The 144,179-nt window shown below is 47.2% G+C and overlaps 1 protein-coding gene across 6 annotated transcripts; it reads left to right on the top strand.

Moving 5' to 3' along the window:
• Positions 1 to 39,179: 39,179 nt before the first annotated feature.
• PAX2 (paired box 2) lies at positions 39,180 to 124,689 on the top strand. Of its 6 annotated transcripts, none has more exons than XM_052798621.1 (11): positions 39,180 to 39,290; positions 43,072 to 43,240; positions 44,488 to 44,685; positions 73,512 to 73,597; positions 75,685 to 75,804; positions 97,803 to 97,978; positions 99,811 to 99,937; positions 112,341 to 112,550; positions 116,280 to 116,381; positions 122,372 to 122,458; positions 123,772 to 124,689. In XM_052798621.1, exons 1-11 carry the CDS (start codon positions 39,248 to 39,250, stop codon positions 123,891 to 123,893), a joined length of 1,440 nt encoding a protein of 479 aa, XP_052654581.1. In that variant the 5' UTR covers positions 39,180 to 39,247; the 3' UTR covers positions 123,894 to 124,689. The 6 variants fall into 6 exon arrangements, with proteins under 6 accessions (XP_052654581.1, XP_052654585.1, XP_052654586.1 ...); XM_052798625.1 differs by having other exon boundaries at positions 123,753 to 124,689; XM_052798622.1 differs by having other exon boundaries at positions 39,181 to 39,290; positions 43,075 to 43,240.
• Positions 124,690 to 144,179: the final 19,490 nt, after the last annotated feature.

Here is a 144,179-nt window from a genome sequence, read left to right as displayed (position 1 = left end):
TCAACAGGACTGAAGACAAAGCTAAATCTTGGTCTGAGGTCATTCCACAAGACAGAGCTGAAGATGGGCATGCCTAAAACGTAGGTTAAGCAAGGAGTGAAAGGCCAGGCCTCAGATGAAATGAAAACTCCCAGACCAATGGGCAGAGAGTGTGTGGATGTGGGTCCCAGGTGAGGCTTGTCAGGCCAATTAAGTGCACAAATAGCTCTCAAGGCCCTGACTACAGCTTTTCCCCTCCCCATGAAGGTGTGTCTTCACATTGTACAAAGATCTGGGTACTGGCTGTGAAACAATCTGGTTGCTGTGGGTTGATATGGGGCTATTTCAGTAGGACACAGAGCCAAGGCAGCAACATGACATGCAGGACTTGGAGCTAGTTCACAGCTATGGCAGAGACATGGAATTGGAATAGGGACGTGATGTGGGGGACCCCAAGGGCATTTAGACCAGATCCCTTTCCCACTTTCACAGCAAATATCCGTTTGAACTGTGCCCAGCCCAGTCTAGGTTCCATCTGGCATGTTTACCTTCTCATTTCCATGCACCAAAATGATGGTAATATTTGAATGGCAGGAGTGCATGGTTTTGTTGGATGAGGACTGGGATTTCAAGCTGTCTCTGTATGTGCATAAAGATGGAGGTGAGCTTATGAGAATGAATTTACATATAGCTATGCTTGTATAATAAATGTTATGGCAATGCATGCTGTTTGTGGAATGATTTTTCTCATTCCATTGACAGGTTGTACCATCTTCACCTTTGTGCAACATCTCCAAAGACACCCAATAAAATTTTACTCCCACAGAAAAAAAAACTGTTAGTGTGGGTGGAGCTAAGCAGCACTGTGTGAAGCAGGAGGCAGCTGGAGCAGGAATGAGTTACAGTTCCTCACCAATACTGGCTTATACTGCAGCAGGGAGAAGTTGCCTTTCCTGGCAACCAGAACTACCCAAAGAACTGGGCCAGGAGCAGGGTGCAGGAGCTGTGAGCCCCTTTCTGCTCTCCTGATCACATGACATGATCCTTTTTCCTTCCAGAGAGCAGAATCTCTGCAGACCAGGCAGGTCTGCCAGTAGCACTTCACAGCTAGGAGACCACCTGGGTCTGTTCTGCTGTAGGGGGAGAGCTCCCTAATCCCCGCAAGGCTGCCAGGGTGTGCAGGTCCTAAGGTTGCCTTGTACCTTTCAAATTGTGGGCTTCACCACGAAAGCTGGCTCCAGTGAAGCCAACCAGAGTCATGAGTACCCAGCCTCTCTAAGGAGCAGGCCCTGCATTTGCAGTTTTATTATCCATTTTTCTTTTAATGTCCTGCACACTTGAGAAACCCTGTGTGAGAGTCAGAATGAGAGAGGGAGAAAGGGAGAGAGAGGGAGAGAGAGAGCTCATCATGCCCATAAAAGGGACAGATTCTGATTAGCTGAAGTTATAAAAATGATTTATACTTGCAAACATTATTTCTACTTGTATTGTTTGCCTGCAAGCGTTAACATCACATCATGGACACTGTAGCCAGACTCAGTCTTCCCTTGAGACAGGACAGATGGCTAACGTCCCCTTCCCATCAAGGAAACCCCCCAATGCAGAATTGAGGTGACCAGAAGAAAGACTTTGCTCTGGCTCTTGGCACTTCCAAGCCTCATGGGAACATTCATCCTCGTGTGCAGCCAAAACAGAGTCCCAGGCACCAAGAAGAGTGATCCTGATGTCAGCTTCTTCTCCTCTCTGCTTGGCATTTCCCGAGCAGGAGAAGCACGCTGAGTCCTGCCTATATTGTGCGTTTTCCCCGCCTCCTGCCAGCCCAGATCTGGGTTTATTTCCTCATCCGTGATTATTGTAAAGAGGAGCAGAATGAAATGCAGATGCAAAACATGCTCGTAAGAATTTCCTCTCTCTCTCTCCCCCATCTGCCAGAGAATAGATTTTAATCTTTAATCCATGAGCAATCAGCGAACACTAGCGAATTGCAAATTACAGATGTTTTACTGTCTTTGGCATTTTTAGCTTCCTCGCTTCCCCACTGCCACTCAGTGTCTTTCTCACATCCTCCCCTCTTCTGCATTCATCGAATGCCACGCGCCATCACCAAAACCATATGACACTGTCATCATTTGGTAATTAAACCTTTACTCACTTTAAATACGCAAAGCTGGCTGGGGTAAGCAGCACTTAACCCTTTCCTGACAGGCTCTGTGCATATCTGGAATGAAGGGAAGGGGGGAGAGCGGACAGAACAGTAGGTGAGGGGAAGCCCAAAGTTTGAAATCATGTCCAAGTGCTGATGGCTTTCCTTGAAAGCATCCCTGCTCTCAGAGAGGCCAAAGGAGATGGCAAAGGTCTCTGCTTGTTTCCATTTACCTTGTTGTCCGGGCTGTGTGGTACCACTGACAGAGAGGAGCATAGGGTCCTCTGCTAAACAAACCCCAGGGGCTGCTGGAAGACACTAGGTCCCTGATAATCTCCAGAAACTGATCACTGCAGCTTTAACCCTGCACCACACTTTTGTACTAAGCAATTACAGACTCAGCCCTGGACTAGCCCTGGCAGCTTTAGGTTGTATATTAGCATAAGCTGTCCCAGTCTGAGGTCCTTGGTTTGACTCTTTGCTGCCCAGATGGAGACCTCCAAAGATAATCAAGTGCAAAGGCAACAGGTATCAGATGTAGAAGCATGGGCAACCCCTCAAGAGGAGTGGAAAGTAGGTTTGTAACCACCCTTCCTTTCTCCTTAACCCCCCAGTGAAGTCAGTACAGCTGGGCCCCCGTGCATACATCATCTGACTTAGTTCCTGGGAGTATACTTCAGCTGCGAAGGACAGGGAAGAACTTTTACACTGCCTCAGTTGCAAGCTTATAGAGAAAAGAAAAAGCATGGCACAAAATGCCTTTAACAAGCACTGCTGTAGTGGCACAGGTCTCTTGTCTTAGGGTGGCTTCCAACAGGGGTCACAGCAGGATCCAAGGCACAAGAGAGCGCTCATCCCTACCAGTCTGTGAGCAATCCGAATTCCCAGTGGAGGTTACATCGCAATTCTTTATCAAAGGAGTCCAAGGCAAATTGGACATGGAGAGAGTGAGATGTGGCAAGAAAGAGGGAGCAGGAGGGAGGGGGGGGGGGGAGAGAGGGAGAAAGAAAGGTGGCTGCAATTATTTTGCCATAGATTGGCAGGGCCTGCTTTCCCTGTAAGAAGACTGCAACATTTGGGGAAACATAAATAACAGTTGACAAGAGACGGCACCGCAGAGACAGGCAGTAATTGTTTCACCTCCCTCTGTGCCCTGTCCACTGTAGGCTCCCAAGGAACTACCTTTGTATCTTAGCTCGAGGCAGCAGCTCAGGGCCCCTCTGGACCAGGAACAGCAAGAGCCTTAATCATTTTCTACAAGTTTGTCAATTTAACAAGTGTTTGCCCAAGGGGCATCCGTCTTCCTGCCTTCCTTTATTCCTCTCTCTGCTTGCTTGTTTGTGAGCTGGTGCATTCTGGCTGCTATCACCAGCACACCATCTTCATACAAGTCTAGCTCTAAACAGGATGCAGCCATCACTGGAAGCAACATGGTTAACCCCAGTTTCAGAGGTTACTAACTGGTATCCTCTCAACTTTCTACCTTCATTTCTTTTTTTCCTCCATCTCTCCTTCACGTATGTGCAGGCTGCTGCAGTCACAGAGAGAAACAGTGATCTTTCCCTCCTTCCTTTGCTGTCTCCCTGCACCCTGCACTGGACACTGAGTTTACCCCATGGCAGCTGGAGTTGAATTCATCAAAAGACTGAGCACTGGCTGTCCTTGAACACACTGCCTTTCAACCGTGTCCCCACAGGACCTGGGGAGCACCAAGGAGCTCTGGTTCATCAAGACATTTTGGAGCAGCATCCTGCTGCTGGGTGCCTGAGGTGAAAGCACATGTGTGTCAGGTGAGGAGGAGGAGGAAGGCAGGAGTGAAGACCAACTGCTGTTGGAAGGGGCCACGCTCCTCTCCCTGCGCCAGGGCCCCGGGCCCTCTGAGAGCGCAACAGGTTGAAACACAGAACTTGGGAATTTCCACAGTACTTCAGACCACTACAAAACCGGTCCTGAATCTGCTTTTCTTTCTCTTCTTCCTTTGAATGCAGTAATAATAAAAAGTTTCCACAAGAAAGGATTGAAGTGCCTGATTTGAGATGTACTCTTTTGTTTCAGCTTTCTCAGGGCAGGGTTACTTTCACAGATGCTGTTCTGATTAGCCGTAACCCTCAATCTCATTGTAACGTGGCATTAGAACAACTCAGCATTATCTCAAGAATTATCTCTGGAGGTATTCAAAAAGTGAGTGGACAGGGTACTCCAGGGCATGGTTTAGGGGGCATGGTTAATGGTTGGACTCGATGATCTTGAAGGTCTTTTCCAACCAAAATGATTCTATGATTCTATAAGAAAACAATTTACTTACTCCCTCTCGCATTACTCTGAGCTTCTGTACTCAGAAGGCGTTGGACTTCAGTGCCACAATTCCCAAGCCTTGGCCTTAATCCTAGCCCAAACCCCCCGCTTGAGAGCCAAGTAACCTATCTCTACAGTAAAGTAGAATGTAGGACACAGAAGTCCAAAGGCACCAGATCTCTTCCTTACTGTAAAGACCCAGCAGATTCTGGTAAAAAATAGGACTGTTCAGTCTTTATATTCTGACCCAAAACCAAGTGATAGCCAGAACTGTCATTCCCGTAGCAGGAAAGAACAGAGGCACAAGCCCTGGTGAGAACCAGGCATCTCTCTAAGGATGATGACCATGCAGAACACATTGATTTTGGCTCCCTTAACCTAAAACTTCACTTGAATTACAATGGACAGCCCATCCTTACAGTAAAGAGAAATTTAAGACTCAGCAGCTGTTAGACCCCTGTGGTGTCCAACTTAACTTGGTTCATTTGGATTGAGTTGATTCTCTAGCCTATATTTGGGGCTGCAATAAGACTTTTAATCTAGTTTGCTTGTGGGACTACAAAGATTGAAGCTTCTACTTCAATGCCCCATAGTGCTGGGCCCTCTCTCTTCAGGAGAGGGCTGTGTTTGATTGGCAGCATTACAATAATTCTTCCTGAATTACTTGTATGGATTTCATTGTTCTGGCATTTCAGCACCAAGACCTTTTTGGAGGTCCCTTCACAACATCTTCAGGTCAGTTATTGTTGTCTTAAAGACAGGGTACTAACACAGAGTAAATTTAGCCGATATCTCCTATAACACTGAGCTAAGATACAGATAGGATCCAAACCTTCTGCATGTTCCTATCCTAGATTTCGTTTGGGCCTAAATATTAAATATGTGACCAAATGACCAAAGTGTTTAAAGAAGTCATTGAAGATGGGAGCGGGAAGACAGTGCTGGCATTTACTACCCTGTGAGATGGGACAGGGAAGAAAGAATTGACTGTAAAACGCATGTGTTCCAAACATGGCTTTTATTATGGAGCTGGGTGGAAAGAGTTCAGGCAACAGGACATTACTGCAGACAGGCAGTAGCAACAATCCCAGAAAACCTCCCTGCCACTGTCAGTGATTTTTTTGCAGCGAGGCTGGCTGGCCTTGACCTTTGTACTTAGGTCAGATTCTCACTGATTACAAGGGAAGACTTGCCTGGACCATGATCCATTTGAGAAAGGCAAGCAAAAGAACGTCCATTTAGCCACTTGGATTCACAGCAGACAGGTTACATCTCACAGAAACCATGAGAGAAGCAAAAAGTGTCAAGTCCAATGGAAAATCTTCCAGGATGCTCACTTGTTGGCTTTACTTGATCTTTGAGACGGTGAAGAAATGCTTTGCAAGAGCCAGAAGTACCACAACAGCTACTGTTGGGATTGTGACCTCTGAGAAGGTATCAGGGTGAATAACAATGAGCCATAGATTGCAGTGTTTCACTTCAGCTGCAGGAAACCTACAGCTGACAGCAGAATTTGTCTCTGTAAGCTGCCCTGTGCTCTCTCCATGCTTGGAACTGCATCACAGCCTCTCCAAGACTTGCTGCCCTCGGGCCCTTCACATGCCAGCAGTGGTTTATAATCTCAGTCTCCTCACCACTGGCAGGCAAGATTTTAAGAAAAATGGGTGCAAAACCCAGGAAATGTGCATCCTTATTAATCACTGTTAGGGCTGACAGGGGGGAAGCAAGTCCTGGACCATATCCGGATGCAGCAAGGAGGGAGTGAGAACTGGAAAGACCACTTCCCAAACAGTAAACAAGGCCCCAGAGCAGAGCCCAGAGTGACTCAGATGCAATCAGAAAAGCTGGAGTGTGTTTGCAGGTTCCCTTCAATCTGACACGGAGATGGATAGGACCAAAGCAGACATACCGGGGCATTTTCCACCTGCCGCTCTGATCAAGAGAAGTCTCTTCTGCCTTCCCCACCCATTTCTTGGTGATGAACATCTCCCTGGGTCATTTATAATGAAGGTGGTGGTTTCAGAAGAGATGAGCAACCCGCAGTACATGGAACATTTGCCAAATCCTGGTGAAAGGCTAGAGAGGCAGAAATGCAGCCACCCTTTACACCAATCTCAACTCCTCCTCCAGCAGCTATGGCCACAGTCTGCTAGGTGCCAGAGTCAGAGCAATGTTTTTCTCTGGCAGTCCTCTCTGCATGTCACTGCTATTAGAGACCCCAGACAGGACAGAACAGGGATGGGATGTGCACTTGCTCAGCACTGACCATAAAACATCTACCACTGTGGAACTAACAGGGAGATCAGTGAGGAGTTTCTAGGAAATGGATCTGATTACCTCTGCTCAGTCCTTCCCGTCTCCCTTCTGCAGCTTTGTCTGACCCACTGACATGTCTCCCTCAGGTCTTCTCCAGCTCTTCAGCTCATCTAGCCTAGCCGTTTCACGGGCACACAGTCAACCTGTAAGCCCAAGAACCTGTAAGCTCCAGAGAATAACTTGAATCTTAGGTCAGAGGAAGCTCCCCTGACTATGCCCCTGGCTCTGCTGACTATAGAAGAAGCATCAAATATCCAGCATTCCAGGCGAAGAGATCCAACAAGACATTTTGTTGGGGTGGGGGCAAGAGCTGATGTTGGGGAGGCAGAACAAAAAGGAGGAATGGGAGAGAGTTCTGCAGAACAAAAAGGCACCGTACTTATGGGGATACATGATGATGCAGGAGGAAAAGTGAAACCAAGATAACAGTATCAACGAACTTTAGAAAGTCAATAATTGACACACACCAGTCACGCTGCTGAGGTTTCATCTGTACTGCCAGTAGTTTTCCCCAAGCCTAACCAGAAAGCATATGGCATGTCCCATTTGATCTGATCCTGGGAGGTAACTGGAGTATTTCAGTGCAGGCCACTGTGTATCTATACTCTCCCCTCTGGCACACTAAAAGGTCACGTAGAATAATGCAGCCACTTCTCAGCGCGCTGTCCAACACCACCACAGAGCAGTCTGCACTATGAACTGCAAGGGGAGATGGAAACATTAGGATATAGCATGGACACACAGCCCAGATGACTGCCATGGAAACAACTTGGCTAGCCTGGCTCTGTCAGGAGGAATACCTGCCCTAGGCCAGTGACCCAGCAGGGAGACCGCGCTGTTGAAGAGAATAGGAGCCCATTTCCAGACTGCTTCTTCCATTCCTCCTGCCAGCCTCAGCTGTTCCCTGTCATCAGGCTTTGGCCAGGTACTTCCCATCAAAAGTATTCTCAGGATCTGCTTTTCATTTTTCCCAGGCCAAAGTAGCTGAGGTTACATGGGAAGATCCTAGACTGAGCAACATACCGCTTAAGAGCTTCAGACAGAAATGGAGTCTTTGATCCTGGAGCTCTTGGTTGAGAAAAAGCAAGGCAGGAAAATGTTCAGAAGCGTTTAACCTGGCATGCTAGCAGAGACGAGAAACTCTTAATCAGAGTGTGCTAGGGGAAGCAATACAAGCCGATTCCCTTCTCAGTGCCTTTTTTTTTCCTCTTCTCAACTTTTCCCCTCCAACCACCTCATGCCCCCCACCCCGACGTCTTTAGTGGTATGGGCTCTGTGTGTTTGTACAGCAACTTGCACACAGCTATGCTGGCCTCTGCTGGGCTACCTGGCCTCACAGCAGTAACAATGATAAACTCCACTGGCAGACAGTCCACTGGGGAACTGGGAAAGGTCTGGAACACAAAAGAACTTGTATCAGCACAGGAGGGGAGTGTGGGAAGTCTAGCGGTACTATAGTAGCCTTGAGAAAAGGGCCTGGCAAAACCCTAGTAGGAAAGCAACACCAGATGGGCTTGCACAGAGCACCATCACGTGGACTGAAACCTGGCTGATGGCCCGTAAAACAAAGGTAAGGTAACACGATAATGATCAGCACAGGGGAGGGAATAGCTGAGTTTGGTGTCAGGCCAATTCACAGGTTTATTAATGATATAGAGCAAAGCATATCAAACACCACAGTGGATGATACCAAATTCTCTCATTTGTCAGCTCAGCAGCTAAGACAGGGCCAAGTGAAGACTCTCCATTCATTTTATGCCTATGGTCTAATACACATAAGGTCTTCTACCACAGCTATGGCCACAGCACCCATGATTCGTTGATCACTTCCCTTTCAAGAATGAAATAAACCTCAGCCTGCACAGCATCCAAAAGGATAAGAGATCAATCCGCCCAGCAAAGCTGAAGGCAAGCTCATGTGCTGGGAGTTACACGAGTGCTTGATGGTTGAATCACACTATACTTAATCATGATAAAATCCCAATATTAAAGCAGACAGGGCATGAACACCAGCTATACCATAACAATAGCCCATGGGTGCTTTCTAATACCTAGGAAATTCATGGTAGCTTAGCCTTTTTTCGGGGGGGCGGGGAGGAGGAGGGTAAGAAATGGGGGGTGTTTGCCCTTCATGACTTTGCCCTCAGTATGGAGGGCTGCAGGACAAGGACATGCACAGAAACTGCCTGAAATAGCCAACACTCAAGGCATTCCCAAGCTCATTTCACCCCATGGTAACTTGTTTGGTTGAATCACAAGCAGCCACAGATGAGAATTTGCTGTTTCCTGTTACTATCAGTGGATATTTGTATGATAGGACACCATGCCAGTCTTTCACGGAAAGTGACTATCAGGCTGGTTGCCAGGATCTGTGCAATCAGCACTTTAATTAGTTTGGCTGTAGGTCTGTGATAAACACATGCCAGTCCCAGAGCAGGCAGGTACCTTCCCACACCACTCTGGTGGCATCAGAGAAGCCAGCCAGAATCAAAAACAAGGAGGAAGGTGGCTTTTCAGCAAGCAGACAGGAAAGTCAGGTTAGAAAAGATTGTGAGCTGGCCCTCAGCTGCAACATACAAGTCCCATAAGCAAAGAGGGGAGAGTTCATGAATGAGGGAAGGAAGAAGCAGCATCTCTACAGGGCACCAGAGACAGGGGAAGGTCTCACTAGCTGTAATAGGAGTGAAGTAAGCAAGGGTCAACTTGCAGGTTATGTGGAAGTGCCCCAAAAGAGAGGATGGAAGCCTTGAAATTACTTAAGTCACTTGAAACTTGCCTGGATAAGGCATCTGATCACACACGGTGAAGGACAAGCCTCTGCTGACTGCCTGGGGAGGGATAGCTGAAGGACCAACCCATATTCCCTATGCAGGAGCAGTTCCCACCAGGACACAGCTGATGAAGCGTTCAGCTATCCCAGAGCATTGCCCAGTGGGTAGCAGTGCAGCCAAATGCAGGCTGAGCAATACTGAGGGCTCCTTGCAGGCTCCCGAATCAGTATTGGGAAGTTTGGCTCATCATCAGCCCCTGATGTGAGTTCCTTCCTTTGCCCAAGCAGACTGCTGATTAACTAGGAATTAAGCTGGCATGAGACAAGAGCTTGTTGATGTCTCTATAATGCTTCAGCTGATAGACAAAAATAACTTTCATGTTGTCTATTCTGCTTCATCTTCTGCAAACATGCCTGGTACTGCCAGACTGTCAGCCAAGGTCCTCCCAATACTGCAGTTTTATGCTTGTACTCAACAGGAGGAGATGTGCAGCTCGCTTACACTCTCCTTCCCACACATACGTGTTCAACCATGTGCAGACTCAACGCATTCACGTGTGCCCCCACACATTCACACTCATGACTTGGACATCTGTGCGTGTGTTCACATACAAGAGTCCCCAGGCTGCCTGCATATGGGCACCCACCAAATGCTCAGGGATACACAGGTGTGCCTATATTGTGACATACAGAAACACACTTTCTCACCTCCCTCTCAGGCACAATCATGTCAACATAAAGGTGTGTGCATGTTTGAAGATGCCTTCACTTAAAGGGTTACATTCTTCTCCTATACATTCACCACCCAAGCATTCACACACACCTCAGCACAGATACCATATGCAAATCCCATAGCCTTTAGACATACTAAGACATAAATTAATATTTACTTACTTATATACAAGACATATGCATACAACATGCATCTTTGAACATACTTGCAAAAGAACGCAAATACACTGCAAACCTACAGAAGAATACTTTCAAGTCACGTTCATGTATGTGTGTGTGAAGCAGCCTCGCTGAGAAATGAATTGCTGACAGTTCTGTAGGGGGAAGAGTTGCTCTTTACTAAAGATCAAATTCTTTGCCTCTTCACAGTTCATTATTGTGGCAGAAACATGGAGCAGTTTTAAACTGCAGATATTTGTTACCATAATTAACATTAAAGATTCCTCACAAACCAGTTTAAGAGAGAAAAAAATTCTGCCCTATTCCCTGTGGCCAGCATACAGTCAACTCCAATGCCACCACTGCTACCTGTACTGCAGCAGTACCAGGTCCCAGGCAAGGGATCAGGAACCCACAGTGCTAGGAGCTGTACAGAGTGATCCTGATTTTAAAGAGTTTATAGCCAACACCTGAATTCCTCCATGCCCTGTGCAGCACAATAGCCGATTCGAGTGGTAGGGCCTGTTTTGCCTGGATGAGTGGTGCCTGCTTGCGGTCTCTCCCCTTTCCCACCCTGTGCTCGCTTTCCTGCCTCACACCTCTGTGCCGCCAGTTTCCTGGCAAACACACCCAGCTTTCCTCTCTGGACTCACCAGCGGGTACCCAGTTCTCACCAGCCTCCGCAGAGAGTGACGGTGTGATGCAGACAGATCTGTGCAAGCACTGAGACTGGCAGCAGCGCAGCCATGACAATGCGAAGCTCAGCGTGAGCTGTGAAACCCTCCCGAGAAGTGAAGCAGGTATTAAGCACAGAGTCCAGCTTGGACTAATTATAGACTACGAACAATACCCAAATTAGCAAGTTTGAGGCCAGACCAGCATGTCCATGTGACATAATGGTCTCTGACACACATTTACATCGTCAACACAATCACCGATATGAATCTAAATTTTCACCTGCTTAGAAGAATATTTTCCTCTCTCCAAAACTTCTAGTTCATCAGTTCCGATCTTTCCAATGGGAATTTTTCATACCTTTTTTGAAAATAAATTTTCTTCAGAAGTCAGTGATCTGCTAGTGATGGAAAAATGACATGTATGAACCTACTTGTTTCAGAATTACATCTTTTCTTTTCCTTTCCCTAATCCTGCCCCTGAAAAGTGTGAGACACTATCCAACTCCAAAACTGCTGACACTTACACAGAACACATTTTGGCAGATCTGCCTCCAAACCACTTCAGCAGTCATGGGCTAGCTTCAAACTGAGTATAAATGTTTTCAGAACAGAAGCAGTAGGTTTGGGGAAAAAGAAAATAATTATGAGAAAAAACTCCCTGCTATAATTCAGTTGTTAAAATGAAGGAATTCAAGCTAACTTTGTATTGCACACCAATAGCAAACAGGTGGGAGCTAATGTCCCAGGCTAAGAGAACACTAAATTTAGAGTCAAGGCACGCAAATTTTCATACAGGGTTTTGGGCATAAGGGCTCATAAGAGAGCAAGCATGATTGTACCAGAAAAGCATCTAGCAATGCATTCTCAAAGTATTCTCCCAGGCTTCAGGAATAAATGGTACTGGCACTAAGATATCCTAACATGTAAGTTAAATAAGAGAGGAGAGACTAAAAGAAGTTTAAAGTCTCTATAAGGAATAAACAGAGTCTGTGCAAAGGTTTTGACCCAAAAAAAGTATACAAGCTGAAGAGGGAAGGAGAAGGGGAAAGGGACTGTTCTTAATTTCTCCATCAGGTTTGGTCTGACCTAGAAGCCTTCACTGACCCTAGAAAATGGTTCAGACAGCAGAAGTTAAGAGGGACAAATGCCCCTCTGCCACTAACCCACAAAACATTAAACTCTTACCTTGCAAGTATTCATTCAGCTCTGATGGTGAAAAACACTGGGGAGTATGTGCTTTTTGCTAATCTTTTGACTTCTTAACTGCAGCCAGGGTATGAATAAACAGCAGCAAGAACCCCAAATAATTCCTCAACAGAGCCTTCAAGCCTCTGTTTGCAACATCAGCTGTCGAGAACACATGTAAACCTCAACAGGAAGCACAAAGGGCTACAGCAGCTCTGAGGGACAAGCAGAGGCATCTGTCAGGGACGAACAAGGGCCAGCTGTCCCCTTGGGGAGGACAAGCTAGGGGCTGAGGGCAGCCCCGGTGCAGGCACAGCACCCGAGCACAGCAAGCAGAGCCAGGAGTCAGCAGCAGGCTCCGTCAACAGACCCAAGAAAAACAAGCAATATGCCAGCTCCAGAGTCCATCCAGGGGAGTCCAGTTGGGAAGCAACAGGAGGCAGGGACAGACAGAACTAGAGAAAATGCTGGAATATTGGTCCAGAGACCATCCAAAAGCCACAGCTAAAAGACACGACAGGAGATGAACGGCAACATATGTACAAGGGGGACATCCAGGAGACAAGCTACCTACAATGCAAATCCAAAGTCCATCCAAAGGACCAGGAGAAGAGGTATGCCTACAACATAGCCAAAGCAAGGCCCAGATCCGACCTTAAATGGAGCTCCTGGGCCCCAGCCCATGGGCCAGAGGTGTGGGGTGTGTGGAGGTTCCAGGTAAGGCTGGTCAGGGCCATTAAAGCCTATTGGGGCATTCAGGGCCCTTCCTGCAGGAGAAGGTAGATCTGTCCAAATGGGATATGGCTGGCATAACACCAAAGCTCTGCTCAGAACAGAGTGCTGCATAGCCCGTGCTGCTCCAGAGACATCCCGAGAAAGAGTATCCAGAGACAACTGGAGCGCTTCTGCAAATTGGAGCTGAAGAAGTGTCTGGGTGGGATTCACGAAGTCTGGTGCAACCTGCTGGTCTCTGGACAAGAAGATCAAACCTGCTCTTGATTTTGTCCAGGCCTGAGGGGACAGCTTCGACATTTTGTTTAATAGTCCTTCACTAAATTAGCAATGACCTGGTTCCCAGATCTGCTGCTGTTTTTCTTTGTGTCTTCCATCTACTTTTGCCTTTGCTCCTCTCCAGTAACATTGAAATACTATTATCCGTTTTTCCTACTTATGTGCTCTGTACTAACTCTGAAAAGCATCCCATGAGGTTCTCAGATAGGTGCTTTGAAGAATAATAATTCTTTCCTAAATCAAGATTTTAGAGCAAAGACTAGTTTATATTATGTCTGTGCCTTACAAGGTGACACCAGAGTATTAACTAGTTAAAAAATAATGTTTCTGTTAAAATAATCTAACCCCCCTGCATCGTTTCAATTTTTTTTGGAGAAACTTGCACCTATTGGACCTGTTCACCTTAAAAATAAATAAATAAATAAATAAATAAAACATGAAGAAGCAATACCAATGAAGTTATAATACTTGTTTAAATAATATAACTGAAAAATTAAAAAATGAGTTGCTTTGTGTATGTGTGTTTTGGTTTCAGGTTATCCTTTAACCCTGGACCATATGAATTAATGCGATTGCCCAGTTGTAAAATTCTAAGAGAGGAAAATGACCTTTATACTCTGAAATGACCAGAAAGCTTGTTGTATGTTTTTAAAGAAGGAAGCTGTTTTGATTCATAAAATATACAAGAGTTGCACTGTCATCCCCAAACATTGTATCAATCATGAATCAGTTACAGTTTGAGATATGAGCAAGTTAACAATAAACTCTACATCCTTCTCTTTTGATTGCTAAGGTTTGAGCTAAGCTTTTCCTTGCAACTATATTAGGCTAAAATGACACTTTTTAAAATACGTGAAAGCTGAGAGTTGCATATAATTGCTTGACTCCAGGAGCTGGGACTGACAGAAATTGCTGTTAGGGGACCATATCCCAAGTGCTGTCCGGGCAGCTTCTGGGACGTAGCTGGTAGATAAGGTTGAGAGGCAGCCCTAGCACATGCCCTGCCACAAATACACAAACCCCTCCAATATTTCATTCACGCAAGACTCGGGCTGAGCCTGAGAACAAAGTTCTTAAATGCTAACAATGAGCAAGGGAAATAACATCCAATCCTTGTTCAAAATACACTCACTGGACTAAAGGGCACTCAGTTCATTACTGCTGTATGATTCCTTCTGCTGCTGGGTGTTGATCATTTGCACTTGCAAGTCTAATTCATTTGTAAGGGCATCTAGAGGTTGGGGAGTTGGGGGGGGAGGCTGATTTCCAGCCTTATTTACATCTAAAGGGATATATTTTATTAAAAGCCCATCTAAGTGCATCTCCTGCATATGCACCTCTTCGAGATCCATCTCAGATCACTCAACAGAACAAACAGCTAGGACTTGGGCACCTCCAGCCCAGCTGAGGTCAACAGGAACCAGAGAGTGAGCCGAGCTCGGCCGACTGACGCCAGCAGGACTGGCTGTAAGGATGCTGCTCCGTGGAGCACCTCAATCAATCCACTGACAGAATTACAGATGAAGAAGGAAACTAAGTGCCTAACTTTCCCTTCTGGTGGGCAGCTCTGAGAAGGCTGCCAGCTCATGCCTGCAGCACAGCCAGCTTCCAGGCTGTCAGCAGAAAGCAGCGGCAAAGGCTGGGGGGGGGGCGGGGGCAAAGGGACAAGGGCTGGGCAGGCCATGCCCCCCCATCCCCAATGGAGTGACTGGGGCTGGGCAAGCACCGTTCCTGGCCCACCTTCGGCTCTGCCAGGCACACCCCAGGGGTACAGCGTAGGGCAGGGGGCTGGAGACTCCTGAAGCGTCACCCCCTCCCCGAAAAGGAAAGCTGAAATAAAAGGCAGAGGGAGCCTTGTGTGTGTTTTTATTATTATTATTTCTGATTAAAGAGGAATTCATTTCATCTTTGCCTCCTGCCAGGGGCTGAGGTGCCGCCATTGAGGTTAACGGTGCGGAAGAATACAAAAAAATTTCATTGAGGAGGATTATAAAAGTTACTAGCTGGAACATTAACAGAAGAGTAACTTGTAAAAAATGCAATATTACAATATTCACAAGGACGGTAGAGCGTGGTAAAGCTATAAAATTCAACATTAAAATCTTCTACAGCCTAGATAACCTAGTTAACAAACATTGTATTGGAACTACTTTTTTTTCCGCCGCGCTGAGGGGGCGCGGGGCCGGGGCGGCGGGGCCGGGGGGCGCGGGGCCGGGGCGGCCCCACGGCGGGGGGGGACGGGCCGGGAGGGGGCAGAGCCTGTCTGCGCCTGGTGGTCCCTCCCCGAGAGAAGCGCTATCTTAAGAGGGGATAAAGAAAGGCGTGGAGCCGGCGCGGCTCCAGCCCCTGATTCAGCGCTGATGAACTTTTTGTCATTAGCAAAGCGTGGGAAGTGATTTGTCTCATCCAAACCCGCAAACAGGAAGCACCGATTCGTGTCATTTGTCACCAGCAGCAAGTGCCCATATAAATAACAGCCAATGTATTTCCCTGCGCCGGTTGAATTCTGCAAGGCAAAACACCGGCAGCGTTTTCAAAAAATAAAAGAAAGAAAAAGGAAAAGATGGAGGGGAATCAGACATTACTGTTATTGTTCTTATTATTACTATTATCTAATAATACTAGTAACTAATAATAATGGGCTCGTGCAAAGACGTCAACCTTAAAGATAAACCGATGCCACCCTTCCAAAATCGGCACGGAGAGCCGGTTGGCTTTGAAGTCTCGCTACACCAGGCGAAACTTGTTTCCCTTGCAAGAGGAGGGGATGGCATTTCGCCTTGTTGTGCGTTATTTTAATGTTGTTTGTCGCCGCATCTTTCGCGCCCCCCCGGCCCCCCCCCTTTCCCGCGCCCTCGCTCCCTCTATTCTGGGGGCTGCGGAGTCGCGGGAAGCAGAGAGTGTGAAAGGGCCGGGAGAGAGGGAGAGGGAGCGAGAATTGCTCTGAGCGACTGCGGAGTGAAATTCAGTTCCCTGGGGAGTTAGCAGACAGTTTGTGGAGATGTTACTCCAGAGTTTCAGACTATGATAAATATGATAATTTGTATAAAATTTGAATGGGTTCTTGTTTTCAGGGAGAATGCCTCCGATGATGAATGTTCATGATTTTCAGATAGATGGCTGATAAAAAGTGTATTGAATTGTTGAAAGCGATTTTAATTTTAATTCTCTACCTGCAGATGTCTGATAATAATAATGTCTCCTAATAAAATAGGAAGGTGTCAGTTTAAGCAGCAGTATTTCGCTTCACTTCATCCTTCCCATCCCCAGACTGTGGCAACATTAACCTCTTCTTATAAAAAGGCACATAAAATTATTATAATTACAGAGTTATTAATTTTAAAAAGAGGGTTAGCAGGATTTTTTATTATTATTAATAGAGCTCGCACAGTACCCCTGCAAGTAAATCCCCGTGTGAAATGATGGATCCGATTGCTAATTCTATTATTAGATATTGCCTAGGAATTGCCTTTCGGGTTTTTAATTAGAGTAATTGAAACTAGAAGAGGCGGGGCTAATTATTTTTATTTTCCCCCTTTGTTATTATTTAAAACTCATTGATAATGCTCCCTGCATTCAGATCTCGGCTTCAGAAGGAGACTTACAACAAAGCAACAAAGGGAAAACAGGCAGATCCCCGGGTCTGGAGGTTGAGACTCCCAAGCCAGCAGTGTGCGTCTATTAGGTCAATTGGGTTTTGTGGGTTTGGGGGAATCTCATAGGAGACCGTCCTCAACCCAGCTCCTACTGCCTCTGATCTGGGCTGATATTTCATGTCAAAAAAAAAACCACCCCCCCCCCAAAAAAAACCCAAAACCCCCACGAACAACAACAACAACTCTAGTAACATGAAATCAATGACCTGGCAGTTACACTCTAATTAGCGCCTCCTGCGAAGCAGCCCAAAGCCAGCCCAGGAAAATCACACACAGGCACACGCACACCCGGGGGGGGGGGGAGGGGGGAGCGGGATGCAGTTGAGGCTCGGAGGCAGGCGCACCTCGGCGGGCTGCGCGGCTCCCCTCGCCGGGGGAAGCCCGGCTCCAGCCGGAGCCTGCCCGGTGCCTCTCCCACCCGCGGCCGCCCCCACACCTCACCCACTCGCGGCGGGGAGAAGCTCGGGGGGCGGCTCGGGCGCTGCCCCCCGCGCCCGGCGAAGAGGGGACCGGCCCCGCTCCGCTCCCTGCGGGGCAGCCGCCGAGCAGCCCCCGGCTTCGGTCTCGTGTGCCCGAGCTATTTTTCTCTCGCCCTGAAAGGAGCAGACGATATTGTCCATTCATCAGAAAGGCAGGAATTTGGTGCTTCTGGTTGACTCCGAGCCGCGTAATTCAGGGAGAAAAGAAAGCTGGATAAATGACTCGATAGTGTAAATTAGTGTGGAGGGTGCAAACCGCCTCGCGGAGAAGTGCGATTTTATAAACAACAGCATCATCTGGCAAAAGGGTAAAGAACTGTGCAGAGCTCACAGCTTTTCTAAAGCATCGCGTTGATATTTTATACATGCACAAGAGGGGAGAGAGAGAGCGAGAGATACATATGATATATGGGCATAAACACAGGCTATGCAAGCACACAAGAGCTTTCCCTTCCAAATCTCTGCACAGGTGCATCTCTCCACACATTAAATGCTCCCTAGCTGTCTCCAGAAGAAATGGTTATATGCAATAAAATATATATAAATTAAAGTCTCTTCATTTTGATATAGAGAATCGGTTTTATATTATACATTTCGTATATATTGCCACGTATTCCTCTCCACAGACGAATGTATTTCGGGTATATGCGCGTAGTTGTGAATATAACATATATACTTCTAGTTATGCAGGGAATCTGAGAATTGGCAATACGTCTAGCAATAAGAGAACTCGTTAGATATATAGTTGCATAAAGGATCGTGTACAGTTACATTAAGTCCCATTAAGAGAGCGAATGTCGGTCTGCGCCGTTTCGCACACGAAATTAACAATTATAAGTTCCTGACTACGGAGCAGGGGGAAATTGCCAGAAGCTGGGGTGGTCCGGTCCCCCCGCCTGGTGCCTGCAACCTCCTTCCCACCGGGGTGCTGAGGGATTTAGGAAGCCGGAGATGGGGAAAAGGCATTTATTCAGGGCAATTAGAAAGCAGGTACCGCTTCAGAAAATGGATTTATTAAGGGGGAAAGGAGTTGAAATTATTGTTAAAAAAAAAATTGCGCATAAACGAGTCTAACAAAGTAGGGAAGCAGAAGCAGCTTGGCGTGTAAGGTGTCACACTGGAACTGCTTCTACTTCAGACCTCGGGATTAATCAAAGAAATCGGTGCGGCTGATGAGGAGTTATTCAGCAGCTGAGCTCTGGAAAACTGCATCCCTGCTTTCTTTATACATTTTATTATTTTCAATTGGGTTGAAAAATTAGGAGTGTTTAGAGAAAAGAAATACACATTTCTTCTTCCAGCGGGCTGGAAAGCTTTGATTTTATTTCCCCCCCTCTCTTATCTTTCCTTCCCTTTCTGTTTTTCCTTCCTCCGAAGTTTGCGGTGGGGGCCGCAGGGTAGGATGCGTTTGAGAAAGTCAGAAATTGAAGCGCTTTTTTGGAGGGGACTCTTCCCCTTCGCCCCTCCCTCAGCATCCATGACTCACTCCTGTTTCCACCGAAGAGCCCAGCCCTGGAAGCCAGCAGCCCGGGCGCTTTGCACCCTCCGATGCCAGGCAGGGAAAAGGGACAGATCTGGGCTCTTCCTGACACTTGTCCTTCATTGTGCCTTTAAACCTCTCCCTGGCAGGGCTCGGCAAATGCCTCTTTCTCCTCTTACGAGTGGCCGTGGCGGGGGGCGGCGGGTGCCCCCCCTTTACATGGACGTTTGTCGATGAGAAAACTTTCTTGGGAAACTTGCGGGAAGACCCAACTCCTGGCAGTCGGGGGAGAGATGGCAGCTGCCAGAGATGCCCCTTGCCACCAGCCCTCCGCGACTTTCTCCGCTTCCAAAATAAAAGCGAATATGCCTATTTCCAGGCTGGCCATCTCCTCCCTCAGTTATTTTTCAGTGCAAATCTTTAGTGCTGTTGAACCAGAATCTCCGTCCCTCGACCGGCTCGGAGGCAAAGTTGACAAGCTGAGGGGATGGTGGGGAGGGAAAGTTACTGACAGGAGTGGGACAAGGCAGGAGGGGCCGCAGCCCTCTGCACCCACTCGCTGGAGTGTCACAGCCGGCCGTGTCCAGGCACACAAGGGCCCCTCGGGAAATCATCCCCCGAGAGCGTTTCCTATTGATCGCCGGGCGAAAAGCGGCGGATTGCATCTCTCCCCTGACGGCCGGCGATGTGTGATGGTGGAGGGGGTAGGGCGGGAGGGAAGGAGTTCTTGGGCCAATTTATCAGTTATTAAAGGACCCTTCCTGGACCTACAGAGCTCAGGGGCATTTCTCATCTCGACTCCAAATAGGAAGAAGAAAATGTAGTCAGCTATCTTTAATCATTGACTCGAGGGCACATTTCACATCATCTCTCAAATCTGCATTTTTTATGAAGTGGCCAAAACGTGTGCTGTGTGCCTAATTTTCTCTCCCTTATAGGCGTTAAGAAGAGTAATGAGAAATCGGCTGGAAATTAACTTGCTTCTGCCCCTGCAGCCTTCTCCCCTCATGAGAGACTGGAACTTTTATCCCCCTCGCACACACTTTTGTATGAACCGGTTCAGAGCCCGGGGGTGGCGGGCAGGCTGGGGGGAGGCGAGGGAGCTGGCCGCAGCGGAGTTAGGAGACAGACCTGCAAACTTCCCTTTTCTCTGCAGCTCCCAGACCATAACAGAGACTCTTGTCACAAGGACAATGGTTGTGTTCCCGGGATAAGGTGAAAGGCACACGAGCTACATCTCCCCCGGCTTTTACTTTTCCCTTCGCTATCCCTCTCCCAAACCTGGCCCAGCCCCCGAAACGCTCTGAAAACTCAGCGCGTTCCAGAGATCCGGGGACCGGGGAGGCAGCGGGTGTAGGAGGACATTTATTTCCTAGGTTTTAATACACGGAAACGCATTATCATTGTTGTCATTATTGTTCCTCTTATCATTATTAGCGCCTGGAGTATTGGAGTTTTCCACCGAGGTTTGGAGTTTTCCACCGAGGTGGAGGCGGCGTGTGAGGGCAGGCTGCCTGGGAAGGGAGAGCCGCTTCCTTTCCTCACTTCTCCGCACCTTGAGGTCTTTCTTTTGTATTTCCCATAGCCCTTCCCCAACCCTCGCCCCCCGCCCGGCAAGACCTGCGGAGCCAGGCACCCTGGCCGTGCCGCCGCCCCGCCGCGGGGCCGGCTTTCCCCCTCCCCACCCCTGGGAAAGCCGTGCCCCGGGGGAAGAGCAGGTCCTTCCCCTCCCTCGACGTGCCGGGGAACTGTTGCTCCTGCCCGCCGGCCCACCCCGGCGCCTGCGGGGCCGCCGAGAGCCGCTCCCGCTGCTACCCCGCGGGACCCCCGGGCTGCCGAGGGGGTGGGAGGGCCGGCAGCTGCCGTGTGTGTGTGTGTGTGTGTGTGTCCCGCCCCGGGGCGGAGGGGCGAGCCCCCGCTGCCCGCCGGCCCGGAGGGAGGCCCTTGCTCTGAGGGGCGGCGTGCGGAGCGCCGGGGTGCGCCTGCTCCCCCTGCTCCGAGGGACCCGCGATGGGAACTGGAAGTGAACCTAAAACAGAGAAGTGCGGGGGGAAATAATTCTTACAGCTCAAAACAGCGTTAAGCTGAGATTTAGGAGCTCCATAAAATGCCAATAGGGAAATCGCCTCGGCGCCGGCTGCCATAAATGTTTTTGCTTTTCTGTTCTAATTCTGATGTCTACCAACTGTTTGACGGCTCTTAAAAACCTCTTTTCTTTTCTTCTCTTCTCTTCTCTTCCTCTTTTTTCTTTTCTTTTCTATTCTTTTCTTCCTCTTTTTTCTTTTCTCTTTTCCTTTCCTTTCCTTTCCTTTCCTTTCCTTTCCTTTCCTTTCCTTTCTTTTCCTTTCCTTTCCTTTCCTTTCCCTGCCCCCTCACTCCCTTCTTTCTGTCCACAAATGCTAGAAGGGGTTTTTTTCCTCATTTTCTGTTTCCTTCTTCTCACATTTACTATTTTTCGCATTAAAATTTTATCTCTATTCTGTCTTTTTATCCATCCATCCATCCATCCTCCTTTCTTCTTCAAATTAAACGTCCCCTTCTTTACTCAGCCCTTTTTTTCTCTAACATTAGTAAAAATCAGTGTCTGTCTCTCTGTCTATCTATCCATCCTGATTTCCACCTTCTCACTTAGTTTTCATCCTTCTTTTATTTCCCCTTCTTTTGCACATTAGTGCAGGGAGTGGCTCTGTGTCTCCAGCCTCTCGTTTTTTTTACGTGATCTTCCAGTTTCCCCTTCCCTTTCTCCAGTTCTGGCAACGGCGAGCGGGTGTCCCCTACCAGCGTATCCCTCTCCCTCGTTCCTCCCCTAATCCACGCAGCGATTCCCCCCACACTCCCCGAGCCCTGGAGCAGCTCCCCGGCCCCTGCTAGCCCCGGCTGTCCCTAAGCACAGGGCACCCCCAGGCCATCCGGCTGCCGGGTCCCCCTCCTCGGGCTAGAAACTTGTGTTGAACTACTTGAGGAAGAAAGAAGCGATCGCACGGAGGTCTCCCAAAACCCCGGGAGATCGGTTCCGCCCCCCGCCCCCGGCACCGAGCCGGCCCCGCGCAGGGGGTCCGGCAGCCCGGACCCCGGGAGACATCGCCCGCTTTTGCCAGCCGCCGCCTCCGGCCGGGTGGGGAACGGGTCGGGAGCGTGAAAACCTTTGGGGAAGCGCTCTGGAATCTGAGCCTCACCACAGCGCAGGGAGCAGTTAAAACGCCCCGTCCCCCGCCGGGGCTGGCCGGAAGCCCCCCGCCCGGGCCGAGGCCGGAGCCCCGTGCCCGGCGGGGCCCGGAGCGGGACCCGTCACCGCCGATCTGCACTGCCCCCTCTGGTGGGACGCGCGGCCCCGCCGCCCCGACGGGGAACGGTGCCGCGGCCGCCCCGCTGAGGGGCGCCGGGAGCCCGGGGCCAGCGGGGGTGCGGCTCCCCCCGCCCCCCCCCCGGCTCCCTCCGGGCCGGTGCCGGAGCTCCCGGCCGGGGACCCGGCCTCCCGCAGCCGGCCGGGCTTTGTGCCCCGGGGCGGCACCGGGAGGCCCGCCCGCCCAGCCCGCTCCTCCCCGCGCCAAGTCCCTGTCCCGGCCGGCAACTTCACGCCAAGGCCGCGGCACCGGCGTCGTCTGCCGTAGCTCCGCCGGCTCCCACCCGTCCGCCCCCCCAGCCAGCACCCCGATACCCCGCCGGAGAGACCCGAAGGCAGCGGGAGCCCCTGCGGGTCCCACCCCCGGCAGCCCTAACCCACCGCCTCCCCAGGCACTCGCCCCCACCCCGCAACTCTCGCAACCCCCTTCCCACTCCGCTGCTCTGCCACCAGCCCAGCCCCCAGAAGGGCAGCCTCTTCCAGTGCCAGCAGCATCCCTCCAACTTTGGCAGCTCACAGTGTTCCTGCTCATCCCGCAGCCCCTACAGACAGCCCAGAACCGGAGACGAGGCCCGCTGTTTCCTCTGTCCCTCTCCCCTTTCCCTGTGTCCTCCCCAGCTCCACCATCACCGCCAAAAGGCACCAGGTGGCCAGCCCAGCACTAAGGCAACCGTGCGGGGCACAGCGGCAGCGACACGGACATCGCCGCACCTCTGAAGTCACCCCGAAACTCTCGGGAAGGGGCCGGCTCTGCCCCGGGCTCGGCTGCCGGCCGGGCGGACCGCAGAGAGCGGCCTCCGAGCGCCGCAGCCCCCCGGCCGGGGTCGAGCCTCGCCCCTGCCCCTGCATCTCTCTCGCAGGGTCCCCTCCTAAATATCCTCTCTGTCCTTCAGAGCACACCCTGCCTCGGAGAAAGGGAGAGGAGGCGCCGGACACAGGGAAAGGCACCCATTTCCTTACGATGCTCTCAAGCCAAACAGCCGAGCAGCGTGCATTTCCCCTCGCCACTGAAAAGCCCTCCCTGCTCCCCGTGTCGCTGGTGTCTGCCCTATTACCTGTTGCAGCCACTTTCTGTCTCGGACTACGGGGAAAGAGCCTGCCTCCCTGCATCCCACATCCCCATCAAGAGTTTATTCCTTAAAACACTCGGTGCCCGTTTCTTTCTTACAAGGCGCAGGCAGCCGGAGCCCCGATCCCGCCGCGGAGGAGCCGGGGGGGTTTCCCGGGGGGGGTTACGAAGAGCCGCGCTCTCGCGGCCGGGGGAAGAGGCGGCCGGTGCTCTCCGGGAGCAGGGAGAGCCGCGCTCCCTCTGCCTCCGCATTTCCCTGGGAACTTTCTATTCCGGAGTTAACTATTAACTGCGGGAAAGCAGGCAATTTTCTTCGGAATGTGAACTATTTCCTTTATCCAGCAGATAGATGGGGTGATTGATTAATATGGAAATTGATATTAAAATATAGGTCGTAGGCAGGAACGCTTGCCCTGTACTTCACAGCCGCACGGAGGAACAGGCGTCCAGGGCAAGCAATGCACCCAGCTATTGCCGAGGGTTTTCCTGGTTCGCCAAGAAATGCTTTAATTGTGAAATACATGCGGATATAATTCTAATAGCTCCCATTGATACATTCTGAACAGTGCTGAGTGAAAGGGCACACGGCGGGGGCACAGGAGCACTCACACGGGGGGAGAAGCGCCGGGGGTCCCGCCGCAGAAGGGGGACGTGCTGGGATAATGCTCGGTGGTCACCTCGGGAGCAAAGGCGGGGGCGGTGGTCCCACAAGCTGGCAGGGTCAGTGGGTAAAGAGCAGCGATTCACGTATCTAAAGATGGTGTATAGCCGAACAGGTACCCTCTACCCATTTGTAGGGTACCAGTTTGCTGCAAGGGGAGAAACAAGAATTTACGGCAGGGAAGCCTGTAATTCTAGACTCGAGTTAGATAATACTTCAGCACGGATTGAAGGTAGGAAGACACGTGTGTCCGTGAACGTACCCACCAATCTTCCGTCCTTAATCGTTCACTCCTTTTATTTGCAGTAGCACTTGTGCTCTTTGGTTAAGGGTCGCAGTTTGACACCAAAGGGAACTGTTACACCCCGGAAAGCCGGCAGAAGCCCGGTCCCCGTTTATCCCGGCCCCACCATGTGTTGCTGTTCTCCCTCGGCCAGCCCCGTTCTAATTAACCGGCGCCTCTTTTAATTAAGAGGAGGAATCGCTCGGCGGCGACCGCCGCTCTGCCCGGCGGCGCGCAGCCCCACGCCGCCCCTGCCGCCCCCTGGCCGGGCGGGACCCTCGGGGGGCCCCAACCCGCTTGCCCGGCCCGGCCCTGCCCGCGCCCCCGGGCCGCCCGGCTGGCCGCCCCCCAGCCCGCAGGGGTGCCTGGTACGGGCACCTGCTCCTCCCGGCCCCCTCGGCTCAGCCTCCCGGCGGTATTTTTCATGGTCCCTTTCGCCCCCCCCCCCGCCCATTGACATCTTCCCCCCCCTCCCCTCTCTTTAGTCCTTGGAGAGGGGAATTTTCCAGCCTCCTTTGCTGCTTTTCCCTGTTTCCCGGGTTTGTGCCTCTCCCCCTCGCCCCCTTCCCCTCCGTCTCCCTGCCCCTCGCCCCCCACCCCCGCCGCCGTTTGTTTGTCCCGGTGCCCGGACGATCATCGCGGTGTATGAAGTTCTAACTGGTTTGTGTCAGGCAGCTCTCTCTAAGCAGCCTGGCGTGACGGATTAAACATCAACTAGTTAAATAAAAATTAATATCAACTGCCTCCTAACTTCTAATGTCATGTTGTTTATAACTAATGAACTGATTAGGGGATAAACACATCAGGAAGACATTTCTGCTTCCCTGCTCTTTCGAGAGAGATTTGCAGAATTCAAAGTAAATCTCCCAGAGTCCCTCCTGGGTTTTTCCCACACCAGTTTGGGGAGGGAGGAGGGGGATTCCGTGGGGTTTGTTGGGGCTAGGTCGGAGGAATCTGGTGCGTGTGTAAGGGTTAGCTGGACTTATTTAAACACCTTTCCGTGGAAGCACGTTTCGGAGCGGCGGGAGTGTGCGGCTGCGAGCAGGGCTCAGGCTGCAGCGAGGTGAGGAACTGCTCCAGACAGATCTGGCGGCTGCTGCAGACCGGGTGGGAGACGTCGTCTCAGAAAAATACTCATTGCTGCCATTATTGACTTTTGGCGTCCCATTTTAATATTTAAAATGAACCTCTTTTTTCTTTGCTTGAAGCGACAATCGATGATTTTTAAGTGTTATGAAGGAAAGCGCTCCCTCCACCTTCATTTTTACAATGATCCACTTGTCTGGGGCATGCTTTTCGCCAGACCGCGTTGTTAACATTTTCCTAAACACTTTAAAAAAGAAAAACACATGCATACACAAACCCCCCAACAGCCTCATCTTGGAGAGGTCCCAAGCTTTTAAATACTGTTTGCCCAGCACCGCCGGCTCTGACAAGACAATAATAACAGGGGAAGCTTTTTAAAACCAATTTAGCAAATGCAGAAATGTAATTTTAATGAAGAATCGATAGCAGAATGGTTCATTTTTCCTGGGACTCCTTGTTGGAGCTGAGAGAGACTTTCAATCAATGGGGAGATGGAAGAGGGGGGGTAGAAAGAGAGAAAGAAAAATATTCGCTCAGTGATGTCTTTAGCACTGGGAATTTTTCTTCTTTGGAGCTTTGTTTTATTTATTATTTCTTTTCAGTCGCGAAGCCTTTACCAAAACGCGGCCGTAGGAGCAAGGAAGAGATGAGTGGACAGATAAATGGATGGACGGATAGATAATCTCTCAGAAGCACAAAGCCAGGAGCTCACAGGGGCAGACTTCACAGGACTGCCTTCTGCCGCCTCCAAAGTAAACGGCGGAGTCCCCAGTCCCCGTCCCCCGCCACCCCACCTGGGGGCTGCCCGGGCCCCTGAGCTGAGCGCTGCCAGCTCCCGGGTGGGCTGCGCCACCGCACGGATCGGCCCCGGCCCCGGCCCCGGCCCCGGCCCCGGCCCCGGCGCGCTCCCCCCGCAGCCAGAGCCCACCGCCTCCCTTTTCAACTTGGAGGAAGTTCCTCCTCTGTCCCGCGTCCCCCTCTCCGAGCACATTTTTATGGTAATAAGACAACAAATTAATCTGCTGTTGCAACAAGACTTCCCTACAGGTAGCCAGTTTGCGGGAGGGGGGCAAGGGGAAGCAGATTCAAAGTCCAGGCGCTGCCCACCACCCAACCCACAGGACCCCCCCCCCCCCCCAGTCCCTTTTCTCCCCGGCTGCACAGCCCTGCTACACTGGAGCAGGTGAGTCCCTCTCCACTTTTATAAGCAGCAGCGCTGCATTTGCTTTGATTGTTATTTATTTTCCCCTCCTTTTAGCCTGTCCCGGCTCAGTAGAGCGGCGTTTCTTTCTCTGTGGCTGGCTATTTTTTTTTTTTTTTGGTGGTGGTGGCGGTGCTCTGGTGTGTGTGTGTGTGTGTGTGTTGTTATCTAAACCGTTTAGTTTTGGGTGGTTGCGCCTAGATCTCGAAAGTCAGCGGGGGAAAGCAAGACACCCAAGCGGGGAGGAGAGAAGCGAAGAAAAGGCCGCGGCGGATCTACTGGTTTGCAGCCGTCCCGGGGAGACGGGCCATTAGGCAGAGGAGCCATGGCTCAGAGCTCAGGGAGAGCAGGTAAGGGGGGGGGGGGGCTCTGAATATTCAGCAGTGAGGGATGAGACCGTCACCCCCAACTCCTTTCTTTGGCAGGAGGCAGCCTGCCTCTGCTCTCCTCCACACACACCCTCCTTGCCTCGCCAGATTCCCCTCCAACGCTTGCCATCTCACCTGCTAAATGCCCCCCCTGCCTAATGGGTGCCCGCTCCAGCCCCCCTCGAAGGGCTGGGTTCCCACCGTGTTTACCGTGAGAGGACCCGCAGCGGAGCCTCCAGAGGCGAGCGAGAGCCGGGCCGAGCCCCGTCCCCTCCCCGCCCGGCCCGGCCCGGCCGCCAGCGGCCCCGGTCGCTCTGCCTCGCCGCCCCCCCGGCGCCCGGGCCGGCCGTGCAAGCCACCGCCACCCGCTCTCCGCCCCCGGCCTATTTTACACCCCGGGTTTGGCGATTTGCCCCAGTCCCGGAGTTCCCTCCCGTCCACAGAAAGTTCAGGGCATCGCCTAAACTCTACCCCCACCGACTCTCTCCCCACCCCGTGAAACTTTGCTCGCTGTGGCGGCTCTCCCACTTCTGGACCTGCACTGTCCCCGCCTCGGGGCTCTCCGGCAGCCCAGCGCCTCGCCAGTCTCTGCGGGGCCGGGGCGCGGAGCAGCTGCCGCCGGGGACCGGGACCGGGACCGGGGCAGCATCGCCCCCCCGCGGGGCTGGGGCCGGGGCGGGGGCCGGGGCCGCCACGCTGACTCTGCACCCCCCGAAACCTGCCCCGCCGACGGACGGGTCTCCGGATCCCCCCCCCCACCCCCTCCCCGTCGTCAATTTTATGATTTGCAAACAAAGCTTCAAACAAACCCCGCCGGGGAGGAAAGGTTTTCCTCGGCGCTGCCGCTCGCGGTAAAAGCACAATTACGCGGTTTGGTTCCCTCAAATTACGTATATAAACGGAGCTGTTAATTTAGGGATTTGGGGCGAAAAAAGGACATAGAGGTTTAAAATGCAGACCTCGCCGACTGTCGGCACAGAGCCGTGCTGCTGCCCCGGCTGCCAACCGTTTGCTGAAGGGGAGGCTTGGAAAGAAAGGCTCCGGCGGGCGTGGGGAACCGGGGCTTGCAGCTCCGGTTTTCTTTTGTCATTTCTGGTGGAGTCGCAGGGTGAAATATCCCCCGTCTAGAGAGTGATTCAGGTGCACAAACAGAGAGACACGTACGGGAGGCAAAGAAAAACACCCACCCTTAGGAAAACCACATCTCTTTTCTGTCGATAGAGTCCCCATATATAAATGTATGTGCACCACCTCAGTAAATCTTAATACTAAATACGCTGTATGTGTGTATATATATATATGCACATATCCACATACACACGTGCGAGCGTGTATTTTCATAATCGAACCAATTAAATCTATTATATACGCTGTATATTATATATAAATATGACAAAGAATTGCCAAAACGTAAAGGAAAAACATAAAGGCAACGAAAAAGGCCTCCTAAAAGAAAAGGCCACAGCGGCTTTTTTTTGCTGTTCTGCACCGAAAATCTTCTGAGTCGAAACTGAAAAAACCTTCAGAAAGTTTGCAACCCCCTCTGTTCCTTTTCCCTTCTGTGTTTTTAAAGGATCTGCCCAAGTCCCTTTGCATCTGAGGTTTAAATAGGGAGATCAATAGAAAACAGTTGTAATGATCTAATTAATTATGGCAAAATTAAAAGCGAGTAGAAAATCAATCTCTGATGGTGTTGAAGATGGAATTAAATTGATAGTCCATCTGTTCACCTCCTAGACCGTATAAATATGCAACCCAAGGACGGAGCTAATGGGATCAACTGCCTGGGAGAGTCTCTCTCAATCTCTCCCTCTTCTTTTTACTTCTTTCCTTCCCGAAGTTCAGCCCCGCGAACCCAGGCTGCCCGTGCTCCCACTCGCAGCCCTGTGTGTGTACTCAGCGTTACTCCGCTCGCTGGAGACACGCAAAAGACGCTTGTGCCGAGCAACTCAAACCGACAACAGCAGCCCGCAAATCTGAGGGTAAAAAGCCGTATGGGTGGGGGGGGAAGGGAAGCTGAGGAGACAGCGTTCAGTGACAGCTATCGTGCTGTTTTTAAATCAAACGGACAGGCTTGATGATGATGATGGCTACGGAGCAGTTTGAGGATGCTCTCCCTCCCTCTAAGCGCCTTTTTTACATCGGTCGGGGGTTCAGAAAAGTCAGCCCTTTTTTCAGCCGGATTTCTACAAAACACCGGGCGTGCGCTGGCAGGGAGAGGCAACACATTGAATTAGTTTTGTTTGTCGGGTTTTTCCTCTGACTATGTGAAGCTCTAAGGGCAGAGACCCAACGGGAGGACCTCGGTGCCGCCCTGTCCCGACGCCGGCCCCCTCCACATACCTGCCCTGTCTCCGCTGGGCCAGCCTTCCCCAGGCGGGCACCGGGCACCCCTGCGCCGGGGTCCCCTCGAGCTTCCCACGGCCACCCGCCTCCCCACCGCGGTGGTGGTCTTCCGAGCTACCAGCGCTACTTGAAAAGAAAGGAGGATGGGTGTCACTGCCAAATTAGAGAGAGACCACGGAATTCCTACATTTGCCCGTTAAAAAAAAATTAATAGTAATAAAGAAATACCCTTTCCTCCCACCTCCCCGCTGATTTGTAGGTGCGGAGAGCACGCTAACAGCAGGGAGAGCCGGGGCGAGCTGTCAGGCTGGAGGAGTTCCCCACCGTCCCGGCCCCTTTTTAATTGTGAGAAATGGAAGCTAGGTGCTGCGGTTCCGCTGGAAAATAACCGAACAAAACGATGATGTTTATTGCCCGGGTTAGAGCTGCGTGGGGTGGGACGGAGTGCGGGGGGTGGGGTGGAGGGGGTGTCGTTTAAATAAGTGAAGCCTAAATATAAATCAACTAAGACGGGGGGTCCCAGGCCCGGCTCTAACCGCCTGTGCACACCCCCACGGCCGCACCGCGTCTCTGGCGCGCCTGTGGGGGCGAAAAAATCGACCGTATCTCACCAGGTTGTGTTAATTTAGCTGTGCCAGACCCCGACAGCCGACGGGGAGAGTCCCGCCGGCTTCGCCTGCCGCCCCCAGCGCCGCGCCAGGCCGGGGCCGGGGCCGGGGCCGGGCTGCCAGGGCGGGAGCCGGTCCCGGAGCCCAGCGCTGGGCCGGAGGAGGCGGGGGGGGGGGCCGGGCCGGGCCGGGCCGGGTCGGGTCGGGCCGGGCGCTGCCTGCGGGGACTTCCCTGCCAAAGTTTGCCTTCCCCCTCACACTTCCCCATCCGGCCAGAAAGAGTGCCCTGGGGGAGCAGCCCGCAGCACCAATCGGATTTATTAATTGATGTATTGAAAAGAAGGATTGATTGACATCTCCTAATGGAAATTACAGCCCCGCTTTCCTGCTGCACGCTGCCCTCCCGGCTATCCCTTCATAACGAAACCCTTGAGGCGAAAGGTAGATTTTCATTTAAAGTGCCCCCGTCCTCAATTTCACAGATTAGATACATTTTAAACACAGACACACATATTGCAAATTAGAAGCTAATTTAATTATAAATCAAAACTGGGCATAAATCTGCACTCACCACAAAGGATCCATTTAGCAGAATGCAACCACCTCCCCTAACCCTGGAAAACTGCCTTGCAGAAATAACACTGTATATACATTGCCAAAGTTATGGATTGTGCACAGTGCAAAGAGATCCACGGGAGATATTTTTTCCCCACGCTGGGGGAGGGGTAAAGCCCCGTGTGTCAGAAATTAGCCGATCACATGGTGACAATTTCTCTTTCTCCTAGAGAAAGGAATTCTCCGATAAATAAAAGTTTGCATAGATGTAGAAGGTTGTAATTCTGAACTTACAGGCTGGGAGGGAGTCGGAAGCGGCAGATTTTTGAAGTCCAGCAGGTCGGCATCAACAAACACGCTCACACACGCACACACACGCACGCACGCACCCACAGAGCCGGGGTTCGTATTGATTGGTGACGTTTGGTTTGCAAACCTCCGAGAGGAGAGGAAGGAGGGAAGGGATCAGGGTGCAGGAGAGAAGGCAAGACAGGCAGCCAGGAAAAGCGCTCCGCGGCTCGGAAGAGCTCCCTCCCTCTCTCCCTTCATCCCGGATCCGCTCGTCCTCTCTCCTCTGCTGCGTGCTGCTCCCTGACTCCGTTTCTCTCCCAAGCCTGCCCAGCCGAGGCAGCCAGGGGTGCTGGAGGGGAGATTTGGCGTCGGCTCACAGCTCAGAACCACCACCCCCCCCCCCGCCACCCTCCAGCTCCTCTTTTTACGTTAAAATTCTCCCCTTCCCTCCTTCCTTTAATCTCTCCTTCTCTTCCTCCACCACGCTTCGAGACCCCCCTTTTTTCAGCCCCTCCGTTTCCCCGCACACTCCATCCCCCTGCCTCTCGCTCTGTGTCTCCCTCCTCAGATGCGCTGAACTCCGAGGCCATTAACAGCTGATGTTAAAGAGGAATGACTCTTCCTGCCACTCGTTTTAATTAGGCGCCGAACTTGGGCTTTCGCGGCTCCCAGCCAGGGGAAGGGAAGGAGCGAGCGAGCGAGCCCCCCTGTGCGAAGGCGACAGGCGGGGAGAGAACGGAAATCGCCCGGTTTCCCCAGAAAGAGGGGAGGGGAGAGAAAGTTTCCCCACCAACTTACGACCAGTTTCTCCTGAAGCCCTGCAGACCCCCGCCTTCCCCCCTGCCGATTCAAGCACTGCTTCGCAAGCAGGACCCCCCGCGCCCGGCCGGGCAAGCCCCAGCCCTCACCTGCGGCTCTCGCACCGGGCGGAGGGGCCGCGCCAGGTCCTTTGTTGGTGCGTTTCCAGCCTTTGTTTAGCGGTGGAAACGAGCCTGCCTTCCCCGAACCCGCTCCCGGCACATCCCCCCGGACCGCAGAGCCGTCCGTGGCGGAGGGAAGCGGGGGCAGAGGCAGGGCTCACAACGGGGCTTGGGAAGCGCTACCAGAAACGCGACCGGGGCAACTTTCTCTGGGGAGGTGGATTCGTGTGTGTATAGAAATTGTCCGGGCTCAGCCTGGCTGGGAAGGAAAAGACGACTGGAAGGGTAGAGGGAAAGGAAGAAAGACAGAGAGAGGAAAGGGAGAGGAAGGGAGAGAAAGGAGGAAAAAGAGGGGGGGGGGAAGGAAGAGAAAGAGAGATGGAAAGAAAGAGGGAAGGGGGAGGAGGGAGGGAGAGAGAGAAAGAAGGAAAGAAGGAAAGAAGAGATAAAGTCTCGAGGCATATCTATCACTTTCTAATGCATGTGCGGAGAAGTCTGCTCTCAACTTCCCCCGCCGGCCCTGCGGAGGGAGTGGAGTGCAGCGGCAGCCCCTCTCCCCGGCAGGTCTCTTTGTGCCATCATTTTTGGCGATGTGAATCCCAAGCAGTCATTACCACACTTTGGCCCCTCTGAGTGCTGGAATTACCCTTTCCGGGGACTTTAATGGGCAAGCCATAGGGTTTTTCGCTGATCCGCAGCAGTTTTCGCTCCCTCCCCGTTTTTATGGGTGTATTATAGTTAGGGGTTATATAAATGTTTTTGAGTGTGATAACTGTAAATCCTAACATTTGCAAATGGCCCGGAGGCAAACTAACCTTGGACGGGCAGAGAGAGGGAGGGAGGGAGGGAGGGTCTCCCACTACTGCTGATTAAAAGGAGACTTTAATAAGCGTCTAATTCACTCATCGGGAGTTTTATGGAGAAATTAGAGGAGGACAACAAAAAAAAAGACATCTCCAGCGTGGGGGGAGGAGGCAGCAGAGGGGGGCTTCCACGGCTCTACCCCGGCGGCAGCCCAGGGCAAAGGGAAGAGGCAGCTGGGCCTCGCCAGTGCCACAGCCTCCCATCACAGAAAGAGCAGGAGGGCTCACGTCTGGGCCAGCTCCTTTGGGTCAGAGGAGCAGCACGGAACCGCCCTGCCTCACCACCCCCACCATCCCCCCTGCTCCGCCGCTCCGGTGCAAAGAAATGAGCAGGCAGAGGAGCGGAGGGGGCTCCGGGACCGGCGGACAGACAAAAGGAGATAGGTGGCAGGGGGTCTGTGGCGGGCGGACAAGGCCGGCCCGCGGAGGCCGCCTCGCTGGGAGCCAGGTCCGGGGACCCCGCTTGCAGCGAGGGCTCCCCCAGCCCGCGGCCGGCAGGGGCTGCACCGAGGCGGAGCCCGGCGCCGGGAGCCGAGTGCCCGCTCCCTGCCTACCTGCCTGGGGAGGGAGGGGGCAGGCTCGGGCGCTCTGCGCCCAGGCTGTCCCCGTCCCCATATGTCTGTGGGCCGGGAGGCTTGGAGACTCGCCCCAGCTCCGGCCGGCCCGGTGCGCTAAGAGGCGGCTTTGTTGCAGAAGTGTCTCTTCACATTGTTGGCTTCCCCCCCCCTTCTTCCTTTCTTTTTTTTTTTTTTTTTTTTTCCCTCAATGAGGCTGCAAAAGGTCTCCGGCTTGTCTCGTTTTTGTGGCAAACGCTCTCTTGTAAAGAGGAGAGGTTAAAGTGTCGGTGACTGAATAAAGAGCAGCACACGTGGGCTATTACCATTCAGGGCAAACAAATGCAGAGAAGGGAAAAGCCAGCAGCAGGCAGGGCGAGGGGGGAGAGCGGCCCCCCCGGCGCACACACGCACCCGCCCCGCTGGCAGACCCCGTCCGCCGGCCTCCTCGCGGCCCCGGCGTCCCCCAGACATGCAACCCACCCATGGCTCACAAAAGAGCGAGAGAAAGAGAGAGGGGGAGACATGAGGGGGTCTTAGATACGAAAAAAAGAAAGTAGCTTTAGGGGGAATGTGCTGTGGAGTGTGAAATTGCAGCCCGTGGTGCTCCATATTGTACCAGAAGCTCTCCAAAAACTCATCCTCCAACGTGACCAGAGGTGCTTAGGGGGGGAGAGAGAGAGGGAGAGGGGGAGAGGGGCTCGGAGACACAGGGGGAGGGGAAGGATGGGGGTCTTTTATTCTTTTCGCGGTCTCTTTCTTATTAATTGTTCGTTTAAAACCTAACTTTGTGTTTATTTGCTAAACTCGGCCACCAAGAGCAATCTCGGGTCTCCTGGGCAGAGCGGCTGGGGGGGCAGGGAGGGCGGCAGGGCCCTCTCTGCCTCTCCTCTCCTCGCCCTGCCCGGCCCGGCCCGGCCCGGCCCGAGGAAAAGCTCGCAGGCAGCTTTGATCCCGCTCCCGCATCTCCACGCTGCTGCCCGGCACCTCGGTCCTGCCCCATCGCCCTCTCCCCCCACCCCGGGAAGATCAGACTCCAGTACCCCTACAGCGAAGGAGTGATCCCTGGTCTGGACACCCCTTTCTCCCGGGCGCTTGCTGGGGAGAGGCAGCGGGATGTCTCCTCAGGCCAGAAATCACCTTGTCCTCAGACAAAGCACCCCAAAAGTCGCCCGGGAAGGTTTTGTCAAAGTGCCCCCTTTCTTGAAGACCCCGCTCACACTCACACACATGCCAACTCCTTCCTTTAAACACTCATATCCCTGGGCTTTTTTTTTTTTCCTTTCCCCCCACAGCCAGGGATTTCGCCCCAGCCTTTCCCACGCGAGGCTGAATTAGTTGTCGTAGGTCAGAAAAATACATAGAGATGGTCAGCGCAGATTTATCCACTAAATCCGTAAATACGGTGCTGCGGAGTATTAAGGGCAGAGCTAAACCACCTCCAAACTACCAACATTTAGGCTGTAAGTGCTCGCACACTTGGCAAGGGGATGAAGACAGGCGGTGTGTGGAGCCGAGGAGTTAGCGGCACCTCGATGTGGTATAAATACAAAACTTCTGCCCCCGCAGCACGCCGTCCCGCTAGCCATAGGGTCGCGTTTAACTGGTTTCCAGCGTAAGCAGCGACAGACAGCCCGTAGAAAACTGGGAGCCAACGTGGGCGCACGTCCTGGCTCTGGCGACAACGACAATCCCAGACACAACAGTTTCGCTCCAGGCCTGACTTCTCCAAGGGGCTCCCCCCGCCGCCCGACCCCTATTGTTCCCGGGCGGAGCGCTCTTCCCCGGCTGGCAGCGGAGGAGAGGCGGCAATCGCCGAGAACAGCGTTTGTTTAACCCGCTTCCTGGGGAGGAGGCGAGCTCGGAGAGTTGGCCAAGCCGAGGCAGCACGGGAGAACTAAAAAGACTTCGGAGGGGAGCTGAGAGGGCCCTCGCGGTTATGTGTATTGGGGCTGGGGATGGGAAATAGGATCAATGGAGAAGATTTCGGCTTGATCAGCTGGAGAAAGCCGGCTAATGAAGCAGATCGAAAGATAGCTATCACCGCAACTCCCCCCAAAAGTTTATTTTTCTTGAAATTTCCGCAGAGAGGCGGGCGCCTCTTTTGAAGTGTAAATGTTTCTAGCTTGGGGGGGGGGGGCTGGGTTAGCGAAGAAGGGGGAGATCCTCAGATCCTCTCTGAGAAAGAGTAAAAGAAATGGAAGGGGGGGGAGAAAAGAAAAGAGAAAAGAAAAGAAAAGAAAAGAAAAGAGAAGAATAGAGGCGGAAAGGTTCATTTAAAGTGAGACGGGGAAAAAAGCACCCAGGGCTAGTGAAGTGGGAATCGGTTGGCAAGACGAGTGTGGAGCCGTGGGAGTGGGAAGAGGCCCGTGGTCTCGGCCTCGCCCGGGCCCGCAGGGCACACGGCCGTGCCCGGGGCCGCGGGGACAGGCCGGTATTTTTAATCTAGGCAGACAGAAATTGTTCGGTGGATTTAAATGTTGACAAAGCAATTCTTTCAGGAAGTCTGGTGTGGGAAGGGGCACCAGGTGATATTGCGGTATGTGTGGTGGGGGAAGGGGACAGCGAGCAGGCAGCTTTTTCCTTTTTCTTGCCTTTTTCTTTTCTTTTTCTGTTTTCTTTTTCTCTTTTCTTTTTCCTCTTTTCTTTTTCTCTTTTCTTTCCTTTGTCTTTTCTTTCCTCTTTTCTTTTTCTTTAATCTCTTCCTTTCCTTTCCTTTCCTTTCCTTTCCTTTCCTTTCCTTTCCTTTCCTTTCCTTTCCTTTCCTTTCCTTTCCTTTCCTCCTCTCCTTCTTCCTTCTTCCCTCTTCCCTCTTTCCCCGCTCCTCTTCCCTTTCCCCTTCCCTTTCTTTCCCGAGAAAGCAGTCTTGTTTTACCAGGCTCGGGGCTCCCCCGTTTACACGGGTTACCTCCGCGCCGCGGGACTCGAGCTTCGTCTCGCAGAGCGCTCACGTTGTGTACTTCTCGAGACTCTTATTCCTGCCTTTCTCCTCCCTGAGATGGGGAAACAGCAATAGAAACTACGGCAAAATACATCCTCGGGAGGAGATTTGGGGTCCGCCGGCTCCCCCCGCCCCGGGCCCACCACCAAGCTGTTATCTCCTCACCGTACAATCAACAGTTATAAAGGCCCAGAGCGTCTCTGTGAGAGACAAAATGAACTCCCCGTGTGTTAATGACGGCACGGGGAGGGAGGCGAGGAGGAAGTTCGCTGAAAGCGGAGGGCCTGGTGGGGACGGCCGGTTAGCTAAGGCAGATACAACGCCGGAGGACGTACTCTTCTACCCGGCATTGCTGGGGGCTCCTGCCCGCACCTCCCGGCCTCTGCCTTCGGGCTTGGCTGCGTGCTGTGTGCCTGAGCCCGGCCGCAAGGGCGCGGGGCGATCGGGGCTGCCTGGGTTGGAAGGGAGGAAGGGAGGGGGAACCGGTGGAAGACGAGAAGCGACCCAGACCGCTCGGCGGAGGAGGGTGAGAGAAGGGCCCTTTCCAGCCCCAGTCAGGGCGGGAGCGGCGGGGTGGCGGAAGGGGTTAACGGCAGCGGCGATTAGCGCGCTCCCGGCCCGGCCGCCAACAGCAGTTGTGGTTGTTGGGGCGACTCACTAACCACCGGGCCCGCCGCCGCCTCGCCGGCAGGTGCGTGCGCGGGGCCGGGGCCGGGGATCGCGGCGGCCCCGCTGCCGGCCCGCGCCCGCCGCCGCCGCCCCTTCCCCGCGCCCGCCGCGCCGCCAAGCCGACCGGAGGGCGCCATCTAGGGGCCGCGGCGGGGAGCGCCGCCGCCGCCGCCCCGCACCTGCGCCCGCGCCCGGCCGCCCCCTCCGCCCCGGCGCGGGGGGCGGCCCCGGCGCGGGCCCTGGACCCGGCTGCCCGCGGCGGGGGCGGGGGGGAGACGCTGATAAGGGAGCCGGCGGGTGGGCGGGGGGCGCCGCGGACAGGGCGCCGAGGAGGGTGGGCGAGCTGCGGCCGGCGGGGCAGGGCCGCCGCCGCGGCGGTGGTGAGGGAGGGGGCCACCCCTGGCCCGGCGGCGGGGGCTGCCCGCCGAGCGCAGCGGCCGCTCGCAAACTTGGCGTCCGGCGGGAGTTCCCCGGGCGGGGCGGAGAGCCGTCTTCTGCAGCCGGGCGGCCGCGAACACCTCTCCCGAGCAGGCAGCGGAGAGCCCCCGCTCCTGCGGGAAATTCAGCCCGCGTGGGGGGCTTTCAGCTGTGCCCGCCGTGCCTCCCCGCAGCGCAGAGCCGGGAGCTGATCGCTGTCGCGCCTCACATTTAACCGTCGGTGGTGTCCAAAAAGAAAAAAAATTATTTTTTTTCCCCCAAATCATCCTTTTTGCACACGAGGGAAAGAGAGAGGGGAGTGGGGGGAGAGAAAGACAAAACATCAGCTGAAGTGCCAAAATGATTTATGAGCCAGTGGAAAATATTTCATAAAGATCTCCCAGAGATTCTTTACTTGAACCAGTTAGAAAACAAAGGGGCTGTTTCGTGACAGATAAGCAGAGGGACAGGGAAGGATGAAGGAGGAAAAGAGGAGAAGAAGAAAGTACATTTCAGGCGATGGTAAACTCGCAGTCAAAACTGAGCTCGCAGCAATTTCCACCTTGCCTGTTTACCCCTGGTTATTACCCCGAGAAGACGTTTCTCCCTTGCTCTCTGTTGCTCTGCTAGGTCAAAGCCACGTCTATTTTAGCCGTAGACTTGTTTGCGAAATAATTTTTAAATCCCGCTCTAGCATTAAAAAAAGAAAACAGCAGCAGAGATGTGGCAAGTGGGAGGTTGGATTTGCTGTTATTTCCCCAAGTGCGCGTGAGGGGAAACTTTGCAATGACTGAAGTGGGCCCAACCTATCGGTTCAAAGAGGTGCGAGCAGCTCGCTCTTCCTTGCGTTCGTTCTCTCTCGGTCTCTCCAGCTTCTATCTGTTTTTCTTTCTTTTTCCTCTTGACGCCTGTCTCTCTTGATCCCGCTCTCCTCTCTCTGCCTGTCTCCTCTCTCTTCCCCTTTCTCTCCCCCGCTCACCTCCTTCCTCCCTTTCTCTCTCCGTCCGTCTCCCACTCCAAGCCGCACACCGCGGAAGCCTGGATGTGTACCGAATCCCCCCCCCCCGCCCTCGCCCCGAGTCGAGTCTCCGGTAAAAAAGCGCGGGGCATGAGAAGGGAGATGGAACTACCAAGCCGTGTGTGCGTGCGTGCGCCCGTCTGCGTGCGTTAAATAAGGGAGTTGAAGATCCAGAGCCGCAAGTGACAACAAAGCGGGGCTCACGTTCCTTCCCGCGGGCCGGGCCGGGGCGCCGCCGCCCCGCACACGCGTGGCCCGGGGCGCTCCGGAGCGCGCGGCCGGGGCTCCCCTGCCGCCGGGTCCCGAAGGCTGCGGCCCCCCCGCGCCGAGCGCCGCCGGCCCGGCCCTCCTCTCTCCTCTCCTCTCCTCTCTCCTCTCCCCTCTCCTCTCCTGGCCGCGCTCGGCTCGGCGCGCTGGCGAATCAGAGAGTGTCGGAATCTATTGCCTTTGTCTGACAAGTCATCCATCTCCGGGGAGGCGGGCGGGGGGCTGAGGGCGCTGCGGCTTTTAGAGAGACACACACCGGGAGCCGAGGCTCCAGTCTCCGGCCCCGGCTCCTCGCAAGCACTTCCCACCTCGGGCGAAAGTCCGCCGGGCGCCGGATCCTCCGCCCGGCCGAGAGGAGGGGGCGCGCCCGCCCGCCGCTCGCAGCTTTCCCGGGGATTGCTACTCCGCTTTGAACTTAAATGAACTAGCCCCGGACCGCGGGAGGAGGAGGAGGAGGAGGAGGAGGAGGGAGAGCCGCGTCCTCCCGCGCCTTCTGCCGCCTGGCCGCCGGCCGCACCTTGCTCCGGCACCCTCCCCGCCGCCGGGGATGCTCTGAGCCCTCCCAGCCATGACACCCACCTGCCCCCCGGCGCCGCCAGCCCCTCGCTCCCACGGACTCTGCTGACTCCGCCGGCCCCGCCGCCCCGGCCCCCCAGAGCAGGCGCAGCCCGCCCGCCCCCCGGAAAGTACTTCGCTCCCCGCTCCGCCGGGCAGGGGGGCCAGCGCACCCTGCCGCTCCCCTCCTCTCCTCTCCTTGTGTGTTTTTTTTCTTTTTTTTTGTTGTTGTTTTGGTTTTGGTTTCGTTTGTTTTTTTGTTATTTTTTTTTCTCCCCTAAGTCTTGAAGTTGAGTTTTAGAGGCGACACGGCGGCTTCAGCCGATTTCTTCCCCTTCCTTTGCCTCCCCATGGATATGCACTGCAAGGCAGACCCCTTCTCAGCAATGCACCGTGAGTACTGGAGCCCGGCTCCTTCCGCTGCTCTCCCTCTTTCTCATCCCTCCATTCCTCCTTCCCCGACCATTCTTCCTCACCTGATCCTCCTCCAGGTCCATCCTTTCACCGCCGGCCTCTCCTCCCCTGGCCGAAACCGGGCTTAGAGGGGCGTTCAGAAGGGAGGACGGGCATCGCCGGCCCCGGCGGCAGAGCGAGGGTCCCGGGCAGCCCAGGGCCCGGGCGGAGCAGAGCTCCGGGCCGGCGGCGGGGCGGGGGCCAGGACCCCCAGCCCGGGGGGCAGGGGGCTGCGTGCCGTGTGCGTGCGAAAGAAAACACCCCCGGAACCAGGTCTCTCCTCCGCAAAGGCACTTTCCCCCATCGTCCCTCGGACAACACGAGTTTATTCTGACTGGTGTCAGCCCCCCCCGGGCCGGACCCTGTCCCTGCCCCTGCCCCGCCGGACCGGGCCGGGGCTGCCCGCAACCCCGCGTGGCTCTAAACCCCCAGTTTCCCCCGCGATCTGATGCTGTTTGCTTTGATTTCGGATTTCAGCGGCAGAGAGGGGAGACGCCAGTTTCAAATTAATGGCGGGTTGGTCGGTGGCTGTTCCGTGCTTCGGTTTGGTTTGGTGAAAGGTTCGACTGCGGGAAAAATAGGACAATTGTACGGCCGGGAGACCTGGCAGCTTCGGAGGCTCACAAGAAGTCACGGTCCCTCCTGGTTTACTTACCAGGTCGCCGGTGTGCATTTTAAATGCATTCCTGGCACAGAGGAAAGTGCATTCGTGATATATTTTCACTGTAAAGAACCTTTCTATAAGAGGGGGACGAAGGAAAGCGAAAAGACCCCTTTACCGGGGACTTAGTGCAACGAGGAATTTTCAGGGATTTTAATTTCACCGCACGGAGGGAAAATAATTCCGAGATTTAAATTAGAGGAAAAAAAACCAAAACAAAACAAAAAACCAACCAAATAATAGAAAGCCGAGATTGAGAGCATCTTGAGTCAGGAAATGAATAATTAAGAGCAATTTGTAACTTTTGACACCGAAACTTTTGAGGACACGCCCTGCCCGCTGCATAAAAACAAACCGAAAAGATATAAAATGGAAATGCTTGAAGTTTAAAAAAATCCCGATTTTGCCGTGAGAAGTAAGGCGCAGAAATACAAACCCATGATCAGATCCCCAGACGTGGATGTAGGTAACTGTCTTCCTTTTTCCAAATTAATGATTTCCAGGATATATTGCTTAAATGTAGGGTTTAATTTTCGAAGACCTTTAACAGAAAATAGTCCGTGCATTAGACGTTATTTTTAGTTTTCGGCGGTGCGACCTGCTTTCAGGCGCGATTGCAGTAATTCTGCCTCCGGTACGATCCGGAACATGTAGGCAGCCGAAAGAGGCATTTCACCGTCGCTGATTTTTTAAAAACTCCAGTGAGATTCGTGAACAATTTTGGCTTCCGATTAAAAAAAAAAAAATAAAATCAACGTTCGATTTGCTCCCTAAAGTGTATTTCTAGAGCTACAGACCCTAGATATTAGTAAGCAATTAAAATACATACGGGCGCGGACTCCTGACACACACACACAGAGACAGCAAAACACGATCTGTACGAAAGCGGTACGACGGGCTGGGTATGTGTATATACAGACGCCGGCACTTATACGCGGATAAATACACGTAAATATCTTACTGCTCTGATAGAAATAACCTTAGAAAACCACGGGGCAGAGCAAACCAAACTCGTGTGAAAAATATCCGGGCTGCAATAATTTGAATTATTAATTTTTAATCTTTTTTGCATCTGTTGCCTTTTAATACTTTGTAATGCGAGTTATAAAAGGTGCTTTGAATTATTTATCATGGAGTTGCCGAAGAAATTGCTGTCTTGTAACTTTAGAGGCAACATGTGCAAAAGGGGTTCTGAACAAATGGAGAAAACACACAGCAACATATACCCGCGGGTTTTAGTGGAGGAAGATAAATATTCCCCCTCCCCTCTGAACCCCTAAATATGTTTTCAGAAAGACTAACAAAAGAATGCAACAAATAACCCCCGGCTCATCGGGGAAGGAACGGGGAAGCCAGCCGGCGCCCTGGCCGAGGCGGCTGGGAGGGGATATGTGGAGGTGTTACTGAAGGGGTGGGGGAGATGGAAAAAACTCTATTTGTGCGAAAGGACTTGGATCGATCGCAGGGCAATGAGAGTTTCCACTAAGTTCAGAGCCAATAAGTCAGTGTCAGAAGCAGGGGAGAAAAAAACCTCAGCAAAAATACAAACAGATCATTTTTCAGCAAACTGCAAAACGAACTAAGATCTCTTGGCGAGGAAGATACAGAAGGTTAGGGTTGTGTGAAAGGAAAGCTTTAATACAGAGTGCACTCCACAGCTATATCAGCTGGGTATTGCGGAGATAGAGACACCCAGGTAGCAGCGCCAGCAAAGCTGCACCGCCTGCGAGTGTGCACCTCCCCACACGCCCGGGTAAAGGCGACCTGCTCCGGTCTCTAAGGCAGACCACCCCAGGTGCAAGCGGTTCACAACCGCCTGTCTTGCTGAGTCCCAAAAGGAGATATTTCCCTTTATTCCTGTCACCCCGTTCCTCCTGCCCACGCTTAGCAGGTGCATACTTATTTTTTCCCCAAGTTATTTCTCGAAATGGAGAAGGACAGATCGGAAAACAGCGATCCTAGCAGTCCTATCTGAGAGAGCGCGGTTTTTTGCCTGGAGAGGGGGGAGCAGAGGAAAACGGAGCATTTTAAATTCTCCCTGAATTAGATTGGGGGTCGGGGAAGGAAAGACGGAGCCGTGCGAGTCTGTTAGATTTTTTTTTTTTTTTTACTGGAGGATTTTTCCTTTAAAGATCGAAAGCTGAAGAGAGAGAGGGTCTGTCTGTAAACGAACACCGGCCGCGGGACACAAAATATTTTCTTTCTCTCTCCCTACATTTCTTTCCCTTTCTCTTGTTCTCTCTGAATCCCTTCAACTCGCATCCGAAAATAACGGGAGAGGACGCGTTGCATGGGGGACATGCCGCGGGGTGAGGGAGGGCGGGGTTCGCGAGTAACTGTAATTGACAATGTGATAGAAAATCGCGGAAAGAAAATGAAAGGCGAGAGGAAAAGCCCAAGAGTAGAGAGAAGGGGGACTGCGGCAGGGTCCGCCCGGAGCCGCTCAGCAGCTGAGCTCCGGAGTTCGGGAGCGCATCCCTCCCCAACTCTTGGGAGAGGAGCCGGCGCGGGCACTGCCTCCGTCCTCGCCCCACCACAATGGCCCCGAGTAGCCGCCGCTCCGGGGTCCCGGGGGGGGGGGCCGCGGGAGGGAGAGGTGCTCTCCGGCCCAGGGAAGGGGAGACGGCGTACGGGGGGGGACAGTTCCCGGCTAGCCTCCGGCTCGGGAAAATTCACGCTGCCTTCTCTTTCCTTCCCATCTCTCCTTCTTTCTCTTTCTTTCTTCCTTTCTCTTTTCTTTCTTTTGCTCTCGCTCTTCCCCTCTTTCTTCCTTTTTCTTCTCTTTCTCTCTTTATCTTTCCTTTTCTTTATCTTTCTTTCTCTCGTTATCTTTCTTTCTCTTTCTCTTATTCTCCCTGGTTTTTCCTCTTTCTGTCTCTCTTCCACCCTTCTTCTGTCTCTCTCCCACGTCTTGTTCCCCCCCTCTCGACCCCCCGCCATCACCTCCATTCATCTGTAGTGACTGGAGATTTTGCAGTACGAGTGGCGAAGAATCCACGACTAACGGTGTGTTTCTGGTGTGCGTGGGTTGTTGTGTTTTTTTTATTTCTCTTTCCCCAGCAGGGCACGGGGGTGTGAACCAGCTCGGGGGGGTGTTTGTGAACGGCAGGCCCCTACCTGACGTGGTGAGACAAAGGATAGTGGAGCTGGCTCACCAGGGGGTGCGACCCTGTGACATTTCCAGGCAGCTGCGGGTCAGCCACGGTTGTGTCAGCAAGATCCTGGGCAGGTAAGGAAAGAGGCAGCTCCTTCCCCTCCCCTGGGACGGCAACGGTGCATCCCTTCCCCGCTCCGGTGTGACCTCCCGCCCTTCTTCCCCCGGCACCGGGCTCTCCCCGCTACCTCCCCGAGCGGCCCCGGCACCTCCGCGCCGTGGGAGCCCGCGGCTGAGCGGAGCCCCCTCCTCCAGCCGGCAAGGACACGGTCGTCCCCCCCCCCGCCCCGGCGGTGTTTGGAAACTCCTGGGAAGACAAACAATTTACGAGGGGTGGGCGGGAGGGCGGGAAAGAGAAGGGACGGGGGGAGAAAAAAACGAAAGAAAAACAAAAATCCCCCAACTCGCAACAATCCGTGAGCGGCCTTAGCAAATACCCGGGTAAATAAACAAACAACGGGGCAAATAAATAAATAAATACCCGCGGTAACCGATCGCCGCCAAATGTGGTGTGAAATATCCCCAGGGGCAGGCCGGGGCGGTGTGTGTGTGGGGGGAACCCGGCGCCCCCGGGCCCGGCCGCTCGGACGTGGAGCGGTGTCAGCAGGCGGCAGAGCCCCAGACGGCTGTGCGTGTGGTGTGTGTGCGCTGCCATGCCCTCCCCAAAGGACGGGTCAGAGCCGCTGCCGCCAACAGAGCTAATGGCCAGCGGAGAGATGGGCTGGAGCTGCCCCGTACGAGCACCCGCTTCCCAGGGACCGGGGCGGGGGGGGGGGAATAAACTGCGCTCCCGCATCAACAGCCCCGCCAGCGCCCGGAGCCGGGAGTAGCCGGCCGGGAGAGCCGGGGGGTGGGGGCGCGGCACTGCTCGCTCCCCGCGCCCCCGGCCCGGCCCCGCGGTCGGCGGGCTTCGCCTCCGGCCGGCCGCATCGCGGCGAGGGTTTTCGTTTTGTTTCTCGATCTCCGGGCCTGAAACGAGTGGGTGCCTGTCAGGCGGGGGAAGGGGGAGGCAGCGAACAGCCCAGCGCCTCTCGCTTCTGACACACACACCAATAAAAGGGGGGGGGGGGGGAGGAGGCAAAAAAAAAAAGAGAGCGGGAGCGAGCCCTGGAAAGGAGAAGGGGCTCCCCCAGCCCCAGGCGGCCCGGCGCCATGCGGCACCCCAGCCGCCGCGGCCCGACGCCGCTCCTCGGCGGGCCGAAGCCGAGGTGGGGCGCGGGGCCGGGGGCCGCGGGGCGCTCCGAGGGGCAGGCGAGCACCGGGTGCTCGGGGACGGCGGGGCTGTTCCGGGCACGGCAGGTCACTGAACGTCCTTTGTGCAGGTATTACGAGACGGGGAGCATCAAGCCCGGCGTGATCGGCGGCTCCAAACCCAAAGTGGCGACCCCCAAAGTAGTGGATAAAATCGCCGAGTACAAGAGACAAAACCCGACAATGTTCGCCTGGGAGATCCGGGACAGGCTACTGGCCGAGGGCATCTGCGACAATGACACGGTCCCCAGCGTCTCCTCCATAAACAGGTAAGAGCAACCCCGCAACCCTGCTCGCGGCCCGATCGCCTCTTTACGGCCCCATAAAAGCCCTCTCAACAGCGCGGACGGCCCAATCCTTCCTCGGTCAGGTTAGATCCGCCCCGCGCCAGCCCCGCGCCCGCAGCGGGCCCCCCGGGCATGGCCCGCCAGCCCCCCCGGCTCCGCCGTGACCCCCGAGCCCGGTCCCGGGCAGCGGGGCCGGAGCCAGCTGCCCCCCGCTCCAGGCCCGGGCAGCGGGGGGGAGCGAGCGGGTCCGCCCCGGGGCTGGCCGCTGCACGCCACAGGGCTGCGGCTTGCGCCTGCCGCCTGGCCCGGGGCGGGCAGCGCTGCCGCGAGAGCAGCTGAGCTCACCCCCGCCGAGCAGTCCGGCGGTGCCGCAAGGTTTGGGGGCCGTTCGGGCTGGCGGGGGCACGGGCGGCGGAGCCGGGTTTTCCCCTGTCCCTCCAACGCCCCTCCCGGGGTGTGAACGACCGCCAGCCTTGTCGGGGTATTAGGGCTGTGAGCTGAAAAGCTGCCGTTATCCGCTGCTGAGCCGGGCTGAGAGCCCCCAACCGCCGAGTGCTGGAGGAAGGGTTCCCTTGCACCCGCTCCCCCCGGTTCACTCCTCATCGCTAGCCGGAGGAAACGGCTAAACTTGCGAGGCGGTCCCTTTCCCCGGCTGGGGAGCGCTGCTCCCTGCGGTCCCTGCGGCTCCCGGCTCGGGCTGATCCCTGCCCTCGCAGGAGGCTGGGGAGCAGCAGGATCGATTCAGCGCTAGCGAACAATTTCCCCCCATCTCCTCCCCCAGCTGCTAGGGTGCGACTTTTGTTGGTGTAGGGACTCAGATTTGGTCTCATGTTTGAGGTGACAAAAATAACCATATGACAGGCAGAAAGAAAGGATCGATGCAGGAGAAAGAGGCCGGTGATAGATGTAATCAAGTACTAACACACGGCAAAGCGCTCAGACTGTTCACGTGCCCGCACATTCAAACGCAGCGTCCATCAGGTCCTCACACTTTGGCAACACACAACGCCCTTACACAGTAAAAGTAATTACGCTGTTTTAGCATAACGTACATACAGATACCTTGACTATGCCCACAGAAGTACAACCTTGAGAAACAGAGTAACACAGGGATATCTGCAAAGGGTACGTACATAGGCACAAAATAACCTCACCAACAGAGTAAGAATAAATGAAATTTTGCACGCAATCCCAAATATACGGCGCTTCCCACTCAAATAAATGTATGTAGGGTATATGTAAATATGCATGCAGGCTTTTGTAGCGTCCACATAGATAAAAACGCACAGGTCGGTATATTGGCCCTTTTGATACATAACAAGTTTAGCCAGCTTTTTTTTTTTTGAAAAACCTGCTGTATTTATAGCAAGGGAAGCAAAAAATAAATAGCAGGGAAAACACAGTGGTATTTTTTGTCTTGCGCATTTCACGGCAGATTTATCAAAATATGTCTAATAACTCAGACTGTGTATTTCTAAATCTGGCATCCTATATAAATGGGTTTTAATATTTTGCAAATGATATGGAATTATCCCAAATCATCTTGAAAACAGCAGGTAGAATTAGCTACTGGAATGTACCTTGGCTAAGAAAGATTCCCTCAGACACACTGTCTCTGTAATATACTGCTAGGCTACCCTAGGAAATTATCCCTGTGTGTGCCATCTGTATTAAAATGGTTATTAAGTTATGAACAGGGTAACATAATACTGATCGGCTAATTATACACCCTCCTAAAAAACCTCCAGGTCTCTGTTACTCTCTCAGTCAGGTATTGAAATAATAACAGTTTGACATTCAGACACCTTACAAAGGCAGCTGCGGAAGGACAGCCAGCTATCCCTGGGAGGAATTAAGCTGGTGGTACAGAAGTCCAGAGGAACGGCTGTGGGCTCTTTGGAGGAATAGCATATATGGACCCGACACACATGTATACTTCGGCTAGCTCAAGGGGTCTTAGCATCCAAATGTCACTGAAGTCTCAGCCTTCTGCCTGCTGGACCCAATGCCTCGTGTCTGGGTTGCAACGTCCTGGGCAGAAGGCTGAGCGCCAGCTTTTGCTCCCACCTTTGCTACCAGTTTGTGGCAGGGCTTTGGGGGTTTTGTTCCTCAGTTTCCCCACCCTGGAAATGAAAACTGATCCTTCTCAGAAGGAGGTGGGAACAGATGTCAGTTAGATTGCGCTTATAAAATGCTTTGAGAAGGACAAGTGCTTTGTAGATGCTAAGTATTATATTAAAGAGGCTCAGCTGTGACCCACCATGTTTGATTCATACTGCGATGGCATTTGAGTGTGTAGTCACCAAAGCACAAGAGCATTTTGGCTTCATGTGATTAAGTCTTTCCCCATTCCTTTTAAAAATTCAGGCCCAACTTCCCACTGTTCACCTTTGTATGAGGCTCCCCAAACCTCACATCTGTGAGGAAGTGAGCCCATTATATCACAGGTCATAAAATTTGCAAGTCTGTGCTAGGCAAGAACAGGACCGTGAACTGGGAAAAAATTGCAGCGGAATAGGAGACAGCGAGTATATAAGGGCCCGATCCCAGTGCTGCGGAGAGTAGCATGAGCTTCATCACTCCAATGACTTTTGTGACTCCAGCTCACAAAACTCACAAAACACAAAGAGGGGACTAAGTTCACAATTTAAATATACATTTTTCTCTCTTGCATTGTCAAAACACACATATGGAATTGGGTCAATTCTTTGTAACAGCACATCCCTTACCTGTGGTATGATCACAAATTGGAGTTAATCTAACACTCTGAGTCTCTGAGCAGCTTCAGATAGATGATAGTTTTAAAACCCAACCTTGTAGAAGTATCTGTCTTCTTATTTTCACAAAATGTGGAGTTTCCAAAGCAAAATCTGCATTGGCCCTGTGTCCAGAACTGTTAGAGCTACATCCATGAGCGGTTTAACATCTTGAGACTATAAGTGAGGCATTTACAGAAGTAGAAGTCACCTGTGTCCCTAGATAGACTGTGAATACTGCACTTCAAAATGGAGATCTCCTTGTACATGGGAAAAAATTACTTTTGGTTATTATAAGATTTTCTGAAAATGTATTAATTTTTATTTTCTTTCTTTCTGGGGATTAGTCTAACATTAACAAAGACTTTTGGGTGAGAGACTAGAAAACAATGCCGTTTCAATTCCATTTTTAAAGTCTCCCTACAACATTTAAAAAATCTATTTTCCATTAATTATTTTTTGTGATACGTGAATTCTATGTGCCTACATTGTACTGATCTGTCAGTATTGCACTGAGAATATTGGGACACATTTGGGACGACATGTAATTCAGTATTGCGATTTATCAGAAACTTCTTCCTACTAAACTCATGCAGATAAAGGCTAGATACAAACTCGGGTGAAAAACATGACTTAACTACCCTGTCAAGATTCAGGAAAAAAATCAAAGTCTTCTCCTATGCGGTAGTTTTCCCTTAATTATGGCCAAAAAGTCTAGAGAGTATACTAGTTAATAAGCAAAGCGCACCAGAACTGACAGGATCAGGACAGAGCAGTTCTCTCTGCACTGGGAGCTTCATACATTAGGTACTATACAGTATAAACCTATTGTGTATGTGTAGGTATACACACATATATATACACACATACGTATATATACACACGCATCTATGTAAACACACACACACATACGCACAGTGCATGTAATTGAGAAGCATGCAAGTGACAGAAGCTCTTGATTCTTTGGTTAGCAATTAGTGCTTACTTTAAATCACTTGAGCACCTTACTTCTTGAGCACCGTGCCAGCCCGAACTTTTCCATCTATCATATAACTATAAATGAGTTATCTTTGGTCACTTCGGGTTAGAATATTTCAACTGGATTTAGGCACTGCTGTAAGCCTTGCGGCGGTCTCCTAAATATGAACTCAGAGGCAGATGTTAATGAGAATTTTTCCTTTGCTTTGTGGCACGTACAGTTAGCCTAAGAACACAGGTTTCATGAGATAATAATCACCCCAGAAAAATCTTTTGAATTAGACAGTGTACTTTAGTAGGAACAGGACGGAGCACATCGCGGACGCGTGTTCATGGTTATGCAGCAAGGGATGGATGCAATGGGCATTGTAGTTTAAGCGTTACTTCCTGCTTCTCTTAAATTAATGAATTCCTTACAGGCCCAGAAAGGCAAAGCAAAATAACGCCCCCACAATTTGTCCCTCTATCCTAGCTCTCCTGTGGCTGGGTTCAGTACTAGGGCCTCCCAGTTAGTCCTTATCCAAGGAATGCCAAAGCCAAAGCATTACGGAGTTCAGTCAGCCTTCTGGATAGACTTCGGACCCCGAGTTCCTGAGAGTAGACCTAACTTAATACCAACTGTAGGGAATAGAGTTTAGTGGATATATTATCTCAGTCAAGCCAACAGATGTTTTTTCAATCTTCTCTTAGGTATTGGGTATACGTTAATTTCTAGTTAATTTCCAGTGTTAAGTGCTTGGTTTGGGGAGATGTTTCCTGTTTCATTATATAACAATTGGCTAATGATTCCTAGTTAAAGTCTCCAGTAATGATGTACTCTTTAAAAATACTTACGGAAAGACACACACATTGATTCAGGTTATAATGACCAGTGAAATATACTTGTACACTGAAATATTATTGAGCATGTGGCCAATTTCTTGTGGCCGTGGGCAGGCCTGTAGTTTAGAGCAAAGAATGGCATATTAGGAGATCGGATTTCTCTTACCAGTTCTGCCATTAACTTTCTGGCTGATCTTGGGGAGGTCACACGGGCTCCTTATGAGGTTGCTTTGCCATCAGTAAAATGAAAATAACAGTATTTAGCTACCTTTGTAAAACTTGGTGTGACCTTTCACTAAAAATGCCCATGGAGTTCAACACATGACGAGGAAAGCTTCAACACTGGAGCTATTTTGTTTTACATCAGCTGAGGCTATAGTCCACGCAAGGGAGATAGAATTGAACAGAATCTCGATTGAGGTAAACGTAACGTCTCAAGACAAACAATCGAGTCTGGCAAAAGGCAGGGTGTATTAGGGCAGGGGCTGTGTCATATGCGGAAGAAATCAATGTTATGCCAGCAGAGCTTTCTGAGTCACTCTCGCTAGCCTCGCTTGAGAATTTCCCCAAAGGACACCCTGGCCAAAGCCACTGGTGAATCTCTCCCTGTCTTTTCCACCGAACAAATCTGGAATTCTTGGAGGACAGGTAATGAGTCTACAGAGAAGTTGGAAGAGTACAGAGTATCTCTAATGGCGGCTTGTTCATAGTGACCAAAAGCAGTGACAGCTACATGGCCTGCAGTGAACACGGGGTGAATTGCACTGTTTTAACTGTCAAACGTGTTTGTGTCACACAAACCTATCACCGCCATCACTACTTAGTAGCTACAAACCAGTTTTCTCAATAGAGAGGCCAACGGTTAGACTGGCCACGTAGACTGGATTAGCCTCTGACTGCGAATGTGTTGGTGCAAGGCAGGGGTGAAGAAAACTTGTCCGACAGTACCCAACAGAGTTTACCAGGTCTCATAACCTGGCACTTCTTGTGGTGCACAGAAGAAACTTGGGATCCTAGCAGGGATCCTCTCCCTTAGTTGATGCTGGGTGTAAGGTTCCCCTGTGATTTCCTGCATCAGGGCATGCTCTCAAGGTGGAAGACTTCTACTGCCAGTTGTTTTCAGCTGAGCAAAGAAAGTGATTGGGTCACACAGGGCTTCATTACAGGGAATATACTCCTTCAAATTCAGATTCTTTTCCATCAGACACAAACCTGGTATTATCTTCTTTTTATCATTGCAAATAAAGGACAGGCTCATAAAGCAGAGGTTACAGACAATGTTACTGCAGCTGAAAGAGTAAATGAATGCTCACAGCATTTCTCTTTGTCTTATTCATCATATCTGGCCACTGGAAGGTTGTATGGTGGGAACTACAATAAGCTAGCTGCATTTTTTCTAATTTTCATATTGCAGAGATATTAGCTCAACAGGGGCGGTTAGCAAGTAAAATTGGTTGTGCCTGGGAAGTTTTGAGCTCCCTGTTCTGTGAACCTCGAAGTTTAGAACCACATCGGTCTCTTTATCACCTAAAAATACCAGCCCTTCCTTTTTGTATAGATGTACAGAAAGCTTGATTTTTGTTGGAAGTTAAACATTTTCAAGCTTTTGCATCTAGTGAATGATTGCTGCATTCTGCCATAGAGGTAGCTGCATTTCAGTGCTGGGTGAGTGAGTCTTATGGAGCTAAACCTCATTTACCAGAATCACTATTATGTGAAAAAACTCATTTGACTTTGGGAGAAAAGAGGAGAAAATATAAGTGGCTTGGCCAAGCAATGACAAAGTGGTGAGAACAATATAGTGATCTGAAGGGCACAGTCCCTCCAACAGGAAAGGAATTATTCACGTTTAAACAAAGTAGTATAGCCAGGAATGAAGGGAGGGAAATAAGAAAGAAAACATTTAAATGGTAGCAGAAGGTATCCCCTGATAGGAAGGTCCATTAAGTTGTGGAATTGCATCCCATAGGAGTTCCTGATTTCTTGGAATATATATATAACTAGATGGCATTAATAACAAGCAAATGTACAATAAGAAATAATCTTGTGTTGGCTAAAGAGATAGATAATGCTTTAGCAGGCCAGCTGGACCCTTTATGATATGATGACATGATGCATACAAAACAAAGTTGTGTTTTCAGCTGTATATCAAATATCCCCCCAAACCCGTCCCTGATCCTAAAGCCCATTCAAACAAAAGATTTCTGTATTACTTGAATAAAAAGATACGACTTCGAAACAGTTGAACAAGGCTGAGCTTCACTTAGATTCCATGGTCTTTAAGGCATGTTGAAATTCAAATGGAGTTTAGGCTTTCTTCTTACAATCAGCAAAATATTTAGGGATCCCACTTTTGGGGAGGGTGTCTATAAATGGAAAGGTAGAGACTTCCAAAAGCATTTGTCATTGGCCTGACATCTGTGCAGCTAACTAGGGCTTTAGGAAATCCCATCTGTGTGTAGATGGCTCTGATGATGATTACTACTCATGAAAGCTTCAGAAAGGTTTGAGTTTTTCTCCCAAACAATCATTTTTTAAACTGAGAGCTAACGGAAGTGAGGATTTTTCCACTGTAATCCCAATTAATCTACTGGAGCCTATACATGCACGGCCATATTTACCAGTCCCAACTGTTTAAAAATGCCAAGGCAGAACCTAAATTATGCAATTGGCATAAAAATAATGAGTACTTGTAATACAACATGGGTTTGTTTTTACTTGTTTTCTCTTCTCTACCCTAAATTTTTAAAGGGATTTGGATATCTGACTCCCATTAAACAACTTTAAAAACACCTTAACAATGCAGTCCTTTGAGTCTTCAGAGAGCTGACAGGCCCCTTTTCAAGCCCCCCCAAGCACTGGAAACAGACTTTATTAAATGAGAACTGAAATTCTTATGCTGTCACTTGACTAGAGGAGCTGCAAAACCCACAACAAACACCGTTAGGCTTGTGATGAAATACTAGACAGTATGATATTCAGTGCTAGCCTCCAATTTTCTCTAGTGCCAGTAACTGAGAGCTGATTTTGTAGCACTTATATGGCTATCTACCCAGCTGAAGATCACAAATCTAATCACTTGGTTTCCAAACTCCTCGGAGTGCACTTACAAATATTCATTTCCAATCAATTTGCACCTGCTAATATTTCTCAATGCTCACATGTGATGACAGAGTCAGAAGCAATGCGGTGCTTACTATTTCTATTGCAATAGCATAAAGAGGCTCTGTGCATAGATCACAGCCCATTGTCCAAAACAGGCACAGCATAAATAGGAATTTCTTTTGAGAGGTTCTTTTAGAAAATCAGTATATACACACATCTTTCTTTACACCATCCCCTTAGCTTCTACTAGGCTCATAATTCAGACAGTCCTCAAGGTTTCAGGGATCCTGAAACAAACATCTTTGTTACAGGAACTGAGGTACCTGGCCAGGGCTCACCCACCAAGCCCAAGCCTAGGTAAAAGGCAGAGCAAAACTGGAGAGCCTTCTTCTTTAGGCTCATATCTGACAAGACGGAAGCTGAATGCTAGCTAGACTGCGACAGCCTCCCCCCTCTTCCCCGATAAGTAGGCATATAAATAAATAAATAAACAGCATCCTAACTGCACTGAGAACTCAATAAAACAATCACATCAAATATGAGGAGGTATAAATCTCATGTCTGCACAGGTAACCCACTCAATTGCTTTTATTATGGCTCAGCCTGACTCCATTTATTACCATCCGTGGCCTGGGTGAAGGATGTTTGCGTGGAGGGTGGTCTCCTGGTGAAATCCTATCCCTGGAACGGTGACAATCAGCCCATACAGAGGTGGATTTTGGTGGGGAGACCAAAGGCAGATCCATCTGTCTGCATGAAAACCAATCAATAACCCTGTAACTAGACCCCTTGTCGCTGGGAAATGGACAACACAATAGTTCAATCCTGGAGCCACAGGAGAGGAATAGCTGTGGTTGGGGTGTGAAGAATGACAGGATGTATGCATGAAGTGTTTGAGACATATGGACAGAATATGTCTGTCCATATAGATATTGAGGAGGAGTGATGGGATAGGAGTGTAGAGGGTACATTTATATATATAGTAGGCAAATTTGAAAGGTTGATGTGTTCAGAGGTGGGTATGGGGAAGGAAAAAGCAGAGTTATACTGTGGTTTTTTTATAGGACGTTTATGCGGGGACTGTGAGTGCAATGCAGATAGGTACCTCTGAGGAAATGCGCCTGCTGGTTGGAGACTACATATGAGTGTATCAGTATATGGCAGGGAACATGTATCTCTAGACAGGCACATAGATGGTGACACAAAATGCTGGTAGGCTAAAGGAAGCATATGCGGGAGTTCGATGTGGTCGGGGAAGGATATTCCTTTGTCCTCTGTCTGGCTTGGGATTTATGTGTGTACTAGTTTTGACAGAGAGGAGGAAGAGTGATGTGCCAAAAGCCTGAACTAACGGACTGTGAGTTCACAGATACACTTCCCAGAAAATGCTATGTATGAAACATTTACCCAAACCTCCCTGTTAAATCAGGAAGGGAGATTCTGGTGGCTTGTCTCTGCCTGTAAGAAAAATAGAAATAGGACATTTCTTGCTGCTGTCATCCCCTAGCTCTGCAGTTCCTGTAGCGTTTCCAAAATCTGCACAGAGTATTGTTCCCTGGGCTTCTAGCAACTCCCCCAACACACGCACACACGCATACGCACAGAGATATGCTGGAGTTTGCCTCTATTAATTATCCTCTCCTGAGGGCCAATTTAGTTTTTATTCCTTTGGCTCCATTTTGAACAGTTCCTCCTTCTAAGATAAGCACCCTCCCATCTCTGCAGGGTCCAAGGCACAGGGTTAAACGTCCATCTCTGGTTGGGAGCCAAATTGCATCAAGAACAGCAGTCAGCTCTGCTCAAAATGCCCATCGCTGTATTTCAGTTGAGAGGGGTGGTATCCATGTTTTGCAAGGCAGATTGATGTGTGTTCATTAATTTATAAAAGGAGAAGCAGAGACTGCGACCAGACAACAAAGTCAAAAAAGAAACCCTCACATATCTGTCAGACAGGATGCCCTGCACCACTTCTAGTTTCAGGGGAGTTTGGATGGTTCTGGCGACAGTAACAGTACCCATTTCTTTGGTCAGGGAGGGTTAATATTGCAGCCCTTTGATTCCTGGAACTACTTCTCATTTCTTTAAGGAGGGCTGAAATATGAGGGCAACCTCATTACACCACTGCCCATTTTCAAGCTCTCACTTTAAAATTGTGATAGAGTTTTTGGGCACTAACATTTGGGCACTTCTTGAAGGGACCATTGCCTTTCAACATACTTATGTTTCTCTAAAAATTCCTTTAATAACAATTTTTGCTCATCTGCCTTTAAAAAGAAAGATCGCAGCACAATGTAGCTATGTAACAGTGCCTGCTGTTAGAATTTGCCTAAATTAGGCCCTTTCTTGGTTGTTTAAATTTAGACTTTCAAGCTTGAAAAATTATACATTTATACATAAATTATACATACACAAAAAATACATACACACTTATTTAAAAAATAAATATGGAAGGGAGGAGATGTAGAAGAGAAGAGGAAAGGAAGGAATAATACTTCTGAAGAAAAGGAGATTGTGTTTGCATACTGGGTGCATAGGGGAAGTGTATTTCTGGGATGTGCTACGTACAAATGGGCCAAGGCTGTGTAAGCAGGGACAGAGTGGAAAATGTGCAGTGTCACGAACTCCCTCTCCCTACAGAACAAACAGCAAATTTAGAGTTTTAAAGAGACCATGTTTGTGGTGCTGTCTCTGGCAGCCAGCCAGCCACAACACGAAGCTTCCAGAGCGGGTGGAGAGCACAGCTGGGGGGAGTTGGGGGAGGAAAGGGCAAGAGATAAGAGTGGAGTGAAAGGCTAAGGCAGATTTGACTTGGATAGTGTCAAAACCAGACCAGCTGTGGTTTTACAGAAGGCAGTCTTGGCCACTGTGCCAAACAGGATGCAGAGAGTCATCCAGTATTGACATCCAACTCCCTTACGTGGCTTTAACAATTTCAGGCTACATGTGTGCCTGTGTTGGGGGTCTGTGCGTATGGAGGCAGCCAGGATGGGGACAGAGTAAGTCTGTCTGGTTGTGTGCGGATTCTTGTGAGGTGCACAAGCTGGAGAGCAGGGAGGAACTGCATGGGTGAGTTTGTATGCTTGCACATGAGAGAGCATGTGTAAATTTGTAAAAAGATGACTGCCATGATTCTAACCCTCTTTTGTGGATTACGTGAATTTTTGTGACCTGCAAATATTGAAGGAAAAATGCATGCCTATAGGTGACCCCCCTGTGGGTCTTGGTGCCCAGCTGGCAAAACTGCCAGAGCTGGTGGCACAGGGAGACATGAAATGGAAGGGAGTGTGGCCCATTTCAGGTGGACGTGTACACAAGGAAATGCCGCTGGCACAGTGAGAGGCAAGGGATAAAGTGATCCTGGGGAACAGTCTTTAGAAGAGGGCAAGAGGAGGGTGCCAGCCCTGTAAACGAAGCCTTTGTACTGCTTAGAGCACCACCTTTCCAAAATGAAAGCACCTTCTGCACCTTTTGAAAGTGCTCCTGGATCATTCTGTGCACAGTGAAGTAATTTGAGCATGGAAACCTGGGTGCATTTGTGCAGATAGACTGCTGAGTCTCTATTGTTCTATCAGACAATCTTCTCTGTAATGGATATTTGGGTGAGACATGCCCTATACCCCATGACATGTGTACGAGGAGGAGCGTGGTCATATCACTAGGGCAACATGTCCAGCTGGGAGTATTGACTTATAGCAAGTAGGTATTACTGGTCTGTGTAAGAACTAAGAATAGTCTTATCCATGGAAACAATGTCGTAACTTTGCAGTTGCATGCAGGGAGTCATAGGGGCAAGCAAAGGCATGGCAATACACGTCTTGGGAAGCCTGTCTAGTTTTGTGGGGCTCTGCACAAGATTCTGCGTGACTGCTTCCCGACGGCAAGGCAATCGTGTGAATGCAGTGATGAACTGTGGCTGTGAACAGATGCATGAGGGGGTCCTAGCAGTGGTCATATCTTTGTCAGCAGTTCTTTTGGGTGGGCCTGGGGATAAGGTGCTATGGCAGCCATACCAACAATGTGCTGGGGAGGATGCAGCTGGGGAGATGGGCAGCATCAGTAACACAAACGTGTGCGAGAGTGTGTACAACAGCGTGGCATCTGCTGAGATGTGTGAACACAGAAGGCATACGGCAGGGCGAGTGCACGTATACACAGAGATGCCACGTACAGATGTGGGGACATGTACCTGTTGGGGGTACCTAGTGCATCTGAGGGAATGAGGGGCGTATATGGCGTGATATATTTGTCAGGGAGTGGACGTGTGCTAGTTCATCTGATAGATGATGCAAGAAGGGGATAGCTGGGGATAGTGGGGGCAGAGGGGGTTACGCTAAAGGAGGTATTTCTAATGATAGCCATAGTTTAATGCACTGGACTCTGCCCTCCTCTCCTCTCCTCTCCTCTCCCCTCCCCTCACACTCTTCTCCTCATTACCCAGGTTATCTTGTTTGGGTTAAGAGGCCAATTTCAACAGACTATAATTGAAGAGTGAAGAGAATCTGATAAGATAAGGAAGGGACATCATTCCTCAAGGGATCAATAGAGGTTTCATGTTCCTTCTTCCCCTGCTGTGTCCCTAACACGCTAACACTCTGTGTCCATGGGCCTGGTTTATTTGCTCTGCTTGTCTGCAAGCCTGGAAAGGAAGCGTGGGAGTAGGGGGGGCTGTAGCCCCCATCTATCACACAGCCAGAGCAGGGGAGGGGGCATAAGGAAGGGGCAGTGGGAACACCGGTGGTGATAGGTCCCCCCTGGGAGCCAGGAGGAGGCAGGGAGGTGACAAGCCTGATGCCCTCCTGGCTCTGGCAGGGGCACAAGCTCACAGGGGAGGTGTTCACCTTTGGCTTTTTATCTCGGCGTTGTGCTCTGCAGGGGAAGGATATTGATAATTTGTCTAGATTGAGACTCACTTTTCCTAGTGTCCCCATGCAGACAAGCTCAAAGCTTTTTATAAGCACTCACGGGGTGACCTCTCAGGGCCCCTCAGGGTGAGGGAGGTATAATTACCCCTACCACAAGGAGGGCTGGTAGCTGCTCCTGATTAGGTTTATGTTAGGATCTGAGGTTCAGGCTTGACAGCCCCAGTATCTCACAAGCCATTCTTAGCAGTTTTTGGCCCAAACCAGCATGAGAGCATCCCCTTCAGAAACAGGGAGCTGCCTCAGCAGTGAATCCAGGTCCCTTCACGGCAGGGCTGCCAGGGCTCCCACGCTGCACAGGCAGAGTTTCTTCCACTCCTGCCTCATGCTCCTTGGCAGGAAGATGCGCACCTCACACAAGTGATGTGAGATCCATACGGACCCACGTGCAGGGATCAGCGCTGCCTGGCGCGCAGGCAGCCGGGGCAGTGCAAAGAAGTCCATCCAGGAGGCCCAGCCTCTTGCACCAGGCAAGCGCTGCAGGTGCTCCCCTGTCCCTGCGGCCAGCATAGGGATGCTCGGGCATGGGGAGAGGAGCTGAGAGGTCAGCATGGTGCAGGATCCAATCCAGATCCCATACAATAGGGCTGGGCAAGTTTCTGGAGAGCCTGAGACACAGAGGGGTCTGGGGCTGAGATATCTTCTTCCAGCTGATTTCTTTTTTATTTTTAACACCCAGAGAAACAGACACGGAGAGCAAGTCAGTCATGCAGTGAGCATGTGGCAGAGTTGGGAATACAACCCAGATCCCCTGACTCCCAACCTCAGGCTTTAACCACTAGACCATGCTTCCCTCTAAGCCACCTTGAACTTTCCTCAGTGAGGATGGGGGCTACTAAGCCTCTGTGGGCTGCAGTTTACCAAGCTGTCAGGAGTGTGCTCACTGGACCGCCTCACCAGAGACAGCCTTCCTCACGCACGCTAAAAAAGTTGAAAAGAAATTCATTTCATGGCCGGTGGTTGCTTAAAAAAGGCGATTCCAGCATATGTATGTGATAAATGTTAACTGTGCATTAATCGCATTAAAGAGGACCCTATAAACTTTTCATTTCTAATTAAATTCTGGCCGGTGATTCTGGCAAAGCCAGCACACTCTGGGCCTTTGTTTATGTGGAAAATTAAAATGCAAATACAATGGAATTTATTTCCATTACTAGAGTGATATGCTGGGCTCCTCTGTTTAACAGCCTCCAATTATTTTCAAACAGGTCTCTCTCTCTCCCCCTTTCTCCCCCCCTCTCTCCCTTCCTCACTCCCTCATTTTTTTTCCTCCCCCTATTACCCTGATGCTGCTACCCCAGTGTGAGGGGTGGGAGCTGGTAAAGCAGTGGGTGGGCTAAGGATGGTGTCATCTGTTCAAGGTCAAATGCAGGCAAGAATACAGGGAAGGAAGGGGGGGAAAAAGAGTGGGAGAGCACAAACAAGAAGGCAGGGGAAGTAACAAGGCTTGAGCTAATGCAAGGAGGAGTAACGATTTACCTGTTAGCAAGCTCACTGAAAAATACAAGCTAAACTCACTGGCTTGCTAAATCCCAGCCATATAGATGACCTGACTGAGAGGGGTCACGGGTCTTTCCCTGATGGGATATTTTGGTGAGACGGTACAGTTGAGAGCTCGCTCTGGAAGTTTTCTGGATCTTTCACAGCCCTTTTCATAGACTTTGTCTGGATGTGACTGCTGCTGGGCCAGATCCTGATGGCTGAGGAAGCACAGAACAGGCCCAATGCCAGACACATTGCCTGCGCAGAGCAAATAAATCCATGCGGCAGTGACACATAATCATCAGCTGAAAAATAACTGAACTCTCTTGTTCATTTCCAAGGGACTAAATGTGACTACACTGTCTTAGGGCATTAGCGCACAATATCCACACAAGTCAGAAGCCGTTGCACAAACCCAGAGATTCATTGTACATTTAAAATTTCTTAACACATATATTTACTGCTAAATGCTGCTGACATAGAATCCCATTCTTTCTTACATATATAAGAGACCCAGGTCAGTTCAGACATGGGAACATTGCCAGGCACTCACACACAGATCAGAGGCATCTGCTAACTGACACAGATGCCCTTCTATGCATTAATATAGAAAGTCACACAAGAAGACCCTTGCAAAGGCAAGTATGCACTTTGCTGTAGGTGTAGGTAGTCATTTGTAGATCACTTCACAGACTCAGTCAAATCTATTTGAAACTGCACAGTGTAGTCTGGCGTATATTTGTGAAGAAACCTAGGATACGGAGACTTACCCAAAAACGTAACTGAAAAGTCTTAGCAAACCCCCTGAGTGCACCAGAAGGCACACACACACGTGAACATATTCACATAGCCTTAGAAATACATCGACACGCACACACGGTTATTCACAAATAAGTGGCCACAGACCTTGAAGTATGCGGCTGAGAACCGGCCAGATGTGCCACCCCATGTGTCGCACACATGCGAGCGGCGTACCCTCGGCACGCCCCGCTGGCAGGGAGAGCTCAGGAGCCAAAGGGATATTCTTTTAGTGCATGTGAGCATCTTAAGGAATCACCTAGTGTAAATGATCCTGCCCCAGCCGAGACAGGGAAACAGGAGAAGGACACATTCACTTACAACACTGAAAAGAGGCCATTACCCAGTCAAACAACCCAATCCCTGACATCATTATTCAATACACAGGAGCCCTGAAATGCACACTAACTCAATCACAGAGACACACGATTACAAAATAATACTGATGGAATCAATGAGACAGACATGCAGTCATACAAAGCGCACCCACCCCGGTGTTAATACACAATAACAGCCGCCCAACAAGCGAATACAAAACAGCCATTCACGACCACAATGGCAAAACACGGGGCTGCATTCTCAAAGGAGACTGGAAAACTCTGGTGACAAAACCCAGAGGGGTTTTTGTTTTTGCCAGAGGGGTCTTAGAGCAAAACTTACGGTGTGGGCAAAATCTGGCTATTGTCAGCCTCGTGAGTAACAAATAGTAAAAGCCTCAGTGAGGAGCGCGCCGAGCACGTTCATGTCTTAGTGAGGCTGGTGGACCCCCAGGGCACTCAGGACCATGCAGAATTGCACCCACAGCCATCGAAATAGACTGGTCTAGTTAAGTGACACCTTTGCTCAATGACCAAAAGCATCATGTGGTCACTCTTAACACAAGCAGGGAGGGGTGCATGACATTCAAGACTTATCGTAACAGAAGCCAACCTAAGAAAGCAAACTACTGATTATCAGAAACGGAACACATCCACGCTATGGACAGATGCAAATGCTGTTCAGCACCCAGAGCCACAGAACCATCTCACAGACATCGTCTGCAAAATAGCCCAAGCCTCTTCCCAAACCACAGCAGCACACCCAAATCTATCACAGTGCTAGTGTCTTTCCCCTTCAGAGAGGGAAGAATCAAAGTGCCCACATAAAACATGCTCATAACGCCACAAATAATCGACCTTCCTTGTGCCTCGCAGACTGTGCCAGAGCATGCTAACCCAAGCGCTTAACACAAGGCCCAAACGGCCGGCTTTTGCAAATCCTGCGTGATCTTCTTGGGAGGGAGAAAGGGGAACTGGACTCTAAGTCCTTTCCCTGGCACAGGAGGCATCAGTTCCTACTAGGTTGCGTGCACAAGAATATGCCATTATTGAAAAAGCCAGCAAGGCCAGGGGAAGACTGCCGTCAGCTGTGTGTGCCTGCGTGCGTTGTGTGTACAGGAATTCCCCTTCCTCTACCGAGTGCCGCTGCTTGTAGCCATTAAAAAGCCCAGGTCCTCATGCTGGGTGTTCAGTGAGTATTGATTCAGTCTGCAAGCAATTTTAATATTTCTTCAGGGACTTTCCAGCAACAGCACAAGTCATTAATTCACCCTCCCAAATTGCTTATTCAATAGCAGGAACATGGCTCCTGAATAAAGTCCCAGAATTTATGTGACTCACATGAGTCAGGAGGTCAAACAACTGTTATGGAGCGAAGTTAAAAATCCAAATAAAATATTGACACTTTTTTGGGGAGTGGGAGGAGGGGGAAGGGGGAAGGGAAAGAAAAGGTATTTAAAATAGGGTTTTGTTGCAATGCCCCCAGGATAAAGAACGGAAAGAGATTGAAGACAAGTTGGAGTTTGTAAAATCAATGGGATTTATTGCATATCCGCTTGGCATTTAATAACTCCTTCCTTTCCACCTCCCCCTGCTCTGTATGTACATGGGGGAGATAAACTCTTCAACAAAACTACAAATAGCCAGCCACAAAGTACACAGATGGACACCCGAACACCAACATACGAAGGCAGGCACATGCAGGGATGAATGTTACTGTAAGGCAGTGGCATAGCATCAGAAGATCCTCTCATGACCTAGGGTCTTGACTGAGCTAGACAGAGCCCATCACACATGGCATTACATATGCCCATGTAGTAGCAGATAATCTATGTCCACTGTCTTTGTAAAAAAAAGATGGGAGGGGAAACTGAGGCAGTGAATTAAAGGAGCCTGCTCAGTCACAGAACCCATCAGCGGGGCGGCTGGATTAGGATCCAGGTCTCCTGATGCCCAGTGAGTGGTTTTGCTGCTGAAGGACTCCCTTTTACGGGAATGAAAGCACGCACAGTGACCGAGATCAGACTGCAAGAAGGCATCCATCTCACAGGAGGGACACACAAACCACACAGGAAGAAATGCATCCACGGACACCACACAAGCCCATCCGTATGCAGATAGACGCACACAGAGATACAAATACATACATGCTTCTACTGATCTCATTGCTATTCAGAAAGCACCGCAGCCAGATTACACACAGAAGTAGAAACATACCTGGAGACAGGCATACATGCAAATGACTGTGCATACAAATGCACAAGCACATACATGCTCCCACTGATACATCAGTATAGCCTCGTACAGCTGTATATCCCCATCGAAAAAGTCACGCAAACTGACGTGTTGCTACAAACCTAGATTTTACTTACAGTGGTATCTTTAGCTAGCTGCACATAAACGGATGCCCACACACACTTAAATGCATTCTGCACAAGCATACTAATATATAGGACTGTCTCCTTATTATATTATATTGGTAACTGTTTCAGTGAAACTATGCTAATTTTCTACCAAAGATCTGAGACCGTAGTAGCTGTCAAACAACATTTATTCATTAGCACTAACTCCATAAAAAACAAGTGCACAAAAATATAGCCTAACTATCTAATCAAATAGTACTTGATGGCTTGGGATATTTAAGTGGGCTTTCTTTGTTTTATTTGGGTTTTTTTGTTTGTCTGGTTGACTTTTTAGCAAAGATTTAGGGCAGGTGCTTTCTCTGAGTTGAGATTTTCCAAAAGGCAATTTTTCAAGGGCTTTTTTGCATTGTGATAAAAATAGTGTTTGACAACATTTTCCTCCTAAGACGTCTTTTGACCAAATACACAGTATGGTTTTAAAATTAAGCAAGGTAATGAAAAGTTTTAAATTTCCATAATGATGCTTAAAAAAGATTAATATTTTTGCATTAAAATATGCTTCTGTGTTATTTCTAAGATTGTTTTGTTCATGATTGATCTTGCAACCGCCCTTTAAAATGGCAAGATAGAATCTTTGGGCCACCTTATGCTACCTCCTCCTGTCTTCTTAACTACAATATATTCAAGAAAAAATGTAAAGGTAGTACAGTTTTTTTTAATACCACCGCCTACGTTCCTCTGTACTCCTCTACCTATGAATCCCGATTGCATCTGATCTTGTCCAATCTATGTTAGATCAAAAAATGAAATACATGCTAATTTACAGCTGGAGGTATTCCAATTTGTTAGGTGAACAAGGACTTAATTCAGATTAAGGGGACCATGTTTTGAAACAGTGGAGCTGGATAAAATCACTAAGATTCTGTAGAATATTGTGATTTTCAGAAATAATATCTTGTAATTTGCAATACAGTATTCCACTGCAAAAGCCTAAACTGTAAAATTTGAATAATTAAATATTTATAACTCAGGTCTTCAGACAGTGTTAAACAATTGCTGCACCTCTTTTATGTTTACCCCAGCTAGTGCCTGGCTCAGTGTGTCAAGCTCTGGACAAATCAGTCTTAAAGATCACTAAAGCTCACAGGGAGAAAAGTTGCCTGCATAGGGATGAAGAAACGCTTGTGCATGTGGGAGGATCATTTAAACTGCTGCTCTTGGGAGGTTATTTGTCAATTTGGAGTTGTCAAAGGAGTCTCAGCTGAGATGGTTTCACTGACAGGGAATAGGCAACAGGCTTTTTTACACAGGGGCAAATGAGAAAATTAATCTGAATTAATTTTGCAAGTGCATTGGTTAAAAGAATTAAAACATTGTTGGGATGCACATTCAAAATTTGAGTGTCCTAAATTGAATTTAGGTTACTTCATTTCCAAAGTGAATTAAGCTAAACTAAATTAAAGCTGTAGTTTAACTAGACCACTTAAATTTCACACATTCAGTTAACTCAAATTAGTTATTTTGCACAGCTGTATGTAGGTAAGCCCTTAGACTGCTAACTCCTATGGACAGAGATTGTATTTAGACGGAGGCCAGGAAAAGGGGACCCACAAGTCCACTGTACTGTATCAGACATCGTGATTGTAACAGAAAAGGATAGAAATAATAGGTTGCTGAAGGCCCACAGAAACCCATAGCTCTGCAGTGAATCGGATGGATGCCAGATATGTGATTTAGAAATAGAGCAGATCTGTATTCACAAACTTACACAACTATGCAAATGTACACACAGGTTTGGGCCTTATAATACAGCAAGGTTCCGCATTAATTATGTATCAGTATTCAGATATGTTAGCTGTTACATCATGGATATTATAGCCTTGCTATGGATGAGTTCTAGGTGGTTATGACTTATTATTTGTAATAACTGTGCTTGGTGCTGTACAAAAACATCCATATAGCTAGCTGGTGATGGTTACAAGCCACAGATCTGAACAGCCTATTTGCCCATTAAACTCTGTTAAAAACTGTAATGGTTGAATAAATGTTTATTAATTCTTCATGGGGTCTGAATATATAATATGTGACCCAAATGTCTAACTCCATATAGCCACAGTTACAAATGCAGACCTATGGGCAAAAATAAACAAGTACGCACATTGTGTGGTAAATTAAAACACACTAAGAGACAAATGCTAGTGCATTTGCAAACACAATATAGATATATAAACAAACATATAGCTTGTATTCTCTAAACATTAGACCTGATAGTGACTTACATGAGCCAAGCAGACTGGCTACAGATTTGTCTTCTCATTACAAAAAGATGGCTTTGTCCTATAAATATGAAAACTAGACTATCTTTTACAGAGATGGGCACCAACTTTATGGTGGGAGCCTATGTAGCACCCGCACCCTGAAGTGCTCGCCTATGCCTGACTGCTTTGGGTGGCATGATGCCACCCAAAAAGGAAAGCAAGGAATAAATGATTCCAAAGCAAGGAATAAATGATACCACGACTAGTGAGGACTAGAACAGGAAGGGAAAGATTCAGGTTCTCTGTGGAAATTTTCACCTTTTCAATGTGGTTTTGAATGAGAATTTTAATAAAATTCTACAGCTACATTTCAGTGTAGTTGGAACTGCTGTTTCAAGAAAATCTGAATAGATTAATTTTAACTTTTTTAGCATAGTGTCTCATTCACCCTAAAGGTCATTTTCAAGGGAAAAAAACAATTTTTCCATTCTGATAAGGCTTAAATTCTTCTCACAATTTTGTTAATTTCTTTAAAACCCAAGGTAAAAATAACATTGGATCTAAACTGACACATTGCCAGCGCTGGTTTTGTTTTGATTTTGGGTGAACATCTTCTACTGGTAAGGGGTCCACTCTGAAATTTTCACCAGTTCTGACAAATGTAAGGGAGTGACACACAATGACACCCCTGTAAAGGGAATCACTTACTTACCCAACACACGCAAGCATGTACTGCAGTGGAGCACTCCACAGGATACAGAGAAAATACACAGCTAATACACAATGCTGCCAAGCCCCAAAGTTAAGAAGTCCTGAGTCAATACCCTGCAAAATGAAGAGACTGGCATAAAGTTTACAAGGCTGTAAATAAGAATGTATTTGGGTTTTTTTCCTTTGCCTCCAGTTCTGGCCCCTTGGGAGGCAGCCAGGTCCCACTTCCACCTGGTCTTTGCAGCCATGATAGCCAGAAATACCTTGGTATTAAATGAAAGCTGAAATAATTGCTTATCTTCAAGATCTGAGGTTTTACACAAAATACCTGGTATGGCATAACTTGCAAGAGAGTTGAGAATGTTATCTACATTTATCTGATCCCTCCCAGTTCAAGACTCCTTTCCTAGCACACACATGTCTTCTGTTAATCAAAATGAATGTCCACAAGGAATTCAGCACAGACTCCTGAATTTTAATAACTGGAAATGGGCTCAAAGCAAAGCTTTCAATTAAAAGTTCCCATGCTCCAGATTAAGATATTTAACCTTGGCAAGCCCATGTGTTTCTGTAGGTCTTCTTAACTCACCTGCTGGCACAGCCGCTGTTCTGACAGCTCCAGCCCGTGCTGCGTGGCAGTCACCGGTGTGCTGGCAGCTCGTGGGGCTGTACCCTACGCCAGCTCCATGCTGCTGCAGCAACGCTGCTAGCGGGACCCAAGCCGGCCAGTCTGTAGGTAACAGAAGATGTCACTTTGAACTGCAGTCATTGTAGTGTAGGTGTACTCTTAGAACATGATTAATTCCTAAGAGCTCAAAAATTTCTGGGCATTTTCAAGGCAGAAATCTCTTGCTAGTGAAGGGGACCTAGCCACTGGCAATGCTTCTCTCCTGCTCTCTTTCCTGTGGCTTGTCATTTTTGAAGCTTTTGGTCTTCTGTTGCAAAGATATGAGTGTTGAGGGGGAATGGTAGGTCTGTAGCTGCTGGGATGGATACTTTCATGGGTGCTGCGAGTTGGACATCTGCTCCGTGGTTGCCTATGATATTAGAATTTGGACTTGATGACCCAGGTGGTTCCTCCCAGGCCTGTGTTTCTACATCCAAGACCAGCAGAACTCTTTTTGTCCTTTAAGATTTCCTTAATTCACCTTAAACCCAGGATGTCAAACATCTACACCCAGGATCAAGTTTGCTTCCAATATTTTGTAAACTGTATGACATCTTCTAGATGTTTGGATTTTAATGAATTGCTGGCTTTCCTGACTGCGAAGCAAGCCTTCCAAATGTGAACTGAGTGTAATAAAAGTAGAAACACCTGCCTGAGGACATTTCTATGCTGCAGTCACTGCTTGACTGCAGCTCATGTAGATATACTTTAGCCAGCTTTAAGCCAGCCAGCCCAGGTCCTGATGGCTCTGTAGCCACAGCTTTGCACAACACAGCAACTATTCAAGCACACCTTCTGTTTCCCAGGTGGGTTTTGCACCCTAAAACAAAACCACTTGGATGAATGGGGAAATGTTTCTTAAAGCCTAATGCAGCAATTTATTCTGGGAGGTTACAGACCATCAATGCTGTCAACCCCATCAGTACCAGTGGCATGAAGTTGTGTGTTACTGCTCAGCAGAATGAGTTGGCAGGCCAACCCCCTGCCTGGCAGATCCCCTCGCAGAAGGCAGGCATCTTCACCTTTTTTTCCCTCCACCCCTCTTCCTTATGTCCGGACTTGTACCGTGTAGCACAGCAGAACTGGAATGGGCAGAGATCTGCTAGAAGCTGAATGTTAATGCTCTGCTCAAATTAAATGAAATAAAACCATATGGTGTCATCATGGGTCACTGATTTAAAACAACAAAAAAATCCTAGCTCCTCTCTAAGCCCTTCAGATAGTAAAACTGCTGCTGTGAATTCTGCCTCTTTTCAGAGTGCAGCCAAGAAACGCAGTGAAAGAAAAGGGCAGGATTGGGCTTTCTCTTGCATTTGAAGTGAGCAGGCTGACCTGGAACAAAGTGGCACTTTTTTCCCCATGTCTTCAGGCATGATGTCAGTGTAGCTCCAGTGAAGTTGATGGACCTACACAGATTAACAGCAGATGAGGAGTCAAATCTTCTCAGGGAGGGCTGGGATTGTGTTTTGACATATGTAAGGCATCTCCATTTTGACTTCTCATCTATTTGGAAGCTTCAGGAAAATAGATAATCCCTCTTTAGGCACCTTTTAGGACTATCAATCTATCTATCTAATCAATCTAATTAATCTGTCATACTTGTGCTTATATACTAATGTAGTACATGATCACCCTTCTTCACTCCCTTTCCAAAAGGTGGGGAGAAAGAAATGCAATTTTCATGACAGGAGAGAGTTTGAATGTGTGAATATTGCTTGTGGCCCCTGAATATGGCAGGGTTTGAAGGCATTCTGCTGTCTTGGCAGGGAGCACCAGAGCCTCAGGCCAGCTAGCAAGGAAGCTGAGTCCACTGCTCCTGCCAATGTCAGCTGTTGTTCTGAGGGTTGCAAGTGTTGCAGTAGATTTTGAGAGCAGTAGGAGAAGCTACTGCCCTCCCATCCTAATGGAAATTATGTTGTGGCTTTTGGGGGGCAGCCGCAGCTCTGATCTTCCCAACTACACCTGCTGCTGCAAATTCAAAGAGGACCACCAAAGCCAGTGCAGCTGAAATACAGCTCCTGTTGCCTTTGTGTATCTCCCTCCCCTTTACGTACAGCCACTGTCAGCAGGGTACATGTCACTTCTGCTTCAAGCAGGGGAACGAAGCCAATACTGTGCTACAGCTCGCTGAAGCACTTACTTGGCCCCTGTTATTAGAGAGTCTGAGCCCTTCACTCCTCCTTCCAGCTGTCCTCGCTGTGCCCCAGGTGGCACGACAATGCTCCTATCTTCACACTTCAGGCAGGAAACAGAGCACAGAGAGAAATGCCATTTGTCCAAAGTCTTGGTGAGAGGTCCATGACAGAGCAAGGAAGTGAAGCCCTTTCCCCAAGTCAGATTAGGCTCTAACTATCAGACTTTCTATTTCCCTTCCTTCACCCCTCAAATCCCTTGGTTGTTTTTCCTCACCATGCTATGAAGCTTGCTTTCCATTTTGAACTTTGCGCAAACAAGACTTTTTTCCCCCCTTTCTTTTGCTCGACCGTGAATTCAGTTCTGTCTCGACCCATGCACGGAAACATAAGACACTCTCCTATTTGAACCAAAGCCATGTTCAGAGCTCTTTATGCCTGCGCAGCACCAATCTGTGAGTGGGATATTGTTGGCTCCATGGGGGCTGTCACCAAGGAGCCCAAAGCTGCCTCTTCCCACCCCATGTTCTCCCTCTTTTCCTCAGGCACGCTTTGAGGCCAGCATCAGTGGGATGGTCAGGAGCCCTTTTGTAGGAAGCAATCTGATGCAGAGAAGGCATCACTGTCTCACTTAGCCCTGCACCAAGTCCCCTGCAGGCTGCCTTGTCTCTACCGCCGCACAGCCCGTGGCTCAGCAGTACAGCCCTGCGCTAATTAAGCAGTGCGGCACAGCAGGGTGTGTGTTCCTTGGCCATCACAGCCGCCCTTGGACAGACTGCAGAGAAAAGGCTGAAGCTTCGCAATGTTAGCCTTCCAAGAACCGCTTTAATTGCCCAGTAATGCACACCCTGGGGTCTTGTAATGTGCTTCTAATATGGAGCATTTAAAATATGAATACTCCAAAACAATTACAGGGAGTTTGGTGCTCTGCTGAGTGTATCCTTCCACTCTGAAAAATAATCCGTGACAAAGGAGTATGCTCAAAGTGAGGATACCAGTGCTTTCTGAAATCTTTCAGGGTCTCCTTGGGGCAGCAGGACACACCACTCTTTCCCTTAGTGCAAACTTCACGCTGTTCTTCCAGGATTAAAAGAATTGCTAGATTTGGACTCCAGATGATTCAGACCTACCTCATCTCCCTCTGATCAGCGCCAATATGAGTTTTTGTTTGAGATACTGTCTAAAGACTCTGCCAGCAACAGTTAGAGAGGGGAAACCACAGACTATGTCAGGCTATAAGAGAGTTTGGATAGAAATGTCAGAGAAGCAAGGGACATTTCTTATGATCTGTCATTCTTTTAGCAAATAATTTCTGGACAGGTTTAGAAGTGATTTTTTACTTACTTATTTACAAGGAGTGAAAGAAAGTTCTTCTCAGAAAGGACTATGGCTCAGCTAATTTTAACTTCTAATATTTCTTTCTACATTCTTGACAAATTTGATTAGAGCTTGTTACAGTTGTCATACTAGGAGAGATGATTTTTGGTGTGTCCATCTGTATTCAGAATCAGCAAAAGGAATTGCATTAAAACTGCTGAACATAACGAAGTAGAAATCAAACATTGGAAATTCATGATCTAATGCTGAACGTTTAAGAAAGTCAAAGGCATTTGGAAACAGGCAGTTGGTTTCAGCTGGAGCTGTATGCAGTATTAACTCTAGAAAGAGTTACTACAAGGCAACTATGGTAACTCATGAATTCCAGGAATGGATGTATAATTCACAGTATGATACTATGTACTGTAATGACATTATATGCCATTACTTAAGATAATATTGCATATTAAATTCAGATTGTGAAATGAAGTTCAGTTGCTTTGCTGCAATCAAAGATCTATAAATGTCCTGTTGCTGAAACTTCAGAAGGTTATGTATTAAATCTGTGTACATTCTCCAAAACTCAAAGTAGACAACTTGTGCAAAAACCTCCCACTGGAAAATGAAAAATGGGAATTTACAGTAAGTAGCAGTTTATGCCCCTAATTAAACACAAGTGCTGTTATTTGAGTCACTGACTGTGATGGAACTAGAGCAGGGATGAATTTAGTCCAAAGTGACAATTTCTTTTGGAGAAAAGAAACACATTTGAAAATATCCACGTTTACTTCAAGAAATCAGCACTGCTGACTGGTGTGCCAGGATTTGTGTCCTTTCTGCTTTTGGAAAGGCCTGAGGAAGTGTCCTGAAAAAAGGCTTGTCTTTCTCCAGTGTCTAGAGGCAAGAACAAGCCATCAAAGGCAGCAAGAGGTGATCAAGGTTTTGCTCCCTCTTACACAGCAGTAATCCAGAAATCCTAGGTTTGAGGCAGCACAGCTGGCTTAGTGTGTATTTCAGTCTCTGGTAAGGGGAAGAAGCTTTCAGCAATCCCAAAGTTTAAAGACAGCATTATTATGTTGCATCTGTTGCTACAGGACCAGGTCAGCTCTGTTCATCTTTCATCTGCTGTTTCATTAGGTGGTCTCATGTAGGACAGACTCACTTGAAGCCTCTTAAAGCAGCAGCCGTGATGCCTAGGTATCCTGCTGTTTATCACTGTCCCTAAAGGAATAGACCCGGGGGATGCACTGCCGTATTCTGTACTGAGCGTCAGGGTCCTGAAATTTCTCCTCTTTCCTTAAAACTCCAGAGTTTGGTTGTGACTGTAGGGAAAAGGAGCACTGCTGGGGAGAGCCTCTTCATGACCTGCCTCTTCTTTTAGCCATAGGAAATACCTTCTACCGAAGACCTCATTAGATTCACTGTGCATTTGATGCCAAAAATTATTTGACCCAAGCCACTGGAGGTTGCACAACCAGAACTGCTCCCCTTTGCTCACTGTTTCCAGATACTTTCTCTTGACATAAAACCAGTTTCAGTCTTAGGAGGGGAATGTTTTTGAACAGAGCCTTTCACCCCTGGGTCACTAGCTGAAATCTGGCCCTGGTTGGTAGTGACTGAAAATCATTACCAGCTGATGGCTACTTGGTGAAATGAGCTGGTGAGTCTCATTCCAGTTCCTAATGGACACATCTCAGTAAACACAGGCACAACTGGCACTACCTGGCATTCTCAGCCAAGAGACCATGAACTGAACTGAACGGGGAAGGAGATTGACCCTTCTTCTTCATCCCCTGCCTGGGTTTTTGAAGCATTATGGACAGGCATTTTATATCACCATCATTTCACAGGCTGTTTTTACTCTAAATGGCTTTTTGAAACTTTGCAATTTTCATGCAGCATCATTCAGCACAGCCTGATTGGCCATCTCAGTATAATTAGGCTCATCTTATGGTTCTCCTCAGTAGAAGCTCAGCTGTCTGATGCCACCTCCCAGTACCAATGGTGAATCTGATGTCATCTCAGTATGAATGGAACCATCTGATATCACCTCAGTGCTAACAGGACGTTTTATAATATGTCATCTAAGGCTGCAGGGGAAATCTTCTAATCCATTCACTGCTACACTACAATAGAACATAACACAGTATAATGTGTAGGTTAACTTAGACACCCTCAGGCAGATTTTGGATAGACGGATGGATGGATGGATGGATAGATACATTTATACAAAGTATACATACATTATATCACTCTATTGATTTTTAAAAAGTTCCAGGTCTGCCTGGCTATAATGAGATTTTTGAACTTTGTGTTGCGATCAATGAGGGGAATATTATTGGCCTGGAGAATTGATATACCCGCTCTCTGTGGCTTGTTCTGCTCCTGGACTGCCCCTGCCCCCAAGGTGTACGATTCCATCAGACACTTAACCTCTTTTACAGTGTCATCAGGCTAAAAGGAATCTAATAGTGACACGGGACTTGTGCTCAGCACTCTGGCACTATTGCTTTCCTGTCACAAATAATTTATAGCTTTCTATTTCCATCCCTCTGCCTGCACCCCATCCCCTCTTTCTGTTTCTCTGGGCTGGGGGAAATCAATAAACTCACACAACCAGAGTGGCACTTCAGGGGGTTTTAGGGGGAATGTGAGAGAAGAGAAAAGAAAAGAAAAAAACAGAAAAGAAGAAAAAAGTTCTATTATTTGCCCTAGCACAGGCTTCTCAGATCAGCTCCTCAGCTAGTGCAAATCATCATGACCTCAGAATATGGCCCCGAGGCCCTCATACACCTTCTGTATAGGTCCTCAGCAGCTATAGATTAGGGCCCCTGGTACCACTGACCTATATGGGGTGAGGATCTGGATCTCCATCCCCAGCTAGAACCTTGACATTCCCTGTCTCCAGCTACGTCCCAGGCAGCTTCTGCCACTCCAGCTACTGCCCAGCTTCATCATGTGTGTACTGGAGATTCCTAACATGCTGAGGTGATATGCTCTGAAATACCTTTCTTTTCCCAAGAAGGTTTCAGTCTCAGGAATTGTGCTTTTTCAAAAATGCCCTCTCATCATCTCTGCCTATCTCCATCCATGCCATACTGCCCACTAGCCACACATTTGCTCTTTGAAGTTTTGCCAAGTTATTCTTTAGAACGAATCTTTAAGGGAAGGTCTCAGGTGGGCAGGGAGAATGTGTTATTTGCTTTCACTTTCTGGAGAGATTTTTGGGGAGAAGTTAAAGCTGATATGCAGGGCTGAGAGTTCCAGAAACTTAGGCTGAAGGTCATCTGCAGCCTTCACCCTAATTGGACAGGCTCGTTTTAATCTCAGAAAGGAATTCCTTGGTGAGACAGTTGTTCTGAGTCACAGATACCCAGCATCTGCCAGTAGGCAGGGACCTTGCCAGTCAAGTACAAGGTGCTAGTGATTTTCTTTCACCACTGACCTCAGCTGGATTTAAACCAGTGACCTAGAGGTGAAAGATTTCATGTAACAAGAAACGGAGCAGTGACAATTACAGTTCAGTTTATTTTCATTCTGAGCAGCATTATGAGCTTTGTGGCATTCACTGAGACATCTTTTTGAGTTCCCATGCTATGTTCATTCACCACCTGATAAACACCAGTTTTTGCCGTCTTTGCTGGAGCTTCTTTTTCCTGGTGATCTGTATCCCATCACCACTTTCCTACAGATGCCTTCTGCTCCCACCTTCTCATTTATGAAGGACAAGGGCTTTGGGCAAGCCTTCCATCAGTTCAAAGCATTCAGTTCTATGCCAGAAAGGTATTTTTTAGGTACACAACAAAATTAAATCTACACCATTTGTAAATCCAGCAGTGGCTCTATTAGCTGGAAAGACTGCCTTGTGATCGTGCTGGCAGATCAGATCATAAATGATAATGATGTTGCTAACACACAGGAGATCCTAGCTCGTTCACTGAGCACCACAGTTATGCATTGAATACCCAAGTTTGGGGAAAAGATGACAGAGCAGAGCAAGGACAATTCTCTGGGAACTAGACCGTTAAAGCAGTAGAATCAGGACCACAAGAAGGCAAATGAAGCCACTCTGCTGCACTCAGAGCTCAGATGAGGCCTTCAGGTTCTGATAGCTGGGATCGTGGCTATGCAAAGGCACAGAGAAGTTGCAGTTGAGTTCTCAACATGTTTTGCTCTTTTACAGGATCATCAGAACCAAAGTTCAGCAACCTTTTCACCCAACACCAGACGGGAGCGGGACAGGTGTGACTGCACCAGGACATACTATCGGTAAGAAGACTGGCATGAGGGGTGGTTACAGGACAAGTGGAAATGAGGATGGAGCTTAGCTGAGGGAACAAAGTCTGACAAGCAGATGCTAAGCAGAGCAAAAGGGAGGAGGGTGTGGGGGGAAAGAAGCCTCAATGGAAATTAGAGGTTTCTGTACTTCGTTTCCCTTGTTGCATTGCAGAGAAGGGAGTCATGGCAGAGAAACCAGCCCAAGGTAGGGGTTTGCCCAAAGTGATTCTGCCTTAACATCCATTTCACATTCACACACTCTCCTTCACCTCCCTAGAGAGAAGTATTTACTGCTATCCTGTCTAACCACCTGTCTTCACCTTTTGACTCCTTCTTACTCTGACTCTCTTTTCCCCTCTCTCTCCCAATTTCTCTTCTCTCCCTTTGCTGGAACTGGTCCATTTCTTAGAGCTAGTAATACACAGACATGGGTAAGATATTCCTGATGCCTCACAACTGAGTTCTTCATTGTTCTGGCTCTGCAGTCAGGTATCCCATGGGTGTATTTCACTGAGAAAATGCATTTCCTGCTGGGGGAGATGGGTTTATCGAGGTGAGAAGAAGATGGAGGCTATAATAAAGTGACCAAATGTCTCCTAGTCTGTTGTGTTTAAAGGTGCTGTGCTAGATGTGCGGTGAGGTACTTTTCACTCTCTGGGCTGGATGGTGCATACGTCTGCTGTTGCTAGCATAGCTTTATCCAGTAACAGTTCAGAGCAGGAAAAAACATGCAGTATTCTGGGATACTGTGAAATACAGTGGCTTATTCATGGCCTAAGACACTGTCTTAGATACTGTTGGTTACTGAGAATCAGCTGCTATACAAGGATTTACTGGAAAGTGTTGGTCTACATGGGACAGAGCTGGCAGATAGAATCCTGTACACGGACTGTGTTCAGGAGCACAGTAGAATTAATGGGACAGTATGGAAGAGCATTTCTGGATGCCCTTTTAATCTGGACTTGCTCACTGGACTGGGAATCACTGACCACAACAGATGCAGTTGGCAGATACTACTACTTCTTGGAAAAGTAGTGCAATGTCTAGGGAATGCATTGGCTGAGCTGGGATAGTGATTGTGAGTGCTGCTACTGGAGTCTCATTGCTCTGGGATGTACTGGGAAGTGTGGGTCTACATCAGGTAGTGTTGACAGGTTCTGCTCCATCCTGGAAGGCTCGTATTGGAGGTATTGATTTCTTTGGGTCAGTGCTTTATGAGCTGAATGGTGGGTAGTGGCCTATAAGAGAACTGGGATATTCTCCCTGTTACTGGGACAAGCTAGGACATAACGGGCATGCCTAGAGCTGCATAGCTCTACTTGTTCTATACTCTAAAGCCCTGATTGTCATGAAGTGATCATATCTAATCTGGATGACTTGTCATTTCTGATATATTGGAAACTCATGAGCACTCTTGGACAGCCCTCAGTGGCAAGAGGAGTCTCTGCCTGTTGACATTGGTCAGTGCAAAAGGAAGACACTAGATTTTTATTAATCTGGGTTGGCATATGTATTGCCAACTCACCATTTGTTCTAGCAGGGAACTGAATTTATTGGCCCAACGCTGAAGTGCTTCTAACCTGTGCTAAGAAGGTAATTTTTCAATGAGTGTTTTGGGTGGACACATAAGAGGCTGGTCTGGCTAAGACAGAACATGCACTCCTGGTGGAAAAATGCTGAGAAGAAAAGATCTGGCAAAATACGGATGGACTAGGAAGTCACTAGAGGATGAGGCCTATGCAGCATTGCACTCAGTTACCATGGCATGCACTGGGAAGCCTGCTCTGAAGTGGGATGTAACAACAAGGTTTAGCTTCTTGATGGAATACACTTGCTTGTTATTAATGGCCCTGTACTGAAAGGCTGTGGAGCTACAGTATAGGAATGGACTGGCAAAGCTGGGATGCAGCAACTTTAGCAGTAGAGCAAGTATGAGTCCTTCAGTATGAGGGACTGGGAGTCTGCTTAGTGCCCAGGCTTTCATATGAGACTGGTGGCATGCGTAGCTTTCAGTTGGGGGATCCCTGAGTGCTGTGCTGCTCTCCTCATGGCCCTTTTTCCCTTTTCCTTTTGTCCAGTGCCCAGCACAGCATCCCCTCCCGTCTCCAGTGCCTCCAATGATCCAGTGGGCTCTTACTCCATTAACGGGATCCTGGGGATTCCTCGGTCGAATGGCGAGAAGAGGAAACGTGATGAAGGTAGGGGGAGGGGAGAAGCTCATCCTCCCTTTTATATTCTTTGTCCCCATGTACAGGCTCCAATTTCAGGCCAAGGTTTGCAGCTGCTCCAGGGGCTAGATCAGTTTTAGCAACAGAGACCAGTTCCCCACCACTGCCCTGCTGGCTTGGAATGCTCTTCTTCCGAGGCCCTTTCATGACAGGCTGCGTCTCCAGACATCTGTTCGGCAGGCAGAGAGCCGTCTCCATTGCTGGAGCTGATCCCAAGTTCATTCACTGCTGGAAACGGCTGGAACTGAACTCCCCAGGTGCCAGCAGGTGCCCGGACTTTGAACTGTGGGTAAACATGGTTTCCCCGACTTGCTTGTTTTCAAACAAAATGCCATCTCGGAGAAGCACCAGCAATGTGGGAGTTATCTTTCATTCCCCTTGCAAACAAGTTCCTGCCCTGTGACATGCCATGAGCTACATTAGCTGGCGATCGTAAGGGTCCAGTTTTCAATGGGTAGCATCTACCGCAGCAGAACTGCCATGCTTGCAACAGTCTGAAAGCAGAATAGGAGGTCTTCTGAATACTGTGGCCCTAAGGTTGTGTCCTGGGTTGGGCTGGGCTTAAACCGTGACAGGTTGTTATTTAAGCCTTTTGCTAGGGCTCTAAGGAATTAGGATTAAGCTATCTCCGTTTCCTTCCTACCTGCTGGGAAGGACTCAGGGCAAAGTGAATCCTGAAATGAGCCAAAAGCTGGAGCTCCGGTCTAGATAGACTGAGTCAGGAGGGGTGGGTAAGGTCTTGGTGCTCTTATGGTGGCTTTGTAAACATTTTGTCTTAAATCTTGCTCTTTTAATTTGATACGTTCAAAAATTGAGTGCCAGGAAGTGAACTTTTTCTAAGACTAGTGCCTGACCAGTTTGTTCAGTTCAGCCCTGCCTTCAGTATGTTGTTTTCCACTGGTGCCTGTTGCATGGGGGGACCTCTTAGCAGTACAGGTGGCTCAGTGTGCTGCATGTGCTGTAAGCCCAAGGCTGTGCGGTGCAAGAGAACATGAGGGTTCTCTGTGATACGTGGAGAGAAGAGAAAGCTCTCTTGAGAGAAATGCTGCCTTTTGGGGTTTTGCTAGTAATTTTCACAGCATTGGTTCTGGTGAAGTTCACATCTGTAAGTTTTTGATCCAAATAAACACAATAATCCCAAGAAAAAAAGGCTGTCATCGTGATGCCTTTCTCCCTAATACAAAGTAGAACTAGAGGCAAGGACCCAGTCCAGCTCCTATTAAAGCAAATGGGAACATTTTTGCTGATGTCATTGGAAATTGGATCAGGCCCCAGAGGAAGATCCATTTCCCAGCTAGATGGCAGTAGGGCCCAGCTAAGAGAAAAGTGTAGCAATGGAAGGGCTGAGTCAATGCCTCAAAAGTCAAAAAATATCAGGAATAAGAGACTGCAAACATTGCAAACCCCTCCAGCATATCCCATCATTACATACACAGGAAATAGTGACATTTCAAACTGAGTTACAAGTTTCTCTAATGGTTGTGTAAATCTCTTAGCAGTTAATTTGGGGTTTTTGTGAACGCCTGTTCTCATACAGTCCAGCGTGGTGATCACCAGCTCTCAACATGGTGCCTCCATATCTCATTTTGAAATGAAACAGTTCAGTCTGGCTTTAGTGGCTATTCTTTCCAAATACCTGGAAAGGTCATCCCACTTTAGATGCAGCCACACAGTCAATTCCAGCCTCAGAACCTGAGCTTTTTTTGAGCAGTACAATTAAACACAGAAACAACCGAGCAGCCATCTAAGACTGACACTTCACAATGATATATTGACAGTAAGAACAACTCTCTCTGTCTGTCGTTAATTCATCCCAGATTTGATTTATGAAGGGCAAGCAACACTGTGCAACTCCCTGCTGTTGGCTGAGAGTGCACATATCCCACTACGAATCAAAAAGGTACCAGACAATCCTGGAGACATTGCTTGTCTAGCTCTCAGAGTTTTAGGTGGCAGTTACATGACACAGCTGCAACTGCCTTAGAGAACAGCCTTCATCCTGCCATCCCAGATATCTGCTGCAGGGAGATGTCACGCTCCTGTCCCAGAGAAACCTCACATGGGACCCCCTCCCAGCTGCTGAACACCCCTAGCCAAGAGTTGAGTTATCTGGGCTCACACTGGCCTTAAGAAATGCTGAAAGACATCATCACTTTGCAGGGTTGGGTCCTAAGGCTAGAAGAGTCCAAGGGGAGGTTTTGCACAGCTAGTGACCCGCACTCACTCCTGGGCAATCTCCCCTGTAGCTCTGAGGGCTCTGATTGTTCCTTGCTGAGATGTGGATTAGGAAAGCCTGGCAAGAAATCCAGCGCAGGTATTTCTTTCATGCTCATGCTGGATACATACACCTTCTCAGTATTTCCCAGAGCTTCTGAGCACTGTTTTGTTGCAGATTCTTAATTGCAGGGTTTATTCTCGTGTTGAAAAGCCCTTATGAGCTTCCAATGCACATCTGCTTTCCAAGCATTTTGGGGGTGGCTCATCCCTAAAGGAGGCAGAAGCAGCAGCACTGCTCTTTCTTTCTTTCCGCTCTGTTGGACCAGCTCTGCTGCAAGGATTCCTCTGTGACGAATGCAGTTCAGCAGAAAGGGGGGAAGTACTAAGCTGCTCCTGAATCCCTGGTTCTGAAAACCTTGTTAGCAACCTCTCTGATGGCTGGGGGGAGCAGGGTGGGAGAAAGACAGAGGAGCCTCTATCTGAGCACACCCCCTCCCCCAGGTCCTCCTTGCTGCAGCTGGTGCCTACATTAGACAGTAGCACAGATGATTAAGAAGAGGAGAGATAATTATGTGTCAAGATGATGTAGCAGAACTCCTGAGTTGGACAGAAGGAGCCAGACGGATGCATGGGGTGGGCTCAGCGATGGACGCTGACAGCCAGGTGTGTCCCTCACAGGGAGTTAGAGAGGAGAGGGGAAATCCCAACCTACCAAATGCACTGGTTGCAACTGCAAGGGTGGCCTGGGAAGACTATGGCATTGAGAGAGAGCTAGCAGGGAGGTAGCTCTGAGTGTCTACTAGTCACAACAAGGACCTGTCAGATCACAAGTCTTTCCTCAAAACTCAGTGTGTCTTCCTCAGGTGAGTGCCTAGGAAGGATGGTCAGGATTTCCCCTGTTAAGACTATATATTCCTTTTGTTTCAGTTTTTGACCAGTGATTGTAAACCCTCTGACTTCTGTGACAGATTAGACAAAGTGGAGAGTTGGTCTCCTACAATTTTTTAAATAATTTGGCTAAAAAATTTCACCACCACTTGCATAGCACAGTGTGTGCCATTTCTTGCAGTCTACAGGCACTGCCAACGTTGCTGTAATTTTCCTCTGACCTTCCCCACCACTTACACCCACCATCTTCCAGAGGCAGAAGTGGCCCTGCAGCATGTAATGACTTTCCCAAGACCACTGGAGGGTCTTGCAGTATCAAGCTGCAGCTGGAAACAGGAATTCCTGGCTCTTCACGATCCTAATGTTGTACTATGCTGTGATGGCAGGCCAAGCTCAGCAGGGTCATTGTCAGAGTGAGGATGGCAATAGAAGTCCAGAAGGATAAAGGGGAAAATAATATGCAAATATTTATGTTGTTCCATAACCCCCTGATTGATAGCTTAAAGGATGAGAATTGGAGTGACCCAGAAGGACTAAAAAAATTATTATTATCACTCATACTGTAGTCTTGAGCACTGTATAAGGAGAAAGAGAGAGAGATGGGGAGAAAGGGAAGGACAGATAGATAGATGGATGGATAGATGGATAGACAGATAATATGAAAACAATATTTCAAACTGTTCCCTGCATACCACAGCATCTCTGGCTGGGTGAAGCTTTTGGGATCTTTACAACCACTCTTATTAGAGATAGCTCTTTCTCTCCGTAGCAGGCCACAGACTTCCTCTATAGACCCAAATTCTCATTTGGGATTTGTCTTCCAGTGAGGCTGGTGCTGTAACATTCGCAGCATTATTAATCTTGGTCCCTGACAATATCTGTAGTATTTGACAGCATTACTGGCAATAATATCTGCAGTGCCGACAATGGCAGAGATAATATTCCCCGGTATTATCGGCATTAGCAGGGATCATATCTGCAGCCTGTTATTGGCGGGAGCAGACGTAATGTGTCCAGTATTATTAGTATCAGTAGTAATAAAACCCACAGGCTTGTTAGCGTGATCAGTGCTAATATCAGCGGTAGGTTTGTGGGAGAGGAGGGGATGGAGTGATTGCTACTGTAAATGGCAATAATACTTGGGCTGTTTGTAGTAAAGGAATCCCCAGCAGAGATGGGGGAGCAAACCTGAGAAGGCGGAAGTTCCTCCTTTCCTTTCTCCACCTGTCATTTTGATGATTAGAGTGATGTACATTGAAGTAAGCGATGCAGGGCTGTGTCAGTGCAGGGGGACAGTAAAGGGTCACCATTTCGGCAGGTCTGGTGGTGTTTTCCAAAGAGTGTTAGCAGTATCAGTGCAGGTGGTTCACCATACTCTTCAAAATGGGGTTGAGCTGTGCAGAGCAGGGTGCTGCCTACTAGCAGTAGGAGCATTTGCACTGTCCTGTAGCTGCGGGTTGGGCAGCGTCACTGTGCTTCTCTTTGGTGCTGCACGCATAATTTTCTGACTGTTACTACCATGACACCCTCTACTAAGAAGCCTTGCTTTTGTTACAGGTGGTTTTCTCTTCCCTCACTCCAAATGGGAGGACTCTGACTGCAGGGCAGGGTTTTGACAGTGTTCAGCCTGGGGATTTTCCTACCTGGCCATAATCTCATTTTCCTACTGGGAAAATAGAAATGCCTCCTTCAGGTGGAGTGTGAGGCAGGGAGATCTGCAACAGTCCCAGTCCTGAAAGTTGTTTTTTTAGATACTGCCCCAGGACATAGACTGTCTTGAAGAAAATTTTGAACTCAATTGTTTAAGTGGAAAGTAGCACAGAGAGGAGAGATGTGTAATGTGTTTAAGAAGGTCTGAGTTTTTGAGGAGATACACAGCAGCTGAGTATGCCACTGCAAGTATGATCCCATTTGCGTTGTTCAGAGTAGCAATGACAATATCATTTGGGAAACGTATTTGTGACATTTCAGGTGACTTTGTGTCATTGTCAGTGGCATCAATATGTGTTTGCAGGTAGAGTGGCTGTGGGTATCATGTTGTTGTAACTGTATCACTATAGGTTGGGGGTTTATGACACTAATGATGAGATTAACTGTATCACTGCTTGCTATACTGCCCCATTACACTCAAGACCGTTACACTCTTCACAGAGGCAGCTATGGATTGTCTCTGGTGGTATGTCTGCATCATTGCATGCAGTAAGGTTGTTTCACTGTGGTAATTGTTGGTACACTGGTGCAGGCTGTACTGTACTGTCATTGCAATTCATATACTTGTTACTGCAGCTGCTGTAATGTGTTGACTGACAACAGACTGGTCATGAGAGTGAAGTCAATACGGCTATGTCACTGCAGCACTGCGTTGAGAATTGTGTGTTTGCACGAAGTATGACCATATTGTTCCACAGCATACTGGAGTTGTTTCAGGACATAAAGCGTGCTTATGCCGTCATCTGCAGTATGATGATGCTTTACCAGTGCTGTAGTTGTACTAGTGCAGAGAGGTCTAGCCCTTAACTGTCCTGTAGGGAAATACATTCACTTTCCTATGCTGCGTGCATATGTTTGCAAAGAGAATAAGTGAGTCATTCTACTTGACTGTATCATGGCACCTGATGTGTGTTCATCTCTGGGCGTATTAGGTGTATTTCTGTTCTCCCAAACCTGTTGTGCCATTGAAGACAACAGAGTGTGTTTGGACCCCTGCGGGTGACACAACAGCACTACTGTCTGTGGTGTGGCTGCATTGTTTCATGCTGTGATTTCTCATCACCACAGCTGATGTGTTTGCGTTATTCTGTATGGTTGCTTTATTGCAGGTCAGCAATAGTCTTAATGACACTGGAGACACATGCAGTTACATTGCCTCAGGTGCTAACCCCATGTTCCAACCATCCCACACAGTTGTGGGGCGTGCACCCAGCAGTTTATGGTTGTGCACATGGAGTGAGCAGTTTCTGGGGTGTTTCACACTCTCACAGTGTCTTCCTCCTACTTTCCCTGGGACTGTGTTGTTTCACGCAGTGTGGCTGAGTTTCTAGTGGCTGTCAGCTTGCAGTGGTGGTGTATCACTGCAAACAGCAGTGGTCACAGGGGATGTCCAGGCTCATTGTGTCTATACACACAAGTGGAGGTAACACTCCCTTCCATTCTAGATGAAAATGTAAATTGAAGAGGGAGTTTCATCTCAGCAGCCACCCACTTCTTCCTCCTGAGGGTCTCTGGCTTGTGAGACTCCTAGGAGGACATAAGAAAGGCACCTGCTACTCATCCTGCACCTCTCTAAATAAACTGCAGGAGGGTAGTCAGAAAAGGGAGAGTATGTGTGGAAAAAGAGAGGAGGGGGAAACTGGATAAAGGAGAGGACAATGAATAAGGAGCACAGCACTGTCAGAAATGTGGGCTGTTGCACCACGAGTCTGGAGGTCAGTCTGTAAGCAAGAGAAACGGTGTATATGTGTGTGTGTGTGTCTGCACACACCCTGGGAGTTTGGGGGGTATGCGTTGCTCAGGAGGACTTCAGGTAAGGGAGAGTTAACAGCTTACATCACAGAAAGCAGTTTGGACAGAATGCTCTGCTTCTAAAGCTTATAGTGCTGCTTAGTTTGGCAGGGTTTGGTACTATCTGAAGACAAGCTGGTCTGGCTTCAGCTGTATTTGTGTGCGTCTCTGCTTGTGTATTTGTGTCTCTAGGAATGCACGCCTGTTTGTTTTCTGTATTTCTGTGTTAGGATCACTGGTGTTTGCTTATCTGTGCTTATGTACTGGGGTGAGTGGCAGGTTGGACCCATATTTTTGTGCATGCCTATAGAGACCTGGAAAATGTTTATGTTAAGCTGTGTATAATATTGCCTAGTAGGAGAATGCATACTGTGGATCATATGGATGTCTGGGCATGTATGGCTCAGTATTAGTGCTATGTATTTCTATGAATGCCAGGTATTTGTATTCACATTTTGAGCATATATGTGAATGTTGTATATTTGTATGTATATTCTGTGTGTATGTGTTGTTACATACTTGGAGTATCACTGTATCTTTGTGGTTGCTGGATATGAATATGTAGCCTATTAGTGCTGTGCACCTCTGTATATAGTTTGTACAGATGTGTATTTGCATTGGGGTTATATATTTGTGTGTTTGTTGTATATATATATATATATTGGTTGTTCTTGCCTGTGTGAAGGTTGTTTATTTATGTAAATAGTTTGTATTTGTTTACATGATTTAATTTTGTATATGTGAATTTAAGGAAATTACTTTGAGTTCCAGGTTTTCGTTTAGTTAGTGTATGTATATTTTTGTAAGTTATTTGTTTATTCAGAAATTACATTTAATTGACTTGCACCTGCATTACTACCTCCTTGTCTCCCAGTTTGCATTCTTATGTCTTTAAATGTTATTGGCTATGTTTTGTGAGTCTTACTTATGCATAGAGCTTTTCTTTAAGTTCATTTGTATGAGTGCCGTGAATGTGTGCTTATCTGACTGTTTATTTATGGGTATTTAGTTTGTGGTTAGATCTTCTCCTTCCACTTTTTGACTCATTGCTGGCAGGGGTTGTTGCAGCTAGTGTGTCAGCAGGAGTCAGGCAGCTACAACTCCTCCCAGCATCTCTGCCAGCTCCGCGTGTCCACCTGTGCAGAGGCTGCTCCCTAGCTTTGCTGGTGCCTGTGTCTCTCTGGATCTTCTTGCTCACTCTAGATGAGTTGTACACAGGGTCTGTCTGCATTCAGGGAGGTGACTGTTATGTTTTTTTATGGACATAAAGAGTACGGGAGTCAGAGGGAGCATGGTGCCTGGATCCATGAGGATCCCAGGTTAATGCACAGTGGATGACAGAATAAACTGCAAAAGAGATCAGGAATAGCTGGCAGTGTGCAGGCAAATGGTATTTTAGAGGGTTATCGGTGACTGGTATAACAGTGGATCAGGGTGCCATGACAGTGGGAGATAGGGATGACACTGTTTTGGGGTCAAGTGACATGGTGATGCGAAATAAGGGCAATGCTGCTATGGAATGAAGGTGACATGGACCTAAGGCACAACAGGGATCAAGGTGACAGGCTGATGCCCCAGGCTGCTCTATCAGAACAGGGAGGGCTGGGAAACCTCTATCAAGAATCAGCTGAATAAGGCAAAGGAGAACAGGAGGAACAGGGTGAAGAAGATAGGAGGCAAATCAATGGACCTGTACTGTGGCTGTAGGAGCCAGGTCACTGGCAGTGTGGGACATGCAGTGTCTCCACGAGAAGATCAGTTGCATCCTGGTGTGAAGGGCTGGGGAAGTCTGTTAGCAGTGGCTGTTTGCATCACAGTGATGGAGAGCAGGGATAACACGGTGATGACATCAGGTGATGGACATATCCTGTGACGGTAGCCATGGACCACAGGGACTGTGTGGGCAGGGGCATTATTCCCAGTTGCTGGAAAAACAAAGAATCTAACGGGCAGTAAAACAAAAACAAAGGAGACTTGGAAGCACCTGACAGCCCTAATTCATCACAGCCCAAGATTTTTTTTTCCCCCTCATGTTCCCATTATATTTGTTTGTAAAAGTGGAAATCAATTTTGAAGGTAATTTTCTGGAAAGAATGGAAGGGAGGTGGGAGGGCCGGATAAGGCAGAGATGGCAAGAGGAAAAAAAAATTTAGGCCAGGCACAGCCCAGGGGCAGCTCTTGGCAAGGTGAAAGAAAATTGCATATTCAATCTCCATCCATGAATCTCCCTTGCTGCTGCCCGCCTCCTGCTCGAAAACAATGAAGGCTTTCTCCCCTACGCTGCACAACGCCTGAGTATCAGCGCTCACTTTAACTTCAGGGTCATTAATTCACCTGATTATTGCAGGAGAGGAGAGGGTTGCAGAGGCATCCGTTCTAAAGAGCCCTCCCTTAGCTCATCCTTTGATTAGTTTGGGGTGGGGGGAGTTGAGATAACGTGTTGTCTTGGACTCAGTTTAAAATGGGAAGGGTTGAAGAGGGGGTGGAAGGAGGTAGAGGTGGAAAGGGAAAGATGTGGCCCGGCTTGTTGTGGAAGGGAGGGTCGGGAAGCAGTCATTCTTGCATCCCTCTGCTGTGGTGTTATTGCAAATTAAAAGTAGCATGTTCCACTCTGTAGCTATCTTTCAGAGAGGGGAGGGGCATGGGTATATGTCGGCATGGGGTTGGGGGGGGGGATCTTATCATTGCTTCTTCAGCAGCCCAGCATAGTGTCACCCTGTGAGGTGACATTTGAATTTACAATTCCGCTGAGAAAAGCCATTAATTCACAAATTAACATTTCTCCCTCTCTCTCTCTCTCTCTCTCTCTCTCTTCTCCTCTCTCTCTCTCTCTCTCACATGGATGTGCAAGCAATTGAAAAGACAAAGGAAATAGCCTTAAGGAAGAGACTTTACTGCTACTCTGTCTGTGCAGAGATTGCTACTACTGCTTCTAGATAGATAAACCAATTACCTGAGCTGCACTGTTCATGGCAGCCTGCTATTACCTCCTTTTGTAGAGCTGACTCCATTGCTGGATTACACTGTGTGTATCTCATTAATGTAAACCAGCACGATACTGGGCACTGTCCCTGACCCTTCCTGCCAGAGCCCATTGCTCTGCAGCGGAAGAGGGAACTGGGAGAGGAGTCAAGAGCAGAGGTGATAGCAGGCACAACATGCTTCCTAATGCATAGGGACCAGGCCACACAGAGAACCTGCTTAGAATACCTGCACTGAGCTTAGAGGAGATGAGGGCTTCCCTTTTACAGAGGAGATCGCATGACGTTAACCCTGATCTCTTCCATGTCTTGGTGAGCACCGAGAGTGCTGTGCAAGAGGCCTCATGTATGGGTACCAGGTATGGGCAGCCCCTTGCAGCTCCATTCTCAGCATTAGCCTGAGTTTCCTTCAGGTGTAGAAGTGTGCATGGTAGGCAGATGCAAAGGTGTGAGTATGAAAGCTATGTATATGGAGCTATAGGCAGATGTAGCCGAGTGCACCCAAGAGCTAACTGACAGAAGTATACGACAAACCTCAGAATAAGAAGCAAAAATAAGCACTCTATGGACTGAGAGGGCCAGATTTCTCTGTAGTGCAACTCCACTGAAAGCCAGCCAGTGATGCCTGTGGAGACTCTTTTGTCAAAGCGAACACTGGACGCTACTTCCACACAGGCCCCAGTCCTCTTCTGATTCCCATTGTTGCTCTCCCGTGCCACGCTCTTTCTCACATGCTCACTTCTGCTATCACTGCTGCTGTGGATGATTGGACAGCATGTGTACAGTATACACACACACACACACACGTAGGCACTCAGCTGCACGCTGGTGCCACCCCAGGCACATGTCTGTGACATTAGCAGCCTGCCTGTGCATACTCACACCCCTGCAGACACAGCTTCTCCCCACCTGCTCTGGTGAGGTCCCTTTCAGTGGCTCCAAGCTTGCCTGCTGGGGTGCACACTGGCAGGCTGCTTTCTGAGCACCTTCTGGTGCCCTTTGCAGACAACCTTGCAGGAACACACCTGGCTACCCCTGCCCTTTAGCCTGGTCACACAGCTACATGTGTTTGGGGAGAAAATGTCCTATCAGTGTGGTTGACATACATCAGTCTTTGCTCAGTAAGCATTCTACCTATATAGCATTGGACAGAAATCTTCACCAACAGGTTTTTCACCCCATAAGGGTTTGATAGGCCCTGTTCAAGCCATTGTCTTAACTTTATGAAAGGCAGAAGCTTGCAGGGGGCAGTTCTCTAAGTAAAAGGAAAACAGATCAGAACTGCTGTTTCTGGAAGCCTGGTCTCCACATGCTCAGCGCATGGAGTATGTGCCTTTCTTCAGCATTGTTTTGGCTCCTTAAATCTTCCTAAAAACTTACCCTCTTTAACAAGAGCATCTGCCTCTGACATTCCCTGTGCCCCACACCGTGCGCAGCACATGGCTGGGGAGCAGCATCCTGCAGCCGGCGCTGGAAGACGGATCATGATCAGCGGAGGAATCGGCAGGCAGTGCCAGTAATTCAAACCATCCTGACCGTTCAGTGAACCCGAACCTGCTGACCTTGACAGCACTAGACAGCAGCGGCCTCAGGAATCCCAACCTTTAGAGAGGCGTCAGCAGAGGACGGCTCCTGCTCTCTCCCTTTCTCTCTCTCTCTCTCTCTTTTTCTGATCACATCCCAGCAGCCAAGGGGGCCAACAGTCAATCCCCAGTGTACCAATTAGCTCCTAATTTGGCTATCTCCACACTCCCAAGTCTACGTCAATGTAATGTTAAGCATTGCTTGCTGTTCATAGATGTAAATCATTTCTATAGAGGGGTGTCTTCTTGTGCTAAAGGAAAACACTAAGCACCTTGTTCTCAGTCAGGGCCAGAGAGAAACCCCTCCTCCTCCCAAAATGGGGGCTGCTGCTGTTTGGAAGGAAAGCAGGAGCTCTTTTCTTCCCTAAGTGATAGCATCAGATCCTCCAGCCTTGTTTTACTGGATCCGAGGGGAAAGCAACAAGATCTCACCAAGTGATTAGCCCATGAGAATCCTGGCTGGATAGATGAGGGGCAGGGAGGTGACTCGAGTGGAGAGGAGAGAGAGGGAAAAACCAGTGTGCTTAATTTTGCCACAAGAACTTGTATTACAGAAAAACGCAGTTTGTGAACATTTTAAGACCCTCTTGGGGAGTACTGAAAAAAACCTGAAACTGAAAGCTTCCTCCAGCTACCTCTGTGGCAGTGAAGCAAGACCTGAAACAAACAGCATTTTGTGTTGGCCTGCAGAGGCTAGGCTAAGCTCTAAGACCTTGCATATGGAGGACAACTCTGTTAACAGTAGATGGCTGGAAAGAAGCAGTTACAGATATCTATCTATTGAGACATTGCAGACATGTCTGTCTGTCTGTCTTCCATCTGTCTCAACCCATAATTCTTTGAAGGTGATTTTTCCATGCATTAATCAGGTAAAATGAAGGCCACTTTGAACAGGTGTCAAATGCAATTCATGCCCATTTTAAGGCCCTTTAAAATGCCAGAGTTTTGTCAAGGGGCCTAAAAATAATGCGTAGGTCCACATTTCTGCTTTGCTTTTCCTTTATCCATCCAAGCATCCTACTGCTTAACATCCCATCAGGTTGAAGGTACAAAGTCCTCTTCCCACACAGGTCAACAGCAACAGGGAAACACACAGGAGCACAGTGCCAGAAGAGGAGCTAGGTCATGGGTATCACTGTTTCCATTTGGATGTGGAGTAGGTCAGGATTTCTTTCTCTCACTGGCTCTGCCTTTTTTGGGAGCTCAGAGGTGTTATTCTGCTTTTAAGCTAGGGGATCTGCATCAAATGGGTTTGTAGGCGTCTGATTAAACCTTAATGAGGTGGTTATTGTGTATGAAATGTCCGTTAAGTCTTGAGTGCCTTCTAGTCCTCTCTTAGATGCTTTAAAAAAGGCTGTTATAAAGGACAGGTACACTTCCACGTGCTTGGTTTCCCAAAGGAGCTGTTGTTTTTTTGCTTTGGCTTTTGGCATCTAGTGTGGGAAGAGGTAGGCCTTAAAAAGAAGAGTTGACCTTGCAAGCAGATCAGAACTATCCTAGACCTTGGGACAACTTTACTAAATCCCAGCAAATTAAAAAAATACCCCACTAGCTAATCCTCAAACGTACTTATGGCTCTTCTATGCACAGCCCTCTCTTGTTTGTGAAACTGATTGCTACCCATGACTGGGCCCCCTCTTGTTTGGGGACTACCTCTTACAATTTGGAACGTATCTCCGACATACATCTTATAGAGGTCATATCAGTATAGGTTCCTTCATATACCAATAAGGGCTTTTACATGAGCTCATGCAGAAAGATTCCAAATTACTCTACTAATGATTTACAGTTATTATACAAATGAGCATTCAAAAAAAAGAGTTTGCATGGTGACAGTCCAAGCAGATTGCTGCATATCGCAAGCCTGTAGCTCTTTCATTGCATGGCGTTTTGCAATTACCTATCCTGTATCATACATTGTTTATTAACCTTCCCATTCTTAAGATCTCATTTACTACTGAAACGTGGCTGACTCTTGGGTGGACCATGGCAGATGTTGAACAATACAGAGCATCAACAGTGAAATTTTGCTGTGCCATGTCCAAATGAAACCACAGGAGAATTAAGATATGCTGTGGGTAATCACTCAGGCTGGATTTTGTTCAGGACAGCCAGGTTAATGTCTGCACTCTTGCAAAAAATGCCATGGGAATTTTAATGACTCTGAGTGATTGGAGCCTTTGTTTTATGGCACGTCAAAAATGGCAGCTCTAAAAACACTCTGCTTGAGCACTGGTTTAGTGCTGACTCAGAAGAGCTTCCAATAACATGATTCACTAGCATCTGGCTCAGGGGCAGGCACAGCCTTCTTCGACTTGTGAGGTTAAGGTAAAAGTGTGTATGAGGGGAAAATAAGGTGGAATGAAAGGGAGGGAAAGTCTAGAGCAAGGGAAACGGAAGGAAAGGAGGTGTTAAGAGGCATGTTAGTGGGGGACCAAGCCAATGGAAGGCAGCAGGCTAAAGAGGAATTCATATTTTCTAGACTGTGCATTAGAGGTGTCCATGGCCTGATCCAGATCTGCTGAGCCCTAGTGCTGGTGGCCTCTCGGGTGCAAGTGCGCTCCACTGGAATCTCGGGGATCTCCCAGAAACTGGGAGATGGGACTGGATGGGGACAGCACAGCTCTGTGCTCCCTCCCTTGTCTCCGGTGGTCCTGATAGCAGTGTTGATTTGCATGTCAGGCAAAGCACTGCTTGAGAAAAAAAAAAACCCTCCGAGTGTGGCGGTGTCAGCGCTCGCTGTTGTTCGACAGTGTAAAATTAAATTAATAAAGCCCCCAACACAGGAAAACATAACAGGAAATTAATGGCCTTTACTGTCGCTCTGATGCAGTCATTTGCAACCCTGCTTTCCGCACCAAAGACTTCATAAATGCAAGCAGTTTCTCTAAACAAGCATAGTTAGGGCTGCATGCAATGTAATTTTTTGCTTTTCTTCTGTCCTTTGGAGCTAACAAAAGCCAGTCTTTTTTATGTGCTCACCAAAAGGGATGCTGCCAAGAAGTAGCTCCCCAACAAATGGGCTTAGGAAGATGAGAGGAGGAAGTTAAGTCATGCCAAAGATGCTAAGAACATCTTCTGCCCTGGCAGAGGGAACAGCATAGCTCCTGGTGTCCCGCTTTCCTGCGGCAGCAGCTCTCCCTCAGGGCTTTGCACTAAAGGCAGTGTTGTGGAGACCACAACAGCATAAATCAGGATAACCCTTCTGATAACTTTCAGGTTGTGTAAATCAGTATAACCACTGAATGCAAGAGACTTACAGATTTACACTAACTAGAGGATCTGGCCCCCTGCACGATAGTGCTGCTTGCTGCTTCACCAGCATAAACAAAGCGAGTGTACTGGGTCTTGGAGGCAGCTGCATTTCTATCTGGATAACAGTCAAGCCTAATAGTGCTAGTAAGAGATGTTGGACCCACACTCTGTCCCTCATTACAATGGTATAAATCCCCAGTGCCTCTTCTGAGGTAAGGGAATTGTTGTGGATTTGCAACAACCTGACTGAGAGCAGAATACGTCCACTCACCTCCAGCATACCCAAAGGTCACAAAGCTGCAGTGACTGCTTGCGCAGAAGCCACCAGCGTTGACTACCCAGGCTAACACGCCTCATCTGCACATGGTGTACACACATCTGAGGCAGCTGCTTGCAGCCTAACACCTGGAAAGGCCCTTACTGGTGTATTCAGTAGGGCCGGATGTGCTGATTATTACTATCTAACGCACAAACCTAAGTCTGTACAGGCTTAGTTTCCCAGATACTCTGGGCCAAATTTGCCATCATACACTTAGATGCTGTAGTAAATACATATGATTTTCATATCCATACACATACTCACTGCCTTAAATGCACATTTGCATGCTCCCATGATAATCCAAGACAGATCTGAGTACACACTTCATTACACATTTGCACACACAATTCATTTCATTTACATTCTCATTGAGCATTGCCATTTTGCTCATGTAGGCCCTGCATTAAAGCTGCACTGCCCATCCCTGCTCCATCTGAGGTACTCTCTCGTACACATCCCCTGCGTTAAAAGCACTGCAGCCCCCCAGCTGTCAGGCACTGGCTCACATCTCACTCTTCCTCAGTCAGGCACGCTCACTTCCCTGCATAAGCAGCCTTCCTTGCTCACCGATTCCTCTTCTGAGCTATACCCTCATTTCAAAACATAAAATCCCTTTGTTTCTCAGCCTTTCTTCTCTGAGCCTGAGCATGTAAGTAACAAATACACACAGTTTATGTGTCGCTGACACACTTAAATTACAGAGACACGTGGACCAGCACAGTGTCATCAATTTGCATACTCAGATTCAGGCTTGTGGATTCCCTTGAGGCAAATGTACACAGGAATGTGAACAACTGCAGCGTTCACAAAGGTTGATACACTTCCTTGAGGTGATATTCATCCAGCACTCATGTCCCACTATCCCTATTTCTGCAGCGTACTGTACATAACCTGAACTTGTACCAGTGTAGATCCCTGATAACATTCCTTCTCTATGCACTGCTGAACCTTGCCAGGCCCTTCCATGCTCTGTCGTCTCTATCGTGCACTCACTTGGATCCTTTCCATCTGAATCTGAGGTTCATCTTTCTCCCCACCAGTTCAGTTATCACAGTCAAAGCCCTGACAATTCTTGCAACACTACTACGTGCTGAAATACAGAACTGACCCGTCTAGAAATGCCGCCTTCTTTCATGCAGCCCCAAAGGCTGCAAAAACTCTTCTGGAAGGAAATGTAAGCCAAATTTTACAGCCTTCCTTTTCCGACCCCTACTGAGTAAGGCAAGAAAGTTACAGAGGTGAAAAGATTGCCAGATTAGAGCTGCCAGTCTTTGCCCTTGTCCCTGCTGTGGTGAGTACAGTATTAGTTTAATAATCATTGAGGATGCAAACGGAGTCTCTAGCCAGACTGGATCAGCTTGTGCAGACCAGGACACCAGTACCAGACACTTGTGACCATGTGAAAATGTGTGATCCGCTCCCTCAGCCGAGGTCTTTGTCCTTGATCTCTCCCTTGGTTGGGGGTGAGCTCAGACACGGATGCAGGAGGTCTGCTGTTCTCAGCAGGAGCTCGATGCCAGGGCTTGAAGACCAGGTTTGATAGCGCTGGGCTCCTTCCTGGACCTGCGCCGAATGCAGCGTGAGGGTCTGCGCAGGGCTGGCTGCTGTGAATGACAAGCACTGGCTATCGATCGCGTTCTGAACTCGGCCCAGCCGATAGAAGGTAATTAATGACTCCATTTGCCTCAGTACCGAGGAGAACAATTGAGTTTGAAACTGCAACAACTGGCAGTGCGGGGAAAGGCCCCCTGGGACGTCCAGGAAGGCTGCCTGACAGGCCTGGGCTGTGCAGGGACATGGGAACACATCAGAGGGGGGGAAAAAGAGAAGGGAAATCGGATAAAGGGAAAGAGCAGTCTTAACACAAAGGGTGACTTGGGAAAGGGCAGCACACATAGCCACGAGTGCCCGGAGAGTGGGACAGGGCTGCTCTGGGTTAAGCACCCGGGTGGGGATGGTGACAAAAGCAGGCTGCAGGAGAGGACAGAGTCGCCTTGCTGGCGCAGAGGGATGGCATTTCAGCAGCCGGCTCAGCACCGCTGCGTTAGACAGATGCGTTTCCCTCGGAGGCTTTGACAATTAGATGGGTTCTGCTGTGTCACCTGGCTGGCAGTTCTCATGCCAGTCACATTCGCTTTTATTATGACTGCGATTTTTATTGGTAGTGCTGCAAGGCCCCAGCTGAGATCAGGGCCCCACAAGGCAGCAGGGAGACACGTCATGGGGGTGGTAATAGCCCCTGCCCCAAAAGAGAACAGTATCTCCATGTTTGTGTGCCAGCTGCACGGCTTCTCATGACGTTCCTACATGTTTCTGTGCCACAAAGGTCTTCCTATGCCAGCAATACTTCTGAATTATTTTTTGAGATGGCCCCCTCCCACACTGAGCAAGGGTGCTCTCTGTCACCTGTAGCCAGGGAAGTAACTGTATTACGTTGCTTTGTGCTACTTGTACATGATGGTGTCTTTGTGGCTTCCAGACCTGGGAACGTCTCTGTTTTGGAGCTATTTAATGGGCATATTCCCTGTGTCAGATGTAGTTAAGGTTGTTCCTGTGTCGTCTGGCACAGCGTTTCCTTGTTATCTGTCAGGATACTTCTGTGACACCCGTGGAGCATTTCTGTGTCTTGTGTCGAAGGTTTACGCTGAACACTGGCTGTGCATGCTCCCTCGGCAGCCCCTCGGGAGGAGAGATGTTTCCTGTCACATGTGCAAGGCCGGTCCTGATCACGCTGACAGCAACTGTGTGCTCTTGTGAGGGACACAGTGACCGAGGCCATGGTTCACCTCTCAAGCTGTTCATTAAGAGCCTTCTGATTTAAGAGGGAGGTGTCCCTGTGTCACAGTACCACAGAGTTTCCCTCACCAGTAAAAAGGGAACTGGGAAAGGTGATGATGCTTCCTGATGGTACAGCTAGCGCAGCTACCTAGGTGGCATCCCCAGACTCATCCTGCAGCTGAAGCCTTGCTCCACTACAGCACCTATTCCAAAAGCTGCTTTCTTGGCAAATCCCCATCCCTTAAGCTTTTACTCCTAGCACTGTTTTTCATCAGTTGAAGTGACTGGTGCCCACCACAGTGCCATTCCTCATGGGATCTGCTAGTCTTTCCCAACGCAAATTTTCCCCATGACCCCTCCCTTCACTTTCACACGCAGCCCTCTGATAGACCCTGTCTCTTCCCCAAAGTCCTCTCTGCTCCTTACTGCCACCTTTGCTTATATCCATGCAAGTTGTCAGCTCCCATACTTCAGGTATTACGATATTTGAGGCTTCTCCTGATAGTCCAGCTCACAGAGTCATATGTTTAGATGAGAATTGCAACTTTGATCTAAATCCAGATATAAGTGTCTGTCCCTTGCAGTTTCAGGGAAAAAATGAAAACGCTTCCTCTATAGGTTTTGACACTAGAAAACAAACACAGGGGATTTACGATCCTTTGGTTTTGAAGAAAATATAATGGTCCGTGACTGTGAATGTCTCAGTGTTAGTAACACAAGACATATAAATCTGTCTTTCAGGATCACCTCTGTGAAACTTTTCTCCGCTTTATAAGTAAAATCCATATGCACAGCTCATATTACTGCTCTGTGAAGTTTGGGATTTGTGTGCCCTACCATTATGAAGTCCAATAGTACTGCAAGCTGTTTAGACAAGGTCTACCTCGAGGTAGCCTACAGGCCTCTGTCAAAAGTTTCTTATCTTTTGTAGATTTTAAAGCCTAGGCCATGGCAGAGTGCCCCTCCTGCCCCGTATACGGAATTCCCACCTAAACTAAAGCATTGCCTTTCTCCTTACAACTCTTCCACCTCTCCCTATCTATTTGCTTGCTTTGATCATTCTGATTCCTTATCTAACCCTGCTCTTTCCCCTTCTCCTCCCTTCATCCTTTTCTTTCATTTCCCACTGACTATACGCCGTCCTTTCTTATTAGCTGGTCCCGAGTTTCCCAAATACACATACGCACTTAGGTGCATGAACACACACACACACACGCACACGCACACGCTGACACAAATAAATAAATAAATAAAAAGGTCAGTGAGCAGAGCAGCAATAACCCCTAAAACAGTACTATCAGAGGGACATGATTGATCAATTGAATTCCATAGCGACTGAAAAATGTGGGATTAAGCAGTGTATTATACGCACAATGAGTTGAGGCATGATGTTCATTTCAAGTTCATTTCGCCAGCCCTCTGCCACCAGATCAGGCAATCAATAGGGGCAGCAGATATCATATATCACCTCTCTCTGTGCTAGGGAGAGAGCACCATAATCTCTCGCAAATTTAGAGTGACAGATTTGTCAAGATCTGAAGGGCCCCTGAATAAATGAAGGAAAAGTGACTCCTACAGCGACTTGGGAAAGCTATGGTTTCAGCTTCTTCACACAAAGGCATGGCTTGTGCACACATGGGAGACACGCGTGCACAGGGCTCTGCAGGCAGACAGGAATTGCAGATATATGTGCATGTATGCACTAATCTGTGTTAACCACCCTACTCACTAAGGGTAAAATCTGGTTTAATGACAACCTATGGAAGTTTTACCGAATACGTGAACACCCATCCAGTCACACCAAACACCACGCATAGTGTAGGGATGCCATCCTTGAAAATCAAATATAGCCCAAACCAGCTGCCACAGACAAACAGCTGCTCAGGCATGTACAGTGATGCAGAATCTAAAGAATACCAGAATAATGATCTACTGCAAAAATACCCACGTGTATTAGCATCATGGTGTGCAGAGTCATGCACATTGACTGACACATGTGGAAAAATCCTCAAAGGCAAACAGCTTCACAGGCTGCAGACAGGTTGAGACAAGCACTGATACAGAAACACACTTTTTTTTTCTCTGAGCCTGGACCCAGGAGTTCTGTGCCAGCCTTCTGCAGGGAGGACCAGAGAGAAGTGCCTACTGGAATTGGGAGCATGAGCCTCGAGCCACCCCCTGCAGTAACAGCGCGGTCCATCTAAACCACAAAAACTGCACTGACACACACAGTGTGCAGTCCACCAAGCCTGGTCTTTGCTTTGTTTTCTCTTAGTTAAATCTGTCATGAACTCCAGCTTTCAGGAATTTGAGAATTTTCCCTTGTGCAAATAAGCCTGACGAGGGGAGAAAATGCCAGGGATCAGCGCCAGTAAACAGGCCTGCTCTGGCTAGGGGTGGAAAAGAAAGAGAGAAGGGGCTGCTTGAGGGAAGGCTGCTGGCTGGGACAAATCAATATGTAATATTTTCTATGGTCTTGCGAGTGGTACTGTACTACGTTACTGTATATAATGTACTATTGATTATATCATATCGTATAATCACCTATAAACGGATATATCTCATAGCCAGAAGGCAGCAGGCTCAGTTATAACTCTGGGCCACCAGTTGGGCATTAACTGTGCCAGGAAAATACCCATCTTGGCACCATCCACAAGCTAAAAGATGAAGCAGCAGAGTGGCATGATTCTGGCCATTGCACAGTGAATGCCACCCCAGGCTTCTGGGAGCATCATCTGCCCGTGAGCACCTCGCAGTCGCATGGAGGAGGGAAATGGTCTATACAGATCCCTCAACCACTTCCTTGACAGACAGCAAGTTTTTGAGATTCACAGACCAGAAGCCACCAAGAAAGGCTGAAGTATGAGGAATAATAGTGAAAAAGCAGGAAGGTAATCGCAGCGCAAGAGGGAGAACCCGATCTTAGGTTAGACAAGGTGATAAGACAGTCAGACTTGTGTCTGATGAAACATAGTAGGTAGAGATTCAGCATGGAGGGTATGGAGGTATATCAGCATGGATGAGACAGGGGATTATAACCAGTCTCACCAAAGTTAGGCTGAGAGATGACAGCAGAAAGATACTCAGCACAGTTGGAGAAGATTATAATGAGCAGACTTGCCTCAGATGAGATGAGGGATTATGACAAAGGAAGATTCACTTCAGCTGGGACAGGAGGTTATAACAGACAGACTCACCTTGGATGTGACAGATGCTAATAGCAGGAGACTCACTCACTTCAGATAAAAAGGGGTTATAACTGAGATAAATGCACCTCATTTGAGTTGGGGGATAACAAGGGAAAAAAAACAAAACAAAACCAGGTGGGTGATAAGGTGGTTTATCACAGGGAAAGATTCACTTTGGATGGGGCAGGGCATTTATAATGGACTCACCTCGGAGGGGATGAGTGGGCTGTAAGAGATGTGGGATGGCACAACAGAGATAGAGACACCTGGAACAGGGCAGGAGGCACTGCAGTGCCTGTGGACTGTGTCAGAGGGCTGTTGCAGGGACAGAGGTGCACTTCTGGTGATGCTTCTACCAGAAAAAGGCTTTTTTCCTAGTAAGAACAAAGGAATACCAGGAAGCCAGTTCCTACTGTGTAGGACTAGGTTTTGTAATACAGTAATTAATTTTGGATAGGAAGGGGGACTGACAGAGGCAAAGACTCATCTCATTTTGGAGGGAGTTTTATAATAGAGATATGGGTCATGGTAAATCATGAGCTACATGTGGGAGAACGGGACAGAGATCATAACAGAAACCAACGTATGTTGGATGGGACAGACACTCCACAGGGAGAGACTTGTCTTGGGTGAAACATGGAGTCAGAAACAGGATCATTCCTGTTATCTGAGGGGGATGAAAGACGCATCTGGGGTACCACAGGACAAGATCAGATAAGAAGGAAAGTATAACAGAGATATAACTTCTGTTGGGACCAGGGAGCTACAACAGAGACTGACTCCCTTCCAAGCTGTAAGAGAGCCCTTTCTCCATTACAGGCTTCCTCAGCCCTCTCCAGTACAGGTCCATCCTCAGCACTCTGGTTTCTCTGTGAGCTCGCTCTCCAGTAGCCTTCTAGCGATGCTAATCGCTGTGCTTTGCTCCCATTTTATGCTCAGCAATGGAGATTTGGCAATTTTTAACACTGAAAATCAGCGGAACCGAAACTCATCTCTGAGCCGAACACCATTCTCCACAGCCGCACTCATCCTGGGCAGGAGAGTCCCACAGAGCCTGCGGGAGCAGCCCGGCTGCTCCAGCCTACAGGAGGGGGCTTCCCTTGGGTCCCCGCAGCCTCCCCTTCCCACAGGAGTGACACAGCTCCCTGGGTGGAGGCGGAGGGCCCTGCTCTTTCCCACTCTGTCCTTGTCCCACACCCCTTGCTGATCCGAGCCAGGGTGGTGCTAACTCCCTGTTTTCTCTGTCTGTGCCCTGCAGATGTATCCGAGGGCTCAGTTCCCAACGGAGATTCCCAGAGCAGCGTGGACAGTTTGCGGAAGCACCTTCGTGGCGACACTTTCACCCAGCAGCAGCTGGAAGCTTTAGATCGAGTTTTTGAGCGTCCTTCTTACCCTGACGTCTTTCAAACATCAGAGCACATCAAATCTGAGCAGGTGAGGGCCTGGCCTGGTAATGGGGACCCACAGGCGCCCATAGGATGATAGCAGGGAGATTCCTTCACCAAAATCACTCTCCCCCTCTTCACCCCTTGTTCTCACACTGACCTGTTATTGCACATACAACACATTTACATTTTACAGCACTTTCTAGTTGTAATATCACTGTGCTGATGCACGTGTATACACGAGCTCTGCCTCCTCTTGTGAACTTGCCTTATACGTGCGTACTGTGCTCTCCCTAAATCCCCATGTCTGTCTTTCCATCTGCACACACACCTGCAGGTATGCAGGCATGTTCTTGCCATGAACATGCAAACAGTGCCATGCATGTTCACCGGCACACAGCACTGCACGGAGACTCCTGCACTCTCAGATCATGCCAGTGACCAGTGAGCCACAGGGTCGGGCTTTAACAGAGCATTTTCCTTCATGACCCAAAGCTGAGACTTGACTCCCATCTCCAACCTAGTTTTCCACACTGCTCTGCCCCCCTTTCCCTTACTCCCCCAGCCTTTTATCCCAAAAGCTGTTTGTCTTAATAAAATGAAAATCAAAAGTCTTTTTAAACCGCCCCAAGCCATAAACCAACAAAGGAAGAGAAGGAGAGGCTGGCTGTGGACTCCCTTCATCCCAGAGTCCCTGGGTTTATTACAATGAATAACCTTTATTTACTTTCATTAGACTATTAAGCACCAGCACAGTCATTTTTCCCCCTGAAACTCTGAGCAGGGCCCATAAAGCAAATCCGAAGCCTAATTGAGTTCATTTTAATTTCTCTCCGATCACAGCGAATTACTCTGGTGATAAATCAGGGGGCAGGCTCACCCCCAGTAGAAGGCCTAATTTGCAGCTAATTACAAAACTGATTTCTACAGGAAGATCAATACGAGAAGGAATTGGAAATGACTAGGCAGTCCTAGCCAAGCAGGGACAGGGGCGGGGAGGGGGCAGCGTGTGGGGAGCCCACTGGAGGAGGGGGAGATGTGGGGAGGGGGTTGGGGAAGCGCGTGGAAAAAAATGGAGCAGAAAGAGCAGAAAATCAGTTTTAATTTAACGTAATATTAATCAGAGCAACTTTTCCTGCTGTTTTGTAGCCTTCCCGGTTTCTCCAGCTCCCGCGTCTGGTCCGGAGGCTGTCACAATAAAAAGGCAATTACCAGAGCCTTTCGGACAGGACACCCTTTCAGATTCAATGGCTCTCCCCCTCCCACCCTTCTGTTAGCCATGTGGCTCCCCCCTCCCCAATTTCATACCCCAATGCACAGAGTGACAGAGGCAGGGGATGAGGCTTCTTTGTTTGTTTTTAAAGAGCTAGGACAGAGGTAACAGTGGAGGGGAGGCAGACAACTCAGCAGAGAGCCTGGCTACAGCAGGCCAACACTGGCTGCCTCCTACAGCCTGCCTGTCGCGGTCATGTCATTGCAGTCCTCTGCCCCAGCTGTCCTTGTCACCAGGGCAAACACCTCCCGCCTCTGCTCAGCCAAGAGGAGGGGACATGGATTTCCCCTTTCTTTTTCCCTCGGCTGGCACAGGCGGCCATCCCCATCCCCATAGCACTGAACGAAGGCTCAGCCGTACCACAGATAATGGGTCAGATCCCTCACCCCTCTTCCCTTTCACAGTGGCACACAAGCGGGTGGGATAGTTCATCCTAGGAACCCCCCCGCAACCCTCTTGTCACTTCATCTTCTCCATTTCCTCCTCCTCCTCCTCCTCTTCCATCTGTGCAGGGGTTTGCATCTCTCCTCTTCCTCCCCCCCATCTGTACACCCTTCCCTTTCTCCCGGCGCATCAATAGCAAGCTGTCTTTCTCCTCTCTTCCCCAGGGTAATGAGTACTCCCTCCCAGCTCTGACCCCTGGTCTCGATGAAGTCAAATCAAGTCTATCCACCTCTGCTAACCCAGACCTGGGGACAAATGTGTCAGGACCCCAGACGTACCCTGTGGTGACCGGTAAGCTGCCTGACCAAACAGCAGAACCAAGCTTTTTATTTATTTCCCTCATCACCATTAGCTTCTGCTTTTTCTGCTAATGCAAGATATCCCTCTGTGGCAAACATGGGAAGAGACAGAAAGACTGTGGAGGACATCAGGGCTCAAGAGAAGCTTGAAATTCAGGATATTGGCAGTTTTGGGTACACCTAGAGGTTCCCAGGTGTGACTCAAAGACAGGCAAACCCAGGCATGAATTGGGAACTTGTGTGCCCAGATGGGGCTTAGGGATGGATGTTGGTGCAGGACAGATATGTCCAGATATGCACTGTGATTTTTTCCTTTGTGTCTGAGAACAAGAGGGTCATGGCTTACCATGATCTGCACTTGCTTTTCTCAGGGAGAAACAATAATTTAAGTTTTATTCAGCCCTGGCATTTGGAAGGGGCATTTGCAAACTAAATACTGAGGTCTGCTGAACTGTGACTGCTAAACTCCCTCTTCCTTAAGCCCACGAGTCTCTAACAGCAGCTGGCAAAAGAAATTTGTTCACAGCCTTCCCCCTTCCCTCATGTGTGGGCACATTAAACTCAGGTGTGTCTGGGAGAGTAGGAGTTGAGAGCAAGTGCATGACAGCAGAGGAATTGGGATGCACAGAAGTAGGAGGCAATTTCTGCAGCAGCTGCTCCACAGAAACTTCCTCTTCGCTGGTGGCACGTGCAGTACCTGAGCGGCACAGGGTTGTCCTGGGGCCGTGGGACACACCGTCCTGATACTAGTGTTAGACTGCCTGCCCTGTGCGTGCCTAGAGCCATAAGGAGATATTCTGGTGCCACAGCCCTTCTTCTCAGGCTTTAGTTGCCGCTGGTCCCCACTCACACAGCTACCATAGATTTGCACATCTCCTGGGTAGCTAAAGCAGCTGGCAAGGCCCGAGTGATTCACCCCTGTTTGGTCTATCTTCCTCTCCCTACCACTGCTGTGGCCCCTCTAGAAACCTCGCAGTGTAAACTGAGAAATAACTCACAGCAAAAGAGGTGCAAGTCCTAAGTTAGCAGGGGAAGGAGCTGTTGCCTCTTGGCCAAAAAGCTGTCCTCTGATGGCACAGAATCAAGAGCACTGGAGTCTGTGTCTCAACTTTTTCTTGCAGAAGCCCCAGCTAATAGCCCCTGAAGTCAAAGCAGCTTATGGCTGAGGCAGGCAGCCGTTGCTTGTTCAGCAAACACTGAGCAAAGGCATATTGTTGCATGCAGCTTTTGGCTACCAGGAACTTTGGGACCGGGCAGGATTAGTAACAGTTACTCCAAATACAGAGGAGATACAGGTCTGCAAAATATCAGGGAGAACCATGGGGAGGTGAACTGTATATTTAGGGAGTGTCTAGAAAGTGTGACATCCCCAGACTTTTTTCATGGCTTTTACTGCTGTCAGGCTTGATCCAGGATCCTTGTAGCCATGCAGTTTCTTAGCCAACCAGAAGAAAATGGCTCAGCGGTGGCAAAGTTGTTCCACCTTTCTTTGTATTTGCATATGCAAGACAAAACTCAGCTGGTGTCCATCTACTATTTAGCAGATCTACATCTCTTTACAAGAAATACTTTCTTGTCTTTGGGGTGTAAAGCCAGTAGGAGAGCCGTACTCTCCTTCCTTCATGGAAGGAAGATCCCCATAGCTGGATGTAAAGGTGAAGCACCTAAAATCAGAGTTTAAGATTCAAAGGGGTCATTAAAATAATTCTTCTTAGTCCTTCTGCCTAAGTGAAGATGGTGCATTCCAGCCTGTTAATATGAGCGCAGAATTCCCAAAGGCTGGGGACACTGTACAAGCTTTGTACATGACTCTCGCAAGGGGACAGCAGGAGACAGATTTGGCCTCACAGAAGAGGCTGTGGGTGGAGGCAGAAAATCTTCTTCATGTCGCCCCCACCCTGTGCCATCCCCACTCTGTTCCCTGCAACACTCCCAGCTCAGCTCGAGAACATCCCCATCTGATCCATCTGGATCCAAGAGTGAGAAAAGTTCATTTCAGACCCAGCTTGACATTCCCAGGTGGCAACTTAGCACTAACATCTCAATCTGTATGCGACATTTCAATCAGCGCAGAGTAACAAAAGCAGAACTATTAGCGTTGGGAGCTGTTCACTGGTGGTAATGATGGGGAAACTCAGAAACTGGAAATGAAAAGGGAAAAAAAACCCTCAACACCCTGAAAGGCAGCAGGGGAAGAGGGGCGGAGAATTTTTCCTCTACACTTAGGCCAGGATCCAATGTTTGGATTAATGGTGCCATTACCCAAGAAAGGACTTCAGATAATGCTCATTCTTAAAATGTTTTTTCTGGCAATTAAATGGTTGCAGTTATTGATCTTCATTGATCTGATGTCCTCAATTTGCATAATCTATTAAAGATGAATGATTCATGATGTGTTTGCTATGGGGCTGGGCAATGCTTTCAGGAAGGACCAGAGAGGTGAGGAACTCAGTGCTGCCTCCTGATCTACCCCAGCCAGGAAATTAAGGAAGAGGCTGGGAGCATGCAGATTTCTTTGGTATCACCCAGATCCCTCTCCCAAGAAGGGATATTGGAGTCATAGCGAGCACTGAATTGCTGGCTGCCTGTTTTGCTGCTGTAATGTCATCTTTGAAATGCCTCTTTGCTCTTGTCCCAGGGCAGTCCGTGCACCCAGGTGATATCTGAAACAAATGTGAAACACACCCACCTGTGCAGGCTACAAACTGTGTGTGCAGTCACTTCAGGATATAAGATTTAGCTTCCAAGAAAGTCTCCCCAGCTCAGTCTTCCCAGACAGAAAAAACTATCTCTAGCTCTTTCCACACCAAAGCTGTCTGGGACTGGATTCTTGCCCTTTCTGAAGACTTCAGAAAAAGTCCTCTCTCTGGCTCATGACTAGCTTTCCTCAGCAAGCTCTCTCAGCTCACGCTGTTCTGAGAATACACCCTTCCAAAAGCCATCAAACCGTCAACAATATGTAACTACCTAAAATCTTGGAATGTAGTGAGATAGTTAAGTACAGATGTTGCTGGACTCCCTTTTATCTGTCTATAAGCTTCCCAGAATTGAAGAGCTAGAAATGCTGCAAAACAGGCAGCCACCTCCCCAACATGCAGGAACGCCTTCCCCAAAGTCCTGGGCATCTATTCAAAGACACAGCTTAGCACCACAGTTACATACAGCACAGCCTTGCCTAGTACTGCCAGTATCAAACACTCCCTTTCAGACACTTATTCTAACGCATCTTAGATCATCCATTTATTACTGGCAAATTACTCGCAAGAACATTTGTTTACTATGGAGCAGACAGGTCACCCTTATTTCTCTCCACTAAGTAGCTGCAAGGAATTTCCATGAACAAGCTGACACTTAGGGGCTAGCTGGCTATGAAAAGTGCTCCCGCTGTCCTTCATATAGAACAGACAATGTAGAAATTTTCAAATTCCTTGTGAAGTATCAGAGAAAGTTCTTAAGAGCTGCCTGAGAACACCACCTAACCTCTTCCTTCACATACAGGCCAGTGGGCCAGCTACATCTTGCCTTGATGTTGCATGGCCATCATAGCTAGACTGGCATAGATCCCTGACAGTTTCTTGGACAGTATCTTTGGACACCAATCAGATTTCTTAGAAGCAAAGATCCAAGCTTGAACATACCAAGATAAGGCGAGTACATGCGGTTGAACACCAAGACAAGAATTCTGTTGTTGAGAGGTTCTACTTCAGTTATTTCTATTGAAGGCAGACAGCCCAGGCAGATGAGTATAAATCTGTACAGGGCTAAGTAAACACAGAAAACCTCAATAGCTTTCTTTTATTCAGTAGTTTCTACAGATCTTTGAGTTTGGAAGGTACTCAATAGCTAACACCTGAGAGGTGAGCAGAGGAGAACCTCAAGATTTTGGCACTAGCAACAGGAGTACTTTAAAAGCACAAGGTTGTTCACAGAAGCCTTGAATCCTTTGAGAACAAAGGTTAAAATTCTTCTTTAAGCACCATCAGAAGTCACATCTTTTGGAATAGGCATGCATGAACAAGTGAGGTGTCTTAAAATCAGGTTCTGAGTTCTGGGGGCTTAGATTAATAGTTTGGGAGCAGAGGCCTTTCCAACTCAATTATCTAGCCAGGAAGCTACCCAACAGAGAGGCAGCACTATGGGAAATAAAACGTAATGGACTTTTCATGTATGGCTTGAAACTTGCTTATTAATAGACTACTAAAGGGGAGGATTTACCTACTAGAGGGATTGTAAAATTACAGCAAAGGTAAAGAAAAACTTCCCTTAATTGAATCCCAGCAGTTTTAACTAAATAGACCTTGTTTGCCAGCCTGCTACAATCAGTGAGATCTACAAAGAAAAGTAAAGGTAAAAGACAAGCCCAAGAAAAATGGGGCAAAAAAAGCACTTCAGGAACTTCTACTGTTGACTGAAATGGGAGTATGTGTCCCCCTCTCTTTCTGTGAGGAGGTTTCTGAGTGCTTCTTTGCTATGGTTAGCACCTATTAACAGGAATAGGTAGCTTTTAAAATCATCACTACCCACCAAAACAGCTACGACGTCCTGTGTAGAAAATGTTTCCTTCTCTCTGGGAAATACATTTTTCCCTAAAGCAACAAGTATCATCCAGGGTGAGAAATCCTGATGACAACTCACGATGTGTCAAACTAAGGCACCAAAAAAGCACAAACCCCATCAATCTCACTTTCCTCCAGACCTAGTCTATCTGGCATGGGGTCAGATTTTTTTTTCAGTTTAAGTTAATTTTTAAATTCATACATGAATGTATGCAAAAAAAATTTAGAATTACTGACATAAAGGCTACTTGCTGTGTCTGAAAGACATACAAAAATATTACTTAAGCAGCATCTGATTTCTAGGAAAGTTTTCAAGAAAGTTGTGATGCTAAGCACAGAGAAATCACTGGCTAGACACCTGGATCCAAAGTTTTTCTGAAATGATAAACAATCTTTTGATAACTTTAGCCTCCTGCAAGGTGAGAAGATATTACTTCCTTCACTTCAGCTTAGTGAGTGAACTGAAGAGAATTTTGCTCAGTACAATAACCAGGTCATTCAAAACTAAGAAACAAACTAGGATTTGAAAAAGCAGGAACATTTGTTTTCCTCTGCCAGTGAGTGAAATAAGCTTGGTGTGAAAGGATGAGATCTATTAGTTCTAAAACTGGGTTCTGAAATCAGTTCAAATTCCTTCTTTTATATATCCTTTCTTTGATTTAATAAGTCATTTTTGATGCAAAACCTGCTTAGAAAAGCTTGCTTTTTCTGTTCTAGTATATTTAGGAAGTCAGGGAACTTGTGGTCATTTTATTTAATTAGCATGAATAATTACAAATACTGTTTTTAATTTAATTCTAATTTCCATCCAAATATAGCTTGACACAGATCACAAGTAAAAAGTTAACAATCTAATAAAATAATAATATGGACTCATCGTTCACTATTTTCTCATATAATAATATGTAAAGACAAATTATATTAAACAACATAATTGCTTAAATAAATGTGTACAGATGCAGTTCATCTACTCAGCAAAAATTGAAATAACCACGTTTAGTGTAAATTTTGTATTTGTCAAAATATTTGTTACCACCCATAAAATTCAACCTTTTAGAAAACAGCCTCATAGTGCAAATGTAAAACAAGTTGATCTAGCTTGCTGTTTAAAACCATGATTAAAACTGACCATTACATTCAGCTGTACTTACATCATTACGCTGAGAGGGGGAGCATTTCCTTCCCCTTTTCCTTGTTTATACTGGTGGAAATTTCCTGTCTTGCTCCAATCTACTTTAGCCTCTGACACCAGTGAGCAATGGCCTTGGTCAGGGCTTGACTGAGCTGACTTAAAAAAACCTCTTTAACAAACTGCTAGGGGCCCCAAATTGGCTTTGGTGATGGCAAATCCTACAGATGCAGACCCACACTCTGCGGCACAGCATCACGGGTGCAGCCACCAGCAGTCAGGCAGCCTGTTGGGCGCATCTCTGGATGCCCCAATGCCCTGAAAATGGAATATGATAATCATTCATGAGGCTGCTACAAGCTTGTTACTATCCTGCCTCATCAAAATGAAGAGGTATTTTCTGTGAGCAAGCCTCTCCTCTATTTAAGATGAGGAATCAGCAAAAGTAGAAGTCCACAGGACCTCCAAATTTCATCAACTGCTTCGCATCCCTAGGAAGAGATAATATCTTCTTATCTAGTCAAGGAATTTGGAAAGGCAAAAGGTGTTACTACTCTTCTGCAGGACCAAATGGCTGAGGGTGATAGATGGTCAGATGGAACATACAGGAATAGCCAGGGGGAAAGGAATCACTTAAACTATTTCCATGCATCCAATGGAAGTTTCACTGACAGTAACTTTATGATGCTGAAGAAGGTGGTTTGTGGGCTTGAAAGGCATATTGAAGTGAGGAATCCAGAAATGGATGGTCTGAAATAAAGTCTTCACCTTCCTTAAATTAGCATTTAAGTGAACAATAGCAGTGAATGACGATGTCATGTAATGACAATAGCAGTCAATTGGCAATCCCACTCCGATTTCCCTCAACAAGGGGACAGCATTGAAGGCTGCCACACTCTATGCTGCTGGATAAAAAGGGACTTTTTTAGAGAAAGTAATTATATCATCTTCCCAACGATGCAGTTTTTGCCTTTTCTTTGAGGCTAAATGAAGGATCCAGTAAGTATGGCTATGATGAAAATTTTTGTGATGTAGATATTTGTGCATTGACAGCAAAGACTGTGCTTTATATCTGAGTTAAGCAACACCTGTCAGCAGGTGTTAATAACTTTTAATGTCCATCAGCTGTACTGGATTTAACCAGGCCAGCTGCTTGTACAGTTGAAACTACCCACTGCAGTCTTTCAGAGAAACGGAGAGCTTATGGCAATCTTTGGTCCTTCTTTGCAGGTTTAGGATTGCTGTGGGCTACTGGGGAAGATCTATCCTATCTTATGATCAGTAGAGTATCATTGTGATGAAACCTTGGAGGTACCTATAATGAGGCCTATGTGAAAAACTAACACGTTCTAATTACATTTCCCAGCATATATTTCAAAAGCGTCTTGTTTAAGAGGTAACATTTAAGTCCCAACCACCAAGGAATAAGCATATGCTACACTTTAAGGGAGGAAGTAATTGCCCAGCCTGATAGGCTGGGACTCAAGAAAGGGGATGACAGTATGAAACTGAACTCCACTGAACTCCTCTGTTTGCCAAGTGCACTAGTTGCACATTTCCGCCCCCACCCCCAAGACTTTAAAGCACATCTTCCTTCATCAGCTCCATCTGCAAACAAATGTACTTAGAGCCACATGAAGTTGACTTCAGTGGAGTTCTCAAGTGATTAACACTAACAGTACTCAACTAGCTTCAAAGAGTAAGTCCAGATCACAGGTCTACTGGAAGCTCTGTACGAGGACTATAAAACTTTTTCTCTCCAAAGTAATGTATAGAGTTAGCAGGTCAGTTTACTTGGAGAGCAGAAATTAGATCAGACACAAAATCTAGATTTGTAAAATTCAGTTTTATAAAAAATGGGGCAAATAGATTTCAAAACTTGACATCAGTGATGTCACAACAGTTTTGACTCTCGGGGAAAAGCAATCCAAGGTTGTTTCTTTAAACATGTATTTCAACAACCCACATGTAAAACATTGAGCTAAGAACATGGATGGATCTGTGCAGAAACGAAAAATAAACCTGAACACACAAGGCTAGTTCTCCAGTCAGCAGGAATACAAAGAGAAGACAAGAAAGGTACAATGAGAAACAGATTAGTCTTTGCACACTTTTCAGTTGTTCTAGCAAGGGTCTATTATGATCACAGAGGAGGGAAAAAACCCAGGATGATCTTTATTTATCTTCAGTGCAACTTGCATAATGCTCTTGCAAAAGAAAAGCTAGAAAACTGAGAAATGAAAGACAAAGCAGTTCTTCTGACATGACAGAAAGCAAAAGTGAAAGATACGCTGTGTCAGTCCAGTCTGGTCTTTTGCATGACTTCTAGAATTTGAGGCAAGATTCTCGTGGGATAAAGTGATGTGATTCCACTGGCTGTAGTGTAAACTCACCAGTGTATGAATGCTGAGGAGCCAGTCCCATTCTGTTTGCCACAATGAAACTTTTCTCAGGAATGGAGAATGCCAACATGGAAAAAAATGTTTCAGTGGTGGGTACAAGCGTAGGAATCAAAACACCTGAGATAAGATTCAGCTTTGGCCCAGGGTTCCTACACGAACTTGGGTACATCTTCTCTGGGCTCAGTTCCTCACAGACAAAACAGTGATCCCTAAGGAATGCTGTAAGGATATGTGTTCTAAAGAGTGAGGCACTGGGGTCATACAAATATTTGATAGAGACCCCAGGAAAAGATGAAGAACGCTAAACATTGTCAAGATGGTGAGCAGTGTTGTTAAGTGGCTGTGTACAACCCATGCCTTATGCAGGCATGTGCCATCTTGATCTTCTTTGTTTACTGAAAAGAAAAAGAGCACTGGATGCAGGTAGCTTATCCTCCAGGAAGCCAGCAATGAAAAACAAGCAGCTTATCTGGTCCTGCAAACCCCCCTGCTTCCCTTCCCTTCAGCAGAAGAGAGCACAATAAAAGCTGAGACGAGTCTCTGTAGGAACCCAAAGCTGTGAATCTTCCTCTCACCCTGTCTGGCCAAAATCCCTTCATTCGCAGGGGGAATTTAGGCCAGAGATCACCAGTTCTAGCTCTCCGCCAGAATAACAGAGGAGAGGGTTAGAAAGGAAGAAAAACAGCCATAACTCAGCAAGTACAGTCAGAAAGAGAGGAGTAGGAGATGCACAAAATAAGTAGTCCTCTGCTATGTTTCCAGCTATATCCCCACCCTGCTGACCCTTTCAGATTTCCCCCACCATGACATTTGGTGGTATTTTTTTGTCACTTATAAAGAAGGATATCGTTTGGCATTTAGAAGAAGAAAGGAGCCTGGGACAGGAATAGATTGCTGCTGCTTTGGAAAGGGATTGCAAACTCATTCCACCCCCCATTTGATTACACGTCCTTATTCCAGCCTTAGGAATAAGACACTGATGGATACCTTGGGGTTCACTGATACAGCCTTACTGAGGGACACCCCCCAAGACACAGACAAGCCAGTACAGCACAGCTCCACAGCTTGCTGGCACTAGCAGGACTTGGGATAGGAAAGGGCAAGTTCTCTATCACAAATACGAAAGAATTAGAGAATGGAGAAAATCAGAAGTGAAAACAAAAAAGGTGCAGCTGAAGTTTGAGGTGGTTAAAATGAAAAATGAGACTGTGCCGTTCACAGGTGGATAGATAGATCAATCAATTGATCTTGTCTACACTGACACACTTTGGAGCTATAATTCACTGCTGGGGCAATTATTCCAGCATAGCAGTGGCAGGAGTTATATCAGAGACAGAATTCAGGTACTTTTAGTCAGGGGAGAGTTGGACAACAAAGGAGTAAAAACTGGTAAATGCCATCCGCCAGTAAAGATACATGGGATGTAAGTTATGTCTGTGCAGTTGCAGAGCATAGAGGGAAAGATAGACAGATAGATAAATAGACACATAAAAGTCTGAGTTTTGGTTGTGCAATCATTCGCTGTCTGACCTTATCCTTGCCTCCTCTCCACTACTCTTAGAGGGAAGAGTGTTTAGCATTATTATGTCCCAGTCTCTTTGCCATGTTACTGCTGACTTCTTTATCCCCCGTACTGAGTAAGTAGTGCTGCCTCTGGAAGGTGCGAGGAATTTTTCTTCATAAGCCTTGATGTGTTCAAGAGAGGGCTGGGCTCATCTCCACTGTGAGTCTGACAGGGGCTTTAACAGCCTCACAACACCAGGACAAATAGCTCCTGGTCCCTTAACCCTTCTCAGCTTTGCAAGGCAAGGCCTAGCACTGTTGTTCCCATTGCAAGGGCTTTAGACAGTCTTTCAGGCTGAAATCCTCTCCGTGGTGGCTGGGCAGAGCGGAAATCCAGGGGCTGGATCAGATTGGCCTAATGCTACAGCAGCTTAAGCAGTCTGTTTTACCAGAGATTATGGTTTCACTTACACAGAGTGCCTGAAAAATGCTGTGGTTTAGGAAGGATTATGGCTGAAAATTCCATGCTTTAAAAGAGAAATAAAGCAGGGGAGGGACTAGGAAACCCAATGTGCATGGGGGCTGTGCAAACAGGATTAACCTCAGCCCATAGCACCTCTTGCTTCTGCCCACCCACGCTTCCCGTGTCCATCTTCTTCTCTTCCCTTTCCTCCCCAGTGGCTCCCCACACCTGCTCTCTCTTGCACAGTATGGAGAGCTGAAAAAGGAGTATGGAAAATGCCCAGGACCAAAGTGTCCCTAGTTTATTTAGGTATGACTGTCAAATGACTTCCTTGAAAAATGTATCACTTCACTTGCAGCCCCTGAAAGCCGGGGTACTTTTGGCCCACTGCCTGCAGATAGATCTGTTCATCCAAATTATCCAGTATCAACATTATTTGGATAAAGGCTTCAGCCTGCTGGTGGTGACTCTGCCTGTCTGGCCTGAAGGTAAATCTGTGCAATCCTTGCCATCTGATGACAGAGGATGCAGCAGAAAAATAGCTTTGGGGGTTCTCCATCTACAGAGTCTGGCACTGGCAAGCGAAGGCTCACTGGTAGGATTGTAGGATAGTATATAGTTGTAAAAAGCAGAAGCTGGGCACTGATGTGCTGCCTACTCTAGTGCCTTTAATTAACTGTGCAACAAGAACCAGATACTCCAGCTTCTATTCCCCATATCCTCCACAAAAGGTCCTTGCCAAACAGAGCTTCCTATAGCAAAAAGGGAGAAGAAATTACCATCCTCAGCATACCAGAGACTTCACATAAGTAAACTAAATAAAGAGGAACTGTACGCCTTTTGGCCAGCGCTGATCCTTCCCCATCAACTGAACCATGAACATATGTCCTTGCTGCAAAGGAGTCTCAGTGATCAGAGAACTTTGCTGGCCATCTAGGTTAGAGGTATTTGGAGGAGAACACAGATGGCAAACTATCATTTTTGCCAGGTAGCAAACCTTTAGGAAACAAATGCCTCAGGATAAACAGCGTTCACAGATAGAAACTGCCCAGCCCTTTATTGTCTAGGTGAGCATTGCAGCTCGCAATAAGGTGCCTAGAGTTAATTAAGCCACTTCTACATTAACAAAGTCAGATTTATGGCCTAATTATATGTCACATTTATATTTATCTTTATAAATCAAAACCACCAGAACTAACTTATTTCATAGGCCATTGGCAACACTTGCCATCATGGCAGAGAGATGGCTTTCATTTATTGGGTTTAATTTGTTTACCTGAGGGTGGATGGTTTGCTAGATGATTTGGATCAGATCTGATCACATCATCCATACTTCACTTTCAGGTGTTCAAGTACAGGATTCTATTACTGCTGACCCAACAACAGTGGGTGTTCTGGAGTACCCATGCTTTAGGTCACAGGGTTCTCCAATTCCTAAACCTCTTACTTGGCAGCCAAGTTAGGAGCATTTGCAAAGCTGTATCTATTGTGCCTATGCAAATCTGCACATCAGAAATGGAGGTCCAATGCAAACAATGAAAATGAGATCTTTTCTAAGTCCCCCACATTTCTTTTCCCCCATTATATCTCTCTGTCAAGGTATCTGGCAACACTATACTCTGGGAACAGAGTCAGTACTGACTGCTTTTATGGTTAAAGCTCCAAAGTGTGCCACTGTGAACAAGATCAATTGATTGAATATCTGTCTATCCACCCATTAATTGCACAGTCCCATTTTTATTTTAACCACCTCAAACTTAAGCTACAACTTTTTTGTCAAAGATTTTATGGAGTTTGGCTTGAGAAGCTTTAGCCGTTACACCAAGTATTCTGTTTAATAGATGCTCATAACAACGCTGCTCTCGTGGGGAGGGCCCAACTGTGTTAAGCGTAGCATCTTCATGCACCCTCGGCCAGTGAGTGAAAGCAGCAGGAAAGGGAGCACAGAAGCTTCAGAGCACTCTTCTCCTTCCCAACCCTACGCTTTTTCCTGTCCTTCCTCTCCTGCATGTTCCCTCCCTCACCTCTCCTTTTCCTGCATCCCATTCCTCCCATCTGCCACTGCACTCCATTCTCCTAATCCCCTGCTGCCCCTGCAGAGGCACCCCTGCAGTCAGAGCCTAGCCCCCGGGTGCAGATGCTGCTGTTTTCTCAGCACTGGCTCCTCTGATCTACTCCTAACCTTTTTATTTTTATTTTTGTTTTTAAATTAATTTCCCTGTAGATTTTAACCACTCCATTTTCATTTACCCATTTTGTTCTTCCTCTCCTCCCTTCCCCACCCTCCTCTTCCTCCCCCTGTTCCCTTTGTCTGTCTGTGTCCATCCCTTACCCTACCACAGAAAACCTCTCCTCTCCCCTCAGTATAAAGCAAGAGCCTCATGGAGCCTCTCTCACCCCTTTCACCCCCACCACGCCGGTCGGCTCTGGGCAGGCTGATCTTCAGCCCTTCCACATGGCCCTTTCAGATGATGCGTCCACGCCTTGCTACAGTGCCTTCCTTCATCATGGTGCCCACTTTGGGCAGTCCAGCAGCCAGCCTCTGATAGCAGGTAACCGGCCTTGGCCACAAACTCAGTGGGGATGCTGCAGGCAAGGGGTTCAGTTTCGTCTGATGGGGAGACCAATAAATGCTGCAAGCTCTTTGAGTGCAAGTGGGAACCAGAGCAACCATGTTCCAGTTCTGTGTATGCAGCATGTGTTCTCAGCTCCATGGAGTCACAAAAGGATTTCATGCCTGTCCTTCATTTTTTTTAGAATAGAATGGGAAAAGAAGCTGCAACTATCTAGAAGTGACTGGGTGTCCCAGCTGGATGGGTCTGGACTTAGTATAGAAACACTCACGCAGCAAAATCCTGTGTTGCTTCAATAGCCATAATGCCCCTGAGTACACAGCAAGGGTACTGTGTGCTAGCCTAAGGTGGATGATAGCAGTTTGAATAACCTAGCCAGCTCTAGGACTGACAGGATTGTTCAGCATGGGTTGTACAAATTACTAAGTTAGATAAATACGTAGGCAGTTGGTGAGCACTGCCATAGCTACGTTGTGAGCAATATTTGAGTCACCTGGTTTGGAAGCATCAATGTGAGCTGGTGCCTTCACACAGCCGACCAAGTAGTTAAGAAACAGGGCATCACGTCTGAATGTCGAGACCAGGAAGGGTGGGTGAGAGACTATAATGTCTTACAGCCAAAGGAATACAGACCTGAGGTAGGTGGCCTTTAAGGGAAGGACAGAAGTGAAGAAACAGGTTGCAGAAGATGGCAGCACATAGGAGCAGCAGGCTGGAGGGGAGGATGGGGAGGAAGGACAAGTTTCAGGTAGGTACTAGGGGAAAATCCTGTGCAAGGTGACTGAAGCAACATTGCTGCATGAGCTCAGGGGTGGCTTGGATGAAATAGTGGGTATCATTTTAGGTGACCATTCAGGCTGTTGTCACTCCACTGTCAAAGAATGTAATTTGGGCTTTTTCAGAACAGACAAAGTCTTAGGGCAGACCACAGTTCCTTATGCTCAAGAAACACATCTTACCTCTGCCTCCTTCATGTTCCTGTATTATTTTTCTCTTTTGACCTAACATCCTCCCTTTGTCTTGTCAGGTAAGAGTTGCATTTCTAAACGTCCCTGTAGGAAAGCAGCAAGTAACAGCAGAGAAGACTTTTGTGTTCATAACCCTGTTTTGGTCTAAAGTTACTGCAACCAATAAGAGCCTTTGAGCTCTGGGCACTTCCTAAGCCAAGAAGTCTCCTGACAGACTCTCTTCAACAATATAGCTCTCTGGGGATGCAGTCATATATGACCACTCCCTAGCCTAGAAGGCACTGTGTTTCAGGAGAGGCACCTGCCTTAGGACCCTTACGGAGAATTAGACATGGGAGAAAGTGTTCAAAAGCTCAAACAATGTCACAGTGATGAAGATGCTGTTCCTCACTCAAAAGGCTCTTGGAGAAGGGAGAATAGCTGGAGTTGGAAGCATGTTATGAGCAGGATAGGTGCTAGCATTGCCATAGCCCTGGAGCACAAGAATTTAATAATCCTGTCTACCTGTTGGTAATGAGAGGAGGTAATGGAAGGGGCCTGCTTGTATGTAACAGCATTTTAAGAGTCTCTCTGTGGGACTCTTATTCATGTTGCTGGTACTGTACTTGTTTGTTACCTTCTTTTTCAAGATTGGGATTTTGACAGATGATCACTTTCCCAATGAATTTTCCACACTGAGTTTTGAACATCAGCCTGTGTGCGCTCATGACAGAATAAAAACACAGGGGCGTATGTGCATAGATCGAGTAGCAGAGTGAGTGTGTATGTGTTCCCACCTGAATGGAAGTGTCAAAATGAATTAATTTTGCCTGCTGCTACGTAATGTTCTCTCTAACTTTTCAGTGACACAGTTTTCTCACTCATCACCTGTTGTTATTTCTCAGGCTAGTCAATAAATGAAACCAAAAGAAGATGAATTTTAAGCATAAAACTTTCTTGCCTTAAAAGAATGTGAAGAAAAAAAAAAGAACTACATCTAGTAGGTGTTAATCATACAGCTTAACACACAGCTACAAATCACTAAAGGAATGATGGTGATAAAAGAGTAGACGAATGTAGAATATAAATCCCTGAGGCATTATATATTTATTTTTATCAATATTGGGGAGTGACTGGAAAGTGGCTCGGCCATTGTCTGGTAGTTCTGTGCCATTATCTAAGAGGAGGTGAGCTAGGAACATCAGCCTAATCAGAACTGATCAGGAACCTCTTCAGGGAGAAAGAATGAACTTGCATTCCTTTTTTCTTGAGCAAATCACCTCTGTAATCTTTAGTCAAGACCTGTGAAAGCAATGACACTGGTTTAGCCTACCTCCTCCCTTCAGATTAATGCTCTATGTTGATTAGTTTTTGCTTTGCTGTGTAACTGTTATGTATTTCTGATTCGCCAGCCAAGATTCATGCTTGTTCCAGGGCCCACTTTATCAGTTATCACTCTGCCACTAGTAGAGCTAAACCAACTCTTATTCTCCTTTCATTGGCATATCCCAGCACAGTTCCAGTGACTCCAGCGGTGTTAATGGGCCATACTTAACCTGTCACTTCTAAAGGCAAATCAGACTCCAGCCCTCCAGTTCAAACAGACAGGAGACAAAATTTAACAAAGGAACAAACTTCTTGGTGAGCTACAGTTCACCTAGGTAATGTGAAAGGCTTTGGATGCCTGGAACAGGCTGAGATCTCAGTAGGCAGTGTTGGAGGTTGAGCTGTAAATCTCCCAGCAGCTGTGGGGGAAAGATTATCTTAATTTATTTAGCTTTCTTTTTTTTTTTTTTTTTTTTTTTTGGTTTTGGCTTGAAACTCCCAGCAGCTTCTGAGATGATTTTAGTTCATTTAAATGCAATAAGCACTAACAGCAAATGCCCTTCTGGCTGGCCCATTTTCAGGCTAACCAGTCCAAATGAGGAAATGCCTCTGGCACCAACCAAGAAGCCTCCAGCTGCACTTCCTAAGAGATGAAAAATAAACTACAATCATCCACCCAGTCCACACCCCTCTCTACTTCTTTGGTGGAGAAAAGATATCACAACTTTAAGTATTACTAATAAAAACTTGTACCTGTGATAAAAATGAAGTGGGACTCAAACTAATTTGCATAATCCTATTATTATATGTATTACACCAGCACCTGGAAGGAGTCCAACCGGTATTGATCTCATGCTAAGCACTGTGCAAATGTACTAAAAGTGTGCCCTTGCACCAAAGAGTTTGCAGCATAAAAAGAAGCACAGAGAGGTGAAGTGACTTGCTTAAAATCATCAGCAGGTGAATGGCAGAGGTGGGAAGACAGACAGGCACAGAAAATTCTTGGATCACTTTCCAACGCCTTGCACATTGATCATGCCCTAAAGCAACATCACCACAGTTTTGGAACTGCATCCACTGCATATAGACAGGACCGCAGCTACTCTGGCAATGAATAATGCTGCCATTCTCTGTGCAGCTCAGGGCCATTTTGATTTAGTTAAAATAGATCCAAAATCTACAGTGAAACAAAACAAATTCTTTTGAGCCTCACAAAGCTAAGTTTTAACGTCCATCCTTACAGTGTGAGATCAAAAGTGCCACAATCTTCCCCCAAAATTTTCAGTGGATGCACAGCACTTATGTAAGAGAAGGCTGCACAGCACTTGCCTATCAAGTTGCTAGTCATGTGACAGTGGGACAAAAGGTGATATCAAATCAATATTGAAAGATCTTATCCCTGTTGATCACCTGTCCTGATTCTTTCCCTTTCCAGGTCGTGATATGGCAAGCACCACCTTGCCTGGCTACCCACCCCATGTTCCCCCGACTGGACAAGGCAGCTACCCAACCTCAACTCTTGCAGGAATGGTTCCTGGTAAGTCAGTCCTCAGACTTCAGTAGTGGTGCAGACATGTTTGAATGGTATACTAGCATTGTGAGAGCTTTCACTGTTGGCTTTGCTATTGCTTTGCTGACATTAAGGGCTGTTCTTTTCATAAAGAAATCATCAGGTGCCTATAACCAATGTAGCTAACAACCCTTTTTGTAACATATCTCTTTCCCCCTAGTAACTGATTCACTGCTGCTATGGGCAACTCGCTATCTATAACCTGTGGCAATTAATTGGTAATTAATTAACCTTAGTATTCATTAACTAATGTAATTATTTTCCAATGACCCGTGCAGATTATTATGTACTGCTCATGGCTTAGGATATTCAGCTATCCACTAACTTAGGGTAACAACTTACCTTCTATCTAAAGCCAGGGCATCAAACTGAAAATCATCAATGGTAATTTAATACTTGCGGGCTTGGAGACCTACTGTCCATAGCCTAAACTAGCTAAGAACTCAGCAATGATTAACAGCATTGCAGGAGAAACTAACTATTCACTTTCAACAACCAACTACTTACCCACCTCCTGTTTGTATGATAGTGCCTCCAATCCGTGAAGCTATCTACCTAATCCCACATCCAAAGGTAAACTGTTTCTTTGCTGCCCAGTGCCTTTGGAGAAATACATTCTCTTGGCATATGAATTCTCCCACTGTTTAGGGAGAAGAAAGGACCATTTACCCTAGGGCAATTGAAGAGTTTATTATCCCAGGCTCTATTCCCCACTCCTCTGATGACATTTATCCCCAGTAGATAAATGAAGAGGCAGGACTTTTGTTTCTCAGCCACAGTAGCTCAGAACTCAGAACTTCATCTGCCACTGATTTCTGTTTATGTTACTGCCCTGGGTTGTGAGTCATGAACACAGTCCATTCTGCAACGTCTGCTACTGAAGGGATGACTCCAGAGCTGAAGCAGCAGAAAGCTGAGGACAGAAAGCCCTTAAATCACTATGATATGATTTGCCAGGTCTTATAAGTGAAAAGCCTAACTTAACCCTCATCCAAATCTTGGAACAGCTAACCAAATGAACATACACTGCAGTGAGGACAGTGAAAATATCACTGATAGGAAACGTTTGCAGGTCAAAGTCTTAACATCTTTAAATGACAAATCATTGCTTATATACCATGAAGTACTGGCTAATGCCTATGGTCACGTTCCAAAGCTAACAAGCTACCTACCGCTTATGATCTTGAGGCACAACAAAATCTTGGGCTATGCTGTGAAGATGATGTGATTGACCTCCAGATCAGGAAAAGATAGTGGATTGGTCCCCTCCTTACCCCCACTTTAGTCCCTTGGTTATAGTTGACCAGCTTGCTGAACTTTTGGGGTGGTGCAGAGTTGGCAAATTTTAGGGCATCTCCTTCTACACTAAATTTTTCAGGGAGATGGTTTGGCTCCAGAATCAGAGAAGCACTAATTCAATATAAATCAATTAACTTCTCCCCCCGCCCCACCCCGTAACAGTAGGTAGACTCAGTTGTCAACATTTAAGTCAGTTATATGTCAAAACTTACAGAAGGTCATGGCATATAGAAATGATTAATAACACCAAAATAGCTGGCTCTTTGAGTAGGTACTTCTAAAAACCAGGCTTTTCTCAACTTCTAACTCTTCTCAACTTCTCAACTGTTCAGTGACTGCTGTGTAAGTTTAACATCCTCATCACAAGGATGATACTGACATCTAAACTGGGACAAAAATTTTAAGATCATGAATCACAGGGGTCACTTATCCAGGAATAGGGTATTTCAGCTCCTTGATGTGGAGGCTACTTATCCATAAGAGAGCAGTGTCCCCAAAACCACACAAATACCCCCAAAAAGAAAAAGAACAGGATGATAAAGAAAAAAAGTTGAGTTATACTTCAAAGAAAAAAAGATTATTCAAGTCAAATGGATACATTTACATTAGATCTGATGTCATGTTCAATTAGAGGAAGTTTTTCCCGTGGCCTGCTTGGGCATCCTGCAGTAGTTACTGCATCTTTCCACAGAGCATCAAGATCTGGCTGTTTCAGTCATACCCCACTGGTCAGACTCAGCCCGGCAGCCCTTCTATTCCTGTCTTCTAATGTGACTGAAGCCAACAAGCTGGAGATAAAGAGGCTTCCTGCGAAGGAACAGAAGACTTGGCTTTAATGGGTCACACTGCAGATCTCTGCAGGCACTACTCACTGTCAGGCACCAAAAGTGAATGCCTGGGGAAGGGTATAAGAGTAGAGCAAGCACATATTGGTACTTTCTCAAAAGATCTCCCAGCCTCCAACAAGTTGCAGCTCAAAGACTTCCTAAACCAGACTTAGTATCTTTCTATTTAATATGAAACACCCTCGATAGGTTTCCCCTCCACAAACTTAAACAGTGTTTCTTGAACCCATATAAGCCTTTAACATCTGTAGCAACCTATAGCAAGAAGTTCTGTAGTTTAACTACATATTGTGTGAAAACGACCTCCCGTATTTGTTCTGAACCTGCCACCTGCTAGGCTCACTTCATGCCTCATGGTTTCTGTATTGGAAGACTAAACGTGCCAAGATTTAAATACAGATACCAAGAAATACTGTTAGTAAAGGTTCCCAGAGCACAGATTGCACAGAATATAGGCCTCATGAGATCGATCCTCTGTGCTTGCTTGCAACCTCTGTTAAAGGTCCAGGTTGAACAGAGAAAACAAATATGATGTTGCCAATGGTTTGTTACATGCCCCCAAGCCAAGAAAGGTCAAGGGTCAGTGCTTTAACTACATTGGAAACAAGAAGCCAGCAAGATAACCACTCAGGGAGTATCTTTAAGAAACATACTGACACGCAAACAAACCTTATTGTCCAGATGTGAGTGAATATGAGAAAGAGCCTCTGTTTTCTCTAAAGGTGCAGAGCTAAAAATAGAACTCGCCAGAAAGCAGAATTTCCAACCCACACAAAACTCTGATTTTTTGACATTTGTTTTCATCTTGCATTGGGGTGAGGAGTCAGAATCTTGAAATAGTTCAATTTGCAAACATCAGGATGAAACATTTCAATAATGTCAACATGTTCTAGATGTCAAGACATATTAAAATAATAAAAGAGTTGAAAGGAAATTAAATGAGATGAGAAAGGCAAAATGAAACAAAACAAGAAAGTTGAAATATAATACTTTGTTTCAATTTGCAATCATTTCAGAACTTTTCTTTCCATAACTCCATTGAAGCTGACAAGCTTGTGCAAAACATTTCCATTTTGATGATACAGCATTTTCCAGTGGAAAACTGTTTCTGAGAAGATTGTTTGACCAGTGCTAACCAAAGCTGCTCTGTTCTATCCGTGACAACCTTTCACTAGACTTCTACTTGTATAGTCTAGAGAAGGGCTTGTCTCCAGTAGCAGTACATCCATGCAACACGGTCAGTCATGCATGCAAATATCTCTGAAGTTTATGTGGATGATGTGGTAAGATACATATCCTGCATTTGCCCTTGCCTGTAACTTCAGGTCCGAGGCTGTAGATGCAGATGAAAGCCAGTAGTCTCTGAGCACACACTTGAAAAAGCAGGGGTTAGTCACTCAAAGAGGGATGAATTGGGTATTATGCTCACTTAACCTATATGTCTGAGAGATGTTTCCTGAACGGGTAACAGAGCACCTTTGATCCCCGTCTCAATTCTTCCTCTTTCCCAGAAGGGCCATCAAGCTTCTGCAAACTGTTTTGGTGAAGTGAGCATCCGCTGAAGGGAACTGCAGTTTACACAGAGCAGCGTAGAGCCTGCAGAGGGCTGGTGATGGCAACGGCAGGGAGTCGTTAAACAGAATCCAATGTTGATGAGGAAATTACACTTGTTTCATTAGTGATCGGGGAAGGCGATAGCTCAGTTCCTCTTGGTCACAGTTGAGCTCAAAAGCTCATTATCCTGCTGCATGCATGCTTTCACTCCTCGTCAATAAACAGTTTCCAGTGGCTGCCCTCCCTCCTCCCCAGCTCTCCATAGCTGGGGCTCTTTCTCCTCTACTTAACCCATGCTTTAAGAACACTATAAACAGTTTAGGGTGACAACTCAGAGGAAGGTGAGAGAGAAGCCTTGAAATATCAGAACTTCTTCTCTCCATGCAGAGAAGTTATGTTTGTATGAGGCATTTCAAAGCCTCATATACTCGTTCCAGTATATCCCACAGATAAGTCACTTCAGTAGAGATAAATCTGGACTACGCATTGCTTTTTGCACTCGTATCCTATCCCGCAGCATCTTGGGTCACCTTAACAGGTTTCACCTATTCCTTCCCAGCTAGCTGTTAGGATTTGCAGTGCAGGATGTTCCTAGATATGGAAATATGCTGAGTTATTATCATTAAAACCGTATTTAGCAAGGTCTGCCAGACAAAATGAGGTTTTACGCTGAAACTAAAAACTACTGTGACTAAAATACCTTTGGATGGTGATTGGTTTTGATACATACATGTCTTTGTACTGACTATGGTTATTACCCTGAGTGTCTTTAAAAAACCTGGCTGGACAGATTCTCCTCAAGTTTAAACCAGTGCAAATTCCCTGACTTCAACTGATTTAATTTCTACCATCTGACATTCTATGGTTTCGGCTTTAACTGTCTGGTGAGGGGAGATTTGCAGAGATTACAGTATAATTAATTGACATTTCTTTGGTGATGGTATCACAGGCCTCCAGTGCGTCTTGCATTGCCTTCTTTCCCTATTCCATGGTATCTAGAAGGAACCCCAGGTGCTTTCCAAACACTTCTGTTATAACAACTCCACCCCTGTTTTCAGGGCAGACCAGAAGCTAATAGTCATGCTGTTCTTTCGCTGTCTTTTAAGCGCATAATGCCTTTCAGATGGCACTAATTGTCCCCAGTCTGTTGGTACTGCATTAAATTGAGGTTATGATCAGATAATGGCATGTTTTTACTTAACAGAGTCATACATTTTTAAGTTTTGGGAGATTTATTTATTTTGAATGCAGCACCATACCTCTTCAGTTACCAAACATAATTCCCTTAGCCCTGTACAGCCTTCTATAAAACAAGGAGACTCAGCTCCTTATGCGGAATAAAACTGCATATTTAAGAAGACTCTACAACATTCATATCTTGGGTCACAGTCTTATTAGATCCCAAAGCTCACAAGTATTTTGGTTTGGGCCCATTTTACTGAATGTGAAAAATGGAGCTGTAGCCCAGCTTGTCTTTCAGATTCAGAATAGTACCTAAAGAGCTACTCATTAGAAAATTATTTTCTGGAACTGGAATACAGCAAGTTTTCTCTGTAACTCACTAACTAAGCATAAAGGTGGGGTTTATCATATATGAATCACCTTTCTGACTAACACCATCATACAGAGTAAGAAAGAAAGAATGATTCATATGTTTTCCATTTTGTTTTATATTTAAGCCCACCCCACTCTCAGATCATTTCCAAAACTGAATGATACTCTTCTCCACAAATATGTCATCACCCTCAGTACCCTACAAACAAAACTTAGCAATATATATTGCCATCAACAGCACTGCCAGTTCCAAGGAGTTTATTGTGAGCTTGTCCTGTCAAGCTCCCATGCCTGCTGTCTTGACACTACTGGAGAACCTTAGATTTTATTTAAAAGAAAGCTGAGAATTAATTGCAGAAAAAGCTTGCATATGCAATCCTACTGCAACCTGAGAATCAGAAGTCAGAAGGCAACAAAAAATAAACCAGTATAATTATTTATTTGTATTATTGAATTTCATTATTTTAAACTAATTTCTTGATTCTGAAGAGGTCAATCTTACGATTTTTAATTGTATGGGTAAGCAACATCATGCTGAACAAACACTACAGTGTCCTGAAGGGCACAGTCCCAGCTGGGCAAGGAAGCTACGTACAGTAGTTTTCTTGCTGGCATACAGATTCAGCATGAACACGGGCTTGATGAAATAGCAAACATAAATCTTCATTCCTAACTGTATTTCACACCTTCCTTGGTTTCTTCCAGGGAGCGAGTTCTCGGGGAACCCCTACAGCCACCCTCAGTACACAACCTACAACGAGGCCTGGCGGTTCAGCAACCCTGCATTACTAAGTGAGTACCTCTTTCCGACAACACACCCCCAGCCTCGCGCTCCTTCTGTTTGTCTCTTTGTTTTCTTTTCTTTGTTTTTTTTGTTTCTGAAGATGGTTTTCAAGTATTTGGGCAGGTGAGGGGCCTTTTTCCTCACTCTCCGGTCCAGTGTCTAGATGGGTATGTACCTCATGTGTGTTTTGCATCTGTTCTGAAGCCGATTCCTCTTTCATGAGACTGTTTGGAATTCCAGTTCAGCTCTGGCTTCTTGATGGGCTGCATCCACTGTTCATTCCAGATTAGATCAGAAGTTAAATTCAGGTTCTGCTACTCTCTCAGGCAGCAATCAGCATCCATTCAAGGTCTGATTAAAATTCCAGATGAGGTTTCACTCTTCTCCCAAGCTAAACCCAGAGTCAGTTCCTGGGGATCTGGAAGTCCCATAGAAGTTCTTCCTATCGGACCAGTTGGAACAGTGTCCAGAGTGGGAGATAGGCTGCATCGCTAGGTTTATAATAGCCAATAGAGTTTTCTTGCAGGGTTATATCCAATGTGTAGTGACTAATATGCCCAGAAATAGTCAGTTTTTTTCAGAGGGAAAAAAAACTCTGTAAGACCATATCTTCTAACACAACATTTCTTTGCAAGGGAATAGGAAGAGATTTATTATATGTAAAATAAATCAGCTGTGATTATTACCTACATATTTACTGAGGTTTAACAACTGGATAATAGATGCACATTTTATTCCAGTGTTGTTAAATCTCAGTAAATGTGATCTTAATAATCAATCACTACTTAACACACATTCAATAACGATCTAGAGAGCTTCATGCCAAATGTGACCAAAATCCCAAGCAATATAACATGGTAATTTTGTTTCCTTTCTCCCCTCCTGGTTTTAAAAGTGACCCCTTATACTTTGTTAGGTGTGCTCAGAACATCTGGCCCTGACATTTTCCTTGCAGATCAGGTGTGGCCTATTTGTGCTGCAGTGCTCGCAGGCTTCCCTCTCGGCAGCTTACTGATGGTCGGAAGGAGCAAAAGGATCTCCTCCCCGTAGAGGTGCTTCAAAGCCAGAGGCCGCAGCAGCGCCTCTCCAGCGAAACGCAGCCCTCGGCTGGCTGCCGCTGATTGCCTTTCCCTAATCCCGTTAAGAGCTGAGTCCCCAAGTTCGTTCTTTTGGTTCCTTTCCTTTTCTTTCTTCCTTTCCTTTCCTTTTCAGTTCTCCTTTGTTTCTTTCTTTGATTTTTTTTTTTTTTTTTTACTGTTTGTCCTTTCAACCAGTCCATTCTTCTCCTGTGTTAACTTTCAGGTTCCCCTTATTATTATAGTGCCACATCCCGGGGCTCCGCACCTCCCACTGCTGCCGCTGCCTATGACCGCCACTAGTTACCATGGAAACCACATGAAACTGCAGGGCGACAGCTTAGGCCTCCACATTGTACCTGTCTGATCACCTCCCTCCATCCCTGGGAAGGGTGAAGAGACCTTCTCCGTTCCTCCCCACAGTCCAGTTCCTTCCTCTTCGCCACGAAGGCGCCGGACCAAGCGCTCACCGCTCAAGACTGAGACCCCCCTGCCCTCCCCCTGCCTTCCGCCCCAACCGCTCCCCCCACGCCGGGAAGAGCCTGCGGCCAAGTGGCTTCTCCTGCGGGAGCCCTCCACCACGCCTGGGCAGAGCTCAGCCACGTGAAGTCCCCTTGCCTTCCAGGACTTCAGGGGGACTGGGAAGCAATGCAGCTGGCAGCCATTGCCTTACAGGACCCCCTTCTTCTGGGAGCGGTAAGGGCCAGGGGAAGCAGGGGAGAACGCTGCTCACGAAACACTGTTCCCCAAAGATATGCTCTTCTGTGGTGGACTCTTCAACATGCGTAACCTGTGATGCTCACCCTGTTTCCCAGGCCAGAGGGAACAGTCTGGCTAGAGCAGAGAAGGCAGTACAGAGACCTGGCAATGAAGAAAAGGACCAAGTAACTACCCGCACCCCACAAGGGGTTCTCTGTGCACCTCCTCATCCCCACTCTCCAGCATGGCTTCCCCCATAGTTGGCTGCACCTCACACGTGGTGACTTTGCAGGCCAGAGCTGGGAGGAACCTCACACATACACCCACAATTTCTGTGACACACAATCAGCTCAGACAGGAGGATGGAGCAACATTTACAAACCAACCGACGAAGTGAAGAAATATATAAATAGATATATAAATATAACTGTGTTTTTATGCTTTGTCATGAAGGTCTGTAAAAAGGAAAAAAAAAAAAAGAACAAATCCCCAATTTTCTAAAAAACCCAAGCAAACAAAAACAACAAAAAAACCAAAATAATAATTAAAAAACCCTACAAAAATAAAACTCCAAGTCCCATCCCTCCCCGCCACCTGAATGGCAGACAAGTTCCTCTGACGTTTGATGCTCCTCTTTCACTCTAGGGTTTTGTTTCCTTTCTGTTTTGCACTACAATGGGATGGTGGTATTGGAGAGGATTGGATGCCAGCTCCACCCCTGTCGTCTCCTCCTCCTCCCCCTTTCCCAAATCCTGTCTCTGGGGAGCAGTGTGGACAAGTCACATCTGACAAAGTTACCAAACACATCAGTCGACAAAAAAGCACTCTGAGTCAACAAACGTTTTCCATGTCACTGGTTGGCAAACAAAGAAAACAAGCCCAGCTGCGCTCTAACTGCGCTGTGTGGTGGAAAGTGTGGGGCTTCATGTGGGCCCATCTGATTGCCCTCTGGACAGCTGAGACTGAGATGGACAAATTCAGGATTGGCTGGGATTATTGCTTGGTTCCCTAGCCCGTAGCCTCCACAACTTTTACCTTAATCCCTGTACCCGTGACGACTTCAGCTCACCCACATCCCAACTTTTGCAATTTTAGATATGCCCAACACCCATTCTCCACTGCCGGTGACAACAGCCTCATTATCTGTGCCCAACACCTAATTTCCTAACCACTATAGCCTTGCTATATGGGCCCCCTTCGATTCCCAGTCCATCTGTTCATACACCTACTAATTTATAGGCTTCCATTCAAATCCATATGCTTGCATCCTACCAGCCAGTCCCAACATACAGCCCCATCTTTTCATCTTCAATCCTGTATTGTGCACCCTAATCTTTACCCCTTATCCCAAATGCTCACCTGATGATTTTCTAGGGATTCTCTGCTCTTTTTGGTTCCCAAGTGACTGGCAAACACTGTTCTGCAAAAGGCTGTCAATAGAAATGCTTATTACTCCTGTATTGTCAGCAAACTCATAAACTGTTCCTTGCACTGACACTTCCTAAAAAATACTCAAAACATGAAGGCAGCTATAGCCTGTCCCCAGGGCATCAAGTCTGCCAAAGTAGATCCTTGTTGTTTTAGAGAGGTTTCGGATAAAACTCGTGGGCTACTGTCCATGGGCAAAGACAGGATTGAGAATCAAACCCCCAAAGGGTATAAAAGTAAACAGCGGAGCAATCTGTACAGCCAACATTATGTATAAAATCCAAAGTTCCAAGCCTCAGAGGAGATGTGGTTGTGGACTCGGTATTCTGTCTCCAAGTTTAACTTGTATGTATGAAATCCATCATCAGTAAACAGCTGTGTTGATCCCAAAGGCCCCTTTCACCTAACACTTTTAGCCCTTGCATGGCTTTAGCTGATTATAGGTCTGTGTCTTCTTTAATGGGGTGCCCAAATGATAAGGGTATTTGGGGGGGATGTTTACATAGAAGATATAGAGCTAAAATCTATTTCTGTACAGAATAAAATCAAAGAGGTTACTCCTGATCTATTAAAAGTGTCATTCTGCACGTCTTACCTCTGAGTAACCTGCTGCAAATAGCAGAGTTGTTACGCTGTTACCGAGACCAGAATTTGGCCCGTTATCTCATCGTATTCTATATGAGAAGAAAATTCTGAGTAATTTCTAAAAATTTACTTTTACCACTCCTTCTGTTTTCCACCACAGACACCAGATAGATGCTGGACCCTGTTAGTAAAGTCTCCCTTCTAGTCTCTCAGTACAGCCTGTGCTCTGCTTGCGCACCACCCAATTTCACTCAGCAGGTGGTCGGGGCAGAGGCAGTAAATCCCAGGACCAGCAAGGAGAACCTCCTGAGGAGGCTATAGAAAAGGAGACTGTCATGCCTCACACTTGGCAACCTGCAGTCCAGGGGCCACCTCGAGAGAAGCTAGCAGCTCAGAAATGCTTATTTTTATAGTGGTGTTTCACTAAACTTGAGACACGAGCTAGGGTATGAAAGCAGGATTTGGTTGGCTCACTCATGGCTGGCTTGATTTGACCCTCGGAGGGCCAAATCCACTGTTGGTGTAACTCCACTGATAAAAGAGGATTTCCACCAGGTTTTGGATTGGTCTGGAAAGTTCATAAGTATGGCATGTAGTTGGACCAGGGAAATTAAAAGGAAAGCAGAATTATGCAAAGGACTGGGCAGTCTAATCCTCTTCCACCACCATCTGTAGACCCCCATGCGAATGTACTGAATTACATTTGCCAAAGAGTTTCTTGTGTTGGTTGTTTTGATTTACAGTCGGTGGATGCATTGTAAAGCAGTATTATAGCTAAAGTCTAGTAGCTGACATGGGGATTTATGTGGTGATATTATGCAGAAGAAAACCATCAATATTCATATAGATTCCATTAGACTGGACTATGCAGGAAACGCAAAAATTCTACCAATTATTTAATATTATGTTATTTGCAAAAACAATTGCTGCTTTGTAGGAAGATAATGTGTGTAATGTGAAGGCAATTCCTCTTGTATATAAGTTCATCTTCATCTTCATCATGGTAGTTATTAAAACAGCCTCGTCTCATCCTGTAGATAAGGAACACGCTGTCTGTACTGTGCAAGTCTCGTTGTGCTCACTGAAAACAAAACGATGTGTTCAATAAAGCACAGCACAAATCCAGAACCTGAGGGAACAGCCAAACCTTGGAAGGACCCCTTCCCCAACAGGCCAACAGTTGCTTTGTTATAGGTGGAATTTTTTTTTTCTTTAAAAAAGTTTTACAGGAAAAAATGAAAAAGAATTGGAGGAAGAAATCACTATGCAAAATCTGGTGAAGTCTATGACTCACATCTCTCTCCTCCATTCTGCTGCCTCTTCCCTTTCTCCCATTTCTTTCTCACACCCTCTTTCCATTCCATTTCTATCCCTCTCTTATTATTCTTCATTCCCAATGCACTTTTCTATCCAGAGAGGGAAGAGCATTACTGATATGAGAGCAGGTATCTGGGACCTCAAACTCCCCAGTTGTCCTTGTGGCTCTAGAGAACCTTTGTCAAGTCCAATTTCCCCCCTATGCCTCCATTCCAATCTTCTGTAAAATGGGGATAACAGTAGTTCCCAGTTCACAGGGGGATTGCACAGCTGAATTAATTGGCACTGGCTCAGTGCTTTGAGATCCTGGAAAGAAAATTCTATCAAAGCGTTAAGTATTATTCTGAATAATAATTAATGTTCCAATTACATTTCTCTCTTTTCCTTCTTCTCACAAATCATTCTTCGTTTCTTTATTTTTCTTTCTTAGCTCTCCCTTTGCTTCTTTCTTCTCCTGTCATTCTTAGCTCTGCTGCTACGTTTGCTTTATCTAATGGACCAAGCAGAAATGTTGTGTGACCAGATCTCCTTCTGTCACCATTTTTTTTGCGGGGGAAGACTCTCGTGAGTTCTTAAATGCTATGCTTCGCTGGAAGCAACAGGGACCATGGCATTTAAAACTGGGCAGCACTTTTGAGTCCTGAAGCTCCCACGTCCTTTTGGCCCACGGGATGTGGGGCAAGATGGGGGGAGGGTTGCATGGGGCAGATGCGTTAAAGCTGACACCCTTGTGACCTGTAAATCTGTTGGGGAGGGTTGGTGGCAATGAGCCCTGCTGTGGAAACAGGGAGAAGCCTGCATGCTTTCTGACCCATCGGTAGCAACAATTCAAATTCAGAGTAAGACTTCAGAATTAATCACAACATGAATGTGAGGATGTTAAACAAGAAAAGGAAAACAAAAACCCTGCACCTCTTTCTCCTCTTGAGTATATAATTATATATGCACATAAAGATTTTCCTAAAGGAATGTTTGGTTTGCTGAACTGTTGGAAAAACCCCACCCTTTTGTCCCTAAGGAAAAGCACCCCTCTGGGAAAAGAAATAAGAATGATAGCTGCCCCCTTTGGCACTGACAGAATGAGGGCTTCTGAGGGACCCCACAAACACCACAGTGTGCTCCTTGGCTGGGCCCAGGATGGTGGCAAACTTGCAAAGCAGGGAGGAGGGACCAAACGATGACAATTACAGAACTGATGACAAATCCAACCATAAGCAGCTCTGCTGATGCTCTCCAGGCTAAGCTAGATGTGAGACCGTGGAGGGTAGGGGGCCAGTGCCAGGTGCAGGTTCATATCCATTCTAGGCTGCTGCAGCCACTCTTGGCTTTTCCTCATCGCTTCAGTTCTGTTTGACTCTTTTCCTTTCTCTTTTTGTGCACATGAGAAATAAAAACAATTTTTTTTTTGTATGTCATTTTTGTGGCTTCTGGCTTGTTTCTCCTTCCCTCTCCTTTTCTCTCTCTCTCCCCCTCAGCGCTTCTCTCTCCAGTGGATTCTGCTTGAGGTCTCCAGGATGTTAACGTTTGTTGCACCCAGCACCCTTTGGGCACCATGTAAACAACACTATGATTGCCAACCACCACCACGCCACGCGATGGAAGGCACTGCATGTGCTTGCAACTACCTACAATGTAATCCAGCCCCTGAGCCCCCACCAGCCACCACCACGCTCCTATTCATTGTCAGTAGGACTCCCTCTTGATCGATCTCACTCAATTGACTCCCAGTGATCCATAACACATCAGGTCTCCCCGGCTAGTTCAGAAAATCAAAATGCTGTTGGGTAGCCAGAACATCAGAAAGATGTGGGGTAACCCAGAGTCCCCTTCCCCTCTACACCTGTTTCCTCATAGCCCCAACTGGGGATGAGCAGCACCTGCTCAGCATGCTTCTAGGAGGATTTTAAGTCTTCCAGAATCAGCCCTGATGCTCTGTCAGAGCACTGTGGGGGCTGTGTGCGAGATCTCAGTAAAGGGAGGGTGGCTGACAGCTCTCAGGTCTTACACCCACTTCTCTGCTACCCTGGTTTTAGTTTCACGAAAGGCATTCTGTTAGCCTGATGTTTTATTATAGCTTGCTCTTTCCTAATCTCTGTCTGTCTTGGTCAACCAGGGGCAAAACCAAATGCGACATCATTAATAACCCATTCTCCAAGCTATTCATCGTCTGCCTAACAAAGAGCTAGGCATTATATTCAGGTATGCTATAAACATACCAAATACTGAGGTATTCACTCAATTTTTCCTCAGTCAAGCATTAATTCTTCAGGAAGTCAGATGCAGTTTAAGGTCATAGAGGCGGAGTAAAAACGCAGCGAGGAGTCAGGCTAGGCTAAATCAATTTTGCTTCTACAATTTTTAGTCATTTAAAAATATTTTCACAACAGCTTATGGAAGCCAGTGGGCCACATTTTCTGCTGGTGCATGTGTATCTTAAGGAAAGTCTCTGCAGAAGTGCAGTCATGCAGTCAAATGCTTTCAGGAAGCTTTTGCTCATCAGAGAGTTAAAACATTTCCTTTTGTTTCAGTTTATATTTTTCCCTTGCAGTATTAACAGAATACGCTGAAAATCCTTGAACAGGGCATTTACCATAAATGAAAGTCAATTTGTCGAAATCCAAACAGTCTGGAAAAGCAATTCAATTTTCACAACACTGCAGCAACACTGCCTGACAACTATCTTGGTCGGAGGCCTCGGGTTTCCAGGGTCTGCCGCCTGCGAAACAGACAGGCCTGGGATGTTGTGCAGGGATAGGCTTGCACTCGAAATCAGAACAAAACTGGATTCCAAAATTCTGAAATCTTTTATGCATCAGAATTATCTTTCTCTACTGAAGTTTAGGTGGTAAGAATCAAACAGTGGATTAATAGATGAGATCCTGGATGTTAAACTGACTGGAATCAAAGGAAATTACTAAGGTACATTTGCTGTCAGAGGTGAAAGACAGGCTAAGAATCAACAGACAGATGCACCAGAAGAAAGCAAAATGGATTTTCAAAAGTCATCCTGGTAAAATAATCTTAGAAGAAAGACTTAGAAGCTAGCACGATCATCTCATTTGTATCGCACTTAATACAGCCCAGAGAACTGCACCCTGACATTCCTGTAAGTCTCCATAACTGATAGTAGAACTATAGAAAAACTTTTGCAACTTCCAAGAACTTATATATCTTGCAAAAGGAAATACTTGCATGAAGGAGCTATTTCTACCATTCCAACTAGTATTATGTTCCTTTAATAATCCTGCATAATCAATGGGAGTTCTCCATGTGAAAATGTTGTGTGATAAAATTAAAAAGAGCACCGCAGTCTGTCTCCTAATGAGGAAAATGATATTGTAAGAGATTATGCAAGACTAAGTAAAGAAATCCTCTTTATAATTACTCTGACAAGAAAAATAAAGAAAAGTTTGAACGTTCTGAGATGATGACAACCTTTTTTAAAAATAAAAAATTCTTTAATGAGGTGTAGGCAAGGAAAGATAATACACATCTGAAGGTATTAATCAAGGTACCGGATGAATTTACTGGACACACAATCAGTACTGAAAAACTGTAAGGACCTGGGGAATGGCAAAAAAAGGAAGAACAATAAACATGGCACCAATGCTTTAAAGGAAAAAATTGATCCCGAAAACTACCATCTAGTAAATCTACACAATGATGCTTGTATCCAAAGGAAAATACTTAAAAATATTAAGGGAAGGATCAGCTCAGTAAACAAGTAGTGGTTAATGAAGATATGCACAGTAAACAGTCTGTACATAAATTCTTGTCTGCTTTAGAAAAAAAGCTGGGGGATATCCTCAGGACAGTTAACTTACATGATTCAAGAGCTGTCTGCAGTGAAGCAAAGGAAGTTTGTAGGAACCTGTATTGCCAGCCCCTTGCACTTGAAAATCATGAATCAAGTACACACAAAAATCACAAGGTTGAGTGGAAATTATGTAATTTGTATATAACACTAGATAACATTTTGCATATATGTCTATATACACATATATAAAATAAGAACAAAAGAACTTTTATTTGACTTTTAATTTTAGTGTTCTCAAGACGTCTATAGCTATACTAATTGTGCCTCTTCCACTGCAAGAGTCAGAAATTCACTTCTTTTGGTGAAAAGTGAGCATCTCACCGCATCGCAGGGACCGTGTGCTCTAGTGCTTTTGGAAGCAGCTCAAATGTCACAAGACCTGGAAATTGCCGTCTAACTCCTGGCAAGGCTGACAGAGCTGGTCTGATACCAAAGCTTGTCAAAGACTTGGGTTTTTTTCCTGCCTTCTGCTGTGTGACATTTTGGTGGAAGCTGCCCATCCAAAGCATGTTTGATCATTTCAGGTTCAAAACACTACCTGCAAATTCATTCCATAGCAGCTGCTTGGAGAAGACCTTTTTCCACTCTTCCTTATCCCTGTAGCACGAGAACCCGCTTGTCAACCCTGGCTGCTTTTTGCAACCTCTGCCTCCTGCCACCTCTTCTGCCCTTTCCCTCAAGACCTTTTCAGTGCCTTGCCAGTTCTCCTGCCCCAGGCATGTTGTCCCTCAGCATTGCCCCTCTTGGGGAAAACATGGATTCTCTGTAATCCCCCTTCCTCCTTTTCTGCCCTCTACCCTCTCAGATATAAACCTTCCCATGTTCCTTGTGATACACACTGGGAAGACCATCCTGCACCCCACATTCCCTGCTCAGGCACTATTGGCTTCTGCACACACCCCTTTCCCCCACACATTCAGAGGGCCTTCTCTACCCTTACTGTTTTCTGCTGCTCTCCACAGTCCCCTTTACTACTCTGATAGGAACACCAGGTTTCAGGACAGAGGCAACATCCATCTTTACTACAAGCAGCCTAACTTTCTGCTGCCAGAGTTTGTAAGTAAATGCTGACCAGCTGAAACTGAAACCGCCTGTGGCTTCCGTCCCTGGGGAGAAAAACTGTAAGGGACTGTCTTGACGCAATGCAACACACGGCCGTGGTTTCACTGAGAACTACACACTAGTCTTTGCTGAAGGATAACCTTTCTGTTATGAAACATAACAAAAATCGCTTCATTTCTAAATTGTCTCCTTTCAAAACATATCATTTGCATCAGAATTACACTGGCTTTGCTCCTGTGCCTGTTCAAAAGGAGACGAATCACTCTGTTTTAGAGAGACACACCGACAATGAAATATTACAAACATAATGACTTTCAGCCTGAGACCAATTTCAAACACACCCTGTTGAACACTTGTGAAAGGAAGACAAACAAAACCTACACAGAAAACCCAAAGGGTATAAGACTAACAGTGTGAAATTTCACACAGATATAGTACCTCTGTGTACAGAAGAAAGAAGCATTTTTCCTCCATGTCAGCCTCCATCAGAACACAGTTTTAACTACAGACCTGCATTTGGCACCTCCTTAATACACCAGCAATGGTTAGTTGTAGTGCCTAGCTAATGAGGCAGCTTCCACATACGCACTTTTCAGACTCATATATGGAAGTTAAATCATCATTAAGAAGCAAATCAATCCAAAGCCCCTTATTTTCATGCCCCTTTCTCTAACATCAAGATCAGTAGTTTTTGACTTATGTTTTTAGATTTTCTAGTTTATTTTTAAGGAAACTGCTTTTAATGTAACTGGGAAAAGTGAGCTTATGGACCTAGATGCATTATACTGGCAGCTATTCTTCTACTGATTGTTTTTTGGTTTTACTGTTTGCTAATTGAAAAAGATTGAAAATCACTTCTCTAGATACGCTTGAAATCTCAGAACATGACATAAAATCCAGGAATCCAAATTTCTACCAAGCAATGTCTAGCTAACAGTTAGCTGTCTAACCCATCGGGAAAGTTTATATATCCTATCCCCCTGTTAAAGCTGAGTAGAAATAGGATAATAGCTTGCTAACACTATCAGCTGAGACAACCTTTTATCTCAAGCAGACACGGTCCACACTCAGAAGTCCCAGACAGACTTTGCACAGAATCATTCTCCTTAAATGTCATGGGTTGCCTGTTTTAAATTGAAAAGTCCTAGATAAAAGAAAAGCAGTAAAAGAATTGAGCCAAGGCTGCAAAGCTGGGTACCCAAAGTTAGCAAGTGCCATAATACAGGAAGACTGGACAGAACTCTGCAGGCAACGTGCCAGAGGGAACAGGAGAGAAATTAAACAAACTTGTCATACTTTTTGCTGACTTTGTAGACTCTATTAGTACCACAGGATAAGATTATCACAAGAGGTTCGCACCACCACGAACAGAAACCCATCATACTCTCCCACTGCCTGTGCATTGGTCTCCCCTACCACCCACCTTTGTCCAGCGATCCATTTACGTCACACAAGTGTAATACACTAGTAGGTTAAATTTGCTAATAAACCAGGATGTGAGCGTGTTATATCTACTTAGTATTCAGTTTGCTCTTTTATAAATGATTTGGTAGAGAATCAGGCCCTCCTCTCCCTCTCTAGCTGACTCTCATCTGATTCTAATTCAATTTCTCTGCCTATTGTTTATTTCACCGCTCCCCTGTGAAGTGTCAAATGCTGATGTTCCGTCAGCCTAGAACTGTCGTTTATATTTGTCATTCAGTCCTTGTTAAAAAATAAAACAGGACTGCGCCTGCCTTGGAGCGCTCTGCCTGGGAATTCCCTGTGGTAAAATTAGTCCATTTAGATGGAAAGTTTTGTGTCACTCCCCTGTCTAAATTGGCAGATCTGGCTCTTTTGCAAAAACCAATAAACTGTGAACCTTGATGCATCTGTCAATCAAACTCATCTTTCGTGAGCAAAGCCAGATGACAACAAAAGCTGGGCAGGCTCCTCCGATTGGTTCTTCTCATTTAGGCATATCAGGAGGCACCTGTCACTCCTCTGGCTCAGCATCCTGCTCAGAGGGACTCCATTCACAGAGAGATGAAGCCTTATTGGGGGCTGGGTTGGGGCTGGAATGGGAAAGGATGAAGGGGGAGTTTACCCTCCTCACTTTCAATACAATCTGCAGCTTGGCTTTTTCCTCATGGCTCTGGTGAGAGACAAGGAACTGGCATCACCTTTTGTTCTGGACATGTTTTTTTTCACATCTTAAGTGAAAGCTTTGATTTCTTAAACTATGCAGGTTTTCTGGTGGCTAAAAGGATGTAGCAGGAGTAGTAAATGTGACATGCTACATCCCTTGGGCTCTGGGGACTAAGCCACAATACCTCAGAGGAGAGAGAGGACATATACCAAACCCCTTTCCAAGGCTGCTCTGTGCACCCTGCCTATCTGGTCACCCGCTGAGGAGACGTAGAGAGGGTATTTCTACCTCTCTGCTATGAAAGGCGGGGATCACAGACTCTTTGAACAAGGCCTTGCATATCAAGGGAAGCATTTTTTATAAAGGCAAAAAAGAGGAAGAAAAATGGCAGCGAAGAGCGATAGCTCCCACCATGGTGCTTGAGAGGAGATGGGGCACTTAGGAGCTGATGATGCCTGTGAGAATGATCCCCAGAGAGATCAGACTTCAGGGGATGTCTTAACTCGTCCAGCTTTCACTAGAAAATTCTGAACTCTGCTGTCTACCCCAAAGAAGGATGCCAAATTTTTATTATTTGTTTCTTTTGAATTCAAAAAGAGATTTTAACCTAATTTTTCAAAGTGTAATAATTTGCATTAGGTTGCCACTGAACCATTCAAGAAACTTGTTCTTCCACAGAGCTGCTGCTTGATGATGGATTTATGTTGCCTCTTAAGCACCCCATCACAAACCTCATCTCAGGCACCTGTTTTTTCTCTTTCTACCTTGTTTTGCTCAGAACAGCTCTGCCATCATATGTCACTTACACTGTTTGCAGGTATCAACGTAATTCTCTTGGCAGTGCGGTAGCCAGCCAGTTCTCTCAAAACCAGAACATGGTACATGACTAATTCTCACAGTTGCCTCACAAGTCTCCTGAGAGTTTTGTGCTTTTGCTCCAGTTACAGGATATATGATATAAGATGAAAATCTCAGCCTTCCTAAACCAGTTGTGATTTCATTTGGTGCTACTGTCCAGTTTCAATTACAGGCTCAAAAAGACAAGACAAAGAGCTTAAAAACAGCAAAAAAGCTTTTTATGACATTTAAGCTCATGTCATTATTCTTGCAGGTGGAGGAAAGCAATTCTTGCTTACTGAGTGTTTGAAACTTGCCAAACTGGGCATACAAAGTACTGATTTTCATGTGAGAGATGAATCTGGTAAAACATTGACCGGATGATGCTAGTTAGCATTCATATACACTTTGCTGGGCTACACATATAAGGTCAAAATACAATCTGTACATCATTGTTTGGGGTCTTGAAAAGACTGCTGAAAGATTGCTTATAGCAAGCAGCTTAAGGGGTACTGAATGAGTTCACAAAATAGCATAGCCACAGGCTACAGTCACGGAAAGAAACATTACAGTCCCTATGTATTGTGATAATGAACCATATTACATCACCTGGACATATCAAGATGACAACTCTGTGCGTTATGTACTGTACAAAGTAAGACATCATTCCTGTCCTGACCAACCTACTTATCATTAGACAAAATAAAGAGCGGAAGTGAGTCATTCAATGCTGCTCACCTGATCATTGACAGAAAGGGAATGACACATAAAATTTCAACAGCCATGCCAACACGCTGGATCCTCCTGCTCTTTATGCAGGTATGAATAAAAGCAAAGGGGTCCACCACCAGCTAGCCCTAGCAGAAGGATGCTGGGAAGCAATCACCTTCTGGGAAGAGACAAGAGATGGCTGCTCAGACACACCTCACTGACGTACTTTGAAAGGTTTGCCAGATTCTTGAGAAAGTAAATGAAAGAAAAGAGAATGAATCTTCAACACAGGTTTTCTACCTGCTGCATCCTTTTCTGGCAGGGGAATACATACACATAATGTAAAGAATGTCTAAGCAAATGAGTTGGAAAATACTGTGACAAAATAGAAGAGAAACTTTAGAATGTTACATAGTGGAAAGAAAGTGCTAACAGATAGCTCACAGAAGCATACCAATAGCCCAAAGAATGGCCATAAAGCTACTAATACAGGGAGACGCTTGGCCAAGATTCCCAAAAGCAGCTCTCTAAAATGTAACCTATATTCAGGGATCTAACCAAACACCACAACTTTCCCAAATCACTGGCAGCCCAGCACTTTCCCAGTTCATGAGCATCTGCGCTTGTTGCAGATGCACTCAGGAGTGGAGTGAGATTTCCTTCCATGATTTATTCCCATCTCAGTACTCTATTCTGAGAATTCGCTGGCCAGTAACCATAAGAAACTGGCCAGTATTCTGAACTGTATAATCTTTTGTTATTCGGTTTCACCTTTGTCAGAATATTGCAAAGGCTCAGTTTTTACAGTTGTGACCAGCTCCTCAGCAGAGTCCAAATGTGAGCTAGACATGTAAATATGTACAGCTCAGTATTTTTACTAGAAGACTTTGAGGAGTGTTTGGGACACTCAGCTGTATATTACACACTGAGCTTTTTTGAAAATTTTTGTAACAGCAATTGCTAAAGATCCCTGAAAATCTAGCCATCATTTTTTCTGTGTCTAATCAGACCTGAGCTTTAATTAATGAATTTATTTTTAACTTGTCCTGCTTTGAAAATTCTCTTCTCTAAGTTCATTAGGAAAAATCTTCTCCTGTTCTTCTACCAGCTAGGATACATATTCACCATCCAACTTCTTTTTAAGTTTTCCTGTAAATCAGAAGGGAGTTAAATTATACCCTCTACTCCAACTATTTCATTGTGCTCCCCCTTCTATGTCAGGTGATCACTCTCACTAGATTAAGGTTATTCCTGTGTGTAGCAGGAATTCTCTTACTGCTTTGTGTTTGCACAGCAGGTCACATAGTGGGCTCCTGGCCCACACCAGAGGTCTCAAAGAGCTACCACAAAATAAACTGTAAACAGCAAAATATTTTTGGGGGGAAAGGCCATAAAGTACCATTCTTGGGAAACATCCTGGTAATGTTGAACATTTCTTCTCCTCGGAGGCAACTTCTCTGCCCTTACTGACTCCCCAGAAAATCCTGCTCTGGGTCAACGTGCCACATGAGAAGTTCCCACCAAAAGGAGGGGAGAGAGATTGGAAACAAAACTAAAGGGAACTCAGAACTGAGTCTTTGATTCTGGAAACCTGGCACAGTCTTTATCGATACCTCCAATGTTGTCCTGTGTGTCTTTCCAGTTTTATCTTTGAGTATGGATTGCCTATTTTGACCCATTATTGTTTGTTTATTCATGTGTTTTACCTCTTCATATGTATTTTGCTTGGCTGATACAGCAAAAGCAAAAAAAAACAAATAACATTTTTATTTGCTCTGAGACCTGTTTGCCTTCACAAACCGAGACTGAGCACAGACATCACCTGTTCTCTCAGAAAAGGGGGAGACACCAGAATATTTGGGACCCGTGGTTAGGGTGTGGCAGGGGAAGGCAGATGCTTATGTGGTTATATTACAGGGCCGGGCTTCATCATTTTTGTGTTCCATTCAAAGGTGACTGGGAGGAAAGGAGGCAAGGCTTTTTGGAGCCCTTCCTTCTGAGTGAGCATCAGCAAAGGTACTAGATTTGTGTCATCTCTGAACTACAAGGGCTTTAATACAGGAGAAGCAAAAGCTTTGATGCATCTCTTCCCTTGCACAGCCACTCAGAATACAGAGAAGTCGATCCCGGATGATTTGGTTACATACACACAGAACTGCATGGGTGGTTTTTATGCAATACATACCTGTGTACTAGAACAGTAAGCATCAGAGCCCACATTAAATGGCCAACCAAAAGCCTCAAAAGGCAGCTGGAATATCACTACTGAGTTTGGGTTATGCTCCGGAACAGCAGAAGGGTTCTCATGCTCTTAATTTGCCTAAACAGTCACTTTCTCAGTTTGAAATTCCCTCGCTGCTAACAGAGGAGATATATACTGACAAAAATCATACAGCTGCAAACTTCCTTATGCTCCTTCTTCTCAGACATAAGTGTTGTGATTGCAGGTCCTCTCACTCTGTCCCATTAACCCAATGTCAAAGTGACAAAAATGTGGTGAATCTGTAAGCCACTGATAATCTGGTTTGCTTAGCAAAGAGGGAGATTGTTTTTCATGATACTGTTTCTGCCTAGGCACCCAAAACTAGCCAGTGGTCTGTCTAACATGGCTTGCTCCTAAACTGATCAACCTTGAAAAAAAAATGGCAGGATTCTAGTTTTGGTTAGCAGGGCCAAAATAATAACAACTATTGTTTCTGCCATCTATCCCCATTGTATTATGTTTTTTCCCCCCAAGTGAGCTTTTCTCAGCCATCTCTTATTCAAATGCTGAACAAGTCACCTAAGATACAGTCCAGTCTGAAGAGGCTAAAGAGAGAAGAAAATGGTCATTAGGAGGAGAGATGGAAGCAGTCTGAAAACAAAAGCACTAGTTATCACCATTTTGTGAACATGACCCATACCTCCTCCATGGAGGATTTCATGTCCCTTGAATAAACATGGTGCGAAAGAGCTACTTCATGCTACTCTCTGAGCTGCCAATGTAGTAGACTACTACTCACAGTAGTTTCTGCTGTGAATTCCAGTGTGACTCCAGTGTTTGAAAATACATGGTACTGATAGCAAGCAACTTGTTTATGCAATTATGGTCCTCAACTCGAACACTGAGATTTTACCCTTCTGTCCAAGGTCACTACCTTTTTGCAGTCCTACAGCCAGATAGATGTTTATCTACATTGAGGTTAAGTCCCTCAGACTCATTGGAGAGCTCCTATCTAGCCCAGTTAATGCTACAATATTGGTGTGACAAGTTACTTGTGCCATGCTAAAGACCAAGATCGACTCTACAAATGTCAGCGAGAATCTGTCAGTTCTGCTTATGACTGAGTAGCCACTTCGCTGGGAGGTTAGTCCCCTGAATTTCCTTTTACTAGCCATAGATAGAGTTGGTTAAAGACAAATTACTATGCAGACTAGTGCCATTTCTAGCAACATACTGAGGTCTCCTGCTTCTCTCCCAAGATCAGGTACTGGTGTTGTGTCTTGGAACACTTCTGTTAGGATCTTTAGGAGCAACAGACTTCCCACAGCTTCAACTGGAATCACAAGCACACAGAAGGCACTCAGGGATCTGTTATCTTCAAGTGACCACAATAATTCTTCCTTACAGGTCTTACATGACTACAAAAAGCTCTTGTTTCTGATCAGACTGTCTACAACTTTCTGTAAACTTCCATTCCAGATTAATCACTATGTAACAAGGCAAAGCATTATCTATCACCACTGTTATTTTCTCCACCAAGTATACAAGAATCTTTATTAAGTTCTTCTGGGCTCCAGGCAGAAACCTTGGCTGAACTATTCACTCAAAGATCCTTCCAAATTCAAATCCTTTTCATGTCTTCAGGAATTTTCTGTCCTGTTTTTTTTCTGTTTTACAATTATGCCATTTTCTTACCTTTATCTGTGCTCCATGCGGTCTGTTGCTGTGCTGCACAGGGCATTCTTTGACCTCTGCATCTCCTGGTGTCAGGAAGACTCTTAATTGGAATTCATCAAAATGGTTCCTGAACACCACCCGGAAGGCAAGCCAGAGGCTTCCTTAGCAGAACGACACCCTGCAGGTCACAAGAACACAAGAAAAAGATGACACTTGATTAGATTACAAAGCGGCAAATTCAAAGCTGATTAAAATTTTTCCCCAACAGTTTGTATTTTGACCAACTGAATTTGTAACCACAGGAAGTTACCAAGATTCCAGAAAAGACTGGACAGTTTTATAGATTTAAAAAAAAAAAAATCCAGAGTTACAAGCATTCAACAAGCATTCTGGAAAGATAGGAACATTTCTGGGATTAAGCCAACCTGCAGATTACTTGAGCTCCCCACAAAATGCAGATGCTTCCTATGTCTGCCCATTGCACAGTTCTTCTGCCTTCCTCTTAAGAATCTGTTGTGACTTCTGCTAGAGACGGTAGACCAGACAAAACGTGAGCCTGGCCCAGTCTTACAAATCCTATACTCTTAAATCCGCAGATTTAGCATTAAGTGAGGACACTCAGCCTGCAACTCTGGTCTACATATCTAATCATGCTGAAGGAGCTGCATAATGAATAACTTTTAAGTCATCTGTCTTGCCATCTTAGCTAGCTACCTATTGTATCCTGTTTAGTTCTAAATGCAACCTGCTTGGAGCTTATTTTGGTCCATTTTGTCTCCACTATTTTATGCAGACTTCAGTTCATTGCCTTTTCACCCACAGGAGTTTTTTCATCTCCATTTCACAATACAGAAGGATTTGTATTGTTTCAGGTTTTACTCTCCCTTTTCAATTTTTAGGGGTAATTTTTTTATAAAAATGTTTGTGTTTCTGTCCCAAAGGTTCAGTGACATAAGTGAATGTATGCCCATTTACTCCATTAACGTGTCCTATGTCATGTTCACCTGACTGGCTCAGGACAGCCTCATCATAGCCATTTTCCTCATTTGATCATTCCCGATTTGCCTTCTGTATCCACCACTGTCATTCAGAAGTCTGAAGTCAGAAGAGTTACACTCATGTAAACAGTGTGTAAGTGAAACTGGAATCAGGCATTGACTTTTAAGATAGCTGTTTTCAAGTTCATTGCCACAGCTACCCCAGAGGAGACTCCTAGTGCACTGTGATCATCTTGTCTGGCCTCTGATATGAGATACCATAGGGCTGCTTTGAATTAATTCCTGCTGTGGGTCCAATAGCTGGGGTTGAGCTAGGGCAATCTGTTTCTGAGGAATATTTGCTACCAAGTATAAAGGTTTGAGTGCTGGAAAATACAGTGAACCCTAGCTAAAATATTTTGACAGGTGATTACCTGCACTGTTGGAAATATGCACATTATTTCTAGTTGAACTTACCTGCTATCAACTTATAGCTGCTGGAGCTTGTCAGATCTTTGTATACTATGCTGCAGAGCCTTTGCTACCAAACTGTATGTTCTTCCTTTTGGTTCATATTTATGAACTGTAATACTACTAATCTTGTTTTTAATGAGGGAAAAATAAACCCTTTATACAAGCACCTTCTCACTAGCAATCAACAAGGTTTCTGTTCTGTGGGATTGTAACCAACCAGGTTCTCCCTTCACAGATACCCCCAGTTCAGACTGGTCCTTTTCAAGCACCACATACATCTCCCAAGTTTTCTGATTAAGCTCTGTCTGTTTGCATGACTTCTATGCAGAAAAATCACTGCTCAGTTATTATTACCACCATTGTCAATTTGTATATGTTAGTTCCTATATGTATTTTTGTTCGTTGTTTTAAACTACAACAAAGAGCGGGTTCTCACCCCAAACAACTTACACTTTAGGATCCCACATAAAAAATTGCTACACTCATGTGTTTCCTCCTTAAACCCGCTATCTCAAGTCACAACTGTTATTTTGGATCTGCTCATTTCTAATGGGAGTATTTCTAGGTTTGATCCCCTACACTACAGAAGAATCTCAGCTTTATTTACCTGAGTAATTACAATGGAAACCTGTTACAAAAGCCTTGAGAAGGAGCTGCCTGCACCATTTCCTTGGATTGATCATACCAAGAGAAGGAAAAGAAAAGTGTTTGAAAATAAATCTTCCCTCTACCCAGTATGCCTTTGCATGGCTGTCTTTTCCTGTACACTTGCTCTTAGTGCAGTAACTTTAACTGGCTTTCCAAGTGGCAGGAAACTTGGGGGCCCTACAAAAAGTCTTTCTCCTAAATCCTCTGCAGTTTGACTGTGCCAGCTCCCTGCTTCCTACACCTCCTAACCCTACCTGCTCCATTTTAGCACTCTAGAAGATCTGATGCTCAGATGTTCTCAGGTGGGATGCAGGCTAGAGGTTTGCCCTAATCCAAGGTAAAAACAACAATGTAAAGACAACCATAAACAAGCAGTCAGCCTCCTCGATGCTCAGTTGCACCATTTTTACCAGATGAGAATTATATTTGCATTTGTGTTATATCTGACTGAACAAAATAAGAGAGAGACCATTTACCACCACACCACTCATGTTTCACCACCCCAGTTTGGGGCTTGCCACTCAAATTCAGTTCTGTCTCCAGGCTGTTTACGACATGGGCCCTTGTTTTGTCAGCTGGATTGATGAAACCTTTGGTCCCAAGACAAAGATGATGACTGAGTGCTGGTAAACTGAGCCACAGTGCTCCGAGAAACAAAGGCAGCTCCCACTAGCCTGCAGCTAAAGGCTCCGAATGGCAATTTCAGAAATGCTGAGCTCTGACTTAATGCTGCTCCCAGTAAGATCAGCAGGAAAGTACTGGTAACTCTTCCACTGATCTCAGCATTAAGTATTTTGGAACATCCCACTTGCAGTGTAGGGAAGGCTGGGGGAGGAGACAGAGGTGAAGATGACACTGACGGAGCCTATCCTCTGCATGTACATGCAACCAACATTTCGCAGACATACCTCCCTCTGATCAAGTCTTTAGTACACCTCTTTAGGTCACTCAAAGATTCCTAGAAAATACATCCCCCAGTGGGATGGGGAGGAGAATCACAAAAAAACCAAAAGTAAAACTCATAGGTTGAGATAAGAACAGTTTAATAACTAAACTAAACTAATAACAACAATAATAATAGAATAATAATAATAATAGTAATGAAAAGGAATATAACAAAAAGAGAGAAATAAAGCCCAAGAAAAGACAAGTGATGCACAATGCAAGTGCTCACCACCCGCTGACCGATTCTTTAGTAGCAATCCACCCCTCCTGGCCAACTCCCCCCAGTTTATATACTGAGCATGACGTTTTATGGTATGGAATATCCCTTTGGGTAGTTCGGGTCAGCTGTGCTCCCTCCCAGCTCCTTGTGCACCTGCTTGCTGGCAGAGCATGGGAAACTGAAAAAGCCTTAATTTAGGATAAGCGCTACTTAGCAACAACTAGAACATCAGCATGTTATCAACATCATTCTCACACTAAATCCAAAACACAGCACTGTATCAGCTACTAGGAAGAAAATTAACTCTATCCCAGCTGAAACCAGGACAGGCTGGTTTTAACATTATCCGTGCTGTAGCACATGCATGTGCTTACATACCCACACTTCTGCATTCAGAAGCTGAGAAGCCAGAGGGACTAAAATGATCATCTAGACTGCGCTGACTAGAAACTGATTCCATGCGCCAGAGTCATGACATTTTAATGACAATGTAATTATGGTGTAATTTTAATTATGTTGGGAAGTCCCTCATTGTCCCTGTCTTGGACAATGTGAAATTATGTAATTTGAGATCATCAAAGGCACATATGGGACCAGGCACCCCATTCTGACCCATACTGAGGGGAAACTGGGAACCCAAATCACTGATTTTGTTTTGTAAGGTGCGATTCCTTCTTGGATGTTGCTGACTAGTAGACATAATGGCAGATACCAACACATTGTGAGATGCTGGACACCACTCAGTCCCTACTGAAACAGTATTTGGGCATGTATCAGCATTTTGAGGGTTAACCAGATTTGCCCCTAGCTTCCCACTTTGGTATGAGGGAGAAGTAGACATGTGGCCATTACATATGAAGGCTTCTGGCTGAACCCCAGAGACACCACACAACTACTAGCTTTTACTGTTGTTTTGTTTTTTTTT

Source organism: Harpia harpyja, chromosome 10 (assembly GCF_026419915.1).
Source record: "Harpia harpyja isolate bHarHar1 chromosome 10, bHarHar1 primary haplotype, whole genome shotgun sequence".
NCBI lineage: Eukaryota > Metazoa > Chordata > Aves > Accipitriformes > Accipitridae > Harpia > Harpia harpyja.
Note: the sequence above shows the minus strand (reverse complement) of the source record. Positions and strands in the feature narration are given on the sequence as shown.

Bases quoted from the DNA above. Each gene is read 5' to 3' on its own strand.
- PAX2 (XM_052798621.1), top strand. From the start codon at position 39,248: ATGGATATGCACTGCAAGGCAGACCCCTTCTCAGCAATGCACC. The intron at 73,598-75,684 runs GTAAGAAGACTG...CCTTTTGTCCAG, and splicing joins TGCACCAGGACATACTATCG to TGCCCAGCACAGCATCCCCT. The intron at 112,551-116,279 runs GTAACCGGCCTT...TTCCCTTTCCAG, and splicing joins CAGCCAGCCTCTGATAGCAG to GTCGTGATATGGCAAGCACC.